The 131,173-nt window shown below is 45.9% G+C and overlaps 1 protein-coding gene, 1 long non-coding RNA gene and 1 pseudogene across 6 annotated transcripts; 1 reads left to right on the plus strand and 2 right to left on the minus strand.

The window, feature by feature from the left end:
- Positions 1-8,450: 8,450 nt before the first annotated feature.
- Positions 8,451-12,739, minus strand: LOC122913758. The gene is made up of 3 exons (XR_006385735.1): positions 12,671-12,739; positions 9,687-9,739; positions 8,451-8,746 (listed from the first exon to the last, which is right to left on the minus strand). It is a non-coding gene; the product is annotated as an uncharacterized LOC122913758 (long non-coding RNA).
- Positions 12,740-31,662: 18,923 nt separating this feature from the next.
- On the minus strand, positions 31,663-109,980 carry ZFP90 (ZFP90 zinc finger protein). Of its 5 annotated transcripts, none has more exons than XM_044255855.1 (5): positions 57,216-57,374; positions 56,863-56,929; positions 39,620-39,746; positions 39,183-39,278; positions 31,663-35,466 (listed from the first exon to the last, which is right to left on the minus strand). In XM_044255855.1, the coding sequence occupies exons 1-5, from the start codon at positions 57,281-57,283 to the stop codon at positions 33,818-33,820; spliced, it is 2,007 nt and encodes a 668-aa protein (XP_044111790.1). In that variant the 5' UTR covers positions 57,284-57,374; the 3' UTR covers positions 31,663-33,817. The 5 variants fall into 5 exon arrangements, with proteins under 5 accessions (XP_044111790.1, XP_044111791.1, XP_044111792.1 ...); XM_044255859.1 differs by lacking the exon at positions 31,663-35,466 and adding an exon at positions 35,475-35,907; XM_044255856.1 differs by lacking the exons at positions 56,863-56,929; positions 57,216-57,374 and adding an exon at positions 109,964-109,980.
- Positions 109,981-111,613: 1,633 nt separating this feature from the next.
- On the plus strand, positions 111,614-111,985 carry LOC122913287 (annotated as a pseudogene).
- Positions 111,986-131,173: the final 19,188 nt, after the last annotated feature.

Below are 131,173 nucleotides of genomic sequence, written 5' to 3' on the forward strand. Positions count from 1 at the left end.
ATCTTGTTAATGAACTAAATGCCTGTCATTTACTAGCTGTGAGATTCTGAGCAAATTATTTACCTCTCTGCCTCAGTCTCCCCATTTATAGAATGGGGACAATAGGGGCACCTGGTTGGCTTAGTTGATAGAGTATGCAACTCTTAATCCCAGAGTTACGAGTTCAAACCCCACGTTGAGCATGAGGCCTACTTAAAATAGAATAAAAAAAAATACGTTAAATAGGATGAGGCAATAGAAGAACCTACCCCATTAAGGTTGCTGTGATAATGGAATTAAAATGCTCAGCACACAGCAAGCATTAAATAGGTGTTTGCTAAGGGTGTTCTTTCCTCTGGAGCACTGGGGTCATCCCAGCCACCTCCCGCCCTGTCTCCTCTCTAACGGGCTGTATTGGGTAGCTATTACTGTACAATAAATCATCCCCAAACTCAGTGGCTGGAAACAATTGCTCGTGAATCTGTGGGCCAGATGGGTAATTCTGCTGACCGGAGCAACTTCACCTAATCTCTACCAGGCCCACTCATGTATCTACAGGCAGCCAGCAGGCCACTGGTGGCTGGTGGGTCCAGGATGGCTTCGTCTACACATGTGGCTTCTGGGTGGGCAGCAGGGCTGACTGGGTCATGATGCTCCAACAGTCTAGCCTGGGACTGTTTTCACAGAAGACACAGTGTGCAGCTTGGGACTGTTTTCACAGAAGAGGCAGAGGCACTGTGCAGAGAGAAAGCAGAAGTAGGCAAGGTTTCCCGGGGCTGAGGTGTGGCCCACCATCCCTAGCCCCTGGACTCTGAGTCTGGTCTGGATTCAAAGGCTGCAGAAATAGACTCTCCCTTTAAGACGGAGGAGCTGCAAAGTCATCTCATGAAGGAAGAAGTCACGGGGAGGGATCAGGACGACCAGTTTCGATATCAAACTATCGATATAGCACTGGTGTCTCTTGTCGGGAGTTCAGAATATACAAGCCCCTTCAGGTGACAGGGACCTCCCAGTTTCCCAGTTTTGAGGCCAGATCAAACTGGATTTAAATGCCAGCTCCATCCACTACCTGTGAGGTCTGTGGGTGACCTACTCTACATCTCGGAGCTTCGGTTGTTGTGGGGATTAAACAAGGCTATACAGTGAAAGGGCTGAGCACACACAAGGTGCCCAGAGCACAAAGAGCACATGTTCAACAAAGAGGTCACATTCTTAGAGCACAGGCCCATCCTGCGTTGTGCTGAATCCTACCCACCTCTGCTTCCCAAGGCTGAGGAGATGGAAAGCAGGCTAAGCAGGACTGTGATTTCAGATGGGGAACCATGAAATGGCAATTACAGAGTAAGAGCTTAATGATAGTTCTTTGGGGAGAAAAAGTGAGGAATGCAATCTGGTGGGGGAGAGGGAAGGGGCCTGGGCGGTGGGGCAAAAGGAGGGGAGAGAGAGGGGGGGAGGTCTAAAAAGGAAAAGCTGAGCCATTGGAAAGGCATCTCCCCTCACCCTCTAAAAATATATATATTCATGATATTTTTCTTTCATGTTTTGTTGCTCCACTTGCAAAATTAGTGTGTGCTCCCTTTAAGGAGTTTAAAAAAAATACATTCACTGAGGGCATTATGCTAAGTCAAATAAGGCACAGAATGACAAATACCATATGCTCTCACTTATATGCGGAGCCTAAAAACAAAAGCAAAACCGAACTCATAGATACTGGGAACACATAGGCGGTTGTCAGATGTGGGGTAGGCAAAACGGGTGAGGAGGTCACAACACACACACTTTCAGTGGTAAGGCCTGGGCTGCACAGCCAATAACTATAGCTAATACTGTACTGTGTATTTGAAAGTTGCTAAGGGAATACATCCTGAAAGTTCTCCTCCTGAGGAAAAAAAATGTGTAGCTACATGTAGTGATGGATATCACCTGGGCTTGTTTTGGTGATCACAGCTCAGAATGTACAAATGCTGAATCATTCTGTTGTACACCTGAAACTAATATAATGCTCTACGTCAATTACATCTCAGTAAAAAATACATCGACTACTTCACCCACCGTCCCACCTAATGGCTGGTATTTATGTGAGCCTCAGGGGCCTGAGCCCACATGGTCCCAAAGGCTTTATACTCCAGTGACTCACGTGATTCCCCTTCCAGTAGGCACTGCTCTCCCCACCGCACAGGGGAGGGCGGGAACAGGGACACAGAGATTGTAAGTAACCTACGTAGGGTGTCATGTCTCGTAAACAGCAGAGTGTGGATTCCATCCATGCTCCCTAGGGCTGGAGGCCTCACAAGTCACCGCTGGGTCCCAGTACCTCCTGGACGCCCTGATACTTGGTATGCTGCCCTCCACTTTCTTTCACTTTCAGGTTACCACTATTTTATTACCTTTCAACGGCTGTTTGAAAAAGCTTGTCTTTCTCGTATCTTCTTTTGTAGTACTATTCCCAGAGGTGTCTATGTGCGTGTGTTCCCTTCCATGTCTACTTTATTAATTTACAATTTTGATATAACTTCAAGCCTATTCAAAAGTTGTAAGAATCGTACATTAAACTCCCAGAAACTCTCCTGCCTATATTAACCAGTCGTTTGCCATTTGCATTATCATTTTCTCTATTAGTGTAAATATTTATATAGGCATGTGCATTTTTCTGAACAATCTGAGATTAAATTAGAGACATCATGCCCTTTAACCCCTAAATACTGCAGTGTGAATTTCCTAAGAGATTTCCATCCCTAACCACAGACCAATTAGCAAACTCAGGGCATTTAATATTGCAACAGTACTATTATTAACAGTACTAATCTACAGTCCATATTTAAACCAATCAATCAGCTCTCTATTTATATAACCTTTTCCCATGCCAGTATCTAACTGGATCTTGCTTGGCATGTAGCTGTCATATCGTTTCAACCTCCTTTAAAGGGGAACAGTGTCTTAGTCTTTTTCTTTCTTGACTTTGACTTTTTTTTTTAAAGATTTTATTTATTTATTTGACAGACAGAGATCACAAGTAGGCAGAGAGGCAGGCAGAGAGGGAGGAAGGGAAGCAGGCTCCCTGTCAAGCAGAGAGCCCGATGCGGGGCTCGATCCCACGACCCTGGGATCATGACCTGAGCCGAAGGCAGAGGCTTTAACCCACTGAGCCACCCAGGTGCCCCTGACTTTGATGTTTTTAATGATGCAGTCCAGTTATTTTTACAAAATGTTCCTCAGTTTAGGTCCCTTTTTCTATGCAATCTCTATCCTCAATTTAGGTTTCTTTTTCTATGCAAATGAAAACATACATACTTTAAAAATTAGTATCACACAATAGTGCTATGATTTTTCAACTTTTCATTGAAGTATAACACAAATACAGAAAAGTGAACAGATCATAAGTAACAGTGAACACATATGTTACCGACACCCGGAATAAGGATTGAAGCATGACCTGCCCCAGAAGCATCCTGCACCCTCTCCCAATCCCTAACCATTGCCCAATCCAAGGGTAACTACTAACTTGACTTTTAAAATAGAAATTAGTGGGGCGTCTGTGCGGCTCAGTGGGTGGCTCAGTGGGTTAAAGTCTCTGCCTTCAGCTTAGGTAATGATCCCATGGTCCTAGGATAGAGCCCCTCATTGCATTGGGCTCTCTGCTCAGCAGGGAGACTGCTTCCTCCTCTCTCTCTGCCTACCTGTGATCTCTGTCAAATGAATAAATAAAATCTTTTAAAAAATTAAAAATAATAAAATAGAAATTAGTTTTGTCTAATTTTGTGCTTTATATAAATAGACTTGTAACTTGTACAGTGAGCAATACTTTTTTTTTTTTAAAGATTTTATTTATTTATTTGACAGACAGAGATCACAAGTAGGCAGAGAGGCAGGCAGAGAGAGAGGAAGGGAAGCAGGTTCCCCGCTGAGCAGAGAGAGCCTGACGTGGGGCTCGATCCCAGGACCCTGGGACCATGACCCGGGCCGAAGGCAGAGGCTTTAACCCACTGAGCCACTCAGGTGCCCCTGAGCAATACTATTTTTAACCTGCCTTTTTCACATTCTAGATCACTGAAAGTTTTGACCCAGCATCATACTTAATGATTTCAGAGTATTTCATTCAAAAAGTGCACCATGATTTGTCTGGTCAGGGCCCTGTGTTTGGGCATGTAGCCGGTTTTCCATTTTTCCATATAATCAATCATACCGTTTATGAACATCCTCCCAAACAAGCAGCAGCACAGGTCTCAAAGCTACCCTGTGGGATATCAATCTTGAATCTAATGCTCTCTGACTTCAGGCAAACTGCTTCATGGTTTGGAGCCTCAGTCTCCCCATCTATAAAATAGGGGGGAAGATAATCATGATAATGGCACCCATGTCATCTGTTGTAAGGATCTAAGTGTGTTAATAGAAATACAGTGATTAAAACAATGCTTGGCACAGGGGAAATGCTCAGCAAGTGTTAACCACTATTATGAGTCACTGGGAATATTTTCGAGAAGTTAAAAAAAAAAGCATATTCAGTTGACCCCAAAAGGCATTCAGGTTTTTTCCTTTCTGTATGGTATTTGTCAGTAAAGTCACTGAGTGGGATTCATGTCACGATATGACAGAGTGAGGAAGGCCCAGACTGCAGGGCACAGAGGTCTGAACCCCAGCCTCGACTTGTTAGTGAAGGAGCTGCTGTGTGATCTTTGAAAAGTACTTTGATGTCTCTGAGCTCCTGTTTGCTCATATGAAGAGCTGAGACAACGCAGCATACTGTAGAGTGTAAGGTTAATTAGACTGGCTTTGGGGTCATGTAGAACTGATTTGCAGAAATTATCTGCCACTCACTCTCCTAAAACCCTCGGGTAAGTTATTTAACTTACTTAAGCCTACTCGAAAGGCTGCTGTGAGGACAGGAAGGTGCCAACGGCCAAGCGCGTGCAGGTTCACCATGGCAGCTGTTATTAATGTTACCAATTCTAGCCCCGAATTAAAGTATGAAGAAGTTGCAAATTTTCAAGTGTTACTGAAGTCAAGAGCATGAGCTCTTAAATAGGGACAGAGTGGCAAGTCAGAGTGAAATAGCAAACCATGGAAGTTTAACCATTTGTGGGGAAGGGTATAAATAAGAAGGAGGGTGCCTGGGTGGCTCAGTCTTTAAGCATCGGCCTTTGGCTCCGGTCATGGTCCCAGGGTGCTGGGATCACTCCCCACATTAGGCTCCCTGCTCAGCAGGAAGCCTGCTTCCCCCTCTCCTACTTCCCCTGCTTGTGTTCCCTCTCTTGTTGTCTCTCTCTTTGTCAAATAAATAAAATCTTTAAAAAAAGAAAAAAAAAGAAGGAAAATAACGTCAAACCACTCCCATTTCCCAAACTTTGCTGATTACAGGACTTACCCAGAGAGTTTTTAAAAATATAGGTTCTGATCAATGGGTCTGAAGTGGGGTGCTGGAATCTGTATTTTTAACAGATGCTGCAGATAATTTCTACAAATCAGGCCATTTTTGGAAATAGTAGGTTCTGCCGGGCTGGAGTGGCGTGAATTTGCTCCCTGGAACAGCCAGGAGCAGCGGGGAGGGTCGGGGAACTCCACGAGGAAATCATTCACCAGGCTCCGACTAGTGTCCTGTAGCAAGCTCAGCATGTTTCTATAATATTGTTACAACAGTCCTAAGAGACAGAAATTATTCTATGTTATTATTATTATTATTATTATTTTTAAAGACTTTATTTATTTATTTGACAGACAGAGATGACAAGTAGGCAGAGAGGCAGGCAGAGAGAGAGGAAGGGAAGCAGTCTCCCTGCTGAGCAGAGAGCCCGATTCGGGGCTTGATACCAGGACCCTGGGACCATGACCAGAGCCGAAGGCAGGGGCTTTAACCCACTGAGCCACCCAGGCGCCCCAGTTATTATTATTATTTTTTAAGTAGACTCCACACTCAGGATGGAGCCCAGTGTGGAGCCTGAACTCAGGACCCTGAGATCGTGACCTGAGCTGAAATCAGGAATCAGTCACTTAACTGACTAAGCCACTCAGGTGCCACGACACAGAGATTATCATCCAGTTTTACTGATAGGCAACCTGAGGATCAGAGAGTTAAACGATTTGCCCGAGGTCATAGATGGCAAGATATCCAGGTGTCTCTGATTTCCAGTCTCAAGAACTACCCTAAACCGACTGGTCAGAACACTCAGCTCCGTCCATTCGGCTAGATGACCCGAGATGCAGGTGAGTCTCACTGGGCTCATCGCTTTACAGTTTTCAGAGCCCTCTTAAAAAACAGCTTTATGAAGGTATCGCTTACATAAAAAATTGGTCTATGTGAAGCGCGCCATTCGCTGGTTCTTAATATATTCACCGAGTTGGGTGAACATTACCACGATCCATTTTAGAACGTTTCCATCACCCCACACAGAGGCCCGTGTCCGTTCAGTTACTCTCATCCCCTCCGCAGCCCCGGCAACCCTCCTCTATTTTCTATCTCCACGGATTTGCCCACTCTGGACGTTTCATATAAATGCAGTCACACCACATGTGGCCTCTTTGTGCGTGGCTTTTTTCTTTTTTCCTTTTTTTTTTTTAAGATTTTATTTTATTTATTTGAGAGAGAGAGACAGTGAGAGAGAGCATGAGCGAGGAGAAGGTCAGAGGGAGAAGCAGACTCCCCGTGGAGCTGGGAGCCCGATGCGGGACTCGATCCCGGGACTCCAGGATCACGCCCTGAGCCGGAGGCAGTCGTTTAACCAACTGCGCCACCCAGGCGTCCCTGTGCGTGGCTTTTTTCACTTAACATCATGTTTTCAGGTTTGTCTCTGTTGAGGCAGGTTATCTGTTGCCAAACTTCATTACTTTTTATGGCTGAGTAATTCTCCAGTGCATGGATATACCACATTTTGTCTTCAGCTGATGGCATTTGGGCCATTTCTACTCTTCGGCTATTCTAAATAATGTTGCTATGAATGTTTGTCTACAGGTTTTTCATTTCTCTCAAATACATACCTAGGAGTGGAATTACTGGGTCATACGGTGACTTCACATTTAATCATTTGAGGAACTCAGAATTTTTTCCAAAGTGGCTGTGCCGTTTTACCTGTCAGCAGTTTCTGAGGGTTCCTTCCAGAACACTTTTATAAGCACAAACTTGGTTAATCCCCACAACAACCCCAGAGACAGGCATCCTTACCTGCACCTTCCCGATGAAGACGCTGAGGGGCAGAGAGGGGACGTGACTTCTCAGAAGACACCAGCTATGAGGGTAGGACTCCAATCCTGGCACTGGACTTTTTCTTCCAAGAAACCTGATTTGGGGCCAATTTAGTGGATTCTAGGACTTTAAAAGGTGATGTGTGACGGGCAGAGAGAAGGACTCTCTCTGGTACAAAGCCTTGGAATGGAGATGGAAGCTTCCAGGTTTCGGGATGGAGCCATCAAAGTCACTGCTGTTTGCATTTTAATAGGCGACAGCTGGAGCCAGGTTCTGACTAATTAATGATGATCAAAGTGCTCTGAAAAGACGGAGTGCTCTGCAAACGCCAACCATGAATTATTCACAGCTGGTCTTCTTAGCTAGAGGGGAGGAGGCTGTCCAGGAGAAGAACCAGAAGCCCTCGCTTCCTCCTCATCTTGCAAGAGCCTGAGCCCTCTCGCAGGACTCAGTTTTTCAGTCCAGAAAATGGGGCTGTGAGCTCTTATGCCTTTATGCTCCTTGGTCAGGACCTGGCAGAGAGGGGCTGGCAACCTGAATCCTGTTCCCATTGAGGCAGTACCTACCAGAGCTGCCTCCACCAAACAATAAATAATTAATAATAACGACACCAACCTAGAGTTCAGGAGTTGGCAAACATTTTCTATAAAAGATCAGATCGTAAATATTTTAGGCTTTGTAGGCCTGTCACGTTACTCAATTCTACCACCGTAGCTCAAAAGCACCACAGACGACACGTGAAGGAATGACATAGCTGTTCAGTGAAACTTTATTAGTGGCCACTGAAATTTGATGTCTGTCTAATTTTCACATGTTGCAAAATATCATTCTCCTTTTGATTTTCCCAACCATTTAAAAACATTAAAAAAAAAAAACAAACCCAACACCATTCTTAATTCCTGGAGGAATTAAGACAGGGGTTAATTTGAGGCAACAGAGAGGTTGCCTCAAAATGTGATACATAATTACTTTTTGACCCAGCAATTCCACTCCTCTATCCAAATGAAGACAAAATGTGTGCCTCAAAGTTTAGAGCTGGGCTACTCACAATAGCCAAAAAGTAGAAAAAACACACATGCCCATCAAGTAATGAAGAGAGAAACAAAATATGGTAAAGCCATACAATGGAATACTGTTCAGCTGTAAAAAGGAATGAGTTTTATATATGCTACAATACGGATGAGCCTTGAAAACATGCTAAGTGAAGGACAAAGGGCATATTGTAGGATTACATGGAGAGGAAATGTCTGTACGACAGAAGGCACAGGAGTTGTCGCTGCGGCTGAGGGACTGAGGGGCCGGGGGTGATGGCTGAAGCACATGGGGTTTCCTTTGGGGCGGCAAAAAGTTCCAAAACTGATTGTGGTGATGGTAGCACAGCTCTGTGAATATACTAAAATCCACGGACATATACACTCCAAATGGGTGAACTGAGTGGTAAGTGAATTAGGTCTCCATGAGGCCGCGAGAGAGGCTTGACGGGAGGTGCATTGTCGTTTGCTGATCCCAGAGGTGGCCTGTCCTTGTTTAGACTTTCACAAAGCACCTTTCCTCCTGATGTCACGAACAGCCAGGCATGAATCCCTGCCGCCTCTGAGAAAGCCAAGGCCCGAGAAGGGACTGACTTGTTCTAGGATGTAGGTAACCAACCCGGAGGTATGCAGAGCCCGGGTCTCTTCCCAGTTACTACATTCAGAGCCGAGGTAGTCACTCCTCCAAGCCCCGGCAGAGAGGAGGTGACGGAGCTGACCCCTCCCCAGACCTGCCACTCCCTGTTCTCGCTCCTCTGCCACGCCCCTCTCCCTTCTTTCCTTCCCAGCACTACTGAGCAAGGCTCTCCTCCTTCTGCCTGACTCAGGGTGCTGGGAATGGATGGAAAAGAGGGAGGCTTCTGCAGAAATTCAGCTCATATGACATATCTGGAAAAGGACCTGGGAAGGGTAAGGAACGGGTCCAACGTTGTATGGCTGATACCTGACCTTTGATTTCCTTGACATGAACGAATAGAGAGAGTTCGGGGCTGGGGTAGGACCTGAGGTAAGCAAAACTCCATCCTATTCCTAATTCTTTTCCCCACAATACTCCTTACCCCAACATCTCCTGATTTTATTTTTCAAAGGCCTCAATCACTACAAGGAGGCTAGGGTAGGGAGAATCCTTTCTAAAAAAATTAACTGTAGACGAATCAGGAAATAAAGACAAAGTAGGGCGCTTGGGTGGCTCAGTGGGTTAAGCCGCTGCCTTCGGCTCAGGTCATGATCTCAGGGTCCTGGGATCGAGTCCCGCATCGGGCTCTCTGCTCAGCAGGGAGCCTGCTTCCCTCTCTCTCTCTCTCTCTCTCTCTGCCTGCCTCTCTGTCTACTTGTGATCTCTGTCTGTCAAATAAACAAATAAAAATCTAAAAAAAAAAAAAAGACAAAGTAAATAAGGATCACCCTGGTCTCACTCCCCAGGAGTGAAGACACAGATGACTTTGGGGAATATTTTGTGGTGAGCTTGCTGCCTGGGTTCAAATCCTGGGCTCGTCACTTACCATCTGTGTGATCCTGGGCAGTTCATTTTGTCTCTTGACCTCAGTTCCTTCACCTGTAAAATGGGAATAACAACAGCCAAATTGTTCTGTGAGAATTAGGTGAAGTTGTAAAGCACTAAAAACAGCCCACAGCCCATAGCAATACATTAATACATTTTCCCAGTGTTTTCTACTCACCTATATATTTTCCTTATAAAAAGGGGGTTATTCTGTATCCACTCTGGATCTCTCCTCCCCCATCTTAAGTGAATTATTAAATTTTTTCCATGGTATTAGAAGTCCTATAGAATATTTTTTTTCTTTTTTTTTTAGATTTTACTTATTTATTTGACAGAGATCACAAGTAGGCAGAGAGGCAGGCAGAGGGAGAGGAGGAAGCAGGCTCCCTGCTCAGCAGAGAGCCTGATGCGGGGCTCGATCCCAGGACCCTGAGATCATGACCTGAGCCGAAGGCAGAGGCTTAACCCACTGAGCCACCCAGGTGCCCCAAAATATCTTTCTTAAGATAGCACATGTAGAAGTCCATCCCCTAAAGTGGGAAGTTGGGGAGTGATTGTTTTCCCCCTGAACCACCAAACACATTTCTCCTGGCCTTTCGTCAATTACTGTTTCAGGACAAACTCCTAGGAAATTTGCTGAGTCAAAAGCAGGTGTTGAAGGCTTCTGCCACATAATGGTCAAACAGCCATTTGGAAAGGTTTAGAACTAGTTTCCCTTGCACCAGCTGGAAAAAGAAGGCCCCGTTCTCTCCAGGATCTTGCCTCTTATCGTTTAGAAACATTTTCAGTTTGACCCAGGAGTGCCATTTGCTGTCTTCCTCCGATTCACAGTCCAAGCTCTTCCCAGCGGTGCTCAGCTTCAGCATCTGCTCAAGCCCATAATCCCCGTGGGTGGTCCTGGGCTGGTACCCAACCTCCCGGAACCAGGAGTCTCAGTTACAGTCCCTGAGTATTGGACTTCTACAATGAGATAATATACATAAAAACCCAACCCAAGGCCCAATTCTCAGTATTTGAAACATGGAGATTTTCAGAAACAGCATTTCAGAAAGCTCTGTAGGGATCGCTTCTCGGCCTTTTGGCTAAGATGAAGTGCAGAAAGCTCTGTAGGTAATGGTGGTGCATGGTGGGGAAACAGGCCCAGGAAGGGGAAGTCTTCCCAATAAGAAGTCAGAAACGTCTAATGGAAAAATGGGTGAAGAACACGAATAGATAATTGAGAGCAGGAACTTAAATGGAGGCTAGCATACCAAGAGATGTTCACATTCGTTAGCTATTAGGGAAATCCAAGCCAAAACAAGGACGAGATACCAGTTCAGATCAGCAAATGTTAGAACGTTGGAAAACACCACGCGTCAGGAGGATGTGGAGGAAATGGGGCTTCCATGCTCTACTGCGGAGTGTAAACCAATACCCCCGAACCCAGCAATTTGAGGCAAATATTCTGGGGATCTTCCCACATAACCAAGGAAGTTCCCAGCAGCTGTTGCTTGTGGTAGCTGGGAATAGGAGAGAAACAAATGCCCCTCAGTGGGAACCGATATGCAAGGTATGGGGTATTTTGGAACTATGGAGTCATTATGCAGTGGTTCAAAATAACGAAATAGACCAGCGCTCAACGCACACAGGCCTATGAGCCAAGTTTGACTTGTCACCTGTCTTCATGCAGCTTGGCTCATGAGCTAATAATGATTATTACATTGTTAAATGGTGGGGCAAAAATTAAGAGAATATTTTGTAACACATAAAAATGCTACGAAATTCAGGGCCATCCTGGGTGGCTCAGTAAGTTAAGAGTCTGACTTCAGCTCCAGTCATGATTCCCAAGTCCCGGGATCAAGATTCTCCCTCTTTCTCTGCCCCTCCCCTTCACTTGTTCTCTCTCTCTCTCACATAAATAAATAAAATCCTAAAAAAAAAAATGTTTACTAGACAGAGTTGGGGAGGTGGGGAGTCTTACACAAACCAACAATGAGAGTGAACTCAGATAATTAATTCAACTCTCTTTCCTCAAGTTCTCCCTTCCCCCCAAAAGAGGGAGAGAGATTGAGAAAACAGGTTCTTTGTCCGAGATCATAAGAATCCAGCCGCCCAGGGTGCCTGGGTGGCTCAGTCGTTAAGTGTCTGCCTTCAGCTCGGGTCATGATCATGGGATGAAACCCCATATGGGCTCCCTGCTTAGCAGGAAGCCTGCTTCTCCCTCTCCCACTCCCCTGCTTGTGTTCTCTATCTTGCTGTGTTTTTCTCTGTCAAATAAATAAAATCTTAAAAAAAAAGAAAGAAAAAGAACTCAGCCCTAACCCAGTCTCCACTCGCCCCCCCAACAACCCTCATTCAATTCAGGGTTGACCTGCAATCTTCAGAGAGCTCCAGTTCCTGGCTAAGTAGGGAGGACTTTTGCCTGAGGGCAGGGGTGTGGGAACCAGAAGAACCAGCCTGGGAAGAAAAGGCTTAGTTATTACCCAAATAGTGGTGCGGGTGGATTGCTCACCCTTCCTGCCAGGATTCTGCCTTTTCTGGAGACAAAGGACTCTCACAGCCCAAAGCCCCATGAACACCCCCAAGTCCAGCCTGTTGGTGGTTGGAGAACTGAAACTCTCATTCAAAAAAATATATATCTTGTGGCTCGAGCCCCTGTGACTTCTTTTATTTCTTTCAGTCTTCATAAGCTGGCCAGGTAAGAACCGTTATTTCAAGATGCCTAGAGAAGGGAGTTGAATAGATTGTTTTACCTCCCTGTGAATTCACTCATTCATCCATTCAGCAAAGACTTACTGAGGACCTACTATGTGTCAAGGCTGGGGATACAGCAATGGACACAGCAGGCAAAACCCCTGCTCTCAGAAAAGCTCAGAGTAATGGGAACAGACATTGGACAGTAAACAAAGTAAAGATAAAGTAAAAAGGGGTGAAGAAGAGTTATTTTGTTATCAGGGAAGACTTGTATTTGAACTGAGACCTGAAGCTGAGAAAGAGCCAACTCACTGAAGAGCAATTTTGGAGAAGAAACAGCAGGTGTAAGAGCCCTGTGGTGGGAATCAGTGGGCTGTGTCTGTGCAGAGGAGGGAGGCTGGCAGGCCCCGGATCAGACCGTCGCTCCCAGCTATTTGTCAAGAGTCTGGAATTTGTTCTGAGCATCAGATGCAACCGGCTCCACCATCATTGTTGTATGATCTCAGGCAAGTTGCTTCACTTCTCTGAGCCGCAGTTTACCTATCTATAAAGAAGAGTTAATAATAACTCATTCATTGTAGTAGGCAGCCTCCAAAGCACCCCCCAACAATCGTGCGTCCTGGTGTTCACAACCTGTGAATGTTGGCTGATTCACTTCTAACCAGTCCAATGGGGCCAACGTGATGGTATAATCATTTCCTCTTCCAACTGGAAAATAATCACCACACACTTCATGGCTTCAAACAGCACACAGCTACGACCTTGGAATTCTGGAGGTCAGACATCAGCATGGGTCTTACTGGGCCAAAGTCAAGTTGTCCACAGGGCTGTGTTCCTTCTGGAAGTTTCCAGAGGATGCCTGAGTTCTTCTGCTCATGTTCCCTTCCTCATCTTCACATCACTCCAACCTCTGCTCCCACAGTCACCTCTGCTTTTTTGTCACCAACTGTTCCGCTCCCTCCTTCCCTAATAAAGACTCCGTGATTACTTTGGGACCATGGGGCTAATGCAGGATAATCTCCCTCACTTTAACAAAATCCTTAACTTAATCTGCTGAATCCCTTTGCCATGTCAGGTAACATATTCACAGGTTCTAGGGATTCGGACTTGAACATCTTTGGAGACCATTATTTTGATTGCTACAGATGGTAAGTCACTTTTGTGATAAGGTAATAAAAGACCATAAAAGACTGTGTCTTTTGTCGCAAGTACTTTTGTCCCCTCCCTCCCTCTTTTCTCTTTTTCTTTCTTTTTCTTCCCTGCCTCACTTCCACTCTCCGTCTCTCCCCCTTCTTTCTTTTCATGCTTTCATCACCTTGGGGGAAGCCAGCTGCCATGACATGAGACAGCCCTGTGGAGAGGCCCATGTAGCTAGGAACTGAAACTTCTGGCCAACAGCCAGTGAGGAACAAGGCTGGCCACCAACCATGCGTGTGAGCTTGGAAGTGGGATTGACAGCCCCAGCCAGGCCTTGTGACTGCTACAGCTCTAACAGCTTGACCGCAGTCTCATGGGGAAACCTGAGCTTGAACCACCCCGCTAAGCTGCTCCTATATGCACGACCCTCAGAAACGATGTGAGTGAATGCTTGTGGTTGAAGTTGTAATTTGTAACGCACTAATAGATAACAAATCCATCCATTCGCTGATTCAGCATATACGTATTAAGTGCTATACCATGTACCAAGTTGTCTGAGGTGCTGGGAATACAGCGTGAATAAAGCAGACAAAAATCCCTGCTTTTATGGTGTTTACATCCTATTGAGGAGAGACGGACATGGTAAGCCAATAAATTTTGGAATCTGTCAGAAGATCACAGATGCTAAGAGGAAAAAGTACAGCAGGGTAAGAGAGATAGGTTAGTCAAGGAAGGCTTTGCTGGAAAGGTGTTCTCTCTCTCTCTCTCTTTTTAAGATTTTATTTATTTGAGAGCAAGCATTGAGAGGGGAAGGGTCAAAAGGAGAAGCAGACTCCCATCAAGCCCGGAGACTGACGCGAGACTCCATCCCAGGACTCCAGGACCACAACCTGCGCCAAAGGCAGTCATCCAACTAACTGAGCCACCCAGGTGCCCTCAGAAAGGTGCTCTTTGAGAAAAGACCTGAAGGAGGTGAGGGAGGAAACTGTGCCCTTCATAGGGAAGAGATTCCAAGTGGAAGAAACAGCAAGTGTAAAGGTCTTGTAGCAGGACAATGCCACACTCTTAAAAAAGGCAGTGGGGTGGGGCGCCTGAGTGGCTCAGTGGGTTAAGGCCTCTGCTCTAAGCTCAGGTCATGATCCCAGGGTCCTGGGATCGAGCCCCGTGTCCTCTCTGCTCAGCGGGGAGCCTGCCTTCCTCCTCTCTCTCTCTCTGCCTGCCTCTCTGCCTACTTGTGATCTCTGTCTGTCAAGTAAATTAAAACAGTTAAAAAAAAAAAAAAGGCAGTAGGGAGCCCAGTATGATTGAGGTGGACAAAGGGCAGAGCGGTGGCAGATGAGGAGAGAAATGGGGTGATGATTAAAGTCAGTTATGTATGTTGATCTTTTTGAACCTAGTAGTTCATGGCAAAGGACTTGCTTAATGAATTAAGGCCATTTTTTTTTTCTTTAAGAAGCTACGTTTTATTTATTTATTTATTTATTTTCTAAAGTAGTCTTTGTACCCAAAGCAGGACTCGAACTCACAACTCTGAAATCAAGAGTTGCATGCTCTACTGACTGAGCCAGCCAAGTGCTTGCTATACCTTATTTTTCTAAATGTGTGAAATATTCTCAGGAGAACACAAAAAAAGGAAAGTTGATAACATAGTGAGCACTATTTAACTATTTAACTACTCTAAGAAATAAAACCCAACAGCTGTTGAGTCAAGCCTCCTATGTGCCTTTCCCTAATCTAACCCTCTGCTTCAAACGTCACTCCTCGATGACACTGGTCATTCCTGTACACGGCTTTATATTTCCACTCTCTGTGCATGTATCTGTAAACAATCTCTAGCACTGTTTTTCAGGAAATAAATAAATAAATCTGATAAGGGATGAATATCCAGAATATACAGAGAACTCCTGAAAGTCAACAATAAAAAAACCAAACAGCCTCAAAATGGGCAAAGGACTTGAACAGACTTTACTCCAAAGAAGATACATGAATGGCCAATAAGCACATGAAAAGATGCTCAACATCACTAACGATTAGGGAAATTCGGATCACAGCTACAAAGACACACCACCTCACAGCCATTAGGACAGCTACTATTACTATTAAAAAACAGAAAACAACAGGTGTTGGTGCATCTGGGTGGCTCAGTCAGTTAGGTAGCCGGCTCTGGATTTCCGCTCGGGTCAGGATCTTAGGACTTGGAATTGACTCCCATGGCAAGCTTCAGGCTCAGCATGAGCATGCTTGAGGATTCTCTCTCTCTCCCTCTAATTCCCTCTGTCCCTACCCCGCTTGCTCTCTCTCTAAAATAAATAAATCTTTTTTTTTTTTTTTTAATAAATAAATCTTTGGGAGTCTGCTTCTCCCTCTGACCTTCTCCTTGCTCATTCTCTCTCTCACTGTCTCTCTCTCAAATAAATAAATAAAATCTTAAAAAAATCATTTTAAAATAAATAAATCTTTAAAACAACAACAATAGGTATTGGTGAGGGTATGGAGAACTTGGAACATTTGTGCACTGTTGGTGGGAATGTAAAATGGTACAGCCTCTGTGAAAAACAGTGTACAGTTTCCAAAAAATAAATAAATAAATAAATAAATGAAAAATAGAATTCGTATATGACCCAGCAATTCTTCTGCTTCTTTGATCTTCTTCCCACACATACCATAGCATAGATTGCTAGAGAAACTGTGATATTTGTCACATCCTGGATTTAGCTGGTTGCTTCGAATAGCGTCTTGATCTGATTCAGTGTTTCGGTGCGGCAATAAAAGGAAGGACAGGAAGTTCATATGCAGCCCAGTGCCCAAACTTAGTGTCACCAGAGTGCTACAAGTCTACAATGGGAAATAGATAGCAAGGCCTATATAATATTTTACCAATAGGGATGTACCTGAATCTAACCATGCAAGGATGTTTGTTCATTGCACAATTTTAAAAACATTGCACAAATTAAAAAAAATTTCTATTGGTTCAGGATCCTAACCATAGCTGACACTGATGCCAACCTCCCTTCTTGCTGAGTACTTCCGCTCACCCACCCCGGTTGCAGAAGCCATGGTTAGAGGCCAAAGCTGTGAAATTCCAAACACTGGAGAAGAAAGGAGAGGAAGGCTGGCCACAGGCTCACACGGTCTAGTCAGTCTCGTCCCTGGCGCCCTCTGCAGTCTAGCACCGCCCCCTGGTGGCCGCCGCATGCGTTCCTACCCCGCCGGGAGGTGGGCCGGGCCTTGCAGCCCTCGCTCCTACCAGGGCGCTCCTGGGGAGAGCTTCCCCCATCCCCGACTGAAGGCTAACTCCCCAATAATCCTAGGCTGACTTGGGACCACACTTTTTTTTTTTTTAAAGATTTATTTATTCACTTGAGAGAGGGAGCGAGAGCAGGGAGGAGCAGCGGGAGATGAAGAAACTGGCAGACTCCTCGCTGAGCTTAGAACCACATGTGGGGCTGGATCTTACCAAGCTGAGATCATGACCTGATCAAAAACCAAGACTGGGAAGTTCAACTGACGGCACCACCCAGGGGGCTCCAGGACTGCACATTTTAAAGCATTCCCAGCACAGCATGGTGCAAAGTGCTTTACAGATGTTAACTCAGGAAAACCTCACAGCATCACATCAGCCCTTACAGGTGGGACTATGGCAGCCCCCATTTTAAGGACAAACTGAGAAGCAGGGAGGGGAGGTGAAGTGCCCAAAAGACTGTACAACTAATGTTACATTTTCTTTCTTTTTTAATTTATCTGACAGAGAGAGAAAGAGCATGCACAAGCAGGGGGAGGGGCAGAGGGAGAGGGAGAAACAGGCTCCCCACTGAGCAGGGAACCCAATGCAAGGCTCCATCCCAAGACCCTGGAATCATGACCTGAGTGGAAGGTAGATGCTTAACGACTGAGTCACCCAGGCGCCCCTAGTGTCACATTTCCTAACTCAGGTCCAATGCTGTGCCCAATACACCCCAGTTGCTTCCAATGATGATGATGATGTGATGATTAATTACAACAAAATAGTAGCAAGACACATCTACAGTGTTATGAGTCACATATTATCCAACAAGTTAACTCATTTAGTCCACAACAACCTTAGGGGGTAGGCTCTAGGAATGTGCCCATTTTAAATTGAGGTACAGAGAAAAAAAATTGAGGTACAGAAGAGTACTAAAAAATGTATCCCAGGTCACTCGAGAGAGCAAAGAATACTGACTGGGAAGGCATCAGGGAGACTTGGAATTGTCCATTAGCTCTGTTCATAAATCTTTTGAACACTTGCTAGCTGCAGGACCCTGAGCTAAGACCTGAGTGTGCAACACAGAGGAAGATAAAACAATGCTATTACCTTGAAACATGAAAAAAATTAAAGAACAGGGGCGCCTGGGTGACTCCGTGGGTTTAAGCCTCTGCCTTCGGCTCAGGTCATGATCTCAGGGTCCTGAGATCGAGTCCCACATCATCCAGCTCTCTGCTCAGCAGGGAGCCTGCTTCCCCTCTCCTCTCTGCCTACTTGTGATCTGTCAAATAAATAAAATATTTTTTAAAAATTACAAGCTGAGATCATGACCTGATCAAAAACCAAGATTGGGAAGTTCAACTGACGGCACCACCCAGGGGGCTCCAGAACTGTATTACAGAAAATGAGATCCTCAACAAGGAAAATGGTTTAAGATCGTCACGGGGAAAAGAAAAAACTTGAATAACTGACCACTTCTGGGGAGAACAGGATAGTTTAAGGACATACAAACATTGTCATTGCAACATGCTAGCAGAGGTAACACATTGGTAAGTCCTAATTTAAGGCTTGGCTGAACATTTGCTTTGAAGAAAAGTAAAATAGGGCACTGCCAATTCTCAGAAATTCAGAAAAGGAGTAGCATTTTATCTTTTTTAAAAAAAGACTTACTGTATTTATATTTTTACTGGGATGCGGGAGGGGAAAGAGGGGATCTCAAGCAGACTCAGTGTTGAGCACAGAGTCCCACGTGGGGCTGAATCTTACAACCCTGCCATCATGACCCAAGCCAAAACCAAGAGTCAGATACTTAACCAACTGAGCCACCCAGGTGACCCCCTTCTTTCTTCCTTCCTATCTATTTTTCTATCTATCTATCTACTTATTTATAGAGCAGGGGAGGAGCAAAGGGAGAGCGAAAGAGAGAATCTCAAGGAGGCTTCGCCCCAGAGCCGAGCCCAACTTGGGGCTGACCTCATGATCCTGAGATCATGACCTGAGCTGAAATCAAGAGTTGGTTGCTTAACCAACTGAGACACCCAGATGCCCCAGAAGTTGCATTTTAGACATGGGTTAAAATTCGTACTCCTAAAAAACACAATCTGGTTGATTCAATCTGATTTTCAGAGAATGCCATTTGACCACCATCTCCAACCAACCCTCACTGCCAGGCTTGGGGCCTGTGCAGAGCAGCTGCCCTGAGGGGCTCTGGGATTCCCCTCTCCAATTCTACATAAGTCCCCTGTCCTCTTGCCTCAACGCCTAACCTCTCCCTCCTTCCAGTGCGACCCAAGCCTGCTGCTGCACAGGACTTCTTAGGAAGACTCCAGACTTGGGCCTACTGGTCCGTGGTCAGAGATACACCCTTCTTACTTGGGCAAGACCCCAGGGCAAAGGGGCCATCTCAAGAAACCAGGTCTAGAGCTCACCATGAAGTCACCCGCACTACACGGCTGCTGAGGCTGGGACTGGAGCACACTCTCAGGCCCAGACCAGCACCGCGCCCCCTGCCAACACACTTTTTTTCTTTTCAGCTTAAGTAGTCAAGCAAGATACTTGTAGATATTGTGTAGAAAAATGACAGGCACAAGATCTTACTTTCATTTAAAAAAACACACTTTATTAAGGTATTAATGGCATACTTTAGCTTTCCATAATGTATACAATATGTTGAGTTTGAGTATCACTTCTTTATTGAAATACAATTGACATACAATGTTACAATGTTTTATTAGTTTTCAGGTGTACAACATATTAATTCTGTGCTAACCTCCATTAGTGTAGTCACCTGTAACATTATTACAATATTATAGACTATATTCTTTATACTGTACTTTTCATTTACCTAACTTATTTTTAAGATGTTATTTATTTGAGAGAGAGAGAGCATGAGCAGGGGAAGCGGCAGGCAGGGAGAGGTGGAGAAGCAGGCTCCGCACAGAGCAGGGAACTCCCCATGGGGCTCCATCCCAGGACCCAGGAACATGATCTGAGCCAAAGGCAGACACTCAATCAACTAAGCCACCCACGTGCCCTTCCCTAACTTATTTTATAACTGGAAGTTTGTATTTCTTAATCCTCATTATCTATTTTCCCCATCCCCCTCTCCCCTCTGGCAACTACCAGTTTGTTCTATTTAAGGGTCTGGAGTATCACTTTCATCCTTGTTATTCTTATTATTTTGGTCTACATTCTCCATGAGATGTCGTTTGGACATAACTGAGGAAGGGATACAGCTAAAAAAATGGCTAAGAGTCTGAATAAAGTGGAGGGGAATGCTTGAAAAACAAAACAGAGCTTCCCTAAAAGTAGCTGTATTTCTGATAACCTAGATTAACAGTACTCAAAGTGTTGTCCCTGAACCAGCAGTGTCAGCATCATCTGGGAACTTTTTAGAACTGCAAATGCTCCAGATCAGACCTGCTGAAAAAGAAAACAGCAGGCTGGGGCCCAGAAATCTGTTTCAACCAGTGCTGCAAGAGATTCTCACATATGTTCAAATTTGAAAACCACTGTCCTACACAATGACCAAATCTCCTGTGCATTCCGTGATCTTAAAAAAAAATGAATTTATGGGGTGCCTGGGCGGCTCAGTGGTTAAGTGTCTGCCTTTGGCTCAGGTCATGATCCCCAGCCCTGGGACTGAGCCCCTGCATCGGGATCCCTGCTTAGCAAGAAGCCTGCTTCTCCCTCTCTACTCCCCCCACTTGTGTTCCTTCTCTTGCTGTGTCTCTATCAAATAAATAAATAAAAATATTTAAAAAAAATTAATTTATATTTCCCTAGTCAAAACACTCACTTGTGTTTGAGGCATAGTGGAATGAGGAGCCTGGTGTGGGGACAGAGTTTTCCCACCCATCTCTCCTTGAAGTAACAGGTAGTGTGCATTAAACACATCCAGACAGTTTGAGCAATGTCAGGGATGTGGTTTCTTAATCCCCACCCCGCAAAGTGTTTGTGTTGTGAAATTGGAAAATAACTTGAAAGGGGAAAGAACCAAAACGTCCTTCCTGCCAGCTGATTTGCCCTGGCTAAAAGTAGGAGTGGTGGGCATGGAGGAAAGGGCTCCTGTAGCATGCTCGAGATCCCCCTTAACTGAGCACCCAGGAGCTCTCAGGAAGGGTTCCCTGGGGGTGTTTTTCTGGCTCCCACCCCTCTGTTCCTGGTCCACCTCTCCCCATCCCTTCCTGCTCTCCTTCTGATCCTTAGGGCCCTTTTTCTCCAGCTCCAGCTTTTTACTCCCCACCTCCCCCCTGCCCTGACATAAGCTCCTGGGTCTCCAGCTGCTGACTCAACAGCACAGAGGTCATCGCCTCCTTTTGAGTCCTAGATGCCTCTTCAAGGACCTCAGTGGCAGACGACAGAGACTCTGCAGGTGGAGGAGGACAAGCAGAATTCCACAGGGCCTACAGGTGGTTCACGAAGCTCCCAATATGGAAGCTGCTTTGTCCCATGGGAGGGCCCCAAGGCCACAAGTTTCTTGGCAGACTTACCACTGCTGTTCTGCTCAGTGAGGTCACCCCCACCTCTGAATTGGATCCACGCACCAGGAAATGCCACCGACCTGTCAACTTCTGGGGAACGTCACACACTAAGAGGGGAGGCAAAGGAGTGCTTTTCTCTCCCTGCATCTGGCTCAGTTTCCTCGATGGACTCCAGTCCCTGGCCACCCACTCTGGAGACACAGGGACTATTTTTGGGCAGAAGTGCAGTAGGTGAAAGCCACCTCTTTCCAGAAGCTGAAGAACTGCTTCTAGGTTAGGTTGGAGCTGGTGAGGCAGGGTGTTTGTGGCTGTGGCATTCTGGGATTTCTCTGGGCTAGAGATGGCATCCAGCCCATTACCCTCTGGTTCAAGCCCAGGTCAAAGATGAAATTTCAACCCTCCAATGACTGCTCAACCAAGAGTCAAATTGCCCACGGTGACTCCTCAGCTGGATTTGCTGCACTTGTGGGTGTTCAGGAGGCTCTTGACAAGTTCTTTCTCACCTTCTAAATTAATATTTATTTAGTTCTCTCCATTAACTTGCTAGGTACCTGTGGCGTTTTGTTTTGACCATTCTTCCAGTATTTTCTCTGCAAAGGTAAAATGTATTTTTTTTTCCTTTTGCTGCTTTTAATATTTCCTAGTCTTTTGTTTTTCAGTCATTTTACAATGATGTGAGTAGGTACTGTCACTTCTCCCAGAGGGGCATGGAGAATGTTGGGCTTATCTCAGTGAGCTTCCCTTCTCTTTGGTATCTTGGATCCTCATTCCTGGCTCCTTTGGGAGCTCTCCAGTGCTTTGGAGACTTTTTATTTATTTTGCTTTTTATTTTATCTCTCTCTCTGCGTGTGTGTGTCTGTGTGTGTGTTTTATCAAGCTCTTCTAGCTATTTCTATTAGAAATGTTAGTTTATGACAAGCTATTCTGTTATAGCTAGCAATGGAAGCATCAGTGTCTTGGATTTTAATTCTCTATGTTTAAGAACTTTTAAATAATATTGTTGTTTTGTACAATTAACCATTTAGTTTATTCACATTTGGCCACTTTCTTTGAGCTTTTATCTTTGTGTCTTTAACCATCCATCTGGGATTATTTATCTTTCATATGAAACACAGGATTTAGAATTTCCTTTCCTTAGTTAGGGTCTACTCATGATGAAATTCCTGTTTGTACAAAATTTCCTGTTTGTATAAAAGGGACTTGTGTCTCCATTCCTGAATGACTTTTGCTGTACAGAGCTCTAGGTAGGCACATTTTTTTTTTTAAAGATTTTATTTATTTATTTGACAGACAGAGATCACAAGTAGGCAGAGAGGCAGGCAGAGAGAGAGAGAGGAGGAAGCAGGCTCCCTGCTGAGCAGAGAGCCCGATGCGGGACTCGATCCCAGGACCCTGAGATCATGACCTGAGCCGAAGGCAGCGGCTTAACCCACTGAGCCACCCAGGCGCCCCGGTAGGCACATATTTTAAGTACAATGAAGATATCATTCCTCATTCATGTGGCTTCCACTAACGCCATTGGGAAGTCCAATGTTACTTCTCTGAAGTTAATTGATCTTTTTGTCTAATTGCTTTTAAGATGTTATTTACCCTTTATATTCTACTGTTTCACCAGGATGTATATAGTTTTGGACTTATTTTTTATGCTCTTTGAGTTTCATTGGGCTTCTTAAATCTGTAGCGTGGTATGCCTTTCATCAGTTCTGGAAAACTCTAAGTCATTAACTCTCCAAATATTTCTTATAGTTTTTATTTTTCTCTGGGAATCCAACTTATGTTAGACTTTCCTGGCCAATGATTTCATGTGTTTTACTTAGTCATGTTTCTGCCTCTTCTGTCTCTTCATCTCACTGTCTCTGCCCATGAGTTTCTACATAATTCTTCTTATCTATACTCCAGCAGATTAATTCTTTTGGTAATTTGCTATTAAAACACAGTTTTCTTATTTTAATTAGCTATTTTTTAATGTTGTTTGGTCACTTTTACAAATCTGATTATGTCAACTTCTTAAGCTTTCTTGGTTTTATAGATATTTTCTAACTTGTTTTTTTCTCTCTGTAAAAATTACAAAAAATTGCTATTTTATACTCTTTCTGATAAATCTAGAATCTGGAATTTTTGCATATTTTGCATATTTGTTGTTATCTCTTCATGTTTTTTCATGATGCCTTACTTCCTTGTTTATTTGGTTATTTTTGAGAATGTGCTCGAAGTTACTAAGAAAAGAGGTGTGTGTGAACACTCTGATGTCTAAGATAACAATACCTTTCCCTAAGGTATTTCTATAAGGTACAGTATTTTCATTTGCTTTTATCAACACCTGGGCACACCATTAGATGGTCCATACTGAAGGCTCAGTTTCCTTACACCTCCAAGATAACCTGAATTTGGGATACATGTCTACGCTAGGGTTTACCTCCAGTTCAACATTTTCTTGAGGGCACCTTCATTTTGGTGTTCTCTGTTCAAATGTGGGGTGATTATCAAACTCCCAGGTTTCATCACTTTTATACTTTTGTTGAGAGAGAGAGAGAGCAGAAGAGGGGCAGACGGAGAATGAGAGAGACTCTTAAGCAGGCTCCACACCCAGCACAGAGCCTGATGGGGCTCGATCTCACAACACTGAGATCATGACCTGAGCCAAATTTAAGAGTCAGGTGCTTAACTGAGCCATCCAGGTGCCCCTATACTTGAACCCCTATATACACATACACATAAGCATAAACATACATATATAATAATATATAATATATATATGTAATATATATCCAAGTATACTTGGTTGCAAGTCCACCAGACTTACAGCTGGGATTCTCAGGTGTCACTTCCCATCAGCACATGCCTTCAGGCAAAAGCAGTTTGAGTGACAGGTTTAATGAACTCAGTCTCTTGCTTCTCCCAGAGTTTAAGTCCTAATTCTTCACTCTCTTGTTAGCTCTTTGGAAAGCTGTCGTTTCAAAACATTCCAACCAGCTTAGCTTATATTCTATGGAAGAGTTGCCCTAATTACCTAAGACCACTATTACTGGGAGTGTGGTCCTTCACTTAAGGCTTCATCATTTTCACTCCAGCCTTGCTGCACCGGACCGCTCCTATCTAGAATAAGGGAGCAGAAAGGGGGCGGAAGAGATGGTATCTCTGGTTTCAGGACCTTGTTTCAGTGAAGTAGAAACACGCTTCCTCAGGAAAAGCCAGATTTTTTAAGAAAGATAAGATATGGTTACCTGGAGTTTCTCCACTTACCTAGACAGTCTCATTTGATTCAATTTATCCCCATTTTGTCGGGTAGGATATCCTGTCACATGATAGGAGACGGCAGTGCCCAACTATGGGGCAAAGCGCGGGAGAAGACCGGCGGGGCCGGCCTGCGATGTTCCGGCCGTGGGACACCGGCCACTGGAGGTGGATGGCCTGGCCCTGGCAGTCGGACGCTGGGCGCAGTTCGCACAACCACTCATGCTCTTGGTCCTCTGCAGTCCGTACACGGACCGCTGTGCACAAGCCCATGCAAACTGGAACTGCCCGCGCCAGTGGCGCAGCCTCACTTCGCCCTCTCGAGCGCCGGCGATAGCGACGGAAGATGTCCGCTACGGAGGCGGAAGTGCGCCGCCCCCAAGGCTTTCGGGTAATGTAGTCTCCAATCCCCCGCGCAACCCGGGCTCTCAGAGGCCAGGGGTTCCAGGGCTAGGGGACCACGCTTCCCTCCTAACGCTCCTGAATTGTGGGAGTGATGTAAATGGGCTTCCTTTAACGCCTCTTTAAGAGGGCACACCCAGAGGCGTCTGGGTGGCTCAGTTGGTTAAGCGTCTGCCTTGGCTACGGTAGTGGTCCCAGGGTTGGGAATCGAGCCCCACATGGGGGCTCCCTGCTCAGCGGGTAGCCTGCTTCTCCCTCTGCCTGCCACTCTGCCTATTTGTGCTCTCTCGGTCAAGTGAATAAATTAAAAAAAAAAAAAAAAAAAGCCCACCATGTCCTCCTGTTATTCGAAATTTGGTGGTACAAATCCTTCTAACCTGTGTGGTGTCTCCAAGAGGTCTTCTCACCCCGCGACGCTGTCAGATCCCCCAATAGGATTCCTAAACTTGAGGGAAAGCAAATTTGTGCTTACTTACCGATACAGAAACTTCGTTTTTTTTTTAAAACTCCAAACTCATGGGCGGCTGGGTGGCTCAGTGGGTTAAGCCGCTGCCTTCGGCTCAGGTCATGATCTCAGGGTCCTGCGATCCAGTCCCGCATTGGGCTCTCTGCTCAGCGGGGAGCCTGCTTCCTCCTCTCTCTCTGCCTGCCTCTCTGCCTACTTGTAATCTCTCTCTGTCAAATAAATAAATAAAATCTTTAAAAAAAAAAACTAACAACTCCAAACTCATACCTTATTCTCAGATGCCTGAACGCCCTGGCAGCTCTTCTGCACGTGGGCCAGGGGAGAGTGAAGGAAAAGGAAGGTGCGGGTCCTCCAGTTTGGTCCTGTTAAGGGCCCGGTGGCTTGTCCGACAGGAGTCCCCTCCCTGGGAGACGCGTGGCTGTCTGGCAGCTTTACCCCAGTTCATTCACAACTGGGCGGTCTCCTTTCTCTTTGGCCCCATGCAGTTCTCGCCTTTATCCCTTCTCCAGGTGGGTCATCACCTAGTAATCACTGGGACACAACCTTATGGCTCCTGCCACCCTATCCTCTTTTTCTGGGAGCCCCAGGCACAGAGTAGAGGTTTTTCCGATTTTCCAGTGCCGCTCCAGCTTGGGATGGGTCCAGATGGGTCTTGGTTTTGACCCATCACCTGGTCACACTCTTCGGGATCTACTGAAATCCTGTCTTGTGATCTTTGGCAACAAAGAAAACAGAGTCCTGTTTCTTGATTCCTAGACACAATACAAATCCGGGGCTTCATGCACTCCTGGTAGGAGCTACTCTAGCAGCAGCTGCCTCTCCTTCAGAAATCATCAGTTTCAGGCCGGTGTTTGGTTCCTCCCCACCCCCTTACGACGCATATACACTTTCCAGGGGTACATGGAAAACTCTCCCAAGAAGAACGGGGCCTGGAGTTTCGCTGGAGTGCACACACCAAGCTCCAGTAATTTCAGATGCCCCAATATCTCCACTTATTCTCTCATTACCGGAGTCCCCTAGTCCTGTGAAGAGGGCAGAGGTCTCATCCCAGGACTGTAAGGCCCCTCCCCTCTGGATCTGAACCTTGCTATATGCTAACCTGTCAGTGGAGGCCCAAGAACAAGAGGTTCTGTAAATCTTACACCTCCTAGATACTCCTGGACAGGGTGTCCAGGCCTCATGGTACCCTTTAAAATACAGGGAACACTGAAATTTTGCTTTTGGGGTTTTATCAGCAACTCTAACCAACAGAAAAGCTCCTGTCAAAATCCTGTGATAACTTCTGAAAACAAGCATTAAAATTCAAGAACAGTTGCTAATTGCTAGTTTCTTAATGCACACAGTAAAACAAAAACCCCATTAATTATTATAATTAATACTTCTCTGTTCTTAGCAGAGCAAAATACCATGTATATTTTAGGTCCAAATTTCTCGGCTCTTTTATCCCTAAAATTTTCATCAAAAAATGTGTCCCAAAAAGTATTTTTTCCAAAATTACAGGGTTTTCGCTGAAATTTCTTAGCAAAAATCAGTTTTCTACTTCCATCAATTCTTGCAAATAATCACTTGGGTTCTGTATCTCCTACAGGAAGTCTTCTGCTCCTCGCCTCTCCCCCTTTTAACTTTTTTTTTTAAAAAAGATTTTTATTTATTTACTTGACAGACAGAGATCACAAGTAGGCAGAGAGGCAGGAAGAGAGAGAGGAGGGGAAGGAGGTTCCCCGCTGAGCAGAGTGCCCAATGCGGGGGCTTGATCCCAGGACCCTGGGATCATGACCTGAGCTGAAAGCAGAGGCTTTAACCCACTGAGCCACCCAGGTGCCCCCTTTTTTTACTTTTAAAGATTTTATTTATTTGACAGAGAGAAAATGAGATAAGGAACAGAAGCAGGAAGAGTGGCAGAGGGAGAAGCAGGCTTTCAGCAGAGCAGGGAACCTGATAAGACTCTCAAACTCAGGACCCTGGGATCATGACCTGAGCCAAAGGGAGACACTTAACGACTGAGCCACCCAGGTGCGCCCCCCCACTTCTTTTTAAGTGGTCCCTAAAGAAATATTTATAGGGAGTGGCAATGACTTTGCTTGATCTTGACAGTGCCAAGACCCTTTCCTTCATTCTTAGCCTTAGATCAGCTTCTCACCCTTGAGAAAATGAATGCCTATTTTCCCTCTCCTAAATTCTTTGGGCATGCTGGATGTTCAGGTCAAACAGGCTCCTGCCCTGAGGGAAACCAAGCAGGTGGCTTTGTGGGCTGAGAGACCCAGTAAGAGCAAGGAGGCTGACTTTAAATGTAAAAGAGTTTGAACATTCAGAGATGCACATAAGACAGATATCTATGCAACATCCTCTCTTAACAAATGTTAATGTTTTCCCAAATCTGCTATTAAAAAAGAGAAATAAAATGACAGTTTAAGCTTCTTTTATTCCTTCCTACCAGTCTCCCCTGTAGCTCCAGAGGAAACCACCACTCTGAAGCTGTTTTTCAATGCTTTCCTACTTTTACTCTTATGTGTTTATTAAAAATAGGTATTAATAGATTTTTTTAAAAGATTTACTTATTTATTTGACAGACAGAGATCACAATTAGGCAGAGAGAGAGAGGAAGAGAAGCAGGCCCCCTGCTGAGCAGAGAGCCCGATGTGGGGCTTGATCCCAGAACCCTGGGATCATGACCTGAGCCGAAGGCAGTGGCTTTAACCCACTGAGCCACCCAGGCGCCCCTATTAATAGATTTTTAAATAGATTTTTATCTATTTTTAAAATAGATTTAAATAGATTTTTAAATATATTTTAATAGATTTTTATCACACTTTATGTATCCCTCAACTTTATTTTCAATGTTAGCCTTAGTAATACATATACAGCCAGTGCAACCATTTACTACACATTTACTCCCAAGCCGAGGACATAGCACTAAGATACAAACATCGCTGCCCTGCGCCACCAAGCTGTTCACTTGCAATTTGTGCATTTTTCTCTATGTTATGCTTCAGTAAAGTGGCCTCCCCCCAAATCCCTACTCTTACGTAGCTTACTACCTTCCAGAGGACATATAATAAACAAGTAAAATATTTAGGTGGTGGTATTACAGAAAAAAAAATGAAGCTGAGAAGAGTGATGAGGTGTGCCATGGAAGAGGCATGCTATTCTGATAGGGTAGTCAACAAAAAGGGCTGTTAAGAAAATCGTGGGCATAGATTTGCAAGAGATGAGGGACCAGACTATGTGTCATCTAGGGCAAATGGACTCCACCAAAGGGAACAGCAAAAATACGAGCTTGTTGTGTGTGTAAGTTACTGCAGCAGAGAGGTTAGTGGGCCCAGGGCAGTGAGAAGGAAGAGCTGGGGAGTCAGAGAGATAATACAGGGCAGCAGGTGGTAGCGATACTATGTAGGGCTTTTACTTTAGCTGTTCTTCAGTGAAATGGAAAGCTATTTCAGGACTTTGAGCAGATGAATGACACGATCTCAGGGTATTAAAGCATCACTCTAGCTGCTGAACTGCAGCCACGGGGAGGCAAGGATGGAAGCAGAGAAACCAATAAGGAGGCTGTTGCAAATATGTGGACCAGAGATGACTGGTGATGGGGACTTGGGCGAGGGTGGCAGAGGGAACAAGAAATGATTATCCACATTCATCCTGATAGTTAGCCGACAGGACTTACTGAAGCTGGGAAGTGAGGAGCAAAAGAATCCAGAACAGTTCTCATGGTTATGGCCTGAGCAACTGGAAAAATGGGGTTCTTTTCCCAGAAGGAAAGGACTGGGGGAAGAATATGATTATGACTGGGGTGGAAGGGAGATACCATGAATTAGTTCATCTTTGGACACATTAAATTCAAGATATGTTAGGCATGCAAGCAGAGAAGTCACATATGCAGTCGATTACATGGGTCTGGAATCCTGGGCTAGAGATACAATCTTTGAAGTTGCCAGCAAGTAGATATTTAAAGTCATGAGACAGGGTGACGGCCACAATGAGGGCTGACCATAGAAAAAAATAAGTTTAGAAGAATTTTCATGTTTAGAGTAAAGAAATAAAGGAAAAAAAAAAACTGGGAGAAGTAACTGTCAATAAAGTACAAGGAAAAGCGTGATAGCCCAGAAGCCAAGTGAAAGAAAAGGTGTCAAGGGTGAGAAGTGATGAATTGTACCGAATAACGCCGAAAGGTCAAGTAAAAGGACTGAAAAAAAGTACATTTAGCCACAGGGAGTGCCTCCGTGTCCTTCAGCAAGAACGGAAATAAAGACCTGACTAGGAGGGGTGCAAGAGAAAACAGAAGGAGGAGCACCTGGGTGGCTCAGTGGGTTAAGGCCTCTGCTTTTGGCTCAGGTCATGATCCCAGGGTCCTGGGATCAAGCCCCACATCGGGCTCTCTGCTCAGCAGGGAGCTTGCTTCCCTTCCCCTCTCTCGGCCTGCCTCTCTGCCTGCTTGGGATCTCTGTCAAATAAATAAATAAAATCTTCAAAAAAGAGAGAGAGAGAGAACAGAAGGAGAGGAAGTGGAGATAATAAGCACAGGAATATTCCTAAGTGAAGCAAGAAATGGAGAGTTATCTTCTGGCTGCTTTAATTTTTCTCAGTTAACTACGAAAGCAGGTCACCAGCTGAGGACTGGGTAAAATGCTGGAGGCTAAGGAGAGAAGCTATAAAGCTATAGTTCAGGAGGCTGGCACCTAGAAGACTGGGACAATGCACTAGGCAAACAGATGCTTGAGGTTAGCAGTCAGGAATTTAAAGTGGGGCTGCTCACTGCAGCTCTGTTTTTCCTGCAGCCACAGCTAGCCACACAGGGACAGGAGTGGTATAGGCAGAACTAGGATGGGTTTTTTTTTCTTCTTTTTTTGGTGAGATGCTCTGGTTCTTTCATTTCAATATGTATTGCATTAAATTATAAGAATATGCCACATTAGCCCTTTCACTTACTGACAGACATCTATGCTGTGTCCATCTCGTTACTCCTTCAGACACTGCAGCAATAAGCATCCTTGCATGTGTCTTTGTGCTCACACAGGAGAATTTCTAGTCCAGCGTATAGATCTAGAAGTGGAATTGCTGGACCATGATATGTGCTTAGCTTCACTCTAACTGCATATTGCCAAATTACTCCTCAAAATGATTATACCAATTTATCCTCTCACCAGCAGTGTACCCAAGTTCTCATTCCCCCGCTGCCAGAGAGACTTCGAAATTTTTGCAACCCTAATGGGTATGAAATAGCATCTTATTGCCTTCGTTGGCAAAATTCTGGTTTCAGGATCCAGCACCCTTTCATTTATAAGCCAGTCTTCTTTGTCTAACAGATCTCTACTCCATCACTCACTTAGCAAGATTACCTTAAGTACCTACCATGTGACTGGCATTCTGATAAGCAGGGGAACAAAGAAATGATCAAGAGACAGAGACCCTGCTTTCCTGGAAATCACGATCTGGTTTCAGGGGAGAGTGGGGAGAAAACCAAATAATCACAAATACGAACCGTGGTAATGTAAAGCACATTAACAGTAAACTCTGAGAAATTAAAAGAGGGTGATCAATTAGGTGAAGGTAGGGCAGCAGAACCTGACGTGACATTTTCATTTCAACAGCTGAGCAAGAAAAAACCAGGCCCACTGTCAGGCATACATTGTCCTGTCTTCCCAGGCCACAGAGAGGTAAAGCATTTCTTATTTCCCATTAGAAAATGAGGAGACGTGTATTACGTTTCTCTAATATAAACAACAGAAATCTGACAAATTAGCTTAATCAAAAAGGAGTAAACTGGACCACAGTGGGGAGTCCGCTGAACCCGAGGAAGAGTTTCAGAAATTGAGCCAGGTCCAAGGACCTCAGGATTAGCAATGAGAACACCAACGTGTTGGCTGCATCTCCTCCTCCAACGGACCTTTCCTTTCTGGTAAGGAACTGGACTCGAGGCAGTTTTAGGCCTTCACCTTTCCAGTCTAGCAAAACAAAATTAAAGTGTCCCTGTCAAATCTATTTTGAACATTTTCTGGCAAAGGACTCTGGCTCAATTAGGTCACATGCTTGCCCCTAGAACTATCATTAAGCCCCAGGGATGTTGACTTATGTTCCTGGGGTCAGTACAGGAGAAATGTTACAAGAAAAAGAGGGAGAAAAAAGGTGGGCAGAGACAAGAGCCACCATAAGACCTAGAACAAGGAATTGTAAGGATTAAATGAAATGACGGCTACGAAATATTTCAGATGATTTCTTTCTAGTAGTAAGCATGAATAAATGGTAGCTATTATTAACTCACCTGACCATGATGAGTTTAGCAGTTAATACCTCCTCCTGGATGCACCATACTTTAATCTTAGCCAAGTTCTGAAAACTGAAAAAGACAAACTGACATCCATTCAACTTAGAAGGCTATTTATTGAAATAATACAATGATGTTACAAGGATCCATTTCATGTTGCTTAGGAAGCTGGGTGTTCCTAAGTGCATGTGCCTGATTGCTGGAACTAGAAAATCCTCTGTTCAATCAACCACACATACCACGGACACTCTGGGCTCCTTCTCTGTCAATGCCGATGTGCTGAGATTCAGAGACTGGTTGGATCTAGGCCAAGTTCCACACAAAAGCCAGCGGTTTTCTTTGAGTCTTCTGGACCTAAGTCTTTACAAACTTCCAAAGAAGTAGGATAGCTCTCAACTAGGTTACAATTTATGTCATTCTTGCAAATAGTCCACTAGGGGAATCTCCAAATACTCAGCAGCAAATTATTCTTGATAAGCAAGATAGCCACAGGGTGGGGGGGGGCAGCAGGAGTCTGTATAGAATTACCCATTGTCAAACAATGTATCAGACAACACAGGGTCTTGACACTGTGTGTGTGAGCGTGTGTGTGTGTTAAGCATGGAACGTCACAAACCAGGTATTTTTGCATGGTTAAAGTCTTGGAAGGGCAGATTCCCATCTTGTTCCATTTGTGATGGACTCATTGGGCTAGACATCACACCTTTCAGCCCCCATGCATATTTTTCCTGCAAAGAATTAGGAAGAATATTTGGGAACTACCTCCTGTTGTCCAGGATGAGACAAGGATAATGGATCCTGCTACTTGGCATGCAAAGAAGGCAATAGGAAATGTTTACCATCAACATCACCCATATCATTCCTCTCCAGGATTCATCAGGGTGGGAAAATTTACTTGGGAATGGCTGTTATGTCAAAGGGGTCAAGGTCCACAGTTGCTTCCAAATTTATCTCCACTGTTGGCACCTTTAGGATAATCCACGGGAGGCATGAGAGAACACTGGGATTGGGTTGGGCTACTGATGCTGATCTCATGCCTTACTGATGGAACAGCAGCATAGAACTAAAGAAGTTGAATTTTTCATAATGAACTATTTCCTTGGCACACAAAATGGGTCATCACATCGGTTCTCAAAACTGATTTAAAGACAAGATTTTATGACAATGGGTAATTATATTTATACTTCTCCACAGTAAAATTAACTTGGGGAAATTTTTTCCTTTAGTTTTGTGCTGTTTTCCCATTGGTTTAATAATAGGAAGCTTGGGGCAGCGCTTTCTCATGGGAGTGTGATTAAAAAAACAAAACAAAACACAGTAAGAGGACTTAACTGGTCTATGAAGCTGACATATGATAGTGTAAAGTATAAATATTACACTTGGGAAAAGGAAAAAAAGTCACCGGCAGTTGAACTATTCACAGTTTTTGTTAACATTTTGGTATGTAAGCTTCCAACAAGCTGTTCTGAATATGTCTGTGACAAATCTGCCTCTGTATTTTGCTGCCTCTTATGCTTTTATGAATTCCTAGAGTATCCGAGTGCTCATTAGTTTATGCATCTGATTTATTTTAAAATTTACATAAAGCCCTCTGAATTCCCAAATACCTTTTCAGTGGCTAGACCATAGGGCCAAAGATCCAGGAGACCTGCTTTCTCCACCCAGCTTTGCCATTATAAGCTGTATCACACTGTGCAAACCACTTCACATCTTTGGCTTTTGGTTTCTTCATCTGTACAATGAAGTGGTTGGACCAGCTGATCTCATTCTTCGAATGTTGGGTTCCAGGAGGTGGAATTGGTTTCCATGGCGAATTTAATGTAAGAGCTGCAGTTGAATGCAGCTGTCAAGCAATTTTAAAAGTAAGTTTTGGTCATTACTGCAGGAGCTTTATTAAAAAAGGTTGTAAACACAGAGTTACAAGTCAAACTGTTCAAAGTTGATGATCTCCTGCATACATATATTCAAAAGCTTTATAAAGTCCAATACATAGGCATATCCTTTCCAATTGGTTATATATGATGTTTGTAATTGTTTTTACAAAAGTCTATAATCAGATTTGAGAATATGGTTTCTATTTATTAAAAAAAAAAACATTGTCACTAGCACAGAGCTCTCTTCACACACACACACACACACACACACACAGCCATCACATTCTCAAGCTTCCTCTCCAGTAAGAATCCTCAGATACTAAATAAGAACAATATTTTAGCTAAAATTTTCTGCACATTCCTTAATTTCAGGGCTTCTACAGTTTATTTCGTGCATGAATTCTCTGGTGTTTAGTTAGTGCTGAACTCCTACTGAAGTTTTTCCCACATTCCTTACAAGCATAGGGTTTTTCTCCAGTATGAATTCTCTGATGATCATGAAGATTGGTTTTCTTTCGAAAGGCTCGCCCACATTCATGACATTCATAGGGTTTTTCTCCAGTATGCGTTCTCTCATGCTGAATGAGGGATGAACTTTGACTGAAGGCTTTCCCACAGTCAATACATTCATAGGGTTTCTCTCCAGTGTGGGTTCTCTCATGCTGAGTAAGTGATGAGCGCCGACTGAAGGCTTCTCCACATTCGTTACATTCATAGGGTTTTTCTCCAGTATGAATTCTGTGATGCTCTATGAAGCTTGTACTCCTTTTGAAAGCTTTTCCACATACATTACACTGATAGGGTTTCTCTCCAGGATGAGAAACAGGTTGTTGACTAAAGTTCTGCTCACATTCATAGGGGTTCTGTCCGGAATGGATCCTCTGATGATCAGTAAAGTCAGTAATGAGGCTGAAGTCTTCCCCACAGTCATTACAATGATAGGATTTCATTTCAGCGACGGTGCTTTCATCTTGAGTAAGAGATGAGCTGTGCTTGAAATCTATGCTATAGTTATTGCTTTGGTAAGGTTTGCCTCTCTTATGAATCCTCATATGTTTATAAAGGGATGGACTCTGACCGAAAGCCCTCCCACATATGCTACATTCAAAAGGTTTCTCTCCCGTATGAGTCCTTTCATGCTGGACGAGGGAAGAACATCGACTAAAGGCTTTCCCACATTCCTTACACTGGAAGGGTTTCTCTCCACTATGTGTGACCTCATGCTGAGTGAGGGACGTGCCATGCCTAAAAGATCTCCCACATAAATTGCATCGATAGGGTTTCTCTCCAGTGTGAATTCTCTGGTGTTGAACAAGGGAGGAGCTGCGCTGGAAGGCTTTCCCACAGAGACTGCACTGGTAAGGCTTCTCTCCCGTGTGAGCATTCTCATGCTGACCAAGGGATGAGCTATGTCTGAAGGCCTTCCCACACACATTACATTCAAAGGGCTTCTCCCCAGTGTGAATTCTCTGATGCTCAGTAAGTTGTGTCTTCCAGAGGAAGGTTTTCCCACAGTCAGTACATTCATGGTGTTTCTTTCCAGGATAAATACCCTGATCTGTACCATTGGGGAAAGCTCCCTCTCCTTTATGAGTTTTCTCATGTTTAGTAAGCGATGATCTATGAATAAAGGCTTTTCTACATTTGTCACATTTATAAGGTTTCTTTTTCGCAAGGATGTTATTCTGATTAATTATATCTGAAGTATGTCCCAAATTGCTTCCAAGTGTATCACATTCATTAGGCCTTGAAGGAATGTTCAGTTGTGTAACCAGGACTGTGTTCAATCTAGAGTTTTCACCAAACTTATTTTGCTGGAAGTTTTCTTCAGGCGTGATTATTTTCTTCTGGTTGGATGCATCTGGCCCCAAGTACCTTTTCCAGTTTTCCTGGTGCCTCTCAAACTGGCTACCAACACCCCAAGTGCTTTGGAAAGTGGCATGTGAAAGGCCATCTGTGCTACGGGATCCTGTAGAGATGCTCTCTTGCAGATGTGATGGTTTGGCTTCAGGCCTGGTCTTCCAGTCTGAAAAAAAATCCGAAGTACAAAAGTCCCCTATTCCCTCCTGCTGAAACAGACTACTACAGCAGGAATGGGGAAATGAAAGAAATATAAACTATACATGATTCTGTTTCGCAATTAGTCCTATAGTTAGGAGAGAAGACCCACAATGAAGGAAAGGAAGAGAACGGAGAAGTGATAGTGCAGACCACCGAGCCAGAGGGTATGGTAAGTCTAGAATGAGGAAGCCCCTCAAGGAGGACTGGTTAGGAAGTAAGGGAATAAGTGAGCATGAGAAAGTTAAGCACAGACACAAATGGAATAAAACCATCGTCTGTCTTGCAAGATCCTGTATGTTCTTCATGCTTCCTGCCCATTTTACAAATCATCCCCAAATCTGTCTTCCTACTACAGCCAATTCACAATTTCTTTAAAGTCTCCTCTGAGGCTCCAAATCTTCAAATCCTATAGAGAAAATCCACAGCAATTGATGTAATGGATATCATCCTTTGACATACTTGGAGACCAACTGCTATACTTTAAAAGCTGAGATCAAGTCCTATTTTAGGAGGCAAATCATCATTGCCTTTTTAATTAGGGCTAAGGTTTTAGCCTATTAGAGTTCTGGTTCTACACTAATCACCTCTCTTGAGCAAAAAGGATTTTACTTAAGTCTAATAAATTGATCTCTAAACCCCTGTTTCAGGGTGTCCGGTGGCTCAGTTACTAAGTATCTGCCTTTGGCTCAGGTCATGATCCCAGGGTCCTGGGATCAAGTCCCACATCGGGCTCCTTGCTCAGTGGGGAGTCTGCTTTTTCCTCTACCTCTGCCCCTCCCCCTGCTTATGCTCGCTGGTGCTGTAAATAAATAAAATCTCAAAAAAACCAAAACCAAACCCCTATTTAACCTCAAAATACTAATACCAGACAATTAGTTTCTTTCTTTCTTTCTTTCTTTCTTTCTTTCTTTTTTAAGATTTTATTTATTTATCTGACAGAGAGAGACACAGCAAGAGAGGGAACACAATTAGAGGGACTGGGAGAGGGAGAAGCTGACTTCCTATCGATCAGGACTCTGGGATCATGATCTGAGCTGAGGGCAGCTGCCTAATGACTGAGCCACCCAGGAGCCTCTAAAAACGGTAACTTTTAAAAACTAAGGAGAAGGAGGGCTCTGAGGCGATGGACATGTTCTATGTTGAAATGAATTTGGGTTAGATGGGTGAGTGCGTTTGTCAAAATCAACTGGCTGGTCCTTAGAAGAGCCGCATATCTTACTGTGTGCATGTCTTTCTTGGAAAAAGCCCCATAAATGTTGAACTCTGGTTAATGATACACAGGAATATAGGAGTGAAATGTACTTGTGTTGGCAACTTAGTTGGAAATGCATCAAAAAGTATGACAGATTTCAAAAAAAGATTGATAGAAGGGATAGATGAATATGTGATAAAGCAAACGTAATAATATTTTAACAACTGTAGCATCTTGGTGGTAGGTATATGGTGTTCACTGTATAATTTTTTCAACTTCCTATACATTTGAAAATATTCATAAAATGTCAGGAGGGAAAAAAACAACAATCAAGGGACCCTAAGCCTCAAAATTCCTTATCCTGGAACAAGACTCAATTCTAATTTTCTAAATGACAGAAAATGCTTTGTATTTCTTCTAGAATACTTCTCAGAGGGATATTCAAGAAATGCTGACATGAATGAATGAATGAGAAAGTTCTCTCCCTAATCACATGAAAAAACAATCAAGTAATTCCTGACTGCTTTCTATGTGCTTTGTAATACTGAATACATAGGTATACAATAGACTCTTTCTCCAAGAGCCTGAAGTCTTAGAAATAAGAATCAATCTTTTGATAAAAAAGGAAAACCATCAGATGGTATACTTTTAAAATCTGAGCTTGGGCAGTAAAGATGATATAAATGGTATTTGTGCTCAGAGAAGGAAGAAATAAATACATAAATACATAGTAATTTCATGCATCGAATAGACACCTTGAACTTAAGGAACAGAAAGCTCTGGCTAGGTAGAGAGTATCACCTGACTAGGGAAACTGTACACTACTTACAGAAAACATTAAAAAGTTCAACCCAAGTGGAACTTGTTTTAGTGGGAACAGAAAGAGAATCCTGGAAGATATGATAGGGGCCCTGTAAGTCGAGGGGGAGTTTTATTTCCTGTAACGGGGTATAGGGAGTAACAGCAAGGTTTTGTCAGAGGTAAGTATGTTTATGAAGATAGAGCATTAAAATCCAATATGGTCCACCAAGTGATGAGTAGATAAACAAAAGGTGGTTTGTCCATACAATGGAATATTACTCAGCAATACAAAGTATGAAGGTACTAATACATGCTACAACATGAATGAACCCTGAAAATATTATGCTAAGTGAAAGAAGCCAGTCACAAAAGGCTACATATTATATTACTCCATTTACATAAAATATCCAGAAATGGTAATCCATTGATAGATAAAGATTAATGGGTGCAGGAGTTGGGGGGAATGGAGAGTGGCTGCTAATGGGTATGGGGCTTCTTTTGGGGTGTTGAAATGTTCTGTAGTTAGATAATGGTGATGGTTGCACAACTCAGTAAATATCTTAAACACCACGAAACTGTACACTTCAAGAAGGTGAATTTTATGGCATTTAAATTATATCTCAAAAAAGCTATGATTTTAAAAATCCAATATTGCTTATTAAAGAAAAGACTGATCAATTTCAACTGGGAATTGTAGTAATGTCCAAGTGGGGCCTAGTTTGAGAGGAAGTTAACCTGAACTGCAAGAAGTCTAAACTGACTGGGCTGTTTGTACTGAGGGATTAGAGATTCAGTGGTTTCTAATGGGCAAAGGGAGAAACAAGTAATGGGCAAGGTAGCAAAATGTGCTGGCTGGCGATGAAAGATGATTAATTTAGATTTTAGGTATTTAATTGCATGGGACTTCCACAAGGAAGGGTCCTACGAGAAGGGAAAAAAATGACCAGGGTACAAGTAAGGATTATTTCTAGGTCCAAAGTAGAGAAGAAAGCTCTGTAACTACCACCCTTGTTTGGTGGTAATACAGAAAGAAAAGGGGAGGAGGAGCATCTCCCTCTCACTTAGGGAGAAAACCAAGCAAAGTCAAAGACCTAAAGCTACAAAGTACTTATAAGCCCGGAGACCAGGAAAGGATGATACTCCAGGAACCGTGGAGAGGCAATGAAGCAAACTGGCATGAAAACAGGATGGAAGGAAGGTGGTAATCTTCTTCAGAGAGGTGTTGTAGGAGTGTGGTGAGGAAAAGAAGTCTGAAGGCAAGTTATGAAAAGATGGGAGAACCAAAGCCATGGGTACTGCCTACAAGTCTGGGGCCACCGACTGTAAAAGCAGAAAGACAAAACAAGAGGACATGAGAGTTCAATTAATGTCTCAATGAATAAGAAAATGGATTGCTAATCATGATGGGAGACGGAAGACACCAGAGGAGAAAATCCAGCAATCGGGTCACGGTATATGAATGGTATTCTGTGTAGGACAAAGGGGTTCATTTTCCTCTGAGACCTGCTAGCAGCAGGAACACCCTATCGGAGAAGGGAGACAGAGGTGTCATCCCGGAGATGGCTCTGTCTCCTCTGCAGGTCTAGGAGTTCCCAAGGCGCCAATATGAAGGTGCTCCCCGCTCTGCCCCGCCCCAGCTATGCCACTGAGTGCACGGATTCCTGCATGCCTCATTCCCCCTCATTTACCTGGACAGAAAGGTCTTTGGATTTCTCCCTCTGATATCCATGGCTCTTCTCCTTGTTCCAATTTGAAGATCACCTCTGGCTTGGAAACTTGATACCCTGCTCATGGGTAAATACACAAGATTTGGTTGTTTGTGCAAGTGGACAAAGACCCCTCCTACAAGTCAGTACTAGTCCTTGATCTTCAGGAACTCTGAAGGGAAAAAAAAGGTGCAACTTGAGGAGTCATGCAATCAAATGACCTACTTCCGGTTCTGCAAAAGAAAGAACTTTACCTAAAGAGCAGGCTCAGGGAACTATAAAGCTGAGTCCGAAAGAGAAGAAGAAGCTCTAATTGTGAGGCAACCCTGCTCATGGCCACCTGATCTACGAGCCCCACAATCTTAGCACCTCAGAAAGAAAAAACCTGCCAGTAGGCAAGATACTGACTCAGTCCTTACCAAGAGAAACCAGGTGGCTATAGTTCTCCAGCATCACATCCCTGTACAAGCGCCTCTGAGCAGGGTCCACGTGGTGCCATTCTTCCTGGGTGAAGTCCACAGCCACATCTTTGAATGTCACTGATTCCTGTAGGATCACATTCCTGTTCAACTAGGGATCCACACCACAGATGTTCCCATGGCAACACTGGGAACATACTTCAGGGCTATCAGAAACAGTGATCACACATTTGATATCCTGAGGGGGCAATGTTGGGTTAAATACACTAGCTGCTCACATAATTTTGTAAAGAATCCAGTACGGCAGGCAGGAATGTCATGAGGGGCAACATGTTCTGCAAGCCCATACCCCTACTTAGCTATTATGCTTTCTTGGAAAGCCAAGCCTTGTCACACAATCATCAATTCCTCACTGCCCATGCACTTTTGTTACCAAATCCAGATATAATGGGGGGGGGTGTAAAAATAATGGCGCTCCTTCACCCCTTTCACCAATTTCACTGTGCTCCCTAGAAATAAGCACTGTGAACAGTTTGGTACATACATGCAAGAGTCCCTACTCCATGTTTCATTCACACATACAGAGAGTCTTGTTTTGTGAAATACCTTACATATGGCTCTAAAACTTGTTTTTTGCATTTAACTATGTATTTTGGAGATCCTCCCATAGGAGTACAAATAATTCCACCATACCCCTTTGAATTGCCTCATAGTACTCCACAGACAACAGTACCATAACATATTCATCGCCTAAAACCAAGAGCACCCCACTGTCCTCCGGAGGAGATCCAGACATGCCCACCACTTACTGGACTCCGGCCAGGATGCCCTTGCTGATCCCTGAATACATCCAGCTTGTTCCTACCCTGGGGCTTTTATACTTGTCACTCCCTCTTCCCTAGGATCTCCACATGGCGGAAAACTAGTTTCTAGTTACTCAGTTCTCATCTTGAGCACACCCCTCAGGAAAGCTGCCCTAGCACCTCCCTCCAATTTACTCCCCATTGCACTATACCATGTTAATATTCCTCCAAACACAGGCACCTCTCACTGCCCGAATCCCTGCCACTTGAACTCAGGAACCAAACACATGCAGGTAAAAAGGACACCTGTACTTTCAACAATAATCTGAGATTAACTTGTTAACCTCTCTGCCCCCCCATCCCAGCCACCATGAGCTCCACAAGAAGAAGGACTTTATCTTTCTTAATCATTTATATGCCCAGCACAGAGTGGATGTTTAAGAAATGCTTGGTGAGGGGGCTGCGCTGAGCCTAGCTGGTTCAGTCGGTTTAGTGTCTGACTTCAGCTCATGTCATGATCCTGGGGTCCTGGGATCCAGCTTGACGTCAGGCTCCCTGATCAGCGGGGAGTCTGCTGCTCCCTTTCTAACCCACTCAGGCTCTATGACTCTCTCTCTCTCTCTTAAATAATAAAATCTTTAAAAAAAAATGGTTGAGTGAATAAACCAGGTGTCCCTGTTAGTGGACAATTAGTCAGTATTTTGCTCCTACAAACATTACCACAATAACTCCTTTTTGTAGATACAAATTGGAATTGTATTGGAATTGCTAGGTCAAGGTCTTCTCCCGATTCTTACCCCCTGCAATCACTTCTTCCTCACTGCTCACTGAAACGAGGCTGGCTAAGATCCCCATGCCTCTCCATCAGTTCCAGTACTTAAGGACTGAGTTTTGTCCTGTCTTACCAGGCCTTGTTAAGGCTATGAGATACCTGTCAACATGCCCTACCTGAAATATTTCCTTTGGTCCTGGTTGGATTTCGATCTCAAAATGTTTACAGTAAAATACGGTCAAGATAATTAGTGTGGAAAGGCACTGAGAGCAGAGCTGGGTTAACTGGAGCAGTAAGGGAAGGTTACATGGAAGTTTCACCTTATCTGGTGTCCCTCTCTCTCTCTGTGGGCTCCGCTAGAGCTCATCTGGAGCTACTTCAATTTCCTGCAGGGTATCATTCTCTCTCCACCTTCCCACTTCTCTTTCCTGTGCTAATTCCATTTCATACTTCAGGTCTTGGTTAACAGATCCTCAGTGAAGTCTTCGGATCCCCCTCTGGAGGGTCAATCCCTGTATTATGTGTTTTGGGTTTGTTTTTTCTGTTTGCTTGTTTGTTTGTTTGTTTGTTTGTTGGTATTATGTGTTTTAAGCCATTTTGTACACCTATGACTATTCGAATAAACCTAATAATCTATTTAATACTTGTTTTCCTAGTTAGATGCTGAGCATTTTATGAGGGCAGAGACTGTACCTTTTTTTCTTTAACTTGAAAACACAGTGTCCAGCAAGTATCTGATTCACACTGAACTCTGGTTTCCTGACAGAGATGTGAATTCTAGAGAAGACAGGAGAGGGCCCTCCTCCTGTTGAGAGAGGATCATGACCACATCCACATCCAACACTGGCTCCTCCATACCGTATTCTTGCTCAGCACTGTGGCTGTGTCCCTGCAGGAACAAAGAAGTGCTGGAATGTGGGAGATTTTTCCGACAGAAATCAGGGATCTGGACTGTGCCAGGGAAGATGGCAGGAGACATTCACTAGGTGCCTGGCTTTACCAGATGCACTGTGGCAGAAAGAAATACGCAACTGAAAAACACTGCAGTCCTTGAGTAGGTTCCAGTCTATTTTAAGATGTTTTATTCATTACAGCACAGTATGAGACAATTCGTAGTAAAGCGAGGTGCCACAGGCCTGCAGAGGACAGAAAATAAGGTTGGCTATGCGCTAGGCCTGAAGATGTAGTACCATTTGAATCGGAGAACAAAGTGGGAATCCAATCTGGGGACTACCAAGCTTGAAAAGAGAGGCTGGGCTTGGGATGGGCATGGCCAGCAGGGTAAAAGGGGTTGGATCGAGGCAGGCATTTTAAGTCAGGTTGTAAGAAATAACACTTTCTCCTCATTGCCTACTCTCTCCTGTAAACATACAGCCCCTTTGGTTGTCAGCCAACCTGGATTCCTTTGCCTAACTGGTCCCTCCAATCAACTTATTATTATTATTATTTTTAAATGTTTATTTATTTAAATAATCTCTATACCCAACGTAGAGCCTGAACTCACAACTCTGAGATCAAGAGTCACATGTTCCTCCAACAGAGTCAGTCAGGCATCTCTATTATTTTTAATTAATGATCTCTGCACCTATGCAGGGCTTGAACTCATAACCCTGAGATCGAGTCCTATTCTCTTCTCAGTGAGCCAGCAGAGGTGCCCCCAGTTTCCCTGTATTTAATACATGGGCTCCTGATTTTCTTCTGCTTCCCCAAACAGACTGCACTCATGGCAGGGAATGCTAACCAGTAAACAAATGTCTAGTTCAACAAATGTCATTTCTTGCCTCAACAGGGCAACTACTGGCTTCTGTTCAACTCTTGGTCCCACAACTCTTTCCTACCCACTCAGAAGAGTCAGTCTTCTAAAATGCAAACTTTTGATCATGTTACAAACCAGGCCACCATCACCTCTGACCTGGACTACTGCTACAACCTCCTAACTTCTCTCCTTCTCCACTTATGCCCTGCTCCGAGGTCTGTCTTCCATATATCAAACAGAGTGATCGTGTTAAAATCTGTCAGATCAGGGGCACCTGGGTGGCTCAGTGGGTTAAAGCCTCTGCCTTCAGCTCAGGTCATGATCCCAGGGTCCTGGGATGGAGCCCCGCATGGGGCTCTCTGCTCAGCGGGGAGCCTGCTTCCTCCTCTCTCTCTGCCAGCTTCTCTGCCTACTTGTGATCTCTGTCTGTTAAATAAATGAATAAAATCTTTAAAAAAAAAATCTGTCAGATCAATTCACTCCTTTGCTTAAAAATTGCCAACAGGATCTCAGTTCATTCCAAGTAAAAGCCAAAGTCCTCACAGTGGCCTACACATCCCCCTGCCACTCTGTCCCCTACTATGTCCCTGACTTCATCTTAAACCTCATCCCTGACCCACTGCTCTTCCTCCTTCAGATTCCTGGAACACACCAAGCATGTTTCTGCTCTGGAGCCTTTGTTTTGACCATTCTCTTGACTTGGAAGCTTCTTCCTGCAGATTTGCACGTGGCTCCCTATTCATTTGCTCCAGCTCTTTGTTCCAATGTCACCTCATCAGAGCAAACGTCCCTGACCACCCTGCATATAACAGCATCCCACCCTGCATTGTCGCTCTGGTTTCCTCTCCTTTTCATAGTCCTTCCCACCTAACATATATTTTCATTTGCTTATAGTATGCATTGCAGAGCACAATGTAAACGCCAGGAGAGCCTGACTATCACCTATTTTCTTCATGTCTGACTCTTCAGTGCCTAGAACAGACCTGCATAGTAGGTGTTCCAGAAATATTTAATAAATGCTTTTCTTTTTTTTTTTTTAAGATTTTCTATTTATTTATTTTTGCATGTATGCACAACAGAGAGAGCATGTGTGCGAAAGCAAGCATGAGAAGGGGCAAGCACGAGGGGCAGAGGGAGATGCAAACCTTACTCTAAGCAGGGAGCCCAATTCAGGACTCGATCCCAGGACCCTGGGATCATGACCTGATCTGAATACAGATGCTTACCCGACTGAGCCACCCAAGCACCCCAAAAATGTTTCTCTTTAGATTAAAAATTAGATTCCTTCATGTGACCTTCAGAGTCCTTCATAACCTGGTCCACACCTTACTTCCACAGCCTTACCTCTGGATTTTCCTAACTGTGGACACCATAATTCAGCCTGAAGAAGAGTTACAACTTGAAACTAAACACTCTCTTTTGTCTCTGTAAAAATGCTTGGCCTACCCTCTTCTGCCCAGGTAACATTAATTCTCTCAGCAAGACTCTGTAAAGTTTTCTCTTCTGGGGTTCCTCTCCTACCCCCATGTCTGGGCCAAGTGCCTCACACCTTCCACAACCCTCCTCCCTGGGCCCCCTCCAGCACGCTCATAAGACGTTACGTTATACTGTCTGTTACCTATTATTCATTGCGCTTCCAAAGGGTTAAGACCTTGTCTTAGGCACCTCTGAATCCCCAGAGGTCAGAATCAGTTTGGTACATAAAAGACAATCAAGAGCTTGTAATATTAAACAGGTAAAATGTACTGAGACCTCTGGTGTGAGCGAGCCACTCCGAGAGCTCAACTCGACAGCATTCACCCTCCTTCCAGAAATAAATGGACCTCATTATCAACCCCTTTTAAAAATTAAGGTTATCACGAAGTATCAAGTATTTTGCCTTTGTCATGTTAACATAAAAGGTCCAAAGAACTAGAAACAGCATATATAACATTGAGAAGACTCGATTTCCTGGGCCCATAAAAAGTGGCCCACTGATAACGTGCAATCCCTTGGGTGAATCACGGACCTCCTGGTCCAATCTTCTCATCTATAACATCTCTAGCTGGGTTCCCAGAGCTGAAAACCCAAGAGTTAAGAGCAGAAGGGTGAAAGGACACTTCGAGCTCTGCAGAACAACACTTGCAGATATAGAGATACCACCTCCCACTCCAACATGTGCCAACTGCAGAGCAGAAATCTGCTCAAATTCTAACTCAGGAAACTTTGTAACTTAGAAACTTACCAAAGCTGAAAACCAGAGAATGGTAGCTAGTAAGTAAAAACAATCACATTTATACAAACTACTCCAAGACCAAAGTTAGTTTCCCCAATTAGAACGCATTACATTTGCTAAGACACAGTGTAGGGTTTTCACTCAAGTACTGTGCTTTCTGATACCAGACCAGTAACAGCCTGGCAAGCTGGGCTAAGGGCATATCTAATCCTTTACACGCACACACGTACGTACACACACACACAGATGCCCCACTTAGGCTAAGGGCATGATCGTCCAGAGCATCTCACCTGGAAACCTGGACCTTATCCTTGTCTCATTTTTCCTTTATGCCCTGGAATCACCAAGAGCCTCAAAAAACATCTCCTACATATAGACCCTCCCTTTCATGTCTCAAATCCTGCTCAAAAACCTCCCCTGCCAATGATACCATTAAGCCAGGCAGTAACTTTCTAGATGCATGCTGATGTGGTAGCCACCAGAAACATGTCACAACTGAGCACCTGTAATGTGGCTAATTCAAACTCGGCTGTGTGGCAAGTATAAGTTACACACTGGGTTTCAAAATAGCACCAAAGTAAAGAAATAAATAAACTATCTCGTTAGTAACTTTAAAATACTGATTCATTTAGAAATATTTCAGTTATACTGGGTTAAATAATATGTATTACCAAAATTAATTTCACCCATCTCTTTCTACATTGTACCACTAGAAAATTTAAAATTATGTATGTAGTTTCCGTTGTTTTGGACCGTCCTAGATCTCCGCCTCACCCTGTGGATATACTTAGCACCCGCCTCAGTGCAAGGAGCCCAGGAAATGACTTAAAGGCTGGCAGAACAGACTCTCCACAGAGAAATGTAGAGAAGAGGCCACAACGAAGAGAGTAGGAAGGGTGAAGCCTGGTGAGGAGCCAAACTGATCTGTGGGACTGTTTGCAGGAGGGCGGAACAATGTGGGCACAGAGAAAGAAAAGAAGCAGATCCCCACCCCAGGCACCCCAGGCACATGGGACTGCACTGGCAAGATGAATCCCTGTAACATTCAGCTTTCAAAATCAGAGGGGCCTAACTTTGAACGTTCTTATAATAAGTGGGGCTTAACATATGGGAATTTAATAAAGTTTTTTGTATGATTTTATTTGTTTCAGAGAAAGAGCAGGGGAGTAGAGCAAAAGACAGCATGAGCTGGGGGAGGGGCGGGGGAGATGGAGAAATGGGACTCCCTGCTGATCAGGGAGCCAGCTGCTCAGCTCAATCTCAGGACCCTGAGACCATCACCTGAGCAGGAGGCAGACACCCAACTGACTGAGCTACCTGGTACCCCATGCAACTTAGAAAAAAAAAAAAAAGTCACCGGGTTCAGCTCTCAAAGAGCCAGACAGAGTGATAGGAAACTGAGTCCCGGCCTTTATAGAGACAGCACAAGGCGCCTGGGTGGTTCAGTGGGTTAAGCCTCTGCCTTCAACTCAGGTCATGATTTCAGGGTCCTGGGATTGAGTCCCGCATTGGGCTCTCTGCTTGGCAGGGAGCCTACTTCCTCCTCTCTCCCTGCCTGCCTCTCTGCCTCCTTGTGATCTCTGTCAAATAAATAGATAAAAATCTAAAAAAAAAAAAAAGGCACAACAAACAGCCCCAGAAAAATAATACCACGGAAGGTGCAATTTGAAAAAGACCTGGGGTACAGGGATAAGAGATTTATTTACTAATCTCAGACCATATGCTGGAGGGGCAGGAATCTCTGGGAGACTTCTCTAAGAACAAAAGAGCTGGCAGGTGCCATTTCCCTCCCCCACTCCCCACCCTGAATACATGGGCACCTTTGGGAACCCCTGCAGTGTGAACGCTCTCCACCCAGCTTGCTCACAGTACACCCAGCCCCAGTGCTCTTCTGTGGACTCACCCTACATCCCAGCCTAAGCAGGAGCTTTCCCAGGAGGCTGCAGGTCCTGCCCCACACCAGACCATTAAGGGCCTTACAGGCACCGTGTGCCCCAACCCTTGCGTTCTCTTGCAGACCTGCCCCCTCCAATACACCCTTGGCCAGAGTTCGTCCAAAGCAGTGCCACAAGCCTGGCAGTAAGCAAAAAAAAAAAAAAAAAAAATTAGTATATGTACAAAAAAAACCACCCAAAAACAGTCAAGGGAGTCACAAAATGAATGGCTATAAACTGTGACACCATATACCTAAAATGTTGGCAGGGAGAAGAGTAAAGGATGGGTTCAAACTCTGGAGACCATCAACTTAATACGGACTGCTATATGCATAAGATTCTATATACAAACCTAACGGTAACCACAAGCCAAAAACCAGTAACAGACATGCCAAAAAAAAAAAAAAGGAAGAAGAAGAAGAAAAGAGAGAGAGAGTGGAATCCAAGTATATCACTAAAGAAAGCCAGGAGAGAGAGAAAAGAGCAAAAAGAAGGAAAAGAACTACAAAAGCAACCATAAAACAAGTAACAAAAAGGCAGTAAGTACATACCTATCAATAATTACTTTGAACACAAATGGACAAAACACTCCAGTCAAAAGACACAAAAGACAAAACACTCCAGTCAAAAGGTGACAGAATGGAGAAAAAAATAAGACCCATCTATATCTTGCCTAAGAGAGACTCACGCCAGACCTAAAGACATGCAGATTTAAAGTGGAAAGATAGGCAAGCATTTATTATGCAAATGGAAGTGAAAAGAAAGCAGGAGTAGCATTACTTATATTGAACAAAACAGACTTTAAAACAAAGACTTTAGGGATGCTTGGGTGGCTCAGTCGGTTGAGAGTCTGCCTTTGGCTCAAGTCATGATCCTGGGCTCTTGGAATGGAGTCTGGCATCTGGTTCCCTGCTCAGCCGGGTTCCCTCTCCCTCTGTCATTCCCCTTGCTTGCGCTCACTTTCTCTCTGTCAAATAAGTAAATAAAAATCTTTTAAAAACATGAAAAACAGGAGCGCCTGGGTGGCTCAGTGGATTAAAGCCTCTGCCTTCGGCTCAGTTCATGGTCCCAAGGTCCTGGGATCAAGCCCCGCATCAGGCTCTCTGCTCAGCGGGAAGCCTGCTTCCCCCTTTCTCTCTGCCTGCCGTTCCACCTACTTGTGATCTCTCTCTCTGTGTCAAATAAATAAATAAAATCTGAAAAAAAAAACATGAAAAACAAAACAAAACAAAAACTGTAACAAGAGACAAAGAAGGGCACTATATAATCATAAAGGAGATAATGCAACAAGATATAACAATCATAAATATTCATGCACCCAACATGGGAGCCACCAAAATACAAAAAGCAGCTCATAAAAAACATAAAGAAAGTCTTCAAGAGTAATACAATAATAGCAGAGGACTTTAATACTCCACTTAAATCAATGGATAGATCGTCCAAACAGAAAATCAAGTAGGAAACAGTGGCTTCAAATGACACATTGGACCAGATGGAGCCAACAGATACATTCAGAACATTCCATCCTAAAACAGCAGAATACACTTTCTTTTCAAGTGCACATGGAACATTCTCCAGAAGAGTTCATATGACAGGCCACAAAACAAGTCTGAAGAAATTCAAAAAGAATGAAGGCATACCATGCATCTTTTTCAACCACAATGCTATGAAACCACAAGAAAAAAATCTGGAAGAAACACAAACATGTGGAGGTTAAATAACATGCTACTAAATGGTGAATGGGTCAACCAAGAAATCAAAGAGGAAATAAAAAAATACATCGAGACAAATGAAAACACAGCAGTCCAAAATCTTTGGAATACAGCAAAAGTGGTTCTAAAGGGACTTTATAGGGATACAGCCTTACAGCTTTCTCTCCAAATTTGCCCCCTTTTCTCACCAATTTTGGACTCCTTGCCCTTACTACAGCATTCGCTTTTGAGGCTCTTTGTCTTTGTACATCTTATCTGACCACCATGTACTTTCTTCCCTCAGCATTATAGGAAAAATTCCTACTCCCCTTTCTAGAACCAGTCCAATGGTCTCTTCCCTTCTGAAGCTTTTCCAGATCCCTCATCTCCCTGCCTTCCCCTTCATCATTTGGTCCACATCTCCATTTCAGAATAGTAGCTGTTTGGTGTTTTTTTTTGTTTGTTTTTTAAGTATATATGTTTTGTTTTGTTTTTTTAAGATTTTGTTTATTTTTTTAAAGTAATCTTTATCTCTAACTTGGGCTTGAACTCACAACCCTAAAACCAAGACATGAATGTTCTACCGACTGAGCCAGCCAGGTGCCCCTACAACTGTAGCTTTTTGGTCATGTTTTACTCCTTCAACATCTTCTCAAACTCTTTTTCCAAAAATTAAGCACAGTGGAACTGTCTAGAATCAGCAGAGCAACTTAGAAAACTTGCCATGCATGGAGGGCCCTGACAAACAACTTTTAAAAACTCCTCAGGTGATTCATTATAAAAGAGCAACAGGTAACATTCAGTGAACACTCACCACAGGCCACGCACCGAGCTCAGTCATTTATGTACACCCTCTCACTAAATTTCCTCAATGAAGCCCTACTGACGTCACAAAGGAAGCATGCATCTTTGCCCGACTACTTATAAAATATGACCCTAGTTAAGAACCACTGCCTGGCATAGAGAAGGTATTCCAAAAATGTCTGCTGGATGAATGAATATAGAGTCTGGATCACTCTTTTTGTTTTTTTAAGATTTTATTTGAGAGGCAAAGAGCACAAGCAGGGGGAGCGGCAGGCAGAGGGAGAGGGAGAAGCAGGCTCCCCAAAGAGAGGGGAGCCCAATGAGGGCTCCATCCCAGGACTCTGGGATCCTGTCCTGAGCCAAAGGCAGATGCCCAACTGACTAAGCCACCTAGGCACCCATTCTGGGTCATTCCTACTGAAGGAAAATGAGGAATCATTTTTAGAATCATAAATCATAAATAAATAAATAAATAAATAATATTTTTGTTAAATAAAAAGCAGGGGCAAACACAAAAATGATGATGTTGAGAACCAAATTCAAAAGCTGGTTCCTCTTAAGTACTAGATAAACAGAAAAACCTCTGGCATATCTTGTATATAAAAGAAACAACTGGGGGCTCCTGGGTGGCTCAGTGGATTAAGCCTCTGCCTTCCACTCCGGTCATGATCTTGGGGTCCTGCGATCAAGACCTGCATCGGGCTCTCTGCCAGGCGGGGAGCCTGCTTCCCCTGCCCGCCCCCGCCTCCCTCTCTGCCTAGTTGTGGTCTTTGTCAAATAAACAAATAAAATCTTTAAAAAAAAGAAAAAAGAAAAAGAAAAACAACTTGGGTCCCTGGCTGGCTTAGTCAGTGTAGTGTTTGGCTCTTGATCTCGGGGCTCTGAGTTGGAGCCCCACAATGGGTGTAGAGATTACTTAAAAATAAAAATCTTAGGGCGCCTGGGTGGCTCAGTGGGTTAAGCCGCTGCCTTCGGCTCAGGTCATGATCTCGGGGTCCTGAGATCGAGTCCCGCATCGGGCTCTCTGCTCAGCAGGGAGCCTGCTTCCCTCTCTCTCTCTCTCTGCCTGCCTCTCTGTCTACTTGTGATCTCTGTCTGTCAAATAAACAAGTAAAATCTTTAAAAAAAAATAAAATAAAAATCTTAAAAAAAAAACAAAACAAAACAAATGACTTTAAAGGGAATAAACAAACCAGTAAAATACACACCAGGTGTTAAGAAATGTGAAAACTCTTAATGAAATGGGTAATTTTAAAATCTTAAATCACTAATGTTGATGCAAAAAAGTAAAAACCTTAATAATTGAGGACAAAATCAACTGTTCCCAAATCATCCCAGCAGAGCAGGGACTCTGCTTCTCCTTCTCCCTCTGCTACACAAACCCCCTTCATGCTCTGTCTCAAACGAATGAATAAAATCTGAAAAACAAAAGTGTTTAAAAAAAAAACAGAAGTTGGGGCTCAGTCAGTTAAGTGTCTGCCTTCAGCTCAGGTCATGATCCCAGGGTCTTGGGATAGAGCCCCACATTGGGCTCCCTGCTCAGCAGGAAGCCTGCTCCTCCCTCTTTCTCTCCCCCTGCTTGTGTTTCCTCTCTTGCTGTCTCTCTCTCTGTGTCAAATAAATAAATAATCCTAAAAAAAAAAAAAAAAGAAAAAGAAAACTCCACATAAAAGTTATATGAAATTTAAAATGTTGAAGGGAAAAACATGTACAGAGAGAAATGAAGGAAATTCATCACAACAAATAAAGAGGTACTAAACAAAGATCACAAATGACTTTTTTGTACTAAAAAAATCTGTATTATATATATATGCTCACATGCTTTGATTAGATAGATAGATAAATATTTAAAGATTTTATTCATTTGTTTGAGAGAGAGCAGAGGGAGGGGTAGCGGGGAGAGAGAGAGAGAGAGAATCTTGACCAGACTCTGAGCTCCGTGGAGCCCAACACATGAGGCTCGATCTCATGACCCTGAGATTGTGACCTGAGTCAAAATCAAGAGTCAGATGCTTAGGGCGCCTGGGTGGCTCAGTGGGTTAAGCCGCTGCCTTCGGCTCAGGTCATGATCTCAGGGTCCTGGGATCGAGTCCCGCATCGGGCTCTCTGCTCAGCAGGGAGCCTGCTTCCTCCTCCTCTCTCTCTCTCTGCCTGCCTCTCTGCCTACTTGTGATCTTTCTCTGTCAAATAAATAAATAAAAATCTTTAATAAAAAAAAAAAAAAAAGAGTCAGATGCTTAAACAACTGAGCCACCCAGGTACCCCTGATAAGATATACAAGACATAGAAAAGAGAGGGAAAAAATAAAATATTTTTTTTTTTTTAGTAAAAAGTTATCTTCTCTATTTTAATTTTTAAATTAAAACAATTTTTAAAAATCTTCTCTACTTTTTTTCAGCACTTTAAAAAAATTTTTTTAGCATAGCAGTATTCATTATTTAAAATATTTTTTGAAATAGGTCTTAGAAGAACAGGTTTTGACATCCTAACATTGTCTTTTTTTTTTTAAAGATTTTATTTATTTATTTGTCAGAGAGAGAGGGAGAGAGAGCGAGAACAGGGAGACAGAGAGGCAGGCAGAGGCAGAGGGAGAAGCAGGCTCCCTGCCGAGCAAGGAGCCCGATGTGGGACTCGATCCCAGAACGCCGGGATCATGACCTGAGCCGAAGGCAGCTGCTTAACCAACTGAGCCACCCAGGCGTCCCTGACATCCTAACATTGTCTTAAAGATAAAATTTCTTGGGGAGCCTTGGTGGCTCAACTGGTTAAGTGTCTGACTGTTGATTTCAGCTCAGGCCCCAATCTCAGGGTTATGAGAGGCAGCCCTACGTCAGGCTCTATGCTCAGCGTGGAGTCTGCTTGAGATTCTCTCTCTCCCTCTGCCCCTCTCCCGCTCGCAATCTTTCTCTAAATAAATAAAATATTAAAAAAAAAAACGACAAAGGGTGGCTGCATGGCTCCATTGGTTAAGCATCTGTCTTTGGCTCAGGTCATGATCTCAGGGTCTTGGTATCAAGCCCCCACGTGGGGCTTCCTGTTCAGCAATAGGCCTGTTTCTCCCGCTCCCTCAGCTGTCCCCTTTGCTTGTGCTCTCTCACTCTCTCGTTCTCTCAAAAAAATCTTTTTTTTTTTTAGATTTTATTTATTTACTTGACAGACAGAGATCACAAGTGGGAAGAGAGGCAGGCAGAGAGAAAGGAGGGGAAGCAGGTTCCCCACTGAGCAGGGAGCCCGATGCGGGGCTCGATCCCAGGACTCTGGGATCATGATCTGAGCTGAAGGCAGAGGCTTTAACCCTCTGAGCCACCCAGGCGCCCCTCAAAAAAATCTTTTAAAAAGCTAAAAATAAAAATTTTAAAAAGGACCAAATTCCTTAAAAGGGTTCAGTGAAAGTTATACTGTTTCGCACAATTATTTTATCAGAAAATTAGGGTCACTGTTACCAGAAAAACATAGTTTTTGCTAGTTTAGTAGAAAATACACAAAGTACGGAATTACTGCTGGGGTTAAGTGGTTAGGAATGTTTGCTACTTTGATACCCGCTTACAGAGCGTGTACTTTGGAGAAAGAGATGAAAGCAGACAAACGGCCCTGCCCTAAAGGAGCTAGCTGAAAGCTTAGTACAGACACGGATGGGTAAACACACAACTCCTTAGGACATAAAAAACAGCACTATGACTGCTGTGCACAGGTGCTGTGCGAACTCACAAAAGGGGAAAGTGTGTCTGGGCTGAGGCCTGAAGCCCGGCTCCAGGCAGCTCTGGAGGAGGCTAAGAAAGGGGACCTCTGGACATAGGGACCTGGAACATTCCCTGACCTGGTTCAGCAAGTGGCTTGGCGGCCCCTGGGGGTCCAGGAGCATCCTGTCTGAGTCCGCGTGACCCGAGACAGCTTTGGCTGAGCCTGTTCATCCTGATGAGCCTAACCATGGAGCTCTTGGGATCTGGAGTCCATGGAGACCAAGTCCTGGTCCCTTTCTACTTCCTCCCCTTCAAGGTAAACCTGAAATCCATATGCAACTTTTTCCTTCTAAAACTTTCCCCATTTCTTACTGTTCTGGTGTTTTCACCTTTTTTTATTCCTAACTAAAAACATAGTGCATATAATGAAGAGAAAGATACCCAATGTTTACACACAGTTACTAAGGATCCTATAGATCCTAAGGATTTTCAGGGTATAACCCCCTCTGCTGCTGTTCCCCTCCATTTTGGAGTCCCTTCAGATGTTTGCTCGCCAAATGCCAGTGGAAGGTCCCACCCCTCAAACACCTCTTCATGAGAGCTCTGACTTTGAAACTCTTGCTCCAAATTTTGTCATTCACGGCAATATTTAAAACCAAGAAAAAGTCATCTTAGTTTCCTGCTCAACAGTGACTCAAGCTACACCAACCACCCGCAGTTCCCTGAACACATGACGCACACATCCTGCTGTTTGGGGCACTCTTCGCCAGCCCTGTGCCCCACAGACTCCCTTGCCTCCTGCCACTCCACCCAGAGGCCCCCATCTCAGTAAGAATAAGGCTTACCTTTACCTCTTTATTTAAGCTGCACCCTTATCACAATCTACCCCCACCATCTCCCTTACTTTTCTCTACCTTCTTCTCCCCTCTGGTACAGTCAGCTTCTAGGATATTATAAAAGTTACTTACTGCATTTTTCTGTCTCCTCCTTCTAGGACGTAAGCCCCACAAAATCAGAGATTATAAACGTTGTTCACTAATATATCCCAACCACTTAGAAAAGTGTCTTAGCACATCACAGGGGTTCAATGGCTATCAGCCGAATGAATAGATAAATGAATGAATGAATGGGTTACCCCAGCCGCAAAGAAAAACGTCCAAACTCCCTTCTATTCTCGTTTCCCCACTGCCTGTGGCCCATACCCACTGTCACACACAACAACAGTTTCACGATCACGCCCTTCATCTTCTTGCCTCCCAACGTCCCTGATGCACCAAATCCATCAGCTCTATCTCCACCCCCTTCATTTTCACTTGCTGGACTCTGCTTCTATGCAGAAGTGGCATCTCCGCTGACTGTTTCCCACAGGCAGAATTTCCACGCTCCTCTCTGTACGCACAGCAGCCTCTGGACCTCAGAAACACCACTGTCCTGTGCTATATACTTCTGCAGGAGAAGGAGAAGTACCTCCAGGAGAAGCAGTCACTCGATTACTCATCTCTTGCATTCCCTGGAGGGCCAAGCTCAGAGAAAAGGAACCTCGACAAAGGGAAATTTCTGACCAAAAAACCCCCTTTGTGGATTCAGATGTTGTCTTTCCACCAGGGTCATTACCTGCAGCCTGGATGAGGTAATCCAAGGGGACTGACAGGCCATCCCAAGAGAATATAACTGAACTAGAGTACTTGGGCAACAAAGTTTTGAAAGTGTAGTTTAAAGCAGTCCCTAACAGTCACTGCTCAGAACACAAATCCACTTTCACCATTAAAAAGGAAACCCCTGGGGCGCCTGGGTGGCTCAGTCATTAAGCGCCTGCCCTCAGCACAGGTCATGATCCCAGGGTCCTGGGATGGAGACCCGCATCCGGCTCCCTGCTCAGCGGGAAGCCTGCTTCTCCCTTTTCCACTGCCCTTGCTTGTGTTCCCTCTCTGTGTCTGTCAAATAAATAAATGAAATCTTAAAAAAAAAAAAAAAAAAAAAGGCAACCCCTGGGGCACCAGAGTGGCTCAGTCAGTTAAGCATCTGCCTGCAGCTCACAGCTTGATACCAGGGTCCTCAGATGGAGCCCCGCCCCAAATCAGGCTCCCTGCTCAGCCACTCCCCCTACTTGTACGCATTCTATCAAATAAATAAAATCTTAAAAAATAAATAAAAGAAGAAGGGAAAAAAAAAAGGCAACCCCTAATGAAAGGATCATCATGCACATGAGATGTTAAGTGTGTTAAGCAGTCCTAATTCTCACAGCCTGCTGAGGAAGCACTTTATATGGAACTGCACTGATGACCAGTGATTTATTTGCTCTGGTTCATGTCAAACCAAACAAATATCTTGTTCTAGAATTGTTACTTGTTTTACTCCTTAAGGCTCACCTTTATAAAACAAAAACACACAACAAGAAGTAAAATATATAAAGGCATTATATGTTTAATTTACTATAAACTGTTTTATTTATTTTTTTTAAAGATTTATTTATTTTAGAGAAAGAGCGCCCATGCATGCGAACAGGAAGGGGGCAGAGGGAAAGGAAGAGACAGAATCTCAGTCTTTCCGATGAGCATAGACTCATGACCCTGATTGAGATCATGACCTGAGCTGAAATCAAAAGTCCCATGCTTAAACACCTAAGCCACCCAGCTGCTGCTAATTTACCATAAACTGCTTTTTATATGATATTACTAATCAGTATTTTTATCTGGATTAAGTAATCTCTGTACCCAACGTGGGGCTCAGACTCACAATCCGGAGTTCAAAAGTAACATTCTCAATCAACTGTGCCAGGCAGGCGCCCCTGGATTGATTCTGATAGTCTCACACACTTAGCAACTGGAGTTTGTAATTTTTCCTTAATTCTAAAGAGTGTGTGGGTTAAAATACCATCTGAACCTTGTTATATTTTCACACATACTCTAGGTAAATCAGTGCATAACCTCAGAGTTGTGATGCTTCTAGAAAATGCCTCCTCTCTCACAAGAATACATGAGTTAAAAAAACAGCTTCATATTAACGAAGCTGCAGGCTGGACATGTGGGGGTATACACTATTATATCTTTGTTAAGGTAAAAAACAAGAAAAGCTATGGGACAGGTCCTTCCTGTTCCGTATGTTTTCTTTTTCCCTCCTGGCCCATCTCCAGCCTCTTTCAAGGCAAATCCTGGCCAAGCTTCTTCAGCTCCTACCGTCTTTTTATGGCCCCTGGGTCAAAGGCTGGGGCTGCTCTCTCCTTCCCTAACAGTTAACTTCCTCCTCTATAGTTTTCTATACTGTCACCCTCCCCTCTCCATTCCCTGACATAGTTCAAGGAACTGGACTGGCACTCAGGACCCTCAACAGTGACACATTCACTCTTAACTCTTCCCGCAGAACCGCACCGCCCGGGTTGCCCCTCCCCACAGTGCGGCCCCTGTTTTGGGATGCCCACTCTCCTCAGCTCTGGATATCCTGGGTTTCGCAGGGCTGGGAGGCTCTGAGGGAATGACCAAGCTAGGAAAGGCTGTCTCCCAGGCGCAAAACAATGACTGCTCTCTAAACACGCCCCGGGGGGCCTGGCTGGTAGGGACGCCCTGGGGAAGTGAGGAACCCGCTGCTCACCTGGGGCGCGGCCGTCGGAGGCCTCGGGGCCATTCCTGCCTCGCTGGGGCCGGCTCCCAGACTGGGGCTGGGAAGAGAGGACAGGGCCCACTCACCCGGCTGCAACCGCCGACCCCTCCCCGCCGCGCCGGGCCCGCCTCCGTCCCTCAGCCACTTCTCCCGGAGAGGCTTGGGAAGCTACGCGGACTGCCCCTAGGCCTGTCGTTTCCCGGATACCAAATTAAAGGCTCTCGGCATCCTGGACACTGTCCTCTGGCCACGCCCAGTCCCACCCGCAGGATGGTGGGCGCGGCCGGGCGGATACAAGCCAAACCCGTGGGAGGTGCCGCCTTGACCCGCGCACTCGGAATTACCGCCTCCTGCGGACTCCGGATTTCGCGACGTCGGGCCCACCCGGGGCTGGGGCCAGCTCCTCCTGCATCCACTGCAGGTTCAGTCCTCTCCAATTCTGATGTGCGGAGGGACGGCCCAAAGCGGCCTTAGCCGCACAGCGGCCGGACAATGGCCGCAGCGGCGGGGCAGAGCCGGAAGTGCGCCTGCGCACGCGGAGCCTCAGTCCCGCAACTCCGAGGCGGTGGAGAACTACACTTCCCAGAGGCCCCCGCGTGTGGGTCCCGCTTGGGAGGTCGCTGCGCCACACCCGGGGAGCTGCGGTGGGGTGTGTGGTGTGTCTTGGATACTCGTAAGTTCATTTATTCCAGTCATAGTCACTGAACACCTCTTCTGTGCTAGGGGCAAGTTGCTAGGGGCCGGATTCAGCGGCAGATGGGAAAGGAAAGACCCTACATTCGGGGAGCTAGTGTGCACTGCTGTGGACGAGGCCAACAATAAAAACGTAAACCTATCAGCAAGATATGTTTCACATACTGACTTCAGCTATAGGAATAGGACAGTGAAGGGTGATGATCATCACAAGATGCTATTTCCGTTGCCTCCCCTATGCCACGTTCACCTCTGGGTCACTACTGAGTGTTTGGACACTGATTCCCCAGACCACGCCTACTACGACTAAGAAACTCGAGTCACTTATTACTTCAAGTGAATAAGAGAATCTTTTCCTGCTGTCCCAGAATTGGTAATCGGGACTCAGCTGAGGATTTAGATCTTTCACATTCTAAAGAAAGACAAAGCATTTGGGGCTAGACACTCTCAGGTATTACAAAACGGGAGCCGAGTGCTGAATTTGCCCTGTTGCTACTAACTGTTGCCCCGACACCACCCCTCTTTCGCAGGCTCTATAAGGAAACTAAAATGGTGAATGAAAAGATTACCTCAGAATGGCAAGTCCTCCACCTGGGGGGGGAGTTGCAGGGTTCTACCACCACTCCCAAAGATGAATGTGAGAAAGAAAATTCTCAAACACTGAAAACACCCAGGGAAAAAGGAGGGGGGGGTTTACATAATTATCCCCAATGCCTTCCAGAGAAAGGGAAAGGGAATTAGAGAACAGGCTGTGTGTAAGGAGAGCAGCCTGAATTCTCATTGTGTAGTAAGTGGAAACGCAGGAAAACAGCTGCGCTTTAGCTCCTGGTGGGTGAAGGGTGCAGCTCACAACATTATGAGGCTGTGGAATTAACGGGGTGTGAGAATGAACTGAGAAAGTTGGAAGAGGCTGAAGCAAAGCCTGATCTCCCAAGTCAGGGTATCAGTGGGTTTCCTTTAAGGAACTCACAAATGCACTTACGTTTCTGCTGGTGCGGCTAAGCAACTTTAATGCCGGATGGAATAGTTTTTAAAACCTTTTAAAATACACTGATGCACTGGAAAATTGGTAAGGAATATACAGAGGGCAAAAACGAGGCAAAAATGACAACCTAAGAGCTGTAGGTGGAGCCCTGAAAGCCAGCTTTCACCTGGAAGACTTTTGCCAAATGAGGCAAAGTTGCGTTTTGTTTTTCATGGCCCCCTTCTTTCCGTTCAGGGAACGCATTTTGGCCCCCGAGGGCACCGAGAGGGGGGCAGCAGTCTCCCCTCCGGAGAAGTAGTGCCCTACCTGGCCATCTCTGCTGCTGAAGGTCAGGTATCCAGGTCCGCCGATGTCATCTGGCCACAGGGCGAAGACAGCTGAGAGGCCAGTTTCTCCGAGGCCAGTCCACATCTGGGGGTTGATGGCTACGCCGCCGGTGTGGGGCTAACCAGCCTCGCAGCAATCAAGAGCCACATTCTTGGGCGCCTGGGTGGCTCAGTGGGTTAAGCCGCTGCCTTCGGCTCAGGTCGTGATCTCAGGGTCCTGGGATCGAGTCCCGCATCGGGCTCTCTGCTCAGCAGGGGCCTGCTTCCCTTCCCCTCTCTCTGCCTACTTCTCTGCCTACTGTGATCTCTCTCTGTCAAATAAATAAATAAAATCTTAAAAAAAAAAAAAGCGCCACATTCTTCTCCGTGCCCTCCTGTCTCCATATCAACTACTTCTGTGTCTGCTCTGGACTTGGGAATACTGCTGCTGAAAAGACCATCTCACACGTCCAGTTGAGGTCCTGGCCCAGGGGGACCACCAGGTGTGCCAAAGCCTCTTCACACCCCGCGGCACTCTGAGAAGTGCCTCTGCTGAGAAACGGATAATGCACTATTTAGCTGGATTTTGTCTTAGCTAGGGCAGAGGCAAAAAGACCTGTCGTTAATGCCAAATGCCTTCCATTTATCTGCTCGATCTTTTCTTAAAAAATATTTTATTTATTTGAGAGAGAGACAGAATGCGAGAAAGAGGGAGGAAAAGAGGGGTGAGGGTCTGAGGGAGAAGCAGATTCCCTGCTAAGCAGGGAGCCTGATATGGAACTCTATCCTGGGACTCCAGGATCGTGACCCGAGCTTAAGGTGGTCGCTTAATCAACTGAGCCACCCAGGTGCCCTATTTGCTCGATCTTTAATATTCCACCTGGATTTGACCAATTCCTTACTTGCCCTGCCATTGGTCCAAGCCTTCTGGCTAGGGCCTTCCCCAACAGCACAGGAATATCCAAGTTCCAGTCCCTTAAAAACGTTCATAAAAACGTTCAATCCCCTGGTTCCCACAAGAACCAGTGAGAAAAAGTGGGACCTGATGCCAGGTAGCTCCGACTCTGTTCAGCCAGAGAACCAGGATTACTGGACCAACAGGGAACTCAGGTCCCCTGTCTGCCATGCACTCTCAGGCCGGGAGGATAGAACAGAGGCGCTGTGTGGAGGCTGCGTAGCTTCAGTCTTCTATTGCTACATCTGAGGCCGAGCTTTGGCCCTCTCCCTCACATCACACTTGATCTTAGCCAAAAGGCCGACCAACACCTGCTACAGTTTCGAACTTCCAGGCGTCAATCTGCGGAGCGCTGGGCTCTATTGCCACCTGCTGGCCACTAGGACCCCCTACTCCTGCAAAGTCATCTGCATAACAATAATGCAAACATTAATTTGGCAGTTTCTGGACCATTACTAACCTTGCCAACTACCCTCAAGTCAAGCTTGAAGCCTCTACAAGCCCCAGAAAATGTTTTTCAGTTCAACAAAATTTCACCTAACACCTATGTTTTCTGAGCCCATGTTTTCTGAGCTTGCGCTGCCCTGGATTTCCTCACAGAACCTCCCTGGTGCTATTCTGCTCCTCTGGGCTGAGCTGAAGGGACCCACAGACTCTTGCTCCAACCTAACTGTGGCGACTCAGGCTGGACCCAAGTGGTGTCACCTCAAGGGCAATGTAGTCCCTGCAAGGGTCTCAAGGGCCAGGCATCGGAAGACCTCACTTCGGCTTCTGGCTCAGCCACCTTGCTCAGCCAGTCACTTGCCCCCTTGTTTTTCAAGTCTCCTCATTTGTCAGTGGAGCCCCAGATGCATTCTAGCATCCCATCTTTGTCCTGGTGGCCTGGCTCCACTCTCTCCTCATGGGCTTGGACTTATGAAAAATGTCTGTTCAAGGAAGGTTTTCCCCAGATACCTCTGTTATTTGAGACAAGGGTGTTCAGTGACTGGGATGTGGTTAACTATGTGGGAAGATTGACCCTACCAGGCACTTCAAGGCGCTAATGGCATCTGAGGGCTTTTCCAGCCAAACACAGGGGACTCTGCTTAGAAACCAGGAAGTGGACAAAATGAGCCAAAGATAGGATATAGAAGGAGAGCAAGAAATGATGAGGGACTAGAAACTAAAATAAGATTATTCTCACATCATAATTTTTTATTAACTGTGTCTCTGAGGTGTTTATTTATTTATTTATTTATTTATTTATTAAGAGGTGAGGGTGGGGTAGGGGGAGGAACAGAGAGAGAGGGAGAGAGAGAATCTTAAGCAGGCCCCATGCCTAGCATGGAGCCGGTTGCTGGGCTCAGTCTCATGACCCTGAGATCATGACCTGAGCTGAAATCAAGAGTTGACATTTAACCAACTCAGCCACCCAAGCGCCCCTCTGAGTTTGTTTGTTTGTTTAAAGATTATATTCATTTGTTTGACAGAGAGAGATCACAATAGGCAGAGAGGCAGGCAGAGAGGAAGGGAAGCAGGCTTCCCGCTGAGCAGAGAGCCTGATGTGGGGCTGGATTGAGGAACCCGGGATCACGACCTGAGCCAAAGGCAGAGGCTCTAACCCACTGAGCCACCCGGGCACCCCTGAGTTTTTGTTTTTAAAATAAACTTGCAAGATGGGGCGCCTGGGTGGGGCACCCCTGAGTTTTTTTTTTTAAAGATTTTATTTATTTATTTGAGAGAGAGAGACAGTGAGAGAGAGCATGAGCGAGGAGAAGGTCAGAGAGCAAAGCAGACTCCCCATGGAGCTGGGAGCCTGCTATGGGACTCGATCCCGGGACTCCAGGATCACACCCTGAGCCGAAGGCAGTCGTCCAACCAACTGAGCCACCCAGGCGTCCCTGAGTTTTTGTTTTTAAAATAAACTTGCAGATGGGGCGCCTGGGTGGCTCAGTGGGTTAAGCCGCTGCCTTCGGCTCAGGTCATGATCTCGGGGTCCTGGGATCGAGTCCCACATCGGGCTCTCTGCTCAGCAGGGGCCTGCTTCCCTTCCCCTCTCTCTGCCTGCCTCTCTGCCTACTGTGATCTCTGTCAAATAAATGAATAAAATCTTTAAAAAAAATAAATAAACTTGCAAGTTATCTAATTTGCAGTTATTCTCAACAAGGTAATTTTTGTTCATGGCTAATGTTCTCTAACATTACAACCAGATACATGATCCAGGACCTAGGCTAGACTGCCCTTAGACTGAGCCTGCCAGGGGCCCAATTAAAGAGACATCTGACTATAGTCAGGTCTGACTTGGACTGTAGCCCCAAGAGGATCTTATCCACTTGTATGCCCAGTAAATATGTACCCAGTCAACCTGGCTGAGTTTATGAAATGAAGGCTTTGTTTTATCATAAAGAGTAATAATGGGCTTTGAGATCAGCTAGGTCAGCTCCTTCCTTTTAAGGATGAAATAGAAGCCCAGGGAGGGAAAGATGCTAGTTGGAGTAGAAAGAAAATGGTACAGGAAGAAAAAGATGCATATGATCAGCTGAAGGAGATTTGTAAGTTCCATGTGGCATTGTGGTGTTTTTAAAATCATGAGATGAATGCTGGGTTTAAAACTATTTAAATTTTAAAATGATACGTTAAACAACAAAATACATTCTAGATGAGGTCTTTGGTCATTTGCATCATTTTCTTCTCCATTTTCTCTTCAGCTTTATTTGTAGGACTGCAGTTGTGCGGTCACCAGTAAGTGTCTTGCCCTCTGCGGGTTCTATCTATTTCATCTGTAAAGTGAAAGATCTGGCTTGGCGGATCCAAAGCCCCATTTTATTTTTCTCCTACAACTGTTATGTCTGGCTCAAACTGTGCAGGTGTGACCTGAGGGGAGGTGAGAAAACATGGAAGCGAAAGTGAGCTGGGTCTTTCATCCCAGCCTGCGCCTTTGCCTGGAGCTGACTGCCACCCATCCACTGCCTTTCAGGGTGCCACACCTTGGGTCTTACTTGCACAACCCACCCCCACACGGGGGTCTGGGCATAACAGTGCTTTGGGCTCTGCGGTTACCATGGCGACCCTCTGGCTGGCATAGCCTCCGTTGCCGCCTAGCAACCAGGACATCCAGGGCACCTACAGCTCTGTCATTTCCCTCTGGCAAGGAACTGGGGGCAGCTCTGTTTAGGGGGGTGGCTTGTTATGGGTCCCTCTACTGCTAGGCCCTCACCTGACCTCTTCAGCCATTCCAGCTTCTCTGCCCTGGAGCCAGGCTTCTATAGCTTTGTCTCCTACACCCAGGAGTCCTAACCACCCACCCTTTCCAGCTAGGGGTCCTGGGGGCTTAAAGAGGGTTCTTACTCCCGACACTCCATAGTCTCTAGAAGAGCAGAAAAGTCCAACGTGATGTAAATTGAAACACCCGTCTCAGTCACACCTCCCAGCACCCCTCAGCTTCTGGGGCCAATTCTCTGGACGGGCAATCCTTGGGAAGGGATGGATGGGACAGCCTGGCTAGAAGCTAGGGAGGCACCAGTGTTGGGAAGGGCATCACCAGAACTGGGCATCGCAGCCTCTGTTGGGAGATGGGCAGGCATACAGACAAGCTAACCCAATATGGGGGTGGGATCGGCAGTGACAGGGCTGGTGGCACAGAGTGTACTGGGAAGGAAGAGAGGAAGGGAAGCAGGCTCCCCGCCGAGCAGAGAGCCTGACATGGGGCTCGATTGAGGACCCCGGGATCATGACCTGAGCCAAAGGCAGAGGCTCTAACCCACTAAGCCACCCGGGCACCCCTGAGTTTTTGTTTTTAAAATAAACTTGCCAGTTATTTAATTTGCAATTATTCTCAACAAGGTAATTTTTTTTCATGGCTAATGTACCCTAACATTACAACCAGATACATGAATCCAAGGGACCTAGACTAGGCTGCCCTTAGACTGAGCCTGCCAGGGGCCCATGGGGAAGGGGTACTCACCCCAACCTGAACTGGAAAGAAATGTTTCTTGGGGGACATGATGCTTGGGTTGAGGCTTGAAGAGTGAATAGGCATCCAGGCTGGAGTAGAGATTTCAGTGAGGGTAGGCTTTAGGTCTTTAGAGCCTGCCTTTCTGAGAGTGTTATTCCCCATCCGAAATCCACTGATTCTCCGTCTCCTCCTTGTCCTTTTCCTCTTCTTATCCTGTCCACTTTCCCTGGGAAGTCTCCTCCAGCTCCATGATCGTAAGCCGCACTCCTTTGCTACATGTGGTCCCTTCCTCCTGGGCTGCTCACAACTTACTTGTCTACCTGATGAACTCACTCATTCTTCAAGACCCAGCTTGATGTCTACTCCTTTCTGGTGCCTTCCCAGAACCACCCTTTCAAGCATGCATTCAATTCACAAACTTTTTTTTTTTTTTTTTAAGATTTTATTCATTTAGGGTCACCTGGATGGCTCAGTCGGTAAGTGACTGCCTTTGGCTCAGGTCATGATCCCAAGGTCCTGGGATCCAGCACCGCTTCAGGCGCCCTGCTCAGTGGAGAGCCTGCTTCTCCCTCTCCTTCTGCCTGCCACTTTGCCTACTTGTGCTCTATCTCTCTGTCAAATAAATCAATAAAATCTTTTTTAAAAAGGTTTTATTCATTTATTTGAGAGAGACAGAGATAGTGACAGAGAGCATGAGCAGGGAGGGCAGGGAGAAACAGGTTCCTTGCTAAGCAGGGAGCCCAGACCCTGGGATCATGACCTGAGCTGAAGACAGACACCCAACCTTACTCAGCCACCCAGGTGCCCCCTCAATTCACAAACTTCTAATGAACACTAGGTGTTAGACCCACAATGTGGTCCTATACTATAACTCTCTGTTCACTTGTCTGTTTCCTCAAATGACCAGGATATCCTGGAGGTGGGAGCTGGCAAGGCTGTCTTTTGTTTTCCTAAGCCCCAGGCTTTAACATAGACTCTCTGAATGGATGGGTGGATGGAGGGATAGGAGGATAGATGCGTACACACAGAGCTCCTTGTGAAACATCAAACATAAACACCCCAGGTCACTCTCTGACTCCCGTTTCTATCCTCTGACACTGCCACAAAGGAATTCGGCCATATGTTATTAAATTAAAGTGAATTAAAATTTGCTTGAAATAACCACAGACTCCCCCGCTCCCCTGAGCCTGCAATGACCAGATTACATCTCCTCCAGGCACAGAAGTTTGACATTTCATTGCAAAGTCATTTTCTTCTCATTTCCTTATGTTGCTAAAATATTCTATTTCTCTTCACTTCCCCTTTGTGTCCCCATTAGTCATGTTTAGTTAAATTTATCTGCTGCCATTTTTAATCATCCGAGATAGGCTTGCTGGTGTGGATGTTCCTGGGGCCCTGCCTGGCCTTCCAGACCATCTGTCTCCTCCTGGGCCACTCTTAGAACAGAGCACGGACCCCTCTGTCAGGGCTTCTGGGCTGATCCTCAAACCCAAGGTTTCTCCCCAAGGCATCTCTGACTTCAGGGTCCTCCCTTTCTCCCCATCCTCATTATCTTCTTCTCTCCAGCCTCCTCTTCTGTTTCCTGGGGCATGGTTTTTATCTTGCCTCCAGGCCTGGTATTTCCTGAGGTGCCTTTGGTCACACTGAGCAAGGGGCGTTGCGATTCTTCTCTCATGAGTTCCCTGAATAAGTCCTTAATGCGACAAAATATCCAGCAGCCGATGTGGGGGTTGTTTGGTGCTTGCTTGGGACACTGCCATACCCATCAAATTCCTGAGACTGGCTGGACACCTTCGTCTTTCTCACCTGCCCATCCACCCTCATATTGTAGGCGTGGAGAGATTGTTCCCTCTGGAGGCAGTTGGCAAAGACTAGAAAGGAATATTTTGGCTTAGAGTGGAATCCCAGTTTGGCCTCTCAATAACTGTCACTTAAGGACTGGGATTTGGGGTGCCCGGGTGGCTCAGACGTTAAGTGTCTGCCTTTAGCTCAGGTCATGATCCCGAGCTCCTGGGATTGAGCCCCCCATCGGGCTCCCTGCTCAGCGGGAAGCCTGCTTCTCCCTCTCCCTCTGCTGCTCCCCTGCTTGTGTCCCCTCTCTTGCTGTGTGTCTGTCAAATAAATAAAATCTTAAAAAAAAAAAAAAAGGAAAGAAAAGAAAAGGACTGGGATTGCCCTTGGGACTTAGGGCTTAGAACTGCTCAGGAAAGGGGCAGTCAAGTCCAGGTGGCCACTGACAGGCAGGGCCGTGGGAGGCAGGATCAGAAGGCTGGAAAGGCCATCATTATCTGAGCATTTGCAGTGTGCTGAGCTCTGTGGACATATTTGGGGAGTTGCAGTTGTGAATCCAGGGTGACAGTGAAGGATGCTTGTTCCTCAGCTCAAGCTTTGGGAAAGGGGTTTCTGTGGGATCACCCAGAAGGCTCAATGAATGTCCTTTGGAGCTTCAGAGAAATCTTAATGGCAGGAGACAGGCTGCCCAGATGGCTTCACAGTGCAGCTAAGAGAGTGGCCACATTGGGGTCTGCCTGCAAGCCCAGCGATCATGAGGGGAAAAGAGGTAAGTGAATGTTTCTACCAGACCAGAGGTGGCTGCTGACATGGATGAACCAGAACGGGGTCATTTTAGAGCTTGATCAAGAAAGCCTCTGGGAGGAAGAAAGAGCCAAAAATTACTGTCAGGCCAGGGGTGAAAAAAGGGGTCATACAGGGATTTCGCTTAAATTTCATCCCAGGGCAAGACAAACTATTTTGTAGTTATATTTTAGGAGTCATGTGTATAGGAATAAACATAAATTACTTTAATTTTTTTCAATGAAATTTCACTCTTGTGTCAATTCAAAACATATTCTTCTTCCTAGAATAAGATCATATCTCCAGTCTACACTCATCTACATTTTCTTTTTTTTTTTTAAAGATTTTATTTATTTATTTGAGAGAGAGAGACAGTGAGAGAGTGCATGAGCGAGGAGAAGGTCAGAGAGCGAAGCAGACTCCCCATGGAGCTGGGAGCCTGATGTGGGACTCGATCCCGGGACTCCAGGATCACGCCCTGAGCCGAAGGCAGTCGTCCAACCAACTGAGCCACCCAGGCGTCCCTCATCTACATTTTCTATATTGCATCCAGTTTTTCCAGTTGCATCTAGGGTGAAACGATATATTATCTTTATTATTTCCCAAATAGTTTGCTTCTGAACTCTTTTTTTTTTGCTTCTGAACTCTTATCTCATTTAATTTTCATATCAATCCTGGAAGGATTGATCCTATTCCTGTTCCACTTTCAAGCATCAGAAATTAAGAAAGGGGCTCCAGGTTACACAAGGGTGAATGGCAGAGTCAAGGGTTAACTAGGTAAGTCAGGCTCAGGGTTGTGGTGGGGGTTCAGGCAGTGGTGGTAACAATGTGAGGGATTAGGAGCTTCAGTAGTGCTCCCCCAAAGCTCTGTCTTTGCCCCCATTCTTAACTACGGGCAGCTGCTGTTTAGATAAGTTTCAAAAGGGGTCTCCTGACAAACAGCTGTACAGCGCAGTGGCCCTACAGCTGCCCAGGGCTTTGACAAGGGTGCATGGGGCACTCTGTTCTTGGAGACAATCCCCCAACACACACAGGGGCCAGAAGGGGGTTTTCTTGGTAGATAGTGGCTCTCCAAGTACTGGGTCAAGTGTCATGACCAGATGAACCCAGAGCCATGCTCAAGTTTTGAGGGGAGAGAGCAGGAACCAATAGCTCATCTGCAGAGAGGGGTGCCCAGAGCCAGGAGATGGGTGAGGAGCCCAGGTCTGCACCGGGGAGATGCTGCCTGTGGTTATGCTGTTCCCTGGAGGCCTGGAGGGCTCTCACGTTTGGCTTCATCCCAGAGTTCCCAGGTCTCTGCAGGTACATGCTTCCCCTTGTAACCTTGGCTGCCGATGGTCCTGTTTTCACATCAAGACATCCTGGACTAAGATAGAAACTCTAAAAAACTGAATTTCATGAATATTTACAATTCCCCAGAAGCCTGGGTGGCTCAGTGGGTTAAGCATCTGCCTTCAGCTCAGATCATGACCCCAAGCAGAGAGCCTCCTTTTTCCCTCTCCTGCTGCTGCTCCCCTTGCTTGTGCTCACTCTCTCTGTCAAATAAATAAATAAAGTATTAAAAAAAGAATTAGAAAATAAATAAAATAGGGGGGCCTGGTTGGCTCAGTGGGTTAAAGCCTCTGCCTTTGGCAGAGCCCACATCAGGCTCTCTGCTCAGTGGGGAGCCTGCTTCTTCCTCTCTCTCTCTGCCTGCTTCTCTGCCTACTTGTGATCTCTCTCTGTGTCAAATAAATAAACAAAATCTTTAAAAATAAATAAATACAATTAAAAAATAAATAAATAAAATAAATAAAAATTAGAATTCCCTGCATGTACTGGCCCACACAAGATTCTTCCTCTCTTAATGACTTCCTTATAAGTACTGTAGCTCTAGGAATGCAAGATGCCCCCAAGAATGCTATGCATCCTGCTTTGTCCCCCGGCCTCCTTCTTACCACTTTGTCTCCTTGGAATCAACGGAGAAAAATGAGCAACATAAGCAGAGTGGCCTAAAAGCAAGCCCTTCATACAGACACATGGCTGTGGCATGCAGTACAGACAGAATGAAGTCCTATGGGTTTTCCTCAGTCCAGCTCCGTCTGCCCAGTGGCGGGGGGAGGCATCTCCCAGGGGCTCAGACACACTGACATCTAGAATAGTTCTGAAGGAGAAATCTTGCACTTTGCCCTTCGCTGGGACTTCACAGGTGATTTAACATGGCTCTGGAAGAGGCCATATTTGGGATGTCCCACGGGTGTTGTTTGAAATCAGAAGCTCCTCTTTCATTTTTTTCCAGTGAAGGGGTCTCGGCAGGTGTTGAAAAGTCTGAGGCAGCAGAGGGGGAGCCACAATAGGCAGCCTGTGTCTGGCATCTAATTTGATTTGGCTTGTTGTCTGAGCCATGGGAACTTGGAGCCAGGAACAAAGAGCACAGGCTGCAGAGGTGACAGCTCCGGGCCTCACGTCCTGGTCTCTCTCAGCTGGAGGCTTCACTCTACAGCCACAAAGCCATGCAAAGGGAGCCTGGCCAAGGACTCATGTCAGGCACACACAGCACGGGGGATTGTTGATGATTATGCTTGAAAAGCCCCAGAAAAATCTCTTCCCCAAATTTCACAAGTTCAGGCAAGGGAGTGATTTATTAAGCATGAAGCGGACTAGGGCAGCTCTCCTGGTCAGCTAAAATTGGCCTGGAAAATAAAGTAATTTGTGGTTGTCAGATCCTAAATTAAATGATTCAAATACTACTGCGGCTGATTAAAGGACTTTATTCAATTTCCTCTTGACCACATGCTCTTCTATGAGGACAAGAGATACTGTTTCTAGAAGAAATGCAGTATTTAGAGACCATCGATCTAATCTAATGGATGGTGTTTATTAAATATGGCCTCCCCTCCCTTTTTTGATGAAAGGTGAGACTAAAGTGGGAGGAAGAAGGGACTTCCTGTTTAACTGTGAATGACCCTCCCCCTGCCGGGCTGCTGTGTGTGTCTGGGTAGAAGCCTCTGCAGTGAAGCAGGCTGGGTGCCTGAGGAATTTTTAAGGACGCTTAAAAGAGCTCTAGACAACAATAACAAAGGTCAAAATTGAAACACAAGCATGGGTAAGCAGAATAAAAAAGTGAATCTGGGACCAGAGCAGACTCTGGGACTCATAGCGGTGCCTGCATCAGCGTGGATACTGCCAGAAGGGACAGCCTCGTGCTGGCTACCTTGACGCCCTCACTTTCTGGCCCCAGTGATTGAAGCCAGACGGGACTGTCCAGAGATAGATGATGTGCCTTGGCATAAAACAGGTGAACTGGCTTGGGGACATGAATGAAGAACTCCAGGGAGGAGGTGGTTGGAAGCTGGTGCAGATGCGGGGAGGAGGAGACAGAGAGGTCAGGAGATGTTCAGCCCAGTGCCATGTTCAGATATAAGAAAGCAGAGACTCAGCAAGCAAATTAGGAGACGGGGAAAGGAAACCCAGAGTGATGGTGGGGGATAGAGGTGCTGCTGGTTGAGCAGAGAGGAAAGCAAGCTCAGAGACTACATGACCCTGGGAGAGAGATGGAGATACCAGCTGGTCCCCACAGCAGCCCTTCCTCCCAGTCGCTTGTGTTCCAGGTTCTGCCCCAGTTTGCGCTCATTTTCAAAACCAGCTCACACCTTCTTCAGGTCGTCCAAGCAGGATTCCAAAGAGCCCAGGTGGACATAAGAATCAACAGAAGTTTTTCAACACTGAACCACAGGGCAGTTCACCATATAAAACATATAAATCATATAAAACAATTTTTATAGTTTTTAAAAAGATTTATTTATTTTTAGAAACAGAGTGTGTGCGTGCATGCAGGAGGCAGTGCAGAGGGAGAAGGAAAGAGAGACTCTCAAGCAGACTCTGTGCTAAGCACAAAGTCTAGTGCCGGGCTGGATCTCCCAACCCCGAGATCATGATCTGAGCTGAAGTCAAGAGTCAGGTGCTTGACCTACTGTGCCACCCAGGCACCCCTATAAAGAATTTTTAAAGAGTGACTCATCTAATCTCAAATGGGTGAAATCAGACCAAACCAGTAGGGAAAATCATGAACTTTTGGCCACAGCAAGGAGGAGGTGGCAGGCACTGGGCTTCTGGAGGAAAGGAGACCATGCAGACTAGAGTCAAGGCCTGGACTCCTACCCTGGCCAATAGACCAGCAGCTCCCTGAAGGGACATTCACTGAAAATTCCAGGTGCCTCCAAGATCTCGTCTGGAAGAAAGACCACAGAGACCTGGGAAGGGGACACAGAAGCAAGAGCATCTGGATCCTGCTGGGGCCACTGGAAGGTGAAGATGTACTCATCCAGATTCCCTCCGGCTTCCATGCAAGCTGCCCTCTCAGAGTCTGGGGTAAGGGTTAGATGTTCCCCTCAGTTATGAAACCTCACCTCATACGTTTATTTATTTATTTATATTTTTAAAGATTTTATTTATTTATTTTTTTGAGAGACAGAGAGAGAAAGAAAGAGAGAGAGCCCAAGCAGGCAGAGCAGTAGGCAGAGGGACAGGGAGAAGCAGGCTCCTCCCTGAGCAGAGAGCCCAACTCAGGGCTTGATCCCAGGACCCTGAGATCATGACCTGAGCTAAAGGCAGAAGCTTAACCAACTGAGCTTCTCAACATATTTAAAGGGCTAAATTTTGATGCTGTCCCAGACTAGAGACCTAGAATCTGGGTCAGTTCTCCCCACCCAAATATTAGTGGGGGCTTTCCCTTCCACTTCTCCAGATCATCCCACCTTCTGCTGAGACTCATGAGGGACAACTGTCACATGGGGCCAGTTGCAGGGAGGGGAGTGAATGCCCAGAGCAAAGATGAGCATCATCCCCACTGAACGGTTAGGAAGCAAGACTTTTCCCAAATGCCTAGCCATGGCCCTGGGCACAGGCATTGGCCCACAGTAGTTAGACAGGCGCCCGCCACCTCCTGCTGACTATGCAGACAGTGCCTTCAGCACTGACTTGAGGGACCTCGCTCGCCCTGGAATGCTCTCCCTCAGACAACCCACAGGCTCTCGTACACTTTCTATAGGTCTCTTCTCAAGTGTCACCTTTTCAAAAAGAAGGATCTGATCATCTGATTTAAATAGCCCTCCCCTTCCTCCTCACCCTGCTATTTTCCCCAAGCACTTACCCTACTTGCCACAGACTACAGTTTCATGTTTATTTATTGTCTGTCTCCCCACTGAAATGTGAGTTTAATGTTTTGTGTGTCTTGGTATCCATTCCCTGCACCCAGTATTGGGCCTGGCTCCCTGTAGTCATCCAGTAAATACTTATAGAATAAATTTATTGAATGAATAGTTTTAATTTACACTTTGTTTTTTAGCCAGAGTGTGTATTTTTCACATGTTGAGAGTCAGTCTAATGTAGTGAGTAAGGCCACAGACTCATGTGTCAGGCTGCTGGGTCAGATCCTAGCCCTGTCACTTTATAAGTGGGCTTGAGCAAGTCCTTGCCTCAGTTTACTCATTCACAGAATGGGAGTACTGTCTCTCCCTAGCAGAGTTCCTGAGAGGTTTAAAGGAGTAGAAGCACGTAATGGCTTGCAACAGATTCTGCCTATGTAAACGTCAGATTAACGTTTTACTGGGCATTTGTATTTCATTTCAAATGTTTCTTTCCCTGTCCTTTGCCCACTTTGATGCAATTATTTTTCTAGTTGATGGGCAGGAAGTTCTTTGTGGGCGAAGAACCCTCCCCGGTCTGGGCGGAGCGCACAGCCTCCAGGGGGCGCTCGGGGCCCGTGCTGCAGAACGAGGCAGCCCGCCAGTGTGTGGGCAGAGAACTCTGGCCCGAGCCGCGAGGTGGGTCCACCTGGATTTGCCCCCCGCGTCCCGAATCTTCTTCTCCCTCCCTCATCCAAGGATGGTGAACTGGGAAGGGGCCCGACGTGGGCAGCTAAAGCATCGTCAGGGGAGCGCAGCCTCCGGGATCGGTCCCGCTTAATCAATTCCACCTTTGTGCGAGGGCCTCGAGCTTTCAAAACCGATGTTGGGCTGTTTCTCCTCCCGCCGTGCCCACCACGCCCCTGGGGAGCAAGCGGGGATGCTGCCCTAGTGTCTCGGAAGGCGCCCCCTGCCGGCCGGCCGCATCTACGGGGGGGGGCAGGGGGATGGGGGAGGAGAGTCCTGGTTTTTTAATTCTAGAGAACTTTTAACAATAAGTCTTTAGGGGCGTTTCCCGTGACCTTAGGAACTGAGGACGGAAGCCAGGTAGGGTAGGGGCAAGGGAGGCTGCGGGGTCATGATTCTGTCCGGGGCTGCTTAAGGGGTCTTAGATGGCAGCACCGGGGCTGAGGGATGGAGATGATGGGGTTCAAGGGCCTGAGAGGGAGGCAGAGGGATAGCGACAGGGTCCCAGCCAGAAATGAGGCCGCAAAATCCTCAGGGCTGGATCAGAGGCCTCTGCAGGAGCGGAGGGTGACAGAGTCAGAGGTGCTCCGTGTGGCCGAGGTGTCACCTAGTGGCCAAGACTTTCAAGTCTGGAAGTGGAAGGGCATCAGGAAAGTTTGTGACCGGCCCCCTGTGATGGGCCATTCACACCCTGTTAAGTTTACCCAAGATGAAGGTAGTTCTTTGATGTGAGAAAGGATGGGCCAGGGCCTCAAGGAAGGGCTGAGAAGAGAGGGGACAACATGTAGGAGCCTCGAAGGCTGGGGGAGGGGTGTGCTCAAGGGCACAGGAGCCATGGTCTCCTGGAACACTGGGGGTCTGGAGAATGAGTGGCAACCCCCAGGGCCTTTGGGGAAGCTGTGGCAGGAGGGGATAGGTTCAAAGAAGTTGGAAGGACAGGTTGTGCATGTGTCTATGGGAGATGGCCCCTGTTTTCCAGGGTGGGAGGAACACAGATAGGGAGCAGGTGAGAAGATACGAGACTTCAGGGTATGGACGGACAGGATAGGGTGATCAAGGGTATGAGGGTAGGAGGCTGGACAGGTCCCAAGGCTTCAGGGGGCCACTCCAGAGATCCAGGGCAGCAGAGACCTTGCTGGTGCCCCAGACCTCAGCTGCTGCTTCAAAGGATTTTCTTCTATTCAGAACCCCCTGCATCACGACATGTCCTTAAAGAGAGCCAGGCATGGGCTCTCAGTGCACACCAAGGAGCCCCACACGTGTGAACACTTCCAGAAACATTAAGTGCTTTAAAAGGCCCTCGGCTTGGCATGTCAGCCCCATTAGAGGGAACATTTTATCACAACGGAGGCACAAGTAGGTTGTTTGATGGTAATTGCTTTCCTAACCCATAGAGAAAATGCATCACAAACCCACCACAATTAAGTAAAGTGGTCACATTCCTCTTTTTTGATTTAGAGCTATTCAGAAATATTAGCAACTGACTCTGCTTCTAGGGTTTTTTTTTTCTTTTTTTCTCAACTGAAACTTTTTTTCTCTTGAATCCCATAAAATATTCTAAGTGCTCCAGGAGGGAGGAATGAAAGGATGTTTGCATTTTCAGCTCCACAGCCAGCCATTGCTCAAATAATACCCTCAATGTGTAGCCTGGGAGTTTAATATCCTCAAATATTTATAATTACACAGAAATAGCCCTAAGAAATGTTCAGCTTACTCACAGCTGGATAATTATTGGCATCCAACGTTCACAGACTCAGAGCTGCTTCTCAAAGTTTGGTGGTGTCCCTCTGCCGCTCAAAGCATGCAGGGTACATGGAATCTGAGGGCAGACCCCTGAGGGGGCAAAGAGATGGCACACAGAGCTCCTAGCTCTCCCGGGTACACTACTGCTTCCTCTCTTGTTAGGCACAAGCTCCATTCTCCTTCCTCCAGGTGTGAAATGCAAATGGCACCCCGCCCCACTGGTCACGAGGAAGAGTCAGTGTGTTGTACACACACACACACACACACACACACACACAAAAGGAGACTCAGTCCTTCCCAACAAATCCTTTAGTCGCTCATGGATGAAGTGCCGTATGTGGCGGTTTCCCATGTAGTCTCAGATGCTCCCCAGAGAAGGGTGCTGTGGTCAGATGAGCAGGCGGTGTGCGGCACGCTCCATCCTATGCCCCTTTGGAGGGCACAGTGCACATTCTCTACGAATACATTTTCCCTTTGCTGTCATCTCTCCTGCTGCTCCCTGCGTTCCATGCACATTTCCAGAAGAATATCAAGAAAACTATTTTCCCTGCATAATTATCCGCCTCCTCCCCACCCACCTACACACATCTTTCCTGCTTTGAAGTGGCAGCTGCTCTGATTTTTTTAAGTGGACTGCACTCTGCATTTACTAGTCAGGTGGAGTTAAATTAAGGGAGCTGCCAGCCAAGGCTGGGGCGAGGGACCCCACCCCACCTGCCTAGGCTCCTCAGTCCATATTCAGGTCTCCTTCCTACTTCTTCTGAGCTGGGAGTGCAAGGCTGTTGGTCTTTGAATGGGTCACTAACCAGTGCCTGGCCCTCTTTCCCCTAAACTCAGACTGCCTCAGTCTTGACCTTGCAAACCAGATTTGAAATTCCTCTTTAGTAAGATCAGCTAGTATGCTCTCAGCCGCAGGACAGAGAAAACCCAAACCAAACTAATGCAAGCAATAAAGCGAATGGGTTGGCTCATATTACCTCAGAGTCCAGAGGTGGCTGGGGCTCCAGCTGAGGTTCCGGCTAGGCCATGACTCCACTGTTCTGGATTCTCTCAGGCCTGACTGCCTCTGGCCATGGGCTTCATCCCCAGACTAGCCACACCTAATGCCATAAAGAGGTCAAAGCTGTCCCAAACCCATGTCTACATTGACCATCCAGAAGAGTCAGTGGATCTTTCTCCATATGATCAAGAAAACGTCTTCCCAGGGACCCCTAAAAGTCCCTCTGGTCTGGGTGATCCAGATCAGGTCTGGTGTCCAACCATCAGCCAATTGCTAGAGCCAGGTGGGTGGGACTGCTTCACTCTATCTAGGCCTGCCTGTGTGGCTGCGGAGGGTAGGAAGTGCAGGGGCTGTATAGAGGAAGGATGGACATTCAAATAAAATGTGGAGCGTATCACCAAAGGGAAGAGGAAATGGATACCAGAATCCCCACAAAGGTGAACATCCACTCCTCTGGGCAATTTGTAATAAAGTCCTCTCAGCTTAACTCTTTGAGAAGCAAAGATCAACCTCTTCCTCTGTGTACATCCCTAAAGAGGTTTCCAAGCAAGGTCCTTGCCTGTCTTGTATCCCCAACACCTAAAACACTGAATGGTCAACCCCGTGCTCCACCACTACGAGTGGAAGGAAGGGATCAAAGAGAGGATGAAATAGGAAAACCAACTTCCCATTTGCTTGGTGCAGGTGACTTTGGGGCTCTGTGTGAGTCCATGTACCGAACAGCCTTGGGGTCAATGGTGTTGGCTGGTTGGGGCCCAGGGCCCAGAGTGACACATGCTCTCCTCTATAGACCTCACTTCTGAGAAGGCCAGGAGAAGGAAGAGCTTTTGCCAACAGAACTAGGTGGCCTGTCATGTAAGTATCTTCTACCCAAGCTGCAGGGATAATTCAATGAAATTCTGGAAGCATTTATGGAACATCTACTTATGCCAAGTCCAAGAATGAGCACTGCAGAGCTCACAAGTGGACAAGGCACAGCTTCTCTGTATCCTGTGGGTGTCCAGCCTGGTGGATATGGGTCATGACCAAGCCAGGACAAACACAGTGGGAACTCCATCACCAGAGGTCAGAGGAGCACCCTCACTGCCCCCTTTGCATCACCTCAGGCCTCTCTCTCAACAACTGGAATGAGCCCCTAGGTGCCCTCACATAGCTGCTGGGTATTCTAGACACTCCTCTAATCGATTTATGATGCATCAATCCAAATCTGCATGTTTCCACCTTAGTTGCTAAGACTTAGAGGAAAGAGTTCCTCCTCAATTTTCCTTATGAAGAAGTTGGTACCTGGGACATAATGTTGTTTCCCTGAAAAATCTTCTTAGTAAGAGGAATAATTTTTTTCTTTGACAAAATAATCTGTTCCTCTAAGTTTTTGAAAACTATTTTAATCTCTACACTCAATTCCAGAGTGGATGTGTATTCAATGTCAAGAGCCAGCAGATGCCCCAGGTCAGGTGTCTAGGCAGCAAGAAGGGAAAGGATCCTGTGGCTTCCTAAAGCCAGTTCCCACTTCCCGGAAACAGGGGTGCTTGGCTGGCTCAGTTGGAAAAGTATGCAACTCTTGACCTTGGTGTCGTGAGTTTGAGTCTGATATTGGGTGTTAAGATTACTACAAAAATAAATAAACTTAAATGAATAAAAGTCACATGGTACCATGTAAAATATGAGACACAATGGGGACTTTTAATAATCTTCTCATGTTGTATAGTGTGTCATTGCTGAGACATTTTTAAATGTGTTCAAAGTTTTGGTTAAACAACTTGGCAGTCCTTCACCAGCTTACTCATATAGTGAGACCCCCTTAAGCCCTTGGGTCTGAAGAGAGGCATTCTTGGGGTTGGGACCCAGGGTTTTCAATGAGAGTCCATGTTAGTCATGCCTGGAGGGCATTTCTGCTCCTTTCAGGAGCTATTCCCCTTCAATAACTGGACTGAAAGTACTCATTCACTTTGCAAATTTTGTTTGGGCGGCTACCATGTTTTAAGTTCTGTTCTAGGTGCTGGTCTAAAACTCTGGGCAGCCTATTCCTCAGGAAAGTTACACTGAGAAGGGTCTCCATGTTCTCTCCCACTTTTCTCAGCCCTGTGAGATGTGCTGTGAAGACAAACGTGAGAAATAAGACATGGCCAAGCTCTGACTCCCAACTCGTCTGCATATCAGCTTCACATCGCCACTGTAACAAATGGACACAAACTTCACAGTGAAAACAAATATATTCTCTTATGGGTCTGGAGGTCAGAAGTCCAGTATCGGTTTTGCTGGGTTCAACAAGGTGTGAGCAGGGCTAGTTACTTCTAGAGGCCCTGAAAAAAGAATCGTTGCCTTCTCAGCTTCCAGTGGCCACCTCTATTCCTTGGCTTGCGGCCCCTTCCCCAGCTTCAAAGCACATCACTCCACCTCCTCTTCTGTCATTGCATCACCTTTCTAGCTCCCTTCTGGGACCTTCCCTCCGTCTTCTAATGACACTGGTGATTACTTTAAGGGCCCACCCAGATAACCCAGGATAATCTCCCCATCTCAAGATTCTTTTTTTTTTTTTTTAAGATTTTATTTATTTATCTGATAGACAGAGATCATAAGTAGGTAGAGAGAGAGAGGGAAGCAGGCTCCCCGCCGAACAGAGAACCTGATGCAGGGCTCGATCCCAGGACCCTGAGACCATGACCTGAGCTGAAGGCAGAGGCTTAACCCACTGAGCCACCCAGGCGCCCCAACCCATCTCAAGATTCTTAACTTAATCACATTTTCAGAATCCCCTCTGCCATCCATATGAGCTAACATTCTCAGGTTCTGGGGATTAAGATGAGGATGTCTTTGGGGAGAAGGGGGAAAGCCATTATTCAGCCTACTGTAGAGCCCAGAACAAAGTTAGGGTGAACCAGCTCTCATGCCTCATGTTACAGCATGAGCTCCTGCCAGCATGTGGCTGCGTTTAGCACCCTATCCGAGTGAACCCCCCTGAAAGCCCGAGATTTTCCTGGGGACATACTTGTGCTCCAGACACACAGGCCAGCTTTTTGGCTATGAGGCTGCCTCTTGCCAGTGACCCTGAAATGGCCACTCAGCTGAGGACTGCTGGCCTCCCTGGCCACCATAAGTCTCCATTCAGGCTTTTGGAGCCAAAAGATCAGTCCTGACAAGCCTCTCTGCCAGATGTCAGGTCTCCGAAAAGTCATTTGCCTCAGAAACAGCTTGTCTTTGGCCACTGCTATGGCCTCCACTGTGACCACCTGTTAGTCGTCCACCGACCCCTCCCAGCCAACAGTAGTTGACCGGTAGGGCCTCTACTCTGCTCCCTCACTCTTTCCTGCCTCAACGTGGGCACTTGGTCCTCATGCTGAAACCACCCAGGCATCTCTGCGTAGGGTGACCAACTGTCCCACTTGACCTGGGACAGAGGAGTTTCCTGGGATGCAGGACTTCCCGTGTTAAAACTTGGGACAGTCCCAGACAAACCAGGATGTTAACCCCCATCTCTGTATCTCAGAATCTGGAGGCATCTCAAGCAGCCCCAGAGAAAAAATAAGTCTCTCCCTCCTCCAGTACTAAGACAAGCTACATTTCTGGCCTCAGAATTAATCATTTCCAGGAAAGTTAACCAAGCCAATTATTCTCTTCAGGGGCAGCTGCCTCTCATCCCCCAGAATCCAACTAGACAATCATCAAATCATCTGAGAGGGTTACACATCCCGAAGTCTGGGGAGCTCTGTCCAACCTGGGCATCATCCTCCTCATGAGAACTAAAATAAGACAGCCCTTCCCATCAACTGAGCATGCTGCAGGCAGCTCGGCAGGATGTGTGCGGAGGCCCCAAACAGTGAGGGACCTGGGAATGACAAAGTACCACAGATTACTGAGCATCTTCTGTGACTCCAGTACTATACTAGGACACCCAGTTAGGGGAGGCTGATAACCCAGGACTCACAAACCCCAGATCTTGGTGGGCCCTAGTTATTTCCTACTAGGACATTTGGCTTGACTTGAAATCTGGATATTAGGGTGGGTCCCACAAAGAGGGGTTAAAACCTAGATTCCACCTGCTCCAGGAGAAGAAGCCACCTTTTGCATCCCTTCAAGGAAAAAGGCTTTCCTGGGGAAAATCTCCATTTCTTGATGGTACACTCATTCCTGGGGCTGACTGCTAACCTCGTGAAAGTACAAGAACATCAATTATCTTGTCATTTCCCCCCAACACGTAGGTCAAGATTTCCAAGAGCCAAATCAGCCCTAGCTGTAGGCAAAACGTCACCATCAAGGTGCAAATGAAACTTCCAATTCAGACTTCTCCTGAGGCAGACTGTGTTGCTAGAACGTGCGTGGGCTTTGCTCAATGACATGTCAAGCAGACGAATGCATACCTGGTACCATCTGTATTCAAGGCTGCCTTACCAGGCATTGGGAGGGCATCTCTAAATAAATCTCATAGGCCTTAGTGGGAAGAATCCCCAGCAACTCTCAAGTTCATCTCCTTTATTTAATGGGTGAATAAACTGAGGCCCCAGGGAGGGCAGAAGAGCGCCCAGGATGCCTTTAGAGCAGGAAGGGGAAAGAACAGTGAATCCTGGACTCCGGGTCCCCCGGGCAACATTCTTATCAGATCCATTAATTAGGGAAAAGGCCAATAGTATCAGCTGACAGGAACCGGATGAACCGCTTATACTGAACTATTGCTTGTGGGGCAATATGTCATTTACTGGGGTGCCCAATTGTCTTATTTTGTCAACCACTGAGGGGTTTCCCTGGAAGCAGCACTTTGGTGTGAAAGTGGGAGAGTCCCAAACAGGGACAAGTTGGTTACCCTACATTTAATCCTCCTGAAACCTTATGAAAGAGCCACCATTGCTGCTTCCATTTTAAAGATAAGAAAACTAAGGTTTAGAGACTCTATGTAACTTAAGGCCTCACAGTCAGTAAGTAGTAGAAGCAGCACTGAGACAGGAAATTCAACTCCAGACGCACCAGCTTAACCACTGAATTACAACAGGGATCTTTCCTTTTTTTTTTTTTTTTAGATTTTATTTATTTATTTGAGAGAGAGAATGCGTGCACAATCAGGGTGAAGGGCAGAGGGAGAAGCAGACTCCCCTGCTGAGCTGCTGAGCAGGGAGCCCCGATGTGAACTGGATCCCAGGACCATGATCTCCAGAATCATAACCTGAGCAGAAGGCAAACGCCTAACCAACTGAGCTACCCAGGCGCCAACAGGAATCTTTCCTAGAAGATGAGGAATCTGGCACATTCTGGCTTTTTTATTTGGGAGCCATTTTCTCTGGAAAGAGAGTCTTAGGCACTCCTCAGGAATCCATACAGGCTGAAGAGAAGGTGGAGGGCGGTGCAACAAAAGGTCCCACACTGAGCTGACTTCTCTCTTACTCTGAAGATTAAAAAGTGCTCAACCATGAGATCAGGACTCGGGCACAACCCTAGGAAAAGAGGGTGGGAGCTCAGCAGCACTGGACCAGGTCCTGAGGAGTTGCGAAATCACACTCCCTGAAAGTGTTTGCAAAGGCGAGGGTCCTTGTTCAGTTGCCGTGACTCAAGCCTGACCTCCACGAGGCTCTGGGGATTCGACCCCTTGAGGACCCCAATCTGAGGAGCCAGAAAGCAGCTCCAAGCTTTACCAGCTCAGCAAAGCCACTTCCTCTGCTGCCTGCTTTGGTCAGCAACTAGCAGGGGGTTGGGGACTCCACCAGGAAGGGCTTTCCACACCCACACCATATAAGCTAACGATCACTGGGTGCTTACAATTTGAAGTATTGTGCTAAGTGCTTTATGTGAGAGAACTCATCCATTTCTCACCATAGCCCTGTGAAGTAAATGCTTTATTATAACTGAGGTCACCCAGGTGACAAGAATTGGCCCTGGGTTTTGACCCCAAGCAGACTGAGCCAGTCACCCCTCTGTTGAACACTTGGCTGCTTCCCATGACAGTCCCTGTGGCCTGGGTGACTACTGCTCCTCTCCTGTGGGATTCCAAGGGGGCACTCTGGATGTCCCTGTTCCCACTCGGTGCGGCGCACCCTGTCTTTGGAGCCCATCTGGAAGCACTTCAACCATCAGCATGGTAACAGAGGTTAACATATCTGCATTAAAGATGGAAAGTGAGAGGAAAGAGAGAATGAAGCCTCCTCATGCCCCACCTTTGTGTCCCTCCTCAGGACGACCCTGGAGAAGGCAAAACCAAGGGGCTCACAGTTATTCAGCCCTGCAGGGAAGCAGGGGGTTTTCATCTGCAGAAAGTGAAGGAAAATTCTTGCCCTGGAAAGGAAGGACTCTTAGCCTGCCTGGCCACATCCCTGGTCCTTCCTCCCTACTTGGCCACTAGCCCACACAGCATCCAAATAAGCATTCTACAAGCTAATGGCTCTTCCTCAGTCCCAGATACCTCACTGCGTTTCCAGACTATACAACCAGGCAGAGTTGTATCATTTGTTTGGGGCACAAGGGTGCATGGCCAAGGGGACTCACTGGTCCCCTGAGCCTGCTCCACCCCCGACTTCCTCCTCTCAATGACTGGCGCCTCTGTTTACCCAGTTACTCGATCCCCAGACATCGTACTCTTCTCCTTTCACTGCTCCTCACATCCAAACCGGCAGCCAGCCCATCAGCTCTGCCACCATTCCAGCCAGCTCTCCTGGCTTCTGCCGCTCCCATCCCAGGGAAAACACCATAGTCTTCTGCCTGGATTGCCACAGTAGACACCAATCATGCCACTCCCCTGCTTCACAATCTCTCTGGGGGATCCTCCACATTTTTAGAATGTTAACATCCAAACTTCTCACAGCAGCTTAACAGATGCCTGGGATCCACACTTACCCCCTAACCACCAGCAGCCTGGACGTGGCCTGGGGTCATCATAAAGGATTCCTGCCCAAGTGAGGAGGCAGTGAAAGAGGGTTGGGTGGGCCATAAATAGCCACTTGGGGGCGGGGGGAGGAACCCCATGCCAAAGAACTGTGTTTGGGGCTTGCTAGTGGGAAGAGGGAGAAAGATCTCTGAGTATCCCATTTAAGTGCCCAGTTGGGAAAGATCCCAAAGTTATCTACGTGCCACAGGGAAAACCAGAATGTCAGATTCTAGATCCGGTTTTTCCAATAGAGAGAGTTGAAGGAGAGGGGATTTACAGAAGCCAAATCCAGTTCATTCTATAAATTGCCGACATGAAAGTTGGAGATGTAAAGTGCAAGGCATGTCCAGGGGACAAGTCACTCCATGCAACTTGTGGAATATGAAATATGCTGGGGGGAGTTTCAGGAGTAGTGATGAGTAGCTGGCAGGGACAGATCACATGTGTCTCATGGGTCTGGTCAAGTAATCTGAACCTTACCCTGACAGCAGTGGAAAACCATAGAAGGTTGTAGACAGGGAGTACCACAATCTGATTCATGTGTTCTAAAGTTCAATCTGAGTGTGGAGAATGGACTGAGAGGTCAGAACAGAGGTCTGAAGAGGCCTGAACAAGGACAAAGGTCGTGGGGCTGGCAGACGGGAGGGAGACTGGTGAGAAATGAAGGAAATGAAACTGGCAGAGGGAGCTCTATTGGTCCTAGGGTCTCCTGCTTCCCCAGTGAGTCACTGAGGTCTGTGGGAGTTGCTGAGCAGCTCCTGAATGCAGGTCCCAGGCTGGGTGTTTCCATTTGTTCTCTCACCCAATCCTCAAATGACCCCTGAGGTAGAAATCATCGTCGCTCCATGGTCAGTGAGAAAACTGGCTCAGAGAAGCCCAGTCAGTTGTTGGAGGCCACACATCTGGCTAGTGTAGCAGCCCAGACTGGAATCCAAGTCTGTTCTGGGGCAGGGGCACTAGGCCATGTAGTCCCGAGTCTCTGGACAGACACCCCTGCCGACACCTGGGGCAGCCGCTCACACGAGGGACCCTGGGTGTGTTAACACGGGCAGCCAGCTGTTCCCTCACTGGGACCATTGAGAGGAAAAGCCAAAGTGCCAGAGAGTCACTGAGGGATCTGACTGACATGGCAGGGAACCCGACGAGGGACACACTGACAAAAACAACAAGGACAAGAGGTGTGGAAGAAAGCTGAGGTGGCCAAGGTCCCCAGCAGAATGTGGGCTGAGAAGTTACAGGGAGAGCCTGCCCGGACCTCACTGGCAGCCCAAAGGCCAGGGTCCTTCCTTTCCTGCCCCTTATGAGAGAGGAGGGGCAGTCAGGTGACTGACTGTCTGGTCATCTACTCACAAGGGGACAGAGAAGGGCCAGGGCAGGGCTAGGTGCATAGGACTGCCGAAGTCCCAGGCCTATTTCTAAGTGATTTACACTGAACTCATTTAACCCTCTCAGTGGCCCTTGGTGAAAGTTACTGTCATTATCCCTATTTTCTAAATGGGTATATGGAGGAACAAAGAGGTTCAGTAACTTCCCAAGGTCGTACGTAACTGGCCGAGCTGGGGCTTCAACCCAGGTGGTCTGGCTCAAGTACAACAGCTGTGAGCTACACTCACCCCTCCTCCAACCTGCAGTCCTCCGGCTGCCTGCCCCCTATCCCAGCTTTCCCACCTCACAAATGGTCCTATTCCCTCCGCCTAAAGACATTTACAGGCTGTGACTGAGTGACCTTCATCCAGCCACGGCCTCTGGACACAACCTTGGCTCTCCAGCCAACCCCTAAAATCTGCCCTGACCTGCTCAAGTGCCTCAGGCAGGAGCCTACAGGTGGACCTTCCCCATCCACTCAGCCAGAGGGGAGTCAAGCTGGGCTTCTGGGGTGGAGAATGGGCGTCCCTGCAGGCGGACTAGGCCACAGTAGGTCAGATGAGGGCTGAGAGCTGGGCCTCCTGGTGTCCCTCCCACCACAGCCTTGCCATGTGCACAGACCACAAACCACAGAGACACCGAGCCCTTTGTTCCACCCAGTTTAAAATAAGTCAGGCCTTGCTCCACAGTAAGAAGTGCCAGGCCACCCTCCTAAAATGGACTCGTGCGCCAGGGAGATCAGTGAATGCAACCTGGTGACCTGCTATGACCATATTAACTCCTGCCTCTCCATGAGGGGCTGCAGAACAGTCCTTAATCCAGACAGGACTGCTCTTCTCATCCTGTCCTGGTCACTCTGGGCTCCCCTGCCTCCCAAGGAAGCAGTGACAGCAGAAAATTGGGAAGCAGTAGCAGTTTTGTGGGTCCCAAAAGGCATGGGGGTCAGGGGTGTTGGGCACCTAGGGCAGGCCAGAATCGGGCCTCAGCCTTTCCTGCTCTTTCTGCTAAGTTGCTCTTTGTCATCTCCAATGTCATCTCTGTATTCCAGCCCACCAGGAAGTTGAGCCAGCCTATTAGCCCATTTTAAAGGTAAGGCAGGTGAGGCCTAGAGAGGTAAGACCTACCCAAGGGCAGCCATCGAGCAAATGCCAGGATTCAAACTCCAGTCTTTTCCTATAGCCAAGGGCACCCTGCCTCATGGCTACCCTATGACCACACCCAGGAAAAGTCGTGTCTTGTTCTGACGCCCCAGGACACCCTAGACATGCCACCAAGGCTGTGAACATAAAGCCTGCCATCCCTCCTGGCAGTTCTTCCTAACCACAAAACTGTGATTTTCCCTTTCATTTATTTTTCCACTCACCCACATGAAGAAGGCATAAAGAAAACATAATAAGAGAGCTCCCAAACTAGAGATGCACCATAATGGCAGAGAAGTTTAACTATAAATAGAAGAAAACTGGCCTTTCCAAGCTGTCCGGGATGGTCTGATTAGGCAGAGGTCTGCACCCTCTCATTAAGCAGCCTCACTGTCCTACCTTGGACCCTCAGAGGCAGTTGCATGGGGTGTGAGGTGGTCAGCAGGGCTGGGGGGACTCTCACTGGGCGTGCTGCAGATAAGCTTTTGGGGAGGGAGTTTCGGCATCCATCTATTATGGATGGGGTGGAGGCTGGGGGCAGGTTGTGGGCAGGGGTCACCTTGGCTTGGGCAAGATGCCAGGTCCCCTCACAGTACATATTCTTTTTTTCCTCCAGTACATATTCTTAAAACAAAGCCCATGAATGTTCAAGGAGTTTCAGAAGCAGCCAGTTTAGCACCACTGACAGCTGACCTTCCTTGGGTATTTACTGTATGTCAGGCCCAGCACTGCCCCTAAATGATCTCATTTAATTCTTCCAACAATCCTGTGCAGTAGTATTATGATTGCCCTTATTTTACAAATGATGCCCAGAGAGGTTAAGCAACTGCCCCAGGGTTGCACAGCAGGTAAAAGGTGGAAACAAGGTTTGAACCCAGGAAGTCGTCTCCAGTGTCTATAGGTCTAACCATGATACTACACTGTTCCCCTGAGAAGGCTGTGGAAGACACCTCTATCAGCCCTGAGGGCATCTCCGGCCTCAGTCCCATCTGGTTTGACAGGCCCTGGGGAAGGCCTGGCAATGTGTGAATACATTGGGAAGCCAGGAGGAAGAGTGAAAGGGAGGGGCTGCTGACATGGAGGATGACAAGTTGCATCCATCAGGATGTAACAAACCTAGGGGAAATGTAGAGAGCAGGGATTAGTCCCCAGAACCAAGACCGAATGTGGGAGAAGATTGTGCTAGGTCTCTTGTTGTTGTTGTTGTTAATAAATTTATTTTTAATTTTTTAAAAATTTAAATTCTATGCCCATTGTGGGCCTTGAACTCATGAACCCAAGATCAAGATGTGTAAGCTCCACTGACTGAGCCAGTCAGGCGCCCCATGTGCCAGGTCTTAACAGGTACCCATCAGAGGGGTTGGTTAGAGAGGCCCACATACCAGAGGCTGGCCTGGGTCATAGCTCCAGGGTAAGCAGGCACTGGGGATATAGGTCCCCTGGAATGAGGGAGGCAATCTGGGCTGCAGATACTTAAGTTCATAGACCTCCAGGGTCCCTAAAGTCAGGGTCACAAGCCCCAGAGCTGAGGGCACCTGGGGCCATCGATCCTGCCTCCCAGCTTGTGTCTCCATCAACTACCACCTCTCTGGCCAGAGTATGAACCATCCCAGTGGTTATAAATTAGTTCACGGAGTCCAAGGGCAACGAAGCTCTGCGAGGTGTGGATGGTTCTGCATGGCATCAAGATGTCTAGCATAAATAGGGGTCCCTGCATCTGGTATGAGGTGCTCTTGAGTGGGTAGCCTAAAGGATGATGTGGTCTAAGGATCTATCCTGGAGGACAGTGCCAGAACAAAGGAGGAAAAAGGCTGTGCCCCAGAGTCCTACTGGGGGAGAGGGTTTGAGGGGACCAGGGAGGAGCCTTCAGGCAGAAAAGACCCACGCTAGGGCAAAATGGGATGGTGACATGCCCCAGACTGCTGTGGGTAGAGGGCAGAGCTCGTCCTCCCCTCAGGGATCCACAGAGCCTGGTAATGCTCAATCCTAGCAGGCACCTCAAATACAGAAAGGATGGCTGCCTGGGAAGCTGTCAGGCACTCTTAGTGGAGTCCTGAGATTTGTAGAAAAGGAAATGTTCTACCTTGGGCCTGGAGTGAAAATCACTGAGACTGCTGTGGTTTCCCTCCTCAAAGCTCCAAGTGGAGGTCTTTGTCCATTAGGAGCCTGGCCTCAGTGCTTGGGACGGGAGGGGGGTTGTGTGTGCCCTGAAGCCCCAGACTGGTTCAGACCACTCGGACTCCAGGAGTGGCCTAGAAAGCAGGACAAGGGGGCCAGGAGAGACAGCTTCAGCTTGGCCTAGACACTCCGGGCCCGGCCTTTCCAGGAGCTAAGTCAGTGATACAAAGGCTGGCTTCTTTCTCTTGAGTAATGTGCTGGTACTAATAAGGCCACTGCCGTACAGATTTATGGAACCTCTGATTTCACAATCACTGAGGGCCTCACAAGTATTAATTAAGGCTCAAAACCCCTGGGGTCTGGAGCGGATTCTCATTAACCTCATTCTACAGAGGCTATGACTCTGCTTCCTTCTTAGAACTCTGTGGATGTGGCAGTGGCTCCAGCCCTGGGAGCCAGGCTGACAAGGTTCCCTCCCTATGTCACAGGGGGTGAGGGAGGCTTGGAGGCTCACGATGACACCAAGAAACTCATGTCAGAGCCAGGTTCAGACCAGAGAGTCCTCAGCTTCTACTAGAGTAGCTGACACAGAAAGGATTTCCCTTCTTTTGGCTTTTTTTTTTTTTTTTAAAGACGTATGTATGTATGTATGTATGTATGTATGTATGTATTTAGAGGGGGGTAGAGAGAGAGAGTACACAGTGGGGAGAGGCAGAGGGAGAGAGAGAATCCCAAGCAAACTCCCTGCTGAGCACAGAGTGTGATGCAGGGCTTGATCCTGCAACCCTGAGATCATGACCTGAGCTGAAATCAAGAGTCAGACACTCACTGAGCCACCTAGATGTCCCTTGCCTTTTTTTTTTTTTTTAAAAGCAGATAGTTGAGGTACCAGACCCTGGTAACCACTATTGTACTTTCTCTCTGTGAATTTCTAGTCTAGACACCTCATGTAAGTGCAACGACACAATATATGTTCTTTTGTGTCTGGCTTATTTCACTTAGTGTAATGTTTTCAAGATTCATTCTGGCTTGTTTTTAAATTATGAAACATTTCAACTGAAAGTACAGAAAACAATATGCAACACGTCTACTTGGCTTGAGCCATACATCCCAGATTTATTAAATCTGTTAGCCATTTGCCATCTTTTTTTTTTTTTTTGTAATGTCTTCTCCAGAACTAATCCAGTTCTGAATTTAATATGCTCTTTCTTGTTTATGTTTTTTATATTTTTAAGTTTATAATCATAATAATATATGGTATTATTTTGTGTCTTTAAAACATATTTAACCTACATGATGACTTAGTTAACACTGGCACATTGTATATTTGAAAGTTTCTTTTTTTTTTTTTAAGATTTTTTAATTTATTTGACAGACAGAGATCACAAGTAGGCAGAGAAGTAGGCAGAGAGAGAGGAGGAAGCAGGCTCCCTGCCGAGCAGAGAACCTGAAGCAGGGCTTGATCCCAGGACCCTGGGATCATGACCTGAGCTGAAGGCAGAGGCTTTAACCCACTGAGCCACCCAGACACCCCTATTTGAAAGTTTCTAAGAGAGTTGGTCATAAAAGTTCTCGTCACAAGGAAAAAAAACCTTTTTTTTTTTTGTATCTATATGAGATGATGGTTGTTAAATAAACCACTGTTGTAATCATTTCACAATATATATAAGTCATGTCATTATGCTCTACACTTTAAATTTACATAGTGCTGTATGTCAATTATCTCAATAAAACTGAAAAAAATTTAAAAACATTTTAAAATGTAATTTGATCTCTTTGAAGAATCTACATATATAAATACAAGGTGTTCAGCTCTTAAGCAATCTTTAAATGGTGTCATATATTGTCTACCTTGTCATTTGTTCTCCACAGCACACTATGTTTTTGAGATTAATCCTTCCTGATATATGCAGCTCTGGTTTGCTCATTTTTACTGCTGTACAGTGTTCCTGTGACTGTGTACCTCACATGCTGGGTTTATCCAAGGGGTTCCCACATCTGGATTCTTACCAGAGAAGCCAGGATTACTCCCATCTGAGCTGGGAAGACACAGACAGCTCCTAACCAGAGAACCAGCCACCCTGCAGAAAAAACTGTGTACCTAAACGGGCCTGGAACCCCAGCGCTCCAACCCAGTTCGGTCTCTGTGTTTAGTGTTGTGAGGGGCCTGGCCTGGCCAGCTGATGCAAGACCAGCACCTCAGAGAGGAAGCTAACCCTTCTCAGGTCCCTATGATTCCCTCCCCACCTTAGTCTCTCTTTCTGAGTTGCAGAATCCCTTGAGAGGGTGACAAATCTTAGAATTCCTCCCCCCCCGTGGAATTTTACACACAGAGTCTTCAAGCTCACCTGTATGGCCCCAGCATTGGGCTCTGGCCACATCTTCCTGCCAGTTTCTCTATACAACTTAGGGAGCCCTGTGGCTTGAAGGTATTAGGGAGGAGTAACTAGCAACGTGCACCTGGTAGAGGCAACAATAAATGCTTGCTGGGTGAGTGAGCAAATGCGTGGATGGATGAGAAAACACTCAGAGCCCCTGGCACTGGGCCTAAGTAGGTACTCAGAAAGAGTGGCTGGGATTAATGTGTGCGTGTGTGTTTTAAGTCAGATTGAAGGTAGTAAAATCCACCCTTTGTAGTATACAGTTCTATGAGTTTTGATAAATGCACAGCTGTGTATTCATCACCACAATGATGGAAACATATAAAATATTTCCATCCCTCAAAAGTTTCCCTTGTGCTCCTTTGTAGTTGATCCCCACCACCTCCACCCCCAGCCCAGATCCTGGCAACCCCTGATCTCTCTTCTGACCCGATAGGTTTGCTTTTCCCAAAATATAACTAGAATAACATCATGGAACTTTTTGAGTCTGGCTTCTTTCACTTAGCATAACACATTTTGGGATTGATCCCTATTTTTGCTCATATCATACCATAAGTTTGATTTCCTTTTCATTGCCAAGGAATATTCCAGTGTATGGATGGATCACAGTTTGTTTATCCATTTGCCAGTTGAAGGACATTTGGGTTATCTCCAGTTTGGGGAAATTATGGATAAGGCCACTATAAGTGGTTTCATACAGGTTTTTGTATAAAGATAAGTTCATTTCTCTTGGGTAAATATGTACGATTGGGATTTCTGGGTCATATGGTGAGTGAATGACCAGCTTAACTTTACAAGAAGATGCCAAAGTGTTTTCCAAAGTGGGTGTACCAGTTTCATCCCCTCCAACCATGTCTAAGAGCTCCAGTTGCTTTTCATCCTGACCAGGACTTGATACTCTTTTCTTTTGACCATTCTAATAGGTGTGTGGTGGTATCTCCTTGTGGCCTTAGTCTACAATTTCCTTATGATTTCTTTTTATTTTTTATTTTATTTATTTATTTATAAATATTTTATTTTATTTGAGAGAGAGAGAGAGAGCATGAAAAGAGAGAGGTCAGTGGGAGAAGCAGATTCCTTGCTGAGCAGGGAGCCTGATGTGGGACTCAATCCCGGGACTCCAGGATCATGACATGAGCTGAAGGCAGTTGTCCAACCAACTGAGCCACCCAGGCACCCCTATTTTTTATTTTTTAAAAAGATTTTATTTATTTGAGAGAGAGAGAAAGAAAATGAGTGAGGGGAGGGGCAGAGGGAGGAGCAGACTCCCTGTGGAGCAGGGAGTCGGATGCAGGGCTTGATCCTGGGACCCTGGGATCATGACCTGAGCTGAAGGCAGATGTTTAACCAACTGAGCCAGTCAGGCAATCCCCTTATGATTTTAAATTGATGTGTTTTATTGCTAGTCAATCCTTTGACATGTGGTCTATGGCTGGCCAGGGCTTCAGGTCCAGACACTGCTCCCCTGAAGCGCTGAGAGAACCCAGGATACCATGAGGCCTTTTCAGGGGCAGAAGGCAGGCTCAGAACTGTGCGGGAACCCCATTTTGCTCAAAATGAGTGGGTTCCTTCTGTCCCACCATGCTGAGTTCCTCATCTGTGATGGACTGGTTCCTGGGTAATGACACCGGCCAGGCTCTGACAACTGGTGCTGAGAATACCTCCAGCCATCCACAGTGGCCCTTGTCAGGCACAGATGCACTTGTGGTACCAGGAGTGCAAGTAAAAGATAGGGCAGACCTGCCTATGCTCAAGGCCCTGTGGTGGCTTCCAGTGACTGCCACTCCGAAACTACCAGAAAGAGGTAATGCCCCGTTTAATAAGTAGAGCTCTACAGAGTGGGGTGGGGTGGAGTGTCTGCTTCTGCACCCAAAATGGGCTCTTCAGTGACTCATGACCAGATCTTGTCACCCTGCCTACTGCCTGGCTCCTGCTACGAAGAGTCCCAAGGGAGGCTGCATGGGGTAGGGCCTCAGCCTTTGCTTCGCCATCCAGAGAGGCCCAGACCCAGGTCCCCGGCCTTTCCTCTATTTTGCTATCTCTTCCAATGATCACAGCCCAGTTGGTACCCCCAGTGAAACACTGCCTGGCCCTCTGACCAGGGCTCCCATTGTTTGTCTGTCCCCATTCCCAGTCCCTGCTGGTATAGATTCCAGAGAGAAGACTGCCTCCTCAGGCCTTCTTTCTTGGGGGTTCTCTACCCCAAGGCCCCTGCTCAGTTGTAGATAAGCGGGCTGGGTCTTGCTCCCGTCTACCTTCCTTCTCCGGATCCTCCTACATCAGCTCCCTGCCCTCCCAAGACTGGTATGGGAAGGGGAACAGATAAAGGCAGGATGTCTGCAAGGCCTGGGACAGCAGGGAAAGCTTTTGGCAGGAGGCAGAGGACTGAGCTGGGCCAGGGAGTAGGGAAGGTTTGGAAGAGGGAGGGAAAGAAGGTCGAAGAGCCAGGTGTAAGAGCACTGCTGGGCATATGAGGGCATGAGGGGAGAGAGAGGGGATAGTGTCTGCCCACATCTGAAGGATCTGAGGTTTAACTCTGGAAGGGCTCAGTGATCATTAGGAAGCCAGAGTCAGAGACTCATCCAACCTGCTCATTTCCCCTACCATCCCTAACCCAGACAAGCAAGAGCTCCAGGTCACCCTCCTTCTCTTCCTTGTGGGTGGAAGGCCTGGGAGTTCAGGGCCCCCTGTGTGGGCGCTGGCTCCTGCCTTTCTATCACTCGTGCAGCAAGCAGCCAGGGGCATCTCTTCTCCCTTGAGAAGGCAGGTATGGGAGATACAGAGAAAATCCCAGAAGCTTTATGCAGGTGACTCACACCACTCTGGACTGTATGCCCCACATCTGCAGCTTGCAGGTGGCACAGGAGGCCTGGGGGAGGGTTTGCTGCCCCAATACAGCACAAAGATCACAGCCTCCCTCCTCAGACCATGCCCTACCCAGCTCTTCCGCATTCCTCCTCACTCACCTGAGGCCATCACCCCAGGCAGGACTCCTGGCAGAGCTGTGGAGACCTAAAGGGTGCCCTCTGCTCTAAAGCTCCTGAGTCATTGGCAGGAATGCATGCCCTGGGTCGAGGGATGCCCAGCCTGTACCATCTGGCCGGGGGCCAAACACCTCATTGCCGGGCCTCCTTCCCGAGATTTCTCAGGCTGGCACCACCACTTGGGGCCTGGCTCTGGCTTTTATCATCAAATCTAGGCGAGTGCCCTGGACCCAGAATAACAACAACCAGGCTATCTCTTCTGCACACCACGTACCACCCAGCGCATCACACAGCACCGGACCTCTGCCAGACTCTCCCCACCCTTGGGCTCCTTATCTCCACTGTCTATGCCCGAACCACTTTCCCCACTCCTGCTGCCACTGTTATTTTGATAGTCTGGTGGGCAGGAAGGCCATTCATCAACTAGGCATGACCAGGCAGGCTCTCTTCTCTAAAAGGTTCAATGGTCAAGGGCAGGAGGGCCCTGCTGGTGGCGCCACAAGGCAGGGAACAGGGCCAAGTCTGTTCCAAGTCAGTGACCACTGGGTGCCTCCTGTACAGCAGCCTGGAACTGGAACACCAAGCCCTCCCGCAGGAGCCCTCAGAGCCCATGTACACGAGCTTGGTCATTTCTGGCCAGGGCCCCAGCTGCTCCTCTGCCCTCTGTGGGGCCTCTGGTTCATCTCACATCAAACAAAGGGTTGAGAGGAAGTCACTCAGTGGTCTGCCAGCTCTGAAACACTAACACTGAAACTCTAGGTGATTCAAAAGACTTGTGAGCAGCCCCTAGGCCAGAAGCAGATGACCATACACAATCATGTTCCTCATGACCAAATCAAACTGCTGTAATTGTCAAATTCTGGGGAATTTGGGCTGGGAGCTAAGGGCTGGGCCCCAGATTTAGAACTTTAGCTCTTCATTCACTTCCAACACTTGGCATCAACTGCCAACGAGTCATAGCCTGAACTGTTTGAAGTGAACATCTTTGATCTATCTTTTCAAACCCAGTTCAGAGGTTCTGTGCCCAGGGTTTTGACCCTCCTGGGGGCCCAGACTGAAGACGAGGGAACACATAGGTGCTGACATGCAGCCTCTGTGAGCAGAGTCCACATCAGCTCAGACAGGTGAAGGGAGTCTCTCTTGAGGTCACCAGGGGAGATGGCACAGGGGACTGGAACCCAGGACTTTAGGCTCTTCCCACATGTCACCAGCACACTTTCCTCCACATCGCACAAATCCAGTAGCCCCTTCCCAGAAGCCCTCCATCCCTCCTCTTCTGTCCCTCCACACTATGTTGAGGGTGAACTCTGGTTATGGTGAGCACCATTCTGAGGTATCTTGTGGATGGAGCTTTGAGCATGTCAGTAAAAACCACAGAAACGTACCTGAACAGTGCTAAACTCACCATGCTTAACCAGGCAAAGGTCACATGATATCAACACTCAGTGATCACAACTGAAACCCAAATCCTTAACAGGCATCAAACTGAGAACTTTGACCTCCCTGCCAGGCTCTGGCTTCTCTTCCCCTTCCTTCCTGCCCCAACGAGGAGATCCTCATGAGAAATTGAGGCCTTTCCTTCCTAAAGGCTTAAAGTTTTGGGAGTCTTTCACTGCTTTAGGAATCTGGGGCCAGAAGGGACCACAGTGCCCTTGTTTCCCAGGTGACTAACTGAGCCTCCCCGAGTCAGTCCACGCTCAGATCTGTCAGACATGAGTCAGTGACATCCTGTTGAACCGGGAGGACACCTGCAGTCCCCATCTTCACCTCCGTGAAAGATGCCTGCTCAGGCAGGTGATGGAAGCATGGGTGGAGCCACGAAGCCAACCTTCTATCTCTCCAAACAGCCCTCCATGTATTTGCTATTTATGTAATCAGTGGTTGGCGGGAACTGGGAGACAGCAATGTCACTACAGCCATGAGAGAAGAGAGCTAGCAACCGTGAGGCAGTGCTGACTCTTCTCTGTCTTAACCACACATCTGTCCCAAGTCCCTCGTCCTCCCACTGCTGCTGCCTGCTCAGATCTTCCCTCGCCTCCTCCTAATGACTTCCCTGCCCATGGACTATCCACACCCAAGTCTATCCTCCACACTGGCTACCAGGGTCCCTTTATCAAACATGAGTCTGATCTAATCACCATTTTATGCCGCTCCCGTAAAACCCATCCAAAAACCTGGCAGAGACTGGGGGGTTTCATAACCTGACTCGAATCTGCCTGAGTCACCTCTGGTTCCAAAGAGGCACTAATGAATGTGAATGAATGAACAGCACACTCAAAACTCTGGTGGGCTCACACCCTATAGATAGTAGCATCCAGAAAGGACAGGCCCCCGCAGTGGGCAGAAGGACATGGATTTTGGTCTCGCCCTCTAGTCCTGGATGCTTCTCCAGAGCTCCCACCTTGGGGAATGTATCTAGATTAGCAACCTTCACCTGGTGGCAGAGGGGGGGTTGTCCCCAGGGCTCTGGAGACCTCCATTCTACAACTCCTCCTGACCATCTGGTTGGGATGCCACTTCTCTGGAACATGGCTATGAATCAGAGATCACAGCCATTCCTACAGCTGGCTGGGGCCCCCACATAAGCTGAAATCATTTATTTACACAAAAATTCATTTCTGTGGAATTTGAGCTTTAATCTGTGACCTGTGGCCTCATTAGGTCCAAAGGGATTTTCTCAAGTTCTGAGCTAGAAGTGCTCTTAGTTCATTATCCTTCGGTGCTACTCAATTCTCCCAGATCCTGAGGCAGTATCGATGACAAACAAGCCTCTTGAAATGATGCCAAGTCTCTGACATCATCTTTGGGAAAGAATTCCTGGATACCCTCCTTCCCTTTCCTGGTCCCAAGGAGTACATGTCTCGGGGCTTCAGTTGTAGTCATTAGCTGGGCAAACCCATGGAGACTCTGTTCTGAAAGTTCATCCTGCAGGCTCTAGCCAGTCAGAGGAAGGCATGTCTGGGATAGGACTGCAAAATGAAACAGCCACTTTGGAAACAGTATGGCAATCTCTTTAAAAGTTAAACATACCTCTGTCATATGACATGACCATTTCATTCCAGATACTTAGCAGAGAAAAACAAAAGAACATATCCACACAGACACCCGCACACAAATATCCACCAGCTTAGTATATAGTAGGCCGGAACTGGAAACAACTGAAATGTCCATCAGTAGCTAAAGACAGACAAATTGTCTATCCATACGACAGAATCATACTTAGCAATGAAAAGGATTTACCAAAAAAAAAAAAAAAGAAAAGGATTTACCTGTTAATATTTACAACAACATGGACGAATCTCAAAAGCAATTATCCCAAGTGATAAGAACAAACAAAAATATTACATACTGAATGAGTTCATTTATGTAAAATTCCAACAGCAAAGTAATCTGTAGTGACAGAGCAGATGGGTGGTTGCCTAGAGATAGTAGGGATGGGAGAGAGAGATGAAAAAGGGACACGAGGAAACTTTTGGGATTGATGGATATATTCATTACCTGGATTGTGGTGATGGTATCACAGGTGTTTACATATGTTAAAACTCACCACATTGTATGCTTTAAGCACATTCAGTTTATATATATAGTATATAGAACTTAAGAAATATCATACAATGTAGGAAGTTTATATATATTAATTGTAACTTAATAAAGCTATTCTTAAAAAAAGAAGAAGAAAGGGCAGAGTCTCCTTGCACCTCACTGCAGCCTTCTGCTGCCCTCGGGATACAGTGAGCACCCAGCTCGGTCTGCAAGCCTTTCTAGCAGGCTGGTCACTCTCTCCAGCCTCATTTCTTGTATGTTTCTTGTGTGGCAACCCATCCGTTGTGGCTTCCCGAATGTGCCACGCTTTTTACACTTGTGCATGCCGTCCCCTCAACCAACAGGGCTGTCTCCTGCCTCAACCACCTGGAGAACTCCTACTCCATAGTCAAGGCCATGCGTATTAATTCCTCTCCACAGCAGCCTTCCCAACCCTAGCAGGTCCCTGTAAACAGCTCCTTCCTCTGTGCTCCACAGCCAAGTGCCCAGTTTGCTGTTAGTCATCTATTTGTCCCAGTAGACTGTGGGCTCCTTGAGGCTAGGAACGGTGTCACATCCAACCCCATCTTGTCTGTGTCAGGCCCGTGGGCATCCATGAAGCTTTCATCAGTGAACTAAATATGCCCAAGAAGGTGGAGTGGGTCAGCATGTGGTAGAGTATGAGAGGTTCAGAAGAACAGGGGATAAGAGGTGGGAAGAGCCGGGAAGGCAGAAGGCACAGCCTTCAGTGAGAGGCAGGCTGCTTCCCTGAGAAGGGAAGAGACTGCACTGATCAGAATTCAGCTACATCCTCAGGTGGGTGGGGTTTGGTATGCTGGAACCCCTGCTTCACCACATAAGGAGCTTTGGCACAGGGGTCCTGAGGTCTCTGCTCCAACACTCATCAGGAAATCTCCAAATCTATTTGTTTGTCTGCATTCAGCATGTCTGGTGAAAAATGGCCTCGGAAACTAAACCTGCAGTTAGCAGCTCAGTTAGAAGGAATGGATAGCAGACCCGGTCATGATTCCTGGACACAGTGAGAGAGAAGCACTACAAAGGGAACCCCATGAAGTCCTAAAGCCTTGGGTAACTGCCCAGCAGTCCTGGCCTCTTTCTCCTCCATGGATTCAGGGGTCCTAAGCAGGCCCCTGGCTGGATGACTGTGTAGGGGTGGCATTTTCTCCACCTAGACCTAAGTCTTGGCATTGCCATTCAGCTGTAGCCCAAGATGAACTGGTGTTTATGTAGGGAGGTGGGCCACGCAGGCAGAAGAGAGCTCCCATTCTGCCTGATCAATCAGGGAAGAGTGCCAAGGTCAAGTACAGGACACCCAGGGGAAATCATTCTTCAAGGATCAAATCTGGAGGATAAATACCCAGAAATGATGCCCCACAAGCTTCTAGGTTGGTAACTAAAGACACATGTGTGTGCCAGGGGCTGAAAATCCCTGCACTACTGGAGCATACTGGCGAGGAAGGACAGCCAAGAGCCAGAGGCAATGCGCAGGGATAACAAGCCTAAGTCCAATGAAGAAATGCACCATTTGTTCAATGACCATCAAACTATTTTCTTATGTCACAGGCAGATGATCATAAATGAAACACTTCTTGTAAGCTGCAAGTGACACCACAGTGGCTGATCCCATTATTTACTCTGGGGCAGAACCATCCATGAGCTGGTTACTCTCGGTCCCCTCTAAGCTGGTTTAATAACTGATTTTCCACCAAAGGACTTGTTTAAGGTTAGCGTCTCCTAGAAGGTATCTCCTGGCACCTCTCTTGGAGATAGGCCTTCTAATGTCTTATCGCTCGAAACTTTATCAAGCTGGCATCCCAAAGTGAGATCTTACAAACTCATTCTTAGGCCTCCACACTCTAGGGGTGGCACCAAGTTCAGGCCTGCAGCTCAGGGTCGCTTGGCACCTGGGCACGGTATAGCCTGGCAGTGCCCGTGGGAGGATCCCTGGTTGTGCTTTGTCTGGTGGGGCTGACTGGGCCACTGGAGGCCTGAGGGAGGTGGAACTGGGTGCGGACCAGAGTGTGTGGGCAGTTCTTAAAATTGTGAATCCTGTTTTAGCCCTGGTTTTTCTGGGGTTTCCTATGCAAATGCCAAAGGAAGTGCTTATCCAACTGGTTTCCCCATAGGCTATGCAGCTGCAGCTCCCAAACAGCTACACTTTCGGCACACCTTACAAGTGTCCCGTTCCCCCACTAGTGGGACAGTGCCACCGTACTCTTCCTCCCCTGACCCCTACCACACTGCTGTGGACCCCAAGCAAAGTGCCTACCCCCAGCAAAGCCCCAACGCACAGTAAGGCATGTGCTATACACAGTGCCCATGTGTCCCGCCTTGTGTCATGCACCACACCAAGGGGCCGCAGCCCAAGTGCACACAGGGGACAGTGTACGCTGCTCCCATCCCTCTACCTAGAAGCATGGGCATGGTGGCTGGGGCCACTATGGCCATGTCGACAGGTACCCTGCTGACTACCCACTCCCCAATTTCTGCTACCCTCCCCATGCAGTCACTGTGCCCATATACTGGGGCCTGGGGAACGACCATCTACAGCGAGATACACTGTCCGTGGTGATCACCCTGCCAGTGTTGGAGGATGGAGATGTGCAGTCACATCATGGAGGCACCACAGCTGGTCCTGCACGCCTCACACCTCCAGCCCCGGCTTTCCTCTTAACACTCTCGACACCTAGCCAAACACTGCTGTGGTCCGGCCCAGCAAGTCGCGGCACCATTCGTCTCCAGCTAACTCTGTGTGTTGGTCCTAGAGCAAATCTTGTTTTGTGGGCTGTCTGGCAATTTTTTAGCTAACTTTAATGATAAAAAGGTATCAATCTTAAAACAAAACAAAACGAAAAACAAGCAATCCCACACACTCTAGCTTTAAAAAATTGCTAAGACTCTTGGCACCTCAGTATCTCCCATGGCAAAGGGTCTGTAATTCACTTCCTTTCATTCATTTCACAAATATTTTTAGGGTACCTGCTGCATGTGGGGCCCTGTACGAGATATCTCAAGGAAGAGAGATGAATACCTTACCAGACAGAGGCTTGCAGCCAGCTCTCAGATACTCACTGACCCTCACAGCCTGAAAGCCAGGTCCAGTGAGGGTACTTGGGGATGTGGAAAGTGAGGGTGAGGGTAAAGGTCTCACAGCACAGATACCCTGAAACACAATTCAGAGTGCTCTATGAACTGATCAAAGAATGTTCCAGAACAGATGTACTGGGAGCAAAGTGGGAATAGCACCTGGCTAATGTCATTCTCAATTATATCTCACTCTCCAGCAGAATTAGATGAGCTGGTCTTTCTACTGGGAGTGTCAAGGGTCAGGGAAGGCTTTGTGGGGAGGGGCTGCTTGAAGAGTCTCTCAGTAATAAAGAGGTTTGCCAGGCAGATAAAGGGAGAAAGGGCAGCTCAGGCCAAGAAAACAACATGAGCAAATCTCAGAGAAATACTTTATGATTTAAGAAGTGCCTTAAAAGAAGTACAAACTTTGCTATTCAAAGAATTCCAGAGAAATTCCCAGATTAAAACAAAACAAAACAAAACAAAAACGATGCAGTGATGTTTGCGTCTTGATACAAGAATGTGTGCCTGAGTTTGGCACTGGCCTAATTCTCCTCCCTCTGCCTCTGCAGGGAATTTCTTGGAGATAGCTCATGCTAAAAGCCCTTAGTAATGTTTTCTTCCAAAGACACACCAATCCCCCACTGGATAATTAGGATGTAACCAAACCTTTGGAGAATGGTTGTTTTCTCTAAAGGTATAAACTGTGCCAGCCCAGGGACTGACTAGGGCTCCTTAATTGATACATGTTATCTGCATTTGAATCTCCTTTTCCCTTTTGTAAGAGCATGCACCTTTTTTTTTCCCCAGCTGTTTGAGCTTATTTAAAAGAACTCTATTGCATATAAGTATGTGGGCAAAATGGCAAAAAGTGCTACCTTTGATAAGAAAGTGGCTGCATCCTGGGGCACCTGGGTGGCTCAGTGGGTTAAAGCCTCTGCCTTCAGCTCAGGTCATGATCCCGGGGTCCTGGGATCTAAGCCCCGCATCGGGCTCTCTACTCAGCGGGAAGCCTGCTTCCTCCTCTCTATCTGCCTGCCTTTAAAAAAAAAAAAAAAAGAAAGAAAGTGGCTGCATCCTAATGTAGTCTGTAATGATTTAGGATCATAGAACTTTTCTCTCTTCCAGACCAGGACTGCTCCAGAGCCAGTGCACTGATTCCCAACCTGTTGCTCACCCCACTTGACTGAAATGTAGAAAGGTCTCTCTGGACAGGAACCATGTAATGCGTACTGTCAGACTGGACATGTCCAGCGTACTTGGCCAGACCTCACCTCCCAGGGAATTGCTATAAGGGCCATAAGGATAGGAATGACTGAGGTTAAGCTCAGGAAAGAACAGGAGGCTCCCTAACCAACACCAAAAGGGCTGATGGGACAGGATACTGCAGTATCATTTGAGTTTTGGAAGTTCTTATTAAGAAGAAAATGTAATCCACAGAAAACAGTATCTATTGACCTTGGAAACACATTCAAACCCTCTGGTGTCTGGGCTGGCAGGGGTGGCCAAGTCGGGGGACTTGAAATGGAGCAGGGAAGAAAGGTCAGAATTGACTTCAGGAAGAGCCTGCATAGCCCCCAGGGGAATCCCTTTTTCCAGCCTCCCAGGATAGAGACGGATACTCCTGGCCTCCTGGTCCCAGGAAGCCAGTTCCTCTGGGAATGGACACTCACCAATGGCCTTCTAGACCCAGGGGAAATGTTTATCTCAGAGGTTCAGCTTGTAAGCCAAGTCACCCCAAACAATCTGCAGTCTAACACTCTCATAGGCCTGATGGTGGCACTTCAGAGAAACTAGTGAAGACATAGTCCAGACTCCCCACAATGCCCTCGTGCTCCCCAGCACTGGAGCTGGTTGGTGGTCAGGTGCCTCTCCTGAGAAGGGAAATGACCTACTCAAGGTCAAATAGCATGAGAAGATCTGCTAACTTCTGTTTTAGGGAATACAGTTGTTGAAAACAACCAAAAATGTTGTATAAGACAAGAAAAATGCCTTCTTGAGAACATTGAGGAACTGAGAAGGGAGAAAGGAATCAAGTCAAAAGGGAAGGAGAGGCAAAAACCTAGAGAAGTAAAGAATGCTGAAGTCCTTTTGGTTCTCTAAGTGTTTGCTAATACAGGCACATCTGAATCTCAGTTTTAATGGCCTTGAGGGGCAATGTGGACAAATGTCACATCTCAGGGCCTGTTCCCAATCAGGAATCTACCAGAAGACCCTCCCAGATTAAGCTTGCACCCTAAAAGGTCTCATAGCCAGAGAATGCAAAAGAAGGGAAGGAGGAGCTCTCCCTGAGAAGTCAGGCCACAAGCTGGCCTTCACACAGAGTAGCAGCCCAAATTCACATCATTGGGGTGGTTCAACTAAGTCCTGAACTTAGTTCAAAGTACTTCTGCACTGCTTACACTCTGAGGCACTGCTGCCACTGTGAGGGTGTATAAATCCTCTCTGGGGGAAGGCATCTTCATCCCAGGCCTCAACGAATACCCACTAATAAATTCTCCAGTATACTGAGTGGTACACAACCCAGAAATAACCAACCACACAAGGAAATAACGAATAAGAGCCAGAAAAGACAACAAACGGCAGGCACAAAACTATACCTTCAGATAATGGGATTGCCGAGCACAGATTATAAAACAACTATACTTAATATAAACATATTAAATATGAAATAGAATACAAGCTTGGAAATATCTGCAAAAAATAGGAAACTATAAAGAATGACCCAACAGATCTGAGAGAGACGCAAACAGAACTCCCAGAAATGAAAAATACCATAACTGGAATTTTAAAACACGGTGGAAGATTAAACTTAGCTAAAGGGACCATTTGTGAACTGGCAGATGGATTAAAAGAAAGCAAAAGGGAAAAAAAAGGCAAAAGGAATAAGCAGAGAAAGATCAAAAGATGGAAAATATGGAAGCCACATACTACAAAATTCATTCTTTTAAAGTGTACAATTTAGTGTGTTTTTAGTGTATTAACAGAGTTGTGCGACAATCATCACTACCTAATTTTAGAACATTTTCATTACCTCAGAAAGAAACTCCATATCTATTAGTAGTCACTCCCCATTCTCCTACCCCCAGATCCCAGCAACCACTGATCTACTTTCTCTATGGATTTGCCTATTCTGGATGTTTCATATAAATGGAGCCATGTAATCTGGGATCTTTTGTGTCTGGTTTCTTTCACTTGGCATAAAAGTTTTCAGAGCTGATCCATGTTGGAACATGTGTCAGTTCTTCACTCCCACAATGGCTAGGTAATGTTGCATTGTGCAGATATGCTATTTTTATTTGTCCATTTGCCTGTTGATGGACATCGGGATTGTTTCCACTTTTCTGACTATTAGGAAACATGCTGCAGGGGCACCTGGGTGGCTCAGTCTGTTAAGCTTCTGCCTTTGGCTCAGGTCATGATCTCAGGGTCCTGGGATCAAGTTCCATGTCCGGCTCCCCACTGAGCAGCAAATCTGCTTCTGTCTCTCCCTCTGTCCCTCTCCCTACTTATGCACATGCATGTGTGGTTTCTCTCTCTCTCTCTCTCAAATACATAAATAAAATCTAAAAAAAAAAAAGAAAGATCCTGCTATAAACATTTGTATTTTTAAAAAGAGAGAAAATAAGGAGTAAGGGTTCAGAGATATGGAAAAGAGTGACTTATGATTAGAAGGAGTTCTGGGAGGAAAAGAGAGAGAGAATGGAGAGAGGGAATTCTTGAAGAGATACTAGCTGGGAATTTTCTAGAATTGATAAGAGATGCCCTTCACAGATGTTAAGAATACCAAGGAATTTCAAGGAGGATTTTTAAAAGGAAGAGGAAAATAAAGAAATACACATTTAAACACATAGAGTAAATGGCAGAACACACATGTAAGAAGAGACAGGGGCAGAGACAGGGAGAGAGAAAGAGGGAAAAGCAAAGAAAAGTAGTATACCTTACTCTAACAGCTGATTTATTAATGGCAACAGTAGAAGCAGGGGGTGAAAGGGACCTGACAACTCAGAATTCTTCATCCAGTGAGAACATCTTCCATGAATGAGCACAAAGTAAACACATTTTCAGACAAACAAAAACTGAGAGAATGTGTAACCAGGGAATTCTCATTAAAGGATATTGTAAAGAATATATGTTAGGCAGAAAGAAAATGATCCCAGATGGAAGATCTGAGATATAAGAACATATGAAGAACCAAAAAAAAAAAAAGGGGGGGGGTGGTAAATAAGTGCCTAAAGCTAAAAAAATGTTGGCTTAACTATAATAGTAATTACAAAGTCTTGTGAGGTTATAGCAAAACAAGACAGAATTAAAGTACAAAACAATAATGAGGGGGGGAAACAGTTAAGATGTTTCAAGATTCTGCACTACCAAAGAGGAAAGTAAAGCAGCTAACTTTAGACCTTGATAACTATGCATATGGTAATTTCTAGGTAACCACTAAAAGGAAAAAGAAAAAGAAACACAGCATATAACTTCTAATTAGTGGAGGAGAAAAAAGACAATAGTAAAAAAAAAAAAAAAATCAGTCCAAAAGAGAAACATGAAGAAGATGAGAAGAGAAAGCACAAAATAGGATTCAGCATCATATAGGGCACACGCGCGCGCGCGTGTGTGTGTATGTGTGATGGAGCTGGGTCTTGTTCGCTCCACATGTCTATGGAAAGTCACCATCCATCCCCAGGGCACACCCACTACCTCCCAACACAGCCCCCATACTACTTGTCCACTTTAGATGTCTGGACACTAGCAGGCCTCACTGCCTGCCCCTTCCAGAGGCCTCCCCTGCAACCACAGCCTACAGTGCTGGGCATCCTGAGGCAGGAGACTCAGATACTGTGTTAACAACTATATGGCCAGTGAGTGATACCTCCAGCTACTCCACAAGCTGGTCTTAACATCATCGCAGTTTTACTGACGAGGAAACAGGCTTTGACAAATGAACTAACTTGCCTAAGATTGTTCAACTATAAAGCAACAAACCTAGGTTTGCTCGTCTGACTCAGAGGTCCCATGCCCTTAAGCATTAAACTGGCTTTCAAGGTTTTGTTTTATTTTGTTTCAATTGTGGTAAAATACACATGACATAAAATTTACCATCGTAGCCATTTTTTCTAAGACTTTTTTTTTTTTTTTTTTTTAATTTCACAGAGAAGGACAGAAACCACAAGCAGGCAGAGTAGCAGGCAGGGGGAGAGGGAGAAGCAGGCTCCCGGCAGAGCAGGAAGCCCAAGGCAGCCTCAGTCCCAGGATGCTTAGATCATGATCTGAGCTGAAGGCAGACGCTTAACCGACTGAGCCACGGAGGGAGCCCTGTCTTAGCCATTTTTAAGTGTCCACTTACATGGCATTAAAGTACATTAAAGTACAATGTTGTGTAACTATCACGACCATTCATCTCCAAAATTCTTTTCATCTTACAAAGCTGAAATTCTGTACTCATTAAATGACAACTGCCCCTCCCCCAAGTCCCCTGCAACCACCATTCTACTTTCTGTTTCTTGGTTTTCAAGGATTTATACAGTCGGGTTCCAAGCTCCCCTCTCAAGCTCTACTCCGGCAGTGCTCGCTACTCTGGCATCTGACCACGCTCTGCATGATCCTAGCTCAGCTTTTGCTCACACCAATCCCTCCTCCTGCTCCAACCCTAGCCTTTGGAAATTTCATCCTAAATGTCTCCTTCTCAGGAAAGAACTTTATAGAGACTGACAGGGACTTGCATCATGCTGTGTGTTTGTATGTCACCTGCCTGCTAGGCAGTGAGTTTACTGGGAGCCAGGACCATGCCTAACCATCCCCAGAAGTACGGCGCATGGTGTGCATGTTTTCTGAATTTTTAAAATTCAGCTCAAGCATGGGGCACCTGGGTGGCTCAGTCGGTTGAGCTACTGCCTTTGGCTCAGGTCATGATCCCAGGGTCCTGGAATCAAGCCCCGCATCGGGCTTCCTGCTCACCGGAGAATCTGTTTCTCCCTCTCCCTCTGCCTGCCACTCTGCCTGCTTGTGCTCTCTCTTTCTGTCAAATAAATAAATAAAATCTTAAATAAATAAATTCAGCTCAAGCAGACAGGTAGAAGTTGCACACAAGCAGATCCTTTCCCAAGCAGCAGCGCTTGGAGGACAGGGCACATTCTCCTGGAGCTTGTCATGTACAGCATTCATACCTGTGCTATGTAATTATCCCTGCCACGTGCCCTCTCTGTGTGGGAAGCACACAGAAGTTTCTGTGGGCAGGGGCACTCCTGGGTGGTGTAAGGGCTGGTTCTAAGTTTAGGACTGCCCTTCTATGGACCCTCTCATTCCTCTCACCTTTGGAGGTGAGTACCAGCTTCTATTAAGCCCAAGCCTCTGGCCTTGACACTGATCTGCATCTCTGTGCCACCATTCCTTTTCAGAATTCACAAGAAAACTATAAACTGCAGCTGACACACCTTCTACCTTCCTGCAAAGACTCAGACCCAGGAAAATCAAATTAAAGCAATGCGTATAGATTTGGTGCTGGTGGATGATGCCAGTGCAGAGGAGATACAATGGAATGAGGAAGGTTCAGACCTGCCTGTCCATGTCCAGAAGGAGCTTACAGTCTAGGCAGAGAGATAAATCACATAGGAAAGCTATGCAGAGGGAAGTGGGATGAGGCCTAATCACCAGTTTCAGGCCATAGGGAAGAGATTCTACAAGACTGAGCGCAGGAGACAGGCTTAGTACATGGTGTCAGGGCAAGAGCAGACCCATCCAGGGGACAGGAACTGAAATGCAGGCTGGTTCTTGGGGGAACAAGTGCAGGGATATTCATGTACACAAAACTGAGGGACGAGGAGAAGAGTGTAAAGGGTGTGGATTCCCTGAGGCCACCAGCTTGGCTGAGTGGACAGAGGCCAGATGAAAGGAGCAGGTAAAAGAAGCCAAGGTTGGAAGTGGGCCAGGCTGAGGACACCAGGCTGAGAAACTTGAGGCTTGATGAGGCTGCTCTGCAGAGGGCCCGCCGCGCGCGCAGGACTGAAGGGAATGTACATCAGGCAGCCCCTCCCTTCTTTCCTCCACAGTCTCAGTGCTGTGAACTGAGCCCTGAACCCCAAAGGAGCACTTCCTTTCTGGACCCAACAAAAGGCAGAAAAAAAATAAAGCCCAGATCCATCTGACAAAGGGGAAACCAGCTTCTCCCACACCTAGTTCTTTGACTTGTACCCAAGACCTTAAATATGCCCTTTGAAACCTTTCATTCATTGAAGTTGCTTTTCTTTGAAACCATAAAAGAACACGGGGCTGCGGTTTGTCTTCCTGGCAGGAAAATTCCACATGCAACTCGCAGCATTTTATAGAGTGGAAACTGCTGGCCTGAGAGTTTGGGTCCTTTCTGGACCCAGGAGTTAAGGCACTCTGCGGTGAGCCAGCTGGGTGACCTTGACCTGGTGAATCTTAGGAGACCTTCCTTTGCTCACTCGTGGTATGAAGCTAACAGCCAAAGCTGACTCCACTCAGGAAGGCAGCCTCCCTTCCACACACAAGGGCTGTTGCAAGTGCCAACAAGGACATCAGGCTAGTTGAGATTCCACTTGGTTTTTAGATTCCTAAGAGTGGTTGTCTCTTCCACTGGAGAGTTCCAGACCCTTGGGCTGTCATTGCAGGAGAGCGATGTCAAGGAAGGCAAACTGTCACTAGAATTAAACAACCATCAAGAGTGGAATGGCCTCAAAAGGATGCTGTCTGGTCTTTGCCTCCATGATCAATGCCAGATGGAAACTGCAGGGCATCCAGAGCACTGTCTGCACCAAATGCTTGTGCGTACAGCAGGAAGTCATAGACTGATTAGCTTAAGAGACATCAGAGACCAGAATAGGATGGTGACTTCGTGAAGACATGGAGATGGAGGCGTGGTGGGGAGAAGACAGAATACTGGCCCAGAGCACCAGGAATCTTGAAAGAAAATGAACCTAGACTATTACCTCACATCAGATACAAAAATTAAAATGGAACACTGACTTACAAGTAAGAACTAAAACTACAAAATGACTAGAAGAGGGGCACCTGGGTGGCTCAGTTGGTTAAGCATCTGCCTTCAGCTCAGGTCATGATCCTAGAGTCCTGGGACTGAGCCCCGAATCAGGCTCCCTGCTCAGTGGAGAGCCTGCTTCTTCCTCTCCCTCTGTCTGCCTACTTGTGCTCTCTCCCTATCTCTCTGTCAAATGAATAAATAAAATCCTTTTAAAAAAATGACTAGAAGAAAATATAGGAGAAATCCTTTGTGGCCTCAGATTCAGCAAACACTTCCTACATTAGTACACAAAAGCATAGGCTCTAAAGGATAAAAATCAATATACTGATCTAAAAATCTTCATCAAGATTTTAAACTTTTGTACTTTAAAATACACTGCTACAAAAATGAAAAGGTAAGCCACACACTAGGAGAAAATATTTGCAAACTATATATCCACCAATAAGCAAACTTTATAAACTTTAGCCTCTCTTGATATTTCAGCATAGCTATTATCCTCTGCCAATTCATCACAGAACTTGTCAATAAATTCCAAGGGGGAACATAACATATTTGAATATGTATTTGAAATATAAGCCTATTGGTGGATAGTTAATAAATATTTATATATAACATAATTTTTATATTATATGTAATGTATTATAATATATAACATATACTATTTTAATGTGTCATAACATGAATTACAACTCTTTTATATATTATATTAGTATGAACTATCCAACTTTAGATGTGGGCAAAACATTTTACCCGGGGCGCCTGAGTGGCTCAGTGGGTTAAGCCTTTGCCTTCAGCTCAGGTTATGGTCTCAGGGTCCTGGGATTGAGCCCCGCATCAGGCTCTCTGCTCGGTGGGGAGCCTGCTTCCCCCTCTCTCTCTGCCTACTTCTCTGCCTACTTGTGATCTTTCTTCTAACAAATAAATAAATAAAATCTTAATAAAAAAAGGAACACCTAAACCAAGAAAATATATAAATGACAAGTAAACACAAGGAAAGATACTCAACATCATTAGTTATTAGGAATATGTAAATTAATACCATAATGAGATACTACTACACACACACTAGAATGGTTATAATTAGAAAGAATGAGGGGTACCTCAGTGGCTCAGTGGGTTAAGCCTCTGCCTTCAGCTCAGGTCATGGTCCCAGGGTCCTGGGATCGAGCCCCACCTCGGGCTCCCTGCTCAATGGGGAGCCTGATTTCCCCCTCTCTCTGTCTGCCTCTCTGCCTACTTGTGATTTCTCTGTCAAAAAATAAATAAAATATTTTTTAAAAAAAGAAAGAATGATCATACCAAATGTTGTCAAGGATATGGAGTAACTAACTCTTAGAAAGTTCTGATAGGAATGTAAAATGATTCAACCACTTTGGAAAATAATTTGGCAGTTCTCTAAAGTTAAAACCTACATCTACCATATGAGCCAGCAATTCCACTCCTAGGTAATTACCCAAGAGTAATAAAAAACATATATTCATTCAAATACTTGTACATGAACATTCATAGAAGCTGTATGTATAGCAGCCCCAAGCTAGAAACAGCTCAATTGTCCATCAACAGATGAATGGATATGGATAAACAAACTGTGGTATATCCATACAACGGAATACTACTCAACAATAAATAGGAACAAGCTATTTATACATGCAATGACATGGATGAACCCTAAAATGATGAGGTTATGAAAGAGGGAAGACAAAAAAGTGCACGTATGGTATAATTCCACATATATACAATTCTAGAACATGTAAACTGATCTACAGCAGCTGATGGCAGATCAGTGATTGGTTAAGTGGGGCAGGAAGGGTGGGGAGGAAGGATTCCAAAGAGGCACAAGGAAATGAGTGATGAATACATTCCTTGTCTTGGCTGTGGTGATGGTTTCGCATACGTCAAACTCATCAAATTGTATGTTTTCAACATATACAGTTTACGTCAGTTATATGGGAGAAGGTGTCAGCCCTTGGTCCTTTGGCAGAGACCAGTCACTCCTCTGCTCTCCTGGTGGGGTGTGGGTGTGGAGTTTGTCTATGAAATCTGTGTCTCCTCCACCATCCAGGTCCCTCACTTGTTCTAGGTTTCTCAGGGGACAGAGATGCATCTTCTGTGTCAAGTCTCCTACTGAGCAAGAAGATGATAATGATGGAGCAGCCTCCTTAGGCAGCAGCAGATGGCCAATGGCGATCATGCTGGGTTCCTGGAGGAATCCACCCAACCATGGAGCATGTGGGCCGCTGTCATTCCTGCCTCGTTTGTGGAATGTGCCACAACTCACTCCAGGAATACTCCCCACATTGCTGCAGAACTGGATAAGGCAGAGATGAGATGCTGAATCCCGCGTGGCTCGTGAAGGAAGTGAACTCTTAGGGCTCACCGTTCAGGTCAGAGCTGTCAGACAAGATGGTCATTACATAACCTACAGTGACTCGTGAAATTCTGGAGCCAGGAAGCCAACACTACGTACGTGCAAGGTGCTCCTCCAGCAATTGGCTAACCCCAGATTCCAATCTTTACCACGCTGGCCTGATGGAAGTCTCTTGAGGTCCTGACTCAAGGAGTTAAGTTCTGTGGCATTCGGCTAGGCTAAGAATGCAATCCTCCACCCTGCTCTCAGACCTGCCAGCACGTGTAATCTGCCCTCACCCCCTGTGGGTTTTCCTTGATAGCATTGGCCTCACTAAAGGAAAGCTGGGTTCAAAAAAATCCAGCCATAAAATGGACATATGTGTTGGGGTTACTATTCATATGACTAAAGGAAAAACTTTCCTGTACTCACAACACTTCTGACACCAAAGTGTGGGCAATTCACATTAGACAATTCCAACACTAACTACCCAAAGTTAGTGCCGACGCCAGAGGTTAAGGGCTCAGGCCCATTATAGTGTCCCCACTTCAGACACCAACTCAAAGTAGTGGGTGCCCAGATAACCCACACTTCTGTCCAACTTAGCTCCAAATTGAGGGTTCCCATGAGCCCCTTTTCAGGTTCAGTAATTTGCTATATGGCTCTCAGAACTCAGGGAAACACTTTATACTGTTTCCAGTATATTACGAAGGTTACAGTTTGGGAATAACCAAATGGAAGAGATACACAGAGCAAGACATGGGGAAGGGGTGTGGAGCTCTGGTGCCCTCTCTGGGTGCGCCACTCTCCTAGTGCCTCAGTGTGCTCACCAACCCAGTAGCTCTCTGAGTCCTTCCATTTACAGATTACACAGGCACAATTGATTAAATCATTAGTCATTGGTGTTTAAGTCAATCCCCAACGCCTTTCCCCTCCCCAGAGATTGGGAATGACTGAAAGTTCCAAGGCTCTAATCACATGCCAGTTCCTCTGGAAACCAACCTCCATCCCCCCTACCCCAAGCCACCTCATCATCATAAATTCAGATTTGGTTGCAAGGGGCTTAAATGAATAACAAAAAATACCCCTCTCAGTTCTATCACTCAGGAAACTACAAGGATTTCAGCAGCTCTGTGCCAGAAACCAGTGACAAAGACCAAATATATACTTTTTTCGTTCTTTCGTTCTTTTCTTTCTTTCTTTCCTCTTTTTTTTTTTTTGTATTTATTAAACCACAGCATTACGATGAGAAAGGAATTAGATACCTGATGGACAGGTGTTCCGAGTGTTCCTCTAAGTCACACAGTCTCTCACAGGCATCCAAAAAATGATATGGTTTGCGGAAAATGTCTGCAGATGGATTTTCAGGCATGCCTGAGAAGCGGAGCGACTCTTCTACTGAGAGTCATCCTCTCCTCTCGGTTCTTCTGGGGCTCCATTTCCTCAAGAAGTTCACCTTAATTCTGAGAAGGGCCAGGCTGCAGGGCCAAGGGACTGCACGGCAGACAGTCTGAGCTTTCTTTCTAGGTCACTATGAATGCCCCACTGACCTTCGTGGATGCCACAGGCCTTGCCCTGTTCTCTGGCTCTGGCCCAAATCCACGTTCTCACCTCAGCCCAGAATCTCTACAGGCTCAGAACTGGGGAGACTCCTCATCCTCCCAGACATTCCAAACTGACTCAGCTGCCCCAATGTTAGGAAAAGCTTGCTTTCTAGATCTCTCACCAGATAACAACTCGCCACTGGGCCAGGTAACCAAGCAAATTCTCCTGATGAATTTAAGTTGAAATCAAGGGCCAGAATGGCCACCCCAGTAGGCAAGGCAAGGCCACCCCTGGAAGACCCCTTCCCTTACCAAGCACTTGCACAGGGCTCACACTGGCACAGCACGTTTCCCACTTGAGTTATAACAGAATATGGTCTCCCTGGGAGAGCTTTTGTCCCTGCTGCTTATAGGAAAATAAGGGTGTGAAGAGAAGGCACTAAAGTCAACTGCAGAATCCTGTGGAGAAGGACATGGGGTTTTGCTACTGAGTTTCCTGATACCTGGTGTTAACATGTAGCACACACAGATGTACGCCTATATAGCACAGAGTGGAGGGGGCATCCAGGCCTTGACCCTGAGGCCTCCTACTTTCCTATTAGGAACTCAGTTCCTTGTTTAAATATTTACTGGGCACTTACTATATGTTGGCCCTGTGCATTCAGCCTCATTCAGATGGATGAGGCCCCTGCCCTCAAGGTTCTCACAGCGTCAGCCTTGTGGCATTAGCCCTGAGAGGACATGAAGTAAGAACAGAGCTGACCAGGTTGGATGCCAGAAGCAACTCAGGTAGAACTCCAGAACTCCATCCCTGAGTGAAGTGAGAAAGAACTCAGGACAGTATAGGGTAGGGCCAGATACAGGAAGAAGCCAACACCTCAGCCCAAAGCAAACAGATAATGTGTAGTGGAGGTATATGTGTGTGTGATTATGTGGGGTGTGTGTGTGTGAATCCTGGCCAGGTTCAGTGAGTGGCCAAGGCTGGCTGAGTGCCAAGAAGGTCTAAAGAAAGTCATGGGCCCCACCAGGGCCTCTCCTGAAGGCTTCATGCACTGCTCCTGGTCTTAGCAGGACAGGTCCTGCACCAGTCTTAGGCCTGAGGTCCAGCAACATGGCTGGAAGCAAAGGCTAGGCTTCCAGGGAAATAATGAGGAGTACACAAGCAAGCAGAGACATTCAGAAGGTGAGCCTAAGGAGCGCCTAGGTGGTTCAGTCATTGAGCATCTGCCTTCAGCTCAAGTCAAGACCCCAGGGTCCTGGAATCAAGCCCTGCATCAGGCTCCCTGCTCAGTGGGAAGCCTGTTTCTCCCTCTCCCTCTCCCCCTGCTTGTGTTCTCTCTTTCCCTGTCTCTCTCTCTGTCAAATAAATAAATAAAATCTTTAAAAAAAAAAAAAAAAGAAGGAGGTGACCTCTCTGGGCTCAGACCTAGTTTGCAGTGACATGGCTAAATGCACCAAGGTTGGAAACGTGGGTAAATATGGGACTCATTATAGTGCCTCCCTCAGGAAAATGGTGAAGAAGATTGAAATAAGCCAGCATGCCAAGTACACTTGCTCCTTCTGTGGCAAAACTAAGATGAAAAGATGAGCTGTGGGGATCTGGCATTGTGACTCCTGCATGGAAACCGCTGCTGGTGGGGCCTGGACCTACAACATCACTTCTGCCATCACAGTAAAGTCCACCATCAGAAACTGAAGGACTTGAAAGACCAGGAGAAGCTCCACCATCTGAAACATTGCTAGCCTATAATAAATGGGTTAGTTTATGTAACAAAATTAAAAAGAAGGAGAAGAAGAAGAAGAAGGAGGAGGAGGAGGAGGAGGAGGAGAACCTAAGAGCTGGAAGGAGAAGAGTAGCTCAAGTTAGCAGAGTAACAATAGGGACACCTCCATGGCTCAGTCCGTTAAAGGTTGGCTTTCAGTTCAGGTCATGATCTCCAGGTTCTGGGAGGCTCCCTGCTCAGCAGTGAGTCTGCTTCTCTCTTTTCTTCTCCCTCTGTCTCTCCCCACTGCTCATGATCTCTCTCTCAAATAAATAAATAAAATCTTAAAAAAAAAAAAAAAAAGAGCAGGGTGGCAGTGAAGGACTGGGCCACACTGCATCAACAATGCCGGCAGCAAACTCTCACCAGGAATGCAGACCGTGGCTGCAGCTCCCACACATTTTCAGCTGAGATGTATGTGAGCCTGAAACCCTTAGTTCTTGCAGTTGGCCTCCAGGCTCTGCTTCTCACTCACCACTTGTCCCTTAGCCACCTTCCCTAGGCTTTGGCCTTCTTGGCTGTGTCACCTCTGTCCATTTTGAGCTTGCCTTGTGAACTCTGCATCTGACTTGGACTTCTCTGACTCCTGGGTAGCCCCACATTCAGATGCCCTCCTCATCCTCCGGCTCTCATGGTTCCTATCTAATGCTGCTATGACCCCCACCTCACACCTACCTGCCAAATGATCAGATTAGCTGGTCGTACCCCACAGGACTTTCCCTGACCCAACTGATGGAGGCTGGTCCGGGGAGATCAAGGAGGGTGTGGCTCTAGGGAAGAGAGCAAAGTACAGGGATTTTTGGTAAGAAATTAGGGTCACTCAGGAGCTGGATGGGGTGGGGACCAAAGACACCTGGCCAGGCATGAGCTGGAGGCAGGCCCAGCTCAACATTCAAAAGACGAGGTTGAGGGGGTAGTCATGACTGAATCTGGGAAGTCTCCTGGAGACCCCAGGATCTGAGAGGCATCCAGAGTCACAAAGAGAAGCTTAAGGCCAGAAATCTGAGATACTGCCAAGAACTCAGCTGTGGACAACTATCAAATTAGGCATCTTTCTTATCTGGGCTTACTGTGCTCTCGTCCCAAGGCATCTCAGAGATACTGATGGGTCAGGCAAAGCAAGAAACATAGATGAGACAGGCCAGCAGAAAGAGGAGCCACAGTGACCAAGACAGCTCCACGCTTGGAGTAAAGCAGCTTGCTGGGTGCTTTGAAGAGAGTGCTAGCTCGCTCACCTTGCAGCCAGAACTAAATTCTCCCCAGGGCATGCCACGCCAAGGGTATAGCACTTCAGAGGGTTTTCCTACTTTCTGCAGACCATAAAGGTACAGTTAGTCAATCTTGCCCTGGGGAATTTCAGCTTAACCACTCCCATCTGTTCATCATCCAAATCTGGAGCAGAGTTGGGGTAAGACATGAGACACATATATCAGTTCTGGATCCCAGGATCTCAAACATCGAAGAGTTAATTCGGTTTCAGAAACATGTCATCAACTCCCAAGAAGACTGTGGCTCCAAGGCGCCTAATGAATGAGAATGGCGCCACAATGCCAATGCCTGCCAGTCCCACAAGTGCCGTCTCTGGCCATCTGCAGCTGCATGGCACACGCTAACCAGGGCGAAAGCAGTGGGCGGCCCGGCACTGAGCCAGCTTCTGCCAGTCTGCTGCAGGATCCTAAGCAGACTACTGCTCTCCTGGCCTCGGTTCTGGATCTGTAAAACCCTTCTGCCCTGTGTCAGGCTAGCTGGGGGAGACCTGCCCACGGAGCATTGCTCTTTCTGCATGGGCTGAGCTCTGGACCATTCATCTTCCCCCATCAGAGAAAATGAACTTCCTCTAAATCTCTGTGGCTCATGGAAGACTCAGCCAACACAGAGTACTCAGAGGCCTTCCTCTAAAAGCAGCCAGTTCTATCCATGTGGCCCTGAGTGACCAAGGACAGCTAGCTGAGAGGAAAACAGAGAAAGGAGAACCAGACCAGAGGCATGTGTGCCTTCAGAGAACCCTCAGTTTCTTCTCCCAGCACAGGGCTCAGCACCACCAGACTCCCTGCTGTTCTGGAGAGGGAGATAGGAGTTCAAGCTGGACAGCTTCTCCACTCTGTGGCCTTGGCCAAGTGACTGCACTGCTCTGTGCCTCAGTTTCCCCACATGCAAGTGGCTCTGTTGTGAGGATTAAATAAGAATATGTGTCGAACAAGTGTCACATAACAAACACCCCAGAAATGTAACTTGCTTTCCTTGTAACCACACCATCACCTTCCCTCAGGGAGGGCAAGCAATCTGCTCTGTTGCTCTTCATCATAAGACAAATTCAGAATTAGCCCTCCAGGCTCTGGGGGAATCAGTTAACCAGTGACTGCAAAAATGTGTAGCTACATTATGAATAAACAAAAATGTGGGTGTTCCCTGTTGCTTCCTTTACTTTTTTTTTTTTTTTTAGCAAACTTTACTAGCAGATGTATAGATCCCAGTATTTTAGAAAATTTCAGTGGATAAGAACAGCAAATAACTATGTTACCCCAAATAACTTTTAAAAAGAAGAACAGGGGCTCCTGTGTGGTTCAGTCAGTTAAATGTCAGACTCTTGATTTTGGCTCAGATCGTGATCTCAGGGTCTTAAAATCAAGCCCTGCACCAACAGAGGCTACTTGAGACTCTCTCTCCCTCTCCTACTCCCCTCCCTCTCTTCACGTGTTGCGTGCCCACACTCTCTCTCGCTCTCAAATATATAAATAGATAAAATTTAAAAGAGGAAGAAGAGGAAGAGGAGGAGGAGGGAAGGAGAAGAGGACGAGAGGAAGGAGGAGAAGAAAAAGAAGAAACAAAATTGACACCAAATTTATTTTTAGAAATGCCTCATTTGGGGGCCAATATTTTAAAACAGCAAGAATAGTCTCTCTCTCTCTCTCTCTCTCACACACACACACACACACAGGATCTTTCCTACAAAGTGTTTAGCTACGCAATCTCAGGAAATCCTAGAACTCTTCAAATTTTCCATTCTGACCCAAATCCAATTTTAGTTCACTTTGAGAATGCCTTCTACTCATACTGAACAGAATATGAGATTTTCTATTCTCAATATTTGCTGAGAAAATAGTCTTATAATTTTAAAATCAAATTTGTTCAGAAATATTTCAAAACTAGCTTTTACACTATTTCTTATCACACCTTATTGTTTTTTGGGTTTTTTGGTTTTTTTTTGGTTGGAGTATAGTTCTGTTAGTCAAAATTGCCTTACTTTCACTGGTGATTATCATGGTGATTTTGCATCTCACAAGATTAAACAAACAGCCACACACTGGATTAGCTGTAGCTGACTTAGTCTCTAGAGGGAGTTTCCATCGAATAGTTTTAAATAATATTTTGGTATCTGAAGGTTTAACCATAGTGAACAAAAATACTCTTACATTATTAAAAAAAAGAGAACCAAGAGAAAAATTGTGTTACGTGGCTGAAGCCACTGGGGACAAAAGAAAGAATGCAAGCTCCAAACAGGCACAAACTTAACAATTTGGGGATCTCTTTGCAAAAACATGACACCTGTGTCAGTAAAACTCAACACACTCACAGTAGGTTCTCTCCAGAGAATCCAGAATATGGCAGACAAGGGGATCTTGGCACCTGGCCGGAGGGGTGTGGCCTGTGGGGCTGGCTTCGTGGACAAGCAACCAGTGCAGTTGTACTGGGCCTTGAACTCAGGATTTAATGCTCTATCACGGCTACCTCAAAGTCCTGAATGATTTTATCTTTGCGTTGATGTTTTGTAAATGAAGTCTAATGGGACTACAGAGCATGCACCAAAGATTGGGTACCTCAATTCCCTGGGGCAGGTTCTCTGCTATCTGCCCACCACCCTTGTGCAGTGGCCCACCAGCCCTGGAACAGAGGCTCACGGTTGGGTGTGTGGCAAGAACGTACCGCAGGGCCCCAGGCACTGTGAAGGTCTGCATAAGGAACTGTGAGCAACCCTTGTGCCTAAGGACATACACACTAAAAAACAGATTAAAAACACAACTACAGGGCAAGAGAGAGAAACTGCAGAAGAAAAAAAAAGCTTTTTCCTGCTTTTTGAACAAGGGGCCCCACTTCCCACAAATTATGTAACTAGCTCTGGCAACAGGCACTTATAGGAAAAAGTTCCAATTCTGGAAAAGGTGGAAATAGCTTCAGTGTAGAGCATGGGGACTTTTCCCAGCAGGGTTTAAGCAAGAAGACTGCCAAACAGCACCGAGGGCCCAGGCAAGGCTGGAAAGCACATACTGGGGTAAGGTACAGCATCTGCACAGCCATGTGGGGTGTTCCAGCAGCAAGTAGCTGCCTAGGAGCGGAAAAAAAAAAAAAAAAATGAATGGCTAGATTGGGGCAGGCGGGGCTTTCATCTTTACTTTTGGTTTAAAATGTGGGGAACTATTACACAAGCCAGTGGGAGTGCACATTGGTAAAACCTTTGGGAAGTAGCTTCACATCCACTAGTAAAGTCCAAGACGCACACACTCTTTAGAGAAATTCCGTACACATGCACAGGGACTAGTATGAGAGTGTTACACAGCACTGCGGGAAATATGAAGAAAAAAACTAGGAATAAAGTTAATGTTAATCAGGAGAATAGATATGGTAGTATATCCACATGGTGGAATACTATGGAGCAATGAAGACAAATGGATTAGAGCTCCATGTGTCAACATGGAAGACTCTGGACTATAACATGAAGCAGCCCTGTGGGCCTGAAGCCTTCATGTATGTCAGCTCTATGTCCCCCATGGTTGCTAAATCCTGCAACAGGGAAGCAGATGGCCTCCCATGGTTGAATATCAGTTAACCTCTAAGACTTACCTCATCCCATCCACCAAGGGTCCAACGGAGCATTTCCATTATTAGAAATTTACTCCTTGGTGTCAAGGCTATGTGCTGTGTTAGAGATCAAAGAGGCCTGATGGTTTCCGGCTCTACAGAACTCTGCTGGGCAGCTGCTGGCCACAGCCCAAATCTGTTGTCACTAAAAAGCTCATGGGAGGAAGCAGAGGTAGAAAGGCTGAGAAGCTGGGTCAAGGACAGAATTTCAGGGCACACCAGTGTTAAAGGATTGGTTAGATGAAGAGAGGTCAGAGGGAGTAAGCAGAAAGCATCAGGGGCAAGAAATGCCAAAGAAACAAAAGTTTTTAAGGGAGAGTTAGAGAAATTGATCACATATCACAGAGGTAGGTCAGTTCTAGTGAAAAGATATCATTTAATAATTCAACAATTAAGAAGCTGCTAGTGACCTTAGTAAGGGCAATTTTGGTAAAATTATGGGCATAGAACTGACTTGGTGGGTAATGAAAGCGGCTGAGGAAATGGAGGCACAAAAAATTTTGTTTATAAAGGGCGAGGTGGAAACTGCCAGGGAAGAGAAAGCGAAGGTAAGGGCCCTGTGTCTAGAATGGGAGAGAATTCTGCTCGCAGGGTGAAGGAGAGGAAGCAGACACAGAGCAAGCAAGGATTAGAGAATCAGGGAAAGAGGGTAATTCATTGTACTGGATCCTGGAAGAGGCAAGAGAGGGTGGGGAGGGGAGCGCCTGGGAAGATTGCCCTGGAAATGCTATGTGGATCCTTTTAGAACCAAGGAAGAGTGGAACTGAGAACCTGATCAGCTACACTGTCCTGGAGCAGTAGAAGCTAAGGCTATCGGTGATAAAGACAGTGGTGCGGTGGACAATCTGAGGAGAACTGGACAAGCAGGAAACAGCCACCATGGGGAACAGATTAGTGTCTGGCCAGGTGTGAATAAAAGGAGTGGCAAAGAGCTAGCTGAGTTGGAAACCACATCTCTTGGTGGTGCTAATTTTCTTTTGTTCCAGTAGAGCTTAACAGCTCTGAAGTCCTGCAGACAAAGTGGGAGATGGGATTATTCAGGCTGGAGTAGGCAGAGAGGGTACAGCTGAACATGGGGCTCAAGGACACGGAGAGTGCTAGGCAGATGACAGCAGCTCTGGGAACAGCTGGGGTTGGCAGACAAAAGAGATTTTTCCAGGTTTTTTTTTCCTTTTTTCTTTTTTTTTTTTTAAGGCTTTTATTCTTTTTTCTTTTCTTTTTTTTCTTTCTTTCTTTCTTTTTTTTGAGATCTTATTCTTAAGTAGTCTCTATGCCCCATGTGGGGCTTGAACTCACATCCCAAAGATCAAGAGTTGCATGCTTTACTGACTGAGCCAGCCAGGCAGCCCTTCAGTTTTCTTTTATAAAAGAGGAAATAGTCTGTTGTAACTTAAAAGGTAGTAAATAAAAAAGCCATTCAAATGACTGGAGTTGATGTTTTCAACATTAAAGTAGCAACCCACACCTCACCTTGCTTCTTTGCCAGCAACCAGAGTCAAATGCTTCTATGGGCACAAGACCTTGCCAGCCCACATCTTTTGGCCTTACAACCACCCTAGAAAATCAGAGGTTGGGATGAGATTCTTATCTTTACTTCCCACCCCTATGCAGGTGACTGGTGTTGAAGGTGCTTAGAAAGATAAGTTTACAAGTTTCTAAAATGCAGTAATTTGGTCAACCTGATAAACTGTTATTGCATAAGTGGGGTGGATACTATTAGGTATAGTCATTGCTTTTTGAAAAGAAGTCATGCTGCTGAACACAGCAGCAGTTTTATCGCCCTCCAACACCTTTAAGCAATTTTATCCATTTTTCAGAATTTAGAGATAGGGTCTATTTTTTGTGCTTTATAAATCTGAACTCATTTTCAGCTAGTTATTCCTGTTCTGCACTGTTTATACTAATAAAAAGTCAGAATTACTTAAATATCCAACAATAGGATTTGTTTCTAGTTCCTTTTCTCCTTATAAGAAAAACAATGTGAGGGGCACCTGTGTGGCCCAGTGGGTTAAGCCTCTGCCTTCGGCTCAGGTCATGGTCTCAGGGTCCTGGGATCAAGCCCCACATCAGGTTCTCTGTTCGGCAGGGAGCCTGCTTCTTTCTCTCTCTCTCTCTCTCCCTCTGCCTACTTGTGCTTTCTCTCTGTCAAATAAATAAATCTTTTTTTTTAAAGATTTTATTTATTTATTTGACAGACAGAGGTCACAAGTAGGCAGAGAGGCAGACAGAGAGAGAAGCAGGCTCCCTGCCGAGCAGAGAGCCCGATGCGGGGCTCAATACCAGGATCCTGAGATCATGATCTGAGCCGAAGGCAGAGGCTTTAACCCACTGAGCCACTCAGGCACCCCTAAATAAATAAAATCTTCAAAAAAAAGAAAAAAACAATGTGCATTCATGCCAGGAAAATTTAAAACTACAGATAGTTAAAAGGAGACCCTGAGGCTAGTTAATATGCAAGAGCATGTCTTCCAGCTCCTTCTCTAATCTGCATACAGTGAGTTCACACTATATTTACTTTCTTTCAACCACCTATAATTGTCTTAAGGAATCCAGCTCTCAGGGCTCAAGGGCCCCAACCACCTGACACATACCTGCCTGCCCTGTGCCTTAGGGAAGGAGTTTTGGGAGAAAGAGCAGAAGTTGCCATGAGCTTAACCTAAGGAGAAGAAAGACACTATGGGCTCTCCCTGGAAGGTGAAATGGCCACATCTGCTTCAGGGACCACAATGCCCTCACTGAATAATCATGTTAACAATATCCCTGGGCATCTGTGAATAATCTAGAACCTTGTAATTTGTACTTTTGGAGAGTTCCACAAAGCCATGGTGGTTCCCTCAAACAGGGACACTCAACTCATGGCTGAGTGGAGACAGGGAAACTTGAACCTGAGCCATAACAAAGTAGGAACAAGTTCAAAAGATTAAATGAGCTAAAAATGCCAACCACCACCCTGGATGGTTGTTATCCTAAAATAACAGAGCAACTGAGCCCTTCTCCTCATGGAGCATCGCAGTAACCACCACAGGGAATGCAGAAATGTGCTCCAAACTCCCAGAGGTGCTGCCGCCTTTTGCCCACAGTCAAGTCCTGTGACCCCTGCTCTTTCAGCCTTCAGTACAGGAAGACAGAACATGGGGAGTTTCTTCCATGTCCCCAGGACAGAGCAGTGGGCCACATTCCCCACACAAAATCTCTAAGAGATTGATGGGTAAACTGGCGCAGAGGGTTGCATGGTGTATGGAGAGAGCAGAGGCCCAGATACTTCAAGATTTTCATCTTGGTCTGCCCCATTCCAGGCCTTGCAAAAGTTATCTAATTTCTCTGATTCTCCAATTAGTGGCCTATAATATAGGGATTCTTGTAAGGTCATGAGGATTAAACTGAGACGATGTAGGTAAAACACCTGGCACCTTACCTGGCATATAGGTGGTGCCCAGTAGAGTATTAATTTCTTTATCTCTCAGCCTAGTAGTCCCATCTTGCCTTTTCAGACTTGCCACAACCTGAGCAAGAGCATTCTGGATATCAGGTGAACAACAGTCTTTCATTCAACCAACATTTACACAAAGTGTCTGTATACCTAACACCTTGGAACATCAACTTCATTTAAAGATTTTTCAAATATTATTTTAATACTGAGACAAATATTATGGAAGATAATGCAAAATCTATATAAAATTTTTAAAGAAAAACCTAAGTCATTAGACCTATGCCCCAGAACTTCCAGGGATCCCAAGGGCAGCTTGAAGATGCTAAGATGCCCAAGGACATGACCTCAGGTCTGATTCACACACATCTCCACCTTTTCCTGCTGTGAGTCATAAACCAGAAGGGATATGGCCCCTTCCTAGGAAATCAGTGTAGAAGAAAACTGGTCCAAAAGACAAACCAGAAAATTACACAGTGAGTCTTCATGCTCACCACCCTCACTGTCCCCAGAGCCTTGCTCGCACAGTCTGTGTTTCTCACTTTCAAGTCATCTCAGGGCAAACTCTCGCAAGATTATCTTCAATTCTCAGGAAAAGACACTCCTGTTTCTAGGAAAATTTTGTGAAATTTGTCACATCTGGAATGTTCAGCCGGGTCAAAGATTTTTCCTTACTCCCTCCTATTCTAGCCTTCTGCTACTTCTCGGGTCATGTTCGAAGGTCAGATTGTAGGACGTGAATTGGGAGTGATCCCCTCCATTAGCTAACTCTGTCTTGCTGGTCTCACATCTGTTGCTGCTCTTAATACAGGTCAACCAGGACTGGGAATCAGATCTCCTATACAGAAAAATGTAGCTCCTTCCCTGAACCAATAACCATGTAAACTACTTTCAGTATTTGATATAAACAGAGAAACAGTAATGGTGATCACCTCTGAGTGAGAGAACTATAAGTGCTTTCTACATTTATCATTTTGCTTACCCATATGTTTTATTTTTAACAATGAGCATGCATTATCTGTAGGTGAACAATGAGGAACAATATAAGGACTGACAATCCTCACATTTAGCCCTTTCCTAATGATTTTGCATTCTGAATTCAAGCTCAGCATTCAAGACAGAAAGCCATTGGATGTTTTTCCAAAAGATAGAGGAGACTAGAAATCCAATAACTCCTGCATATTGCCCTTTACCAAGCTGAACCAATTTCCAGTTTATACTTAGGTTTACAAGAACAAATGAAATTGTTTTTGAAGCAGGATTATTTTTCCAATGTACTTTACATATGGCTAAGGTTATCTTCTTATGAATCAAAATCACAACACCACTAGAAAATTTGCTGGTGATGTAATGGAAAAAGAAATTAAAGCCATGGGCTTAGGAGAGCACATTATTCTCCAAAACAACTTAGTAACTTGAGGAAGTGACACCAGAGGTAGAACTGTACTAGTAATTCATTTAACAAATATTTGAATATTTGTTATGCTCCAGGCACAGTTCTAGGCTCTGGGAATACTACAGGAAACAAAACTAGCAAAAACTCCCACCCCCGTGAAACCTGCCTTCCAGTGAGGGGGACAGAAGACTCCCATGCAGCAATACAATCCTTGGCACAGTATGGATAGTTTCGACTGTTTTAATGGTTTTCCTGCCATTTTTCTTAGAGAAGAACTTTCTATCAAGTCCTTTCTAAGGCTTGGGCTGGGTTCATTATTCCTTACCACAACCTTGCCAGGAGTGGGAAAGACTGCATGCCAGTATCTTTGGAGTCAAAGTAACCAGCAAATTGGAAAGCTTCCCAGCCATAACCTTCCTACAGTGACTGTCTTAAGGAGTTAGTTGATACAAAATGGTTCAGATGTTCCCTGAAGAAGAAGCTGAAGTGCCCTCAGGAATGACTAGAGGAGAGATCTGAGCTAAAAGATTGGAAGACCAGGGGCTGCCATGGTGGGCTACTGGCCTAAGCAGAAACAGAAATGGTACTAGCTTAGGGAGAAGCAGATTTTTAGCTCCATCTGAGGGAAAACATTTCAACAGCTAGAGATGTTCCACAGTGGAATCAACTGAGGGAAGGGCAGTTCTCAGGTTCTGACAGTAGATGGCCAGCCCAGCTCTCCCACTTCCTGGCTGTGCAACCTTGGGCTAGTCCTATAACTATGGGTCTTAGTTTCCTTGTTTGTAAAATAGGAGTTAAAATGGTACCCAGCTCATGGGATTGTGGTGAAGATTGGTTAGAGAAAGCATGGAAAGTGCCTGGGTACTACCTGACACAGAGTAACCCAGGGACTAAAAGCCTATCTAGATCAGATGATAAGTTTAAGAACTTATATTCTAGGGACACCTGGGTGGCTCAGCCATTAAGCATCTGCCTTCAGCTCAGGTCATGATCCCAGGGTTCTGGGATCAAGCCCCACGTCGGGCTCTGTGCTCAGCTTCTCAGGAAGCCTGCTTCTCCCTCTCCCACTCCTCCTGCTTGTGTTCCTGCTCTTGCTCTGTCTGTCAAATAAATAAATAAAATCTTTAAAAAAAACTTAATTCTATTCTGTATTATAGTGGATTTTATTTCATTTGTTTTGATACTAAAACAATATATATAGTCATATTTGGCAAGAGGATTAAAATTGCTAACATCACAAAATCATTAACTATAGCAGGGACAGAACCCACTGCTCCCTATGAAGATTCCTCTGAACAATGTTCAGTGCTACCACATTTTGGATATGACCATAGACTGGGCCCAATACACAACCCCTGACTGATTTTTTTTTTTTTTTTAAAGATTTTATTTATTTCTTTGACAGAGAGAGATCACAAGCAGGCAGAGAGGCAGACAGAGAGAGAGGAGGAAGCAGGCTCCCCGCTGAGTAGAGAGCCTGATGCGGGGCTCGATCCCAGGACTCTGAGATCATGACCTGAGCCGAAGGCAGCGGCTTAACCCACTGAGCCACCCAGGCGCCCCCCCCTGACTGATTTTAACGCATCATGATCTTAATCCTCCCTGGAGGTGCATCAGAGTACCGGGCAAAGGCAGAGATCAGGCCAGCACCAGTACTCACTGTACACTCGGATCTGGGAATGCCCTAAGGTAGGAGCACCACTCCCCCTGTGCACACCCAACAGGGCTGATTTGGGGGTCATCTGGAACTCCAGAGAGAAAATCCCCAGGGAGCCTAATCTCAATGTCACAAAGCCCCAAGGGTCTGTGCCAGCTTCAGCCCCACTTTGGGACAATAGGCCTGATAAACTCAGATGGCAGCATGCAGGGCAGGACTCTGGGGGCACGCTGGGCCGGGTTGGAAAGCCAAGCTATACTCAGTGGGCTGAAGGGCAGCCGAAAGGTAGCATGGAATACCAACCCACTCGAATCCCTCTTGTGATTCCAGGGATGGGGAGCATATCCAGACAGGTTTCTTCTCCCACCCCAATGAGGACACCCCAACGGCACCTGCACAACTCCAAGAGACCTGCTCTACAGCCTAGCCCTCACCTCTTGGTCCTGGCTGTTGGTAACCGTCCAAGGAGAAGAGAGAGCAAGAAGTCCATCTACTTGTGTGTGTCCAGCAGGCAGGCCCTCTGGCAGCTTCCATCCCCATAACAACTGCCTTAAGGTCAGGGTCAGCCTTTAACTGTTGAGCCAGGGTCCAGCCCACAAGTTCCTGCCATCAAATCCTCCCACTGGCCAAATTTCCAGGCATGCCTAGACCTGTTTGAACTCTCAGCAGGTACAGAGTTCAGGCCTACCTCCCCCACTCCCCTCACACCCACTACTTATAAATTAGAATCCCAAACAATTAATATCTTCTATGTGTGTGGTGCTTAGCACTTCCCAACACACTTTTCATATCCTGAATGTATTGGTTAGAATTTTTAGTTTTAAGTAAAAGTTACTAACTGTTAACTGACGTGCACAGTAAAGGACATAAATTAAAAGATAGTGAGTAGTTCACAAAATCTCCAAGACAGTAGAACATCAGGCTTAGAAGCACACAGTCAGAAACAATGCCCTAAACCCCAATTCAGCAGTAGTCTTAGAAGACATCATTGTGACCCCGGAGTCTGGAATCCACCCCTGCCACCTACACCACGGATATCCACAACCTGCGAGTTGTGGAAAACAGCTGTCACTGGAAACTGAGATTGTACCCATCAAATTGCTGGAAAGTTTGCAGGGCAGACCCTACTCCTTTGCCATCACTGGCTTCCAATTCAAAATCAGTGAGGTGTGGCATGAGGAGGGGGCCTGTCTGACAGGAGAAGCCTGAGCCTCAAGCAGATGTCCATGCCTCCTTAGCTGTAAAGGAAGATGTTTCCACCTTATGAGGCATAAGATTCCTCAAGCACAGGGAGGAGGCTCAGATGCCAGGCAGCCAAAGTGAGTGACAAATGTCCAACTTTGCATTATACTCAATCATCACATTGACACATAAAGTTGTCAGAATGACTCTTATTATCCCAATTTTAGACAGCAGGAGTGTGACCCAGGCAGCTTCCCTACCAATATACAGATATAAAATAGGGAGAAAAGCAAAGCCTTGTTTTCAGGTTTAAAAGATCAACTGCAGAAGTGTGAGGTAAGGAACTAGGTTGGTCTAAAGGTCACTTAAAGAAGGTCTTACAACCTCAGCCAATTTTAAACTTCATATGAACCAGCTGCTGAGGCTGATGACATACCACTATAGACACTTATGGGCGGGACAGTGCCTTGCCTCTGGGCCTGCCAGACTTACCTGGGATTGAACATTCTAGTCTGGCCACATATTTGCAGAGATGGGCAGCCAAGGAAGAGAGTTTCTGTACCATCTGGCGGGTGGGCTCTGCTGCTTCACGAACAGAACTGGGGTCATGTGGGAGACATTGGGACCCATTGTCACCTCAGCACCTGTAGAGCCTGGCAAAAACAAGACAGACGTCCACATGAGACTGTAAAGTCTCCATTGCCAGGGATATGCAAACAGGCTGGAGAGTTGAGCGAGATAATGACTGCAATCCCTTGCAACACTAAGATGTTATAAGCCTCCAGTGTGTGCTTAATATCAGGCATGATCCCCAGGATAGGACAATGGCCCTCCAAGAACCTCCTAGAAACCTAGCAAATTAGCCAATGATGGAAGGAAGGAAGGAAGGAAGGAAGGAAGGGAGGGAGGGAGGAGGGAAAGAAGGGAGAAAGGGAGGGAGGGAAGAAGAGACAAAGAAAGAAAAAAATGGGCACTTTTACTAGATATCAATTACATGCAAAAATAAAAAGAATCATTTTATACATTAGGCAAAACAGAAATATCTAATGGGGAGAGCCTGTGATAAAGCTGGAACATTCATACTGGAATCCACCCCTGCCACCTACACCACGGATATCCACAACCTGCGAGTTGCAGAAAACAACTGTGGGTAAAATAGGTACCACTTTTTTGGAAATCAATGTGGCAAAGAGTATCAAAACACCAAAATTAGTTTTAACCCTTCAATTCAGTAACTGTTCACTTGGGAATTTACCTTAAGAAACAATTTGAAGGTAACTGCTATAAACTTGGAAATACTCATTATATCATTATTAATAATAAACAGTAAGCCTTAAACAGGGAGGAGATTAAGTACATTATGGTTTTGAGGGACATTAGGCAATCATTACAGATGGTGTTTATAAAGAATCTTTGCTCCTTGAGGGCAAGTCCTGCATCCTGTTTACCACTCTAGATCCAGCTCTGTCTGGAACAAAAAAACAGCTCATTAGATATTTGTTGAAAGAATAAATGAATGAACAATTGAAAAATGAATTCAGACTTAACAAGAGAAAATGCTTATTATATTTTATGTTAAAAAAAGATCTCAAACATCTAAAACTATGATTTCCAGAATATGAAAGATATGCAAGGCTATATATATATATATACACGTGTCCTACATGTAGACTGTAATGTGGAAAGACAAAAAGATGTTAGGATTAATATACTATATAGTAGGGATGATGTGTTATTCTTTTATTTTTTTAATGATTTATTTATTTATTTATTTACTTACTTACTTATTTACCAGAGAGAGAAAGAGCGAGAGCACAAGCAGGGGGAGCAGCAGGCGGAGGGAGAAGCAGGTTGCCCAGCAAGGAGCCCAGTGTAGGCCTCGATCCCAAGATCCCGAGATCATGACCGACACTTAACCAACTGATCCACCCAGATGTCCCAACATTGTTGTTGTTTTTTTTTTTAAGACAAAGATTGCTCAATGCAATTAACTGATTTTGTCATTTTTTTCTCCAAAAGTCATGAAGATCATTTTTCTCAATTAACATTAGGCACATTTCATATTCTATATCAACTCCCATAATTGTAAACTGAGCTGCTGTTTGGAAAATCTTAAAGCCGGCTGCTTATTTGACTTGTCTTACATAGCTCACATACAACACTCCTAAAGCATCACTCACAACCCAACATTACTGACAGGAGACCCTTGTGGAAAGTCTGCGTGTGCTGGCAAGATTATCCAAAAAACTAATAAAATCTTTGTAATCCTTTTCAAGGATGCAGAAAGGAAAATGGCTGCATTTCAAATTCATGGCATTTCAAAGGCATGAATTAAGCTCTAAGCTCTACATTTGAAAAAAAAATCAACACAAGTTCTCTAATTTATGTTCTAAACTGAGAAAACAAATCGTTGCTAAGAAATGAAATTTGCAAAATTCTTAAACACATTTTCTAGTTGGTATGCACATACTCAAATCTACACACTATACCAAAATGTAAATTGCAGGAACTTGGTTGTTACAACTTCACCATGAAATCTAGAACTGTTTTATGATTTCGTTTATTCCTAGACATTCTGAGTTTTACGTATGTATAAAACTGATCACGTGTAGATGATGTTGAGATATCTCCATGAATATGTATAAGAAAGCTCATGACTCTTATGAGGGTAAGAGGGCTTTTTCTGGCTCCACAACATCTTGATTTCTGTGACACTCATGTCAGAGGTCTCTGCACCCTCTCCCTCTTCCTTACCATCTGTTACCTTCCCACTCACTATACAGTTTGACACAGGGCTACTGGGGTTCCTCTCTCCTTCAAAGCATCTATCTTTCTGGGAGACCTGCTGATGACCTACAAAACTGCCTTTCAATGCTTTCCCCTGACAATCCTCTGTCCATTCCAACCACCCTGCCAGTGCCCTTGACCAGAGTTCCTTTCCTTCTACTCAGCACTGCCTGCCCTCCCTGCTCATCCTTCCCACCCATCACATCTATCTTCTCACTACACTGAGAACCCCACCCCTCTCATCTGCCCACTCTATCCTTGCTTCACCCCCTTCCTCTTGGTAGACCAGCACTTCTACCTCTCTTGTCAATATCTCCAACTTTACTGCTTTTTGGCTTTCCAGCAAAGCCAAGACCTGGGTCAGCCTCACCAATAGCCTTCCCCATATCTATCTCAGGGCTGAGAGGAAGCTGAAGAAAGCCTACAACCCTAAAAATTAGTTTCCTACCACAAACCCATTGCCTTCAACCTCAGCAGGCCCTCGCCACTGCTCTGTGGGGCCTGAGGGTTGCTATTGCTTTCCCTTCTATTTTCCACTGCAGCTATTTTGAACATTTTCACTCTTTTTTCCAAGCTTTCCATTCCATCCCATTTCGTCATGCTGAGCAAATATCCTTGTCTCTGACATCACATGAGAAATAATGGCCACTGGGTATGAAATGCCTCCTTTCCTGAGCCCACCTCCCAACTATCTATCTAGTGACCTACAACCTACCTGCATCTCCAATTCCCCTTCCTGTATTAAAGGAAAAGTGGCCTGAGACTGCCTGAGACTGCCTCCGAACCCCACCACCTCCCACCCTCTTGCTGACCTCACTCTATCCTTCAACCCTTCCCTTCCTTTATCCTCAACTGCCCCTCTACTGGCTTTTCCCCATCAGCATTTTTGAATGTCCTTAATCTCTCCCAACTTAAAACAAAACTGAGGGGGCACCTGGGTGGCTCAGTGGGTTAAAGCCTCTGCCTTCAGCTCAGGTCATGATCCCAGGGTCCTGGGATCGAGCCCTACATCGGGCTCTCTCCTCAGTGGGGAGCCTGCTTCCCTCTCTCTCTCTCTGCCTGTCTCTCTGCCTACTTGTGATCACTGTCTGTCAAATAAATAAAATCTTTAAAAAAAAAATTGTCTCTCAACTTTACATCCTTTCTGGTTTTCTCCCTCCTCCCCTACAAAACCATTCCCAAGGGGTACCTGGATGGCTCAGTCATTAACTGTCTGCCTTCAGCTCAGCTGATGATCCCAGGGTCCTAGGATCAAGCCCCATATTGGGCTCCCTCCTCAGTGGGAAGCCTGCTTCTCCCTCTCCCACATCCTCTGCTTGTGTTCCCTTTGTCTTCCCTCTCGCTGTGTGTGTCTCTGTCAAATAAATAAATAAAATCTTTTTAAAAAAATTTCCCCAAGAGTTAGCTACACTGGTATTTCCCAAGGGATTCTGGTTTTCTCACTGACCCTCTCTAGTGAAGAATTTCATCCATTCCCCTGACTTTGGTTACGATGTGTATGCTCATAAGTTGATAACTTAAGATTCTTTTTCTGGATCACATCTCTCAAGGATGACTGGCTCTCAGGATCTTTTTGGTCTTAGTTACTGTTAGGGTTATAGTCCCTCTGGTTATCTTTTCTCTGGCCATGAATTTCCAAATATTAAGGCATTCTCCCAAGCCAAGCTCCAAATCACCTACTGGACATCTCTCCTGGATGTCTCCTGCTCACCTGAAACCCACCCGCTCTTTAACTATTCCTCACCTCAGGGGGAAATACCACCATCCATCCACCCAGCTTCCCAAGACAGACATCTGGGCATCATCCTTGACTCACCACTATCCTCTGTGCCCTCAGCTCATCACTCACAAAGTTCTCCTACTATTTACCTCCTTAATACATCTCAGATATGCCCTCTCTTTTCTGTCTTCATAGATTCTGTGCTGGGTCACCATAGCAGCTTCTAAACTACATCCTAGCCTCATTTTCTGTCCATTCTCCACACGGGCCCTAGACCTTTTCAAAATGCATCTCTCCTTAAAAACTTTCATTATTTTTAGAATAAAGCTATAGGACACTAGCCTAGTATACTACAACAATACTAGGCTCTTCAACACTCAGCCCTGGCTAATCACTCAAACCCCACATCTGAGATTCAACATTCCAGTTAATCCCCTCATTACTTAATTAAAAGACTTATGGAACTTCACTTCCTTTCCCCTTTAACAAGGTAGGAGACTAACTTAATGTTCCCCTGGAATCCTGTATAACTCTAACTTCCAAGCAGTTAGAATTCCATTCTCTTAGGCTTCTCTGCTCTAAAGCCACCCTTTAAAAAGTGATGAAACAAATATATTGAGCAAAATGATACAACGAATACGAGAATGGAAATTTAAACCCAGATTACCCAGGGCATTACCCCATGCTTGTTTATTCACAATAAAACCAATTTCTGATAATCCAAGATGAAGCACATTTGTTAAAATGCCTAATTTTGTGAAGTGCTTTACATAAGGCATTTCACTTACCTATTACAACATAGTCAAATAAAGCAAACTACACATCTGAAAATGTAGTTTGTGAAAGGTCACATAGCTAGTAATTGGGTTTGGATTCCCCCACCTCTATCTTATTAGCTGCTCCCTAACACCAATAAGTAGCATTTTACAACTGAAGAATCAGGTCCAGCTCAGGGTCACACATCTAATCATAGCCAAAGTCCGAATTAGAACCCAGCTTTCCTTACTCTACTTGGCTGGACCAATGCTATTTCAGTTCCCGCTTTCTGGAAGAATCATGGTACCCTGGCTTCCTTACTATTTGCAACAGTAAGTGCTAAGGTGACCTTCAGAGTTTCAAGTGTAGCTCCACGTAGTCTTCTCTGCTAGCCTTCTGCTGAGACTCAGCCAAAGTTCTGTTGATGCCCACCCTGTGGTCTAGTCTTCTCCCACCTGTTTTCCAACCACCTCTACTCTCACTGCATCCACAGAAGTATACACTCTTTGTCAGCATAAATTCCATTTCCCCCTGCCTCCTTATAGTTTTCTCATCTTCAGTAATGAGGCCTCATCTGTTTACCCAGCTTTGGTGGTCTTCCCTCATGGTTTAGCCTGGATCAAAGCCTCTTTGCCATGCCTCTTAGACTTCCTGTTAGTTCCTCCCCAAATATAATCCCTTTGACTCATTCCCCCATCCTAGTCTTCCCTCTGTGGATGTCATCAACTCAAGGATGACAGGGTTTATTTTCTTCAGGATCTGTCTCTTTGGTTTAAATCAGGTTCAGGGTAACAGTCGCCCTGGTCATTTCTTTGGCCATGAATTAATTATACCCATATATTAAGGAATTCTCCCAAGAATGCTTTAGCTGAAATACACCCAAAAGTCTGGATGGGGTGACATATGAAGCATGTGTGGGATTAATTGGACCATCTGGCCAACACCAGAGCCTTGAGTGGGAAAAGATCCAGAAAAATAACAATAACAACAAAACAACAACAAAAAATTAACTAGCAAGGGGGGACATCACCACCAGGGCCCTATGATGCTGAGTAGAGAACTAAAAGAAGGGCAGGGATCTCAGACTGTCATTACTACATAACTGACAGGGGCAGAAGATCCTTCTCAGAAAGGGAGTGGGAGGTAGGGAATTTAGGCACAGAAAGGAGAAGGGCAAACAGCTAGAAATAGAGGAACATGAAGAACTGATGACATTTAGGGAAAGTTGACAAGACTTCCAAGTAATGATTGGCACGAATCTATCAATCCCTAGCGTCACAGGATTGTTAAGGGCTCCCAAGGCATTCAAGCAAAATTCCAATCCACTGTATGAATGGCATAAACATTTCCTCACTGAGGTGTCATCCCTCTAGTTGAACGCTTTCA

This window comes from Neovison vison, chromosome 7, assembly GCF_020171115.1.
Source record: "Neovison vison isolate M4711 chromosome 7, ASM_NN_V1, whole genome shotgun sequence".
NCBI lineage: Eukaryota > Metazoa > Chordata > Mammalia > Carnivora > Mustelidae > Neogale > Neogale vison.

Coding starts and splice junctions, on each gene's coding strand:
- ZFP90 (XM_044255855.1), bottom strand. CDS start 57,283: ATGCAGGAGGAGCTGGCCCCAGCCCCGGGTGGGCCCGACGTCGCGAAA. Junction 56,930..57,215: donor TCCGGAGTCCGCAGGAGGCG/GTAATTCCGAGT, acceptor CTCTCTTCCCAG/CCCCAGTCTGGGAGCCGGCC. Junction 39,747..56,862: donor CTCCGACGGCCGCGCCCCAG/GTGAGCAGCGGG, acceptor GTGATCCTACAG/GAATCAGTGACATTCAAAGA.